The following is a 123,468-nucleotide window of genomic DNA, read 5'->3' on the forward strand; positions in this document are numbered from 1 at the left end:
ACTTGAATTGACGGCTTGTGGCATCCCCCAATCAACCGCCACATCCACGCCTCAAAGCCCCGTCTCGCCAGACAATGTGTTCCAAAAGTCCCGTCATTTAGCATACGGTGTTCTCGCTGCATCCGCAGTTGGGCGCGCATCCCAGGACGCAAGCGCCCACCCCAAACGGGTTCAGGGCAAATCCGTTCTGGCAGTTCCTCTGGCAGTTGACGTTGCAGGTGCAGTCGCAGCGCTTGTCGAGCAGAGACGCGTCCTCGGGGGCCGAGCCGATTGCCGGGGCCCCGAGAGCCTGGCCGGTGAGGGCGGCGAGGAGGACGGCGGTGATGGTGGAGGTGAAGAATTGCATTTTGGGCTGGGCTGAAGACTGCTTGAGTGTGGATGAAAGACTGTTGGATGATAATTCTTATGATTGGATTCGCTTGGTTGTTGTTTGGACTCTGAGCTTGAGCTGGTGAGATGAGGCAGACCATTGTTGTGCGTTGCACGGCGTCGGTGGCACATTTTATACTCGGCCGTCTGGTGCAAATCTGGTCCAGCCAGTTGTTCGTGACGCGAAGAATCTCGTACGGGGGAGCGTCACCTTCATCCTGTGGCTACCAGCGTCGAGACTTTTGGTTCTGGAGGAAGCTGTTGGTGATTTGAAGACAGGGTATAAATGTTTAAAATATCCTTCGCTACCACTCTGATCTTTTTTCACTTGGTTCTGCTTGGCTCTGTGATCCGCCAACTCGTGTGTTTGAATCCTGGGCCTGGTGGCCTGCCTGTCCTCGGCATCTCATACCGCATGTGGAAAAGACGTTCTGAAGTTGTGGGAGCGCTTGTCAACGTTGGCGCCAACATAGCACCTGGTCTCTCGCAGCTTACATGGAACATGGTCGCACCTTTTGCCTGAATGACCTTCACAGCATCTTGTGCCGCATGAGAGACGGGTCTGGATCTGCATGCCGAGACCATCATCACGAGCAATACGGCGTATGTTGTCTACATGGCATCCCTGGAGTGCCAGGCGTTGCTCTCAGCCTTCACCGTCCTTGGATCCTCTGAAAATACATCCGAGTCACATTAGGAATCGACAGGATGGTACAGCTGGTCGCGGTGCACCAAAAGTGGTGATTGTCTGGGCTGGCCAAGATTGAGAAACAACATGTGCACCAACAGATTCACTCGGATTTTCTAACGTGGAAAATTCGGCATCAAGCAAATACAGTTCGAGGCGCAATACGATTCTGGGTTCCGATCTAGTCTATACTGGTGATTTGGTGAATGGGTCTAATGAATTCGCACGACTTGTCACATGCGTCTGCCGCTATTTCGACAATGTACAGACAGTCGACAGTGAATGACTAGCTATTCTCGGCAACTTGTTGGTTGGAACACTGGTCCGGAGCCGCGCTGGCCAAGCTTTTCGCTAGGCCGACAAGCTTTCTGCCAGATCTTAAAGTTGTTCTAGTCTGCTCGTTGGGTCCGGGGTCAACCGGTCTTCAAGACGAAGACCAGGACCGGGTAGAGGTGACGATCCAGAGATTGGGCGAGGTGGGTCGAACGTCGCATTTGTACGGGCTGGTGCTAGCCAAAATTACCATACTGAACCTTGTTGAACCGTTACTCCTCGGCGCCGTCACTGTTGTTGGTTTCTGGCTCGGCATCCTTTGTCCATGACCAGATAGGCGTTACAACTCTGCCTGAAAGCATGCCCTAGTCCCGGGCTTCGCGATACGCCAGCTTTTGTTTGGAAGACCAAACGACTTGTGATGGTCCGAGCTAAATCCTTCTCATCCACTCACGCCCAATCATGGAATGACTGTTGGTTACTTTCCTCCAACAACGGTCACGTCCATAGTCGCAGTAGTGTACCATTCTCTGTGCACTGCCTAACTCGGTACTGTTTGAATCCCCCTTCAAACTACGCCCCTTACATAACGGATCGTCCAAATCGGCCCGGCACAGCCCCAGATCGCAACAAACTAAATCGCTCATGTGGTCGGCTGATGGATTGCTGAGCCTCTCAACTGCCCTGGGTGCCCCACGAATCAGCGCTGCAGAAGCTGACGTTGGACAAGGTTGCACAGGTTCCTACATCATGTGGCGTTTGCACCGACTACATCATAGTTATCATACTGCTCTCGAGGAAACAAACGGTCCTTTCTTTTTATTTGCGAGCACCGAAAGTTTCCCCCTTGAATCTACAAACCTTGGAATTGCAACTCGAGGCAGCTTACGAGCTCATTCCCAATTCTTTCCCTACAACACCTTGCAATTTCAAACGCTTTCGTTGCACATTTCCAAAGTCCAAACCCTTGAACCCGACTTCCAGGCTTCCACTTTTTTCTCGTCAAATATTGGGCAAAGTCCGTACCTAAAGCTCGACCTTCCCAATTTCCTAGACAATCCTACTCGCAAGCTGCGCGTATTAACATATTCCAAACACAGACGGTCGTAAACAGAATCAGTCAATATGACCTCCCAAGACTCCGCGACCAACGACCAGGGCAAGAAGTCCCTCTATCAGCGCTACAAGGACGCCAAGGCCGGCAAGCCCATCAGCGACGAGGCCCTGAAGAAATACACAGGCATGAACAAGGAGGAGCTGCACGACTGGGCCAAGGACAGGGACGGCGTTGCGGGCAACCAGGCCGCGGGCAGCATCACCGCCGGCCCCGCGAGCGGGTTTGCGGGCTACGAGGCTGCGCATGGCGTCGGCGGTTGGGGACCGGATGCTCAGGGCAAGGCCAAGTTCCCTTCGGAGCAGTCTAAGGAGTAGGCCAGGGTGAGGACTGTTGCCTTTGGTTGAAAGTGTAATTTTGCACATCGACAGATCCAACATAAGTCTGTGGCGGCGTGGGGCTTACACCTTTCTCGAAATGTTGGCCACGTTCTCAAATGCATTTGCTTCAATGCTACTTTCAAGTCTTGGGACAAAGACTTTCTACTCGAGTGGTGCCTTTTAAGATCTCCAATTTGGTGACTGTGGTGGTGACATCTACGAAGCGACTTTTACCCCCCAAATGAGCCTGATGAACATCCATCATCGACACCTGAGCATCAGAGCACGGTGAGCAGTCTCGCGGAATATCGGTTGAGAGAGGAACATGACAGCCTGTTTGACACTTTTATACGGTCGTAGCGAATTAGAGCTGAGTTAAGTGCCTCTTCCTGTGTCTTCTTCAACTCCTCCAACGTAGTCGTATCATACTTCACCGCCCACTCCACCTCGAGGGCCTGCGCAACGGATAACCTCTCATCAGGCTTATAGTTCTGCATGGCTTTAAGCAACGCGAAGACTAAAGCAACTTTCTGAGCCTCCCATCCATCCATGCTCTCCCCACGGCGCACCTCCTGCGATCTCCTCTCGAAATCCCATCCGATAGGTGCGCAGGCGCTGGGGCGTATCGCACTCTGTTGGTCTTCTCTCCTCCTGCTGCCGCTCCCCTTTCGACGACGACTACGGTGGCGTCACCATCCTCGACAAAGTCCGCAAGTGAGATGGCACAGTCGGTGAGTGGGATCTCCTCGTTGGCGCATCCGAGCCAGGCACCCCACATGACCTGCTCGGGCACGCCGGGCCGTAACGGTTGGCTATCAAGACGCTTGACTGGAAAGACATTGGCCTCGCCGAACCTCTCGTCAAGTATCTCTGGGGAGGGGGCTTCAATGCCGGCGGGTGGCCACTGGGCTTGCTTAACCACCATGAGCTTAAAAAGACTGCAAAAATGTCAGGTACCTATGGATATTTACCTACACTTGGTGGCCCTCCAGATGGGAGTAATAATCATGACATGTAGAGCCCCGGGAATGCCCCGGCGGCTACAGGTATGAGGCGCGTGCCGGCCATCGCAAGAGACTCAGCATTACAAGCCGACGGCCTGCTACTCGAGAGCTTGGAAGACACCAGTCAGAAGATTCAGGAGAGATCAATCGCCGGACACTGCTGAGGCAGATGAGCCACTTCTTCGTAATTATCTCAACGGCACGATCTGGTGTACGGAGCTGGCGGGGACTGAGAACCCTCCTTGCTGCCACGGCATTTAGGGCCGCCCAGCTGCAAAGGGCAAGATTTGGGAGGGGGTATGCGGACATGGCTGATGTTAAGTGAAGGCCTGTCACATAGATGATTAGCAGTGATGCCCTGTTTCCTAAAGTGGTCAATCAATCCTTTGAATTGGACGGATATGAAATTCGCCGCGAAATCGCCCGAGGCACAGAGCTTTGCGATCCACATGCTCTCAGCTTACCCCGACTTCCAGACCTCTTGAATTAGCTAACTTGTAGATGATTCTTTTGTGCAAGTAACTTGTTACGGCTTAGACCAGCACATAATTGATGGAAGTTCCGACACACACGTTGTCTTGGAATGCATAGCCACGAAGGAAGCCAGCGATCTTGGGACAGTCCAGCGTTTGCCATGATGTGTTCCTATCATATGAGATGTTGATATTATTGATGAGCTTACGTATTCTGCAATCGGATATCGCGGTTGACCAATTGAGAAAACGAGAATGATCCTTTCAGAGGACGCTGGAACGTGGCAACAACCTGTGGGGCTCAAGCATTCCTGAAAATCAAGCTATTTCAACATGTGGCAATTGTCTTCTCTCAGATTTCTGACCTCGCAAAGCAGGGATTGTCCAACGCATTCCTACCCGCCGAAGTGTAGATAGCATTGAAGGTACAGTATCCGCTGTCGTGACTTCAGGATGAGTCGGTTGAGAGGTCTCCATCCCACCTAGATACATGGTCCTCGACCCCTCGGTGATGGTCAAAGTGCGAAAACTAGCGATCTTTGAGGTTAATGCATCCTCAATTGAAAAGGGATGCCTGTCCCAGGGTCCACCAGCCCATCTTTCGACCTGCACACAGCCAAGTCGAGTAAGAAGATGCCTACTGGAGCCCGATGCTCCGCGCTCCAGCATGAAGCCATGTCTTAGCATTCGGTATTTTCAGCGAAAATGCAAACAATGACTTAGTAACTTTGGTCGGTCCTACGGTCCGACGCACGTCTGCCAGCATGGTGTATGCAATCCTTCGTTCCTTCGCGCCTGCAAGACTTGGCCGGTTGTGCCCGCCAGGTCGATCACCGCGTATGCTTCGCTACAGTGTACTCGGCGTCCTTACTCAATGGGTTCAACGGTCCGACTACCGATTCATTCCATGACTGTCTGGTTGTGATGTCAAAGCTATATAAAGTCCTTGTCGGCAGCCATGTTCGACTGAAAGAAGAGCTTCTCAGACCAGGCAAACTGTTAGTGGCTTCATTCTTCGGCATACAATTTACAGAAACATCACCATATTCCCGTCGGTTCAAAATATCAAATCCCCAAAATACCAGTTTGCAAATTCTCTGCTCAACATGCAGCTCAGCAAGATCATCGTCGCCCTCGCTCTGCAAACCGCAGCCGTCTTGGCAGCACCACCTGTGTCTCTAGAGGACGCAGCTACTAATGCCGCAGTGCCTCAGGGAGTAAGTCTTATCGTCTGACAGACATCAATAAAATGACACTCATATTCGTTACCATAGTGCTACGTGTGCTGCCTGGGAGCCCCTGTTGGTTGCGTGACTTGCTGCAACTAAGTCGGCGTTCATCAACAAGAGACTCTCGCCCGAGTCGCCTACCTACTTAGAACCACATACAACTCTGTCCGGAAACAGTTTGACACCGTCGCGATGGAAGGCTTGATTGGGGTGATATGGCGGCACAGGAACAGGAGCAAGGACACCACATGGACCGTCTTCGAGCAACTACCTACTCTTGTAGCTAGATAGTTTGATGCTTAGCAAACATGACAATGTCCTCATTCTTATCACTGCTCTCTTCCGAACAGGGTTGGACCTACTTCCGACGTGCCAGTAAATAATACTTCCCAGGTGATAATGAAAAAAACTCCCTGTGAGAGAGCCGATCCCATCTGATTCAAGCTCTCTTCTTGAGATAACACATGATGCCGCTTTGCCTAGGGAACCAACTGCCACTGATCTCCCACTCCCTTGTCGGATCAACCAACTGGATCTGATAACGTCCAACCAAGGTAGCCACGATCTTATATATCTCCAGATACGCCAAGCTCCTGCCTATGCAGACCCTGGAGCCCCCTCCAAACGTCAGGTCGCAGGCATTGAACATCCTCAGTCGCTCATTGTATTCGTCATCCGAGTCGCCCGGGCGACGAAGCCACCTCTCTGGGCGAAACTCGTCCGCGTCTTCGCCCCAGACAGACTTGTTACGGCCCGCGACGAATGGATTGATTCCGACGGCCGTCTTGGGCGGGATAAAAGACCCGTCGGGAAGGGTGAGCCCCGAGGATGGGACGTGGCGCTCCAGGATCATGGACACGGCGGGATGCATCCTCATTGATTCGCGAACAACGGCCTCGAGGTCTGGAGGATTTAGCACGGATTCAGTAAGCCCTAGTGTCGGCTCAGGGGTCTCCGCGGATAACGCTTGCGGGGTGGACTCACATGGCAGTGCCCGAGCAGCATTGTACGGGGCCACCTTGGCAAGGTCGGCGGCAACGATTTCGGCCTCCAGCTTTTTGTATACCGCGGGATCCCGTAGGGTGTAGTAGAATATGGTGCGGATCGTGATAGCCGTGGTGTCGGCCCCGGCGAGGAGGTTCACCAGGAGGTACCCCATGATGACTCCGTCGTCGACGAGATCCGGGTGTGTGCTCTTGGCGTTGAGAAAGTACTGCAAGAAGTCGGGTACCTTCGGATTGAAGCTGGCATCTTTGCCTGACAACCGAGCAACGAGGTGTTCCGCTGAGGAGAAAAATGAGATTAGGAAAGGGCAGCCACTGTTTGTCCACTTCGGTTCGCTCTGGTCTGCGAGTTGACTTGGGGGAGGGGGGTTGTCAACATACCTGCAATCCGTGTAACGGTCCCAAGATTCGGTGGGCCAATGCGCATTACTGGATTCTTGTCAAGGAGAAAGTCCAGAAATGGCATCTGCCCGACAGCTGGGAAGTAGTCCATCGCCTTGTCCGCGATCTCGATGGTCTTGTCATGGTCGCGGCCAGTGTCCATGTATCCGAAACGCTGGCTGAAGGTAGCAGCGCCATTCATGTCCCATGAGTCTGCAGGGAAGTAAGTAGGTTAAGGTGGATGTCCGAAGATAATCAGGAAAGGCGTGATTGCTTACAGAAGGCAATCCACTGGCCAAGGTCGCACTCTTTGCCTTGCTTGCTATCCATGAACCTGCTTTCGAGGTGATCACAAAAGTCGCTGATCACAGTGTCCATCAAAGGCTCCAGGGCCAAGACGCTTCCTTGTGAGTAATACTTAACTATTGGTCTCTTCATGCGCGCATGCTCCTCTTGATCCGTAGTGCTGAAAAGATGATAGACAATCTTGCCCTGGAAATTGTTACAAGGTCAACAATGCGAAGTTCTTGCCGGCAAAATGGTAACACGCATCATAGAGCGCTATTACCTTGTCCGCTGATCCCCCGGGACAATGGATGAGAATAATAAAGAGAATGGAGTGTAACATACATTGACCACGGCGCTGTTATTCTGGTAGAACTCTGTCTGATCGATTACAACTGTTGTCAGTGAGGCCTCATCAACCTCGCTGGTTTTGATTTGCAGTATCTCGCACCTTTCGCCAATTTCCGCCTGTGCTGTAGATCACCTTTCCCAACTCAGGAATATCAAGGTCTAGCAAACTAGGCCCTATTCGCAGGACAGGCCCGTGTTTCTCGTGAAGCTTTTTGATTTGGATGCGGTAGTCACTCCTGAGCGCGAGAAAGAACCGCCATAGGTTCGTGTAGCCTTTCTTGGTTAGTCATTTGATATGGCCGACTGCGATTTTTGCAGGGTAGGAGCAGGGAGTTAGTTTGGTCTATAGTAGATTTGAGGACCTACGAGCCAGCCATGGTCCAGGGTGTTTTCTGAGAGGTGATACCAGGTTGGACAGTAGACACCACACTAGGAAACCAAATATGGAGAACACTAGAAATGTTCCAGTTGCGGCCAACGGCTTTCGTAACACAAAGCCTGGAACTGGCCCGAATATATCTGCTTTTGTATGCATTTGGACATCGGCTTTGCGTTCAAGATCGTGTGATGCTGTTGAGGACCTCGGGAGGTCGATGGTTGAGATTTTGGAGCCTCCTATTTAAATAGAGAACCGCCTGCCACGGAACTCAGTTATCACCTTGGCTGACGTGCCAGTGGCAGGCAGGGCGGAGTAATTTGACATGTTACCTCGTCAGATCGTAACCCCAGTTGTTGCCTTGGTGGCATGGGGTCCGACGCAACCATTCACGTCGAACTGAATATGCAGGCTCCGCCCACTTGTGGATCCGGTGAACAATCTAGTGTAACGCCTGCATGGCACACGGGATGATCACTCGGCTTATCATCGAAACAAATGTCTTCCAAGGTTGACGACGGGAAGAGAAATGCCGGAGCTGCGATGGGACGTCGTGATAAGCCTAATCACACAATAACCCCCGCAGTTCGAATAATGCCTGTCCTACGGCTGACGGGGGCATTGCATTACTGTTGACGAAAGACGAAGACGAATTGCGGGCTTTGGGAGTATCGACGAATGGAATGTGTATGTGGCCAGTGAGTTTGTATGTGTGTCTGTCTAGTCGTCCTCTCTCAATATAGCATTGTCAGAATATACCATGCAATTTTTCAACACGAGGATAACGTCAATCTTGAGGAGATATTGAGTGCTCGGGGAAGATGTTGAATCCTCAGGTTTGCGTCCGCTGTATGAAGATGGATGCCACGTATGGTTTCAGGCGTATACAGGAGAAACGAAACCAGTTAGAGGAACCCAATTAGGTTTGCACCGAATCATTGATATAATATGTGATCTGCAGAAGGCCAATGTGACTGGTATGGCGATTCCGAAGCAGACTGTATGCTGCGTAAACGACACGAAATCGAAGTCCGCCGTCGACGCGTGTCTACTCTACCAGTAGCAGAGTCTCGCACAAGTTGCACTTGATTTCAAAATCTCCGAGCCACAGGCCATGACAGCCCCGACCATCTTAACCTTTCTTGGCCTTGGAGCTCGTTGTGCCGGCGTCGCCCATGCCGACCCCGAATATGAAAGCAGCTCTCATACTGGCGCCAAGATACACAAAGGGGATATTCCCCCAGTCGATAGCATTCCACCGGGCAAAATTCCACGGCAGGTAGATATCCAGCCCTAGCTGCCTGACGGTCCAAAGGTGGCCCAGGTCAGCGACCAGCAACCCAAACAGCACGGTCTTCCAGACGCGTAGGTCCGAGGTCGAGCGGAGGACAAGTGCCTCATTCAGAGTGAACAGCAGATACAGGTTGGCCAGCTGGGACAGGACGATGGAGGTGCCGGTCGGGATCGCGCCCGGTGCTGGGGCAGAGGCGGAGTGCGTGAGGAGGAGGTATTCATCCTGGCGGAAGTGGGCGTAGAAGGCGCCGACGAGGGCGGAGATAGGCTCGATGTAAAGGAAGAATAGGCGGTAGATGATCGGGAAGCGGTTGTGGCCCGCTTGCTGATGTTTCTGAGGTGCCATGGCGGCTTAGTCGGAGGGGAAATGACTCTTTCAGATTCCCACTTCGAGCCTCAGATGTGCCGTGTAACCTGTGTTCGGCTTGAGAGGCACTGCTTCAGTGCCCAGGTGAGGTGAGGTTGAAGTTCTCCACCCTGACGGCGCGTACGACCAAACGGCCCTGAGTTCAGGCCCACCTCCTCAAGGCAGGGGTATCCTGGGGCCGATCCGTCCCCTGCTTTCGATTCCGAAAACCACTGAACACCAACAATAAACTTGCTCATACGGCCGAAGGCAGCAATGGTTCACAGCCGGATGACCGTCAATTAGCAGAATATCAGGTCTCTCAACCCTCATGCATAAGGATGATCAGCTAAGGATTGGTTAGAGTCTTGGCCACCACGGACTTGGCCTCGGGATCTCGGACCCGTGCTGAGTCAAACATCTCAGGCCGTCTTGTGTGAAGTCGCTGGACTCGGCACCGCGCCTCTGAGCTCAACCATGATCAAGATCTACAAAATGTTTACGTTGCGGCAGATGGCCTGGGATGTTTTCCAAGGAGTAATGATCACTCCTATTTTCTTCATGGCAAAGACAAGTGAGGCCCTGCTCTTGGAAAACATCGACTTGCTCTGCCGGAGAAGATTTCCGTGGACCCCTGAAGTTCTCAAACACCAAGACGCCCCCAATCATGGCCGTGGCCAGGGGCAACTGCACTAGCACCCCGTCTGATCGCCGTCCCAAAACACCGGCCCAGAGCCTGGCTTTGACGACATCTCGACATTTGTTCTCTATTTTTCCTTACATTGACTTCGTCCCATTACGCTTTCTAGAACTTTGGAGCATCCAAATACTTCGTCACCCGAATTTTTAACTAGTTTCCACACGGAACGAGATTTCACAAGTCATCCTTCGAGGAAGCACGCCTGGTACTAGGAAACGGCGAGGCGCAACAAGGACACAGCGTCTTCATTCGACCTTAGAGGAGGCACACTTCGTTTTGGTTCCGCACATCGACCAGAACCCGAATTTGTACCGTCGAAGCATTTCTCCCAGGACCGTAGTGCACCGCACATCATTCCTGCCGGCACCGTTCCATCACACCCGCGCCCGGCATGGTTAAACGTCCGCGGCCGCTGATCGAGTACTGGCCGGGGTATGGGAGACTTCCGTTCTACTATTCCGTAAGTTCATCCAGACTCGTTCCCAATACATTCGCGCGACTTTATTCTAACAAAGTAATCTGAAGCGCCCTGACCTTAGGCCACCACGCCTTAACATCTTGACTGCTGACCCCGAGCGAGCCACGCCGGGGTACATTTTCGTCTCGCCATCTTTCACTAGTCCATACCGACCAGACTCTGGTCCATACATCTTCGATACCAATGGTGTAAGCTCAAAATCTGATTCTGTGTCTCCTCTGCATCAGCCCTCCTTAACGTGTCTACACGTGTCGATTTGCATGCTGACACACAGCTCAGGATTTGGTATGGTCCGGCATCATCGCCGCGGGAGGCGCGGGTACCACAGATGTCCATGGCCTCTATGTATGCCAGTACCGCAATGAACCACACCTCTGCTTTTGGCGGGGCCAGCAGCGAGGCACCCACGGTGGCGGTATGGGCGTGATCATGGACTCGTCGTACAACATCGTGCGCACTGTGTCTTCTATTAATCAATCCGGCGTCGACTTCCACGAGTTCCTCCTGACGGCCGACAACACAGCATTGATCACCACATATCCACCAAAATTCATCGACGCTGTTTGGACACTAGACTCTTGCTTTGAAGACATCCCACTCTATACTGACGACGGACGGGTCCCCTTCGAGTGGTGTGCGTCTGAACACTTGGACCTAAATGAGAACCCCAGCCGCGAGCAGTTTGCTGCAGCACAGAAAGGCCAGACTCCGGACAGAGCATGGGACCCTGTCCATCTCAACAGCGTGGACAAGACCCCAGCAGGCGACTATCTAGTCTCAGCCCGCCACCTCGACTCCATCATGCTCGTGTCGCACCTCGACGGTAGCATCATGTGGCGTCTTGGCGGGACCAAGTCGTCGTTCAAACTCGAAGGCTTCAACTTTACCCGACAACACGATGCTCGCTTCTTATCCTACATCGATGGCTCAAACATGATCATATCACTATTCAATAACGCCAACGACGGCACAGATCTGAAGGGCAACCCGTCAAGGGCCTTGGTCTTGGAGCTCGATATGCAGAACATGTCAGCCAAGCAGATATCAGAATACGGCCGTGTTCCCGCAGGAGCAGCCGGCTTCAACGGCACAGAGCTGGACACCAGGCGTTACATCGACTCCAACGGCATGGGAAACGTCCAGCTCCTCCCCAGCGGCCACATCCTCGCCCACTTCGGCCGCCACGGTGCCATCGCAGAGTACCCGCCTGAAGGTGATAGCGACCCTGTCTTCTTCGCCAACCTGCTCCCGGCACAGCAGACGCCCGACCCACCATCTGAGGCTCTATCATGGACCGCAAACAACTACCGGGCCTTCCTCCTCCCCCATATAAACACCACCAATGTCACCACCACCTCCACCGACAGCAACACAACCGTCCCGACGGTACTACAATGGGAAGGCAAGCCCACTACCCGCCCGGACCTCTGGGCCTACGCCCGCACCACAAGCACCCTGATGACGCTGTACGCATCCTGGAACGGCGACACGCGCACCGCGACCTACCGCTTCCACGTGTCCAAACTCGAATCAGAAGTCGCCCGCCTGCACGACCCGCTCCGCCCGCCCCCGGACGAGGACTTCCAGTGGGCGGGCGACTGGCCGCGGACCGGGTTCGAGACCAACATGACCATCGGCGGGGCGCGGCCCTGGGCGTTCGCAGAGGCCCTTGATGCCGAGGGCAGGTCGCTTGCGAACAGTTCCAAAGTTAGGACATATTTCCCGGCCAAGCAGGACTGGAAGACCTGTGGGCGGTGGCAGTGTTTCCCTGAGATCCATGCGGATTCGGATGTGCTTCCACTTGTGGATGGGCTTGGTGGAAGTGATAGGGCTCCTGTTGGTGGTAGTGACGGGGCGATGCCTGGGGTGGTGAGTGCTGGCGAGGTTGGGCTGGGGGTATTTGGGCTCGTGGAGCATCTGTTTGCGCTGCTTGGGCTGGGCCTTTGTGCCTGGTTGATCTGGAGCCGGCTAGCCTGTGGTGGAAGGGGATGGATGGCTTCTTCGAGAGGATACAGGCGTGTTGGGAAGGATGAGCACGAGATTGTGGTTTAGAAGGGGCCGGTTCCTGCGGCATTTTCACGTTGTGAATAGCAGGCTGGAGCCCTGCCAGGCGTTCAGTGTCACTTGAAGGCTGGGATATTGGGGATTGTTGACTTCCATTTATCTACTGAATGCATTTACTTTCCCGCACGGCGCCAATAGCCGTGGCGCAAAAAGAGAACGTCTGGAATGTCTGACCCGTTGGCCATGGTGAGTTCCCGTCTGAGTGCCCTCTCAACAAGAATTCCTTTCAAATTCCACTTCACTGACTGCTTCAACGCCGCCCACTTCCGAACCATATTAATGCGGGCTAATAAAAACCCTTTAGATGAGTGCTCTTGTAAGCGAGGATGGATTGCAGTGACAGTCCTCTCCGTCCGTATAAGACATTTGAGGAATCATTGATGCAATGTGTCACATGTCCAAGGCCTAGAAGTTGTGCAAGAGCACCTCTCCCTATTGTCGACCTCAGGAATTTTAAAGACTGGCTTTAACCTACAGCCATCGCTGAGTAGAAGTACATAGTGCCATTGTGGATCGTCAAGTACATAAGAAGGCTGGGATGAACTGCGGGAGCGCAAGTCTAGTGCTATGTCGAGGAGAACTGGAGCCGTCAATTTAGCCCCTGGCCTGGTTCAAGTGCTTGATTTCCTTTCAGGCACACCCCAGCCTGAGGTCGGTCATTAGTGGTTGCTATTGACTTTCGCTAAAGCGTTGGATTGCTTCAAATCCTGCGGGGTTAGTGGCAAGGAAGGACTTCATGAAAATGGTGAGACGGCCCATGCGCAACCAACCACGGTGCGCGCTTAGATACACTACACTGTACTCGCTCCGTCGACGACGAATATCTCTACCGTCAAGCTCGCTTACAAGGACAGTATTTATACCATTTCATGCGTACATTGTGATGAGTGGTGTCTTGTAGAAAGTCCGTAAGTGGGAATGTAACTGATTGTATCACAACGGAGAACCCACGAGGGACCATCGCCCGGGAGACCAGTGTAGTCGTTGCTTCCCATAAAACCCAGGGTCAGATCAATACACGTCCCGGTTGCCTCCCGATACGCGCCTTCGAAGTCGTGGTGCACTTGCAAGTGCGACTTGATATATTCGAGCTTCAGGTCTGCAGCTTGTGGCCCCGGAAATGTGGTAGAGTGAGGACTGCATAAATCCCATCCCTGCCAGCGGGATCGGTCCGTCCAAGATTTCTGGAATAGTCGAGGATATGGAGCGACGGCCAGCAGTTCACAACTTCAAGGGCTAAAAGCTCATGGGGAACAGCATTCCGCAGGAGATAAGTGCAGCCATGGGATTCCATCATCGCAGAAAATACTGTATCATATACTGGTAGCCACTGCTGTTGCATTCATCCAGAACACCCGCAAGAGGTGCAACCAAGTTTGGTTCCCAGGAGAAGTCCTTATATTGGAGAAAATCGTCCATCATACAACTTTCTGTGGTCAGGATACCGAATACTGCTTCGGCGTGTCCACCAACATCGTCCAGCCCGGGCAAACAAGGGTGTAGGTGGGCTTACGGTATATTTCTACCATAAGTGACACAGACTTCGCTTTCTTTTCATTATCACCTTTATTGATGCAAACAGAGTCGTATCCTAGCACACGTGCCTCGTCGAGCTGACGAACTGCAACACAGGCGTCCCAGGGGTTGGGCGTCACGTAGAGGATCTTGCACTCGGACTGGATGGGCTAGCTCTGTTCACTCTCCTGTGCACCATATATGGGAAGTGCCTCAAACGACATCTGGTCCTCGAACTGGGTGACTTAGAGGCTACGGACAGTCGGTTTCCCGCTTTGAACAGGTTCAAGGAGCAAAAGTCGATGTGAGAGTCAGTCGTATACATCAGCCAGGCTGAAAGTAACAAGGCTAATGAGACGCATTGTGAACAAGAAGACAACATCACGGTGAAGAACTGCTGATTTACCACGATACTGACTTAAGAGAGGGAGGGGAGCAAGTCTTCGAGATGTTGCATTGGCAACTCGGACCTCAGGCCGTTGGTCGGAAAATATAAACATTTTAAATCAATCCGGTGTAGCCTATGCGTTAAGCCCTTCGCTAGAGTAATGACTACCTTGATAATCCAGAGATTTTCTGACTGCTACTTTCAAAGCTTGCTGAGGTAAGTGGCAAGTGTGTTTTTAAAGATTGAAGAGAGACCTTTTCTACTGAGCTATATTTTCCATCCTTATTATGGTGGACTAGGGATTATGACTGATCAAATAAATGAAGGGGGCTAGGCGCTTGACCGTGCACTTCCAATGTTACATCGTAAATCGGGCTCAAAGTTGACCTGTCGTTCCGGTCATCTGTGGTCTTGCACGCGGAGGGTCATCGAATTTTGTAGCAAGGACTGCCGGCGCCTTCTTTCATAGCTGTCAAGGATTTACAACACGCCCGCCCGGGCACCCTCAGACATTGGTGCTCCAAATTCAGCTCCTTATGAGAGCCGCTGTTCAACGCGGCACGCCGTTGTACAACGTCAAATAATATGTCCCGACTTGGAACGTGGTGGTCAGCAAGGGCCTGGCAGGGTAACGGTGGGGCCACTTCAAATGACACAGTGTGCATTTCGTGGCCGTGACTACTACCCTAGTTGCCTAGGACCCCAATACTGTCACCATATCCCTGCACCAACCTGCATGTCGCCCCCCCTGGCAGCTCCTTCGGCTGGCGTCTACTTCTGGGTTGGATTTTCAAACCCCTGACCGGGGGACGCCCAGCCTGACCCGCACCTGGGCAGTCGAGAGCTGACTCGGGAGATATCACCACTCAGTCTCGGTCTGCACTTTCTTCTCGCCACAGCGCTCTGACCAGAGTCTTAGGCTCCGTATCCTTCCGTCGCATGCTGAATCCATCTTTTCAACGTCTTGAAGTTGACGAAAAGATTTATCGTCCCTGTAGTCCGTTCCCGGAGCGGGACGCGGCCCTCAAACGCTCTGCCAGGACTCACGACACGTGGTGATACGGCCATTGAGATGATCACCACCGCACACTGGAACGAGCTCGACGTCATCTGAGCCCACGACTCGCGCTTGTATACGCCTGCTCATCGCCCTGTAATCCATTCAGCATCTATCAACGCCAGGAGTCACGGTTTCTAATCCGGCTAGTCGCCCAGCATGGCCTTCTCTGATCCGGAAACGCGCGGGACACCACTCTTGGTGCGGGATGGCACGAACATCGACAGACGGCAGTGCAGACGAGTCGTCCCGATGAAGGTTTTGGTGCTGGGTCTCTGTCGTACAGGAACAACGTGTGAGTGATCGGAGAAGACGGACCATCAAACCAGTATTTCACCCCAGCAGACTGACCCTATCGCCCTTCAGCCGTACGAGCGGCTCTGAGATCTCTGGGATATCTTGAAACATATCACATGCGGGCAGCCAGCACCGAGACACCACGTGACTGCGAGCTGTGGATGCAGGCCATCAAGGCCAAGTGGGACGGGGAGGGGAAGTTCGAAAAGGAGGACTGGGACCAGCTCCTCGGCCACTGCCAGGCCGTGTGCGACCTGCCCGCAGCCGCATTCGCACCAGAGCTCATAGCTGCGTACCCCAAGGCCAAGGTCATCCTCACGATGCGTGACCCCGAATCGTGGCATAAGTAAGTCTCTCTGGCCGGTCCCGAACCGCCCCCCCCCCCGGGGGGGGGCTCTAGACTGCCCCTGGTCTCTTCAAACTAACATCCTTCCCAGATCCACGGCCAAGACCATATACCACAGCATCAGCGACCCGACAGCCCAGGTGGTCTCCCACTTCGACTGGGCCTTCTCGCTCTACCGGCCTATGCTGCTGGCCCTCTGGGAGCGACTGTTCGAGGGCGACTTTGAGAACCGCGGCGTCGAGGTGTTCAAGAGGCACTACGACCAGGTCCGGGAGCTCGTGCCGGAGGACCGCCTTCTCGAGTATGATGTGAGCCAGGGCTGGGGCCCGCTCTGCGAGTTCCTGGGCGAGGAGGCGCCCCACGCCCCGTTCCCTTTCACCAACACCATCAGTGATTTCCAGAGGGGCTTCCGGGGCCGCAACACGCGCAAGATCAGGGGCGCTGTCATCCAGGCTGTCTTGTTGGTGCTGGCCATGGCGTGCATCTGGATTAGCTTTGGGTACATCGCCAAGTGGACTGATCGGTTGTGAGGGTTGTCGTTGATGGATTGGCCTGCTACGCGGGGGTGAGTCGAGGTTGGGATGCTTGCAACAGACCACGACCATTAAAGGATTGGATGATGGTCACGAGGTAGATGAAAGGGAGGAACGATCCTCGTCATGAGCTTTCTGCGCCGAGGGTACATGGGGAACTATCGATGGCATCAACGACGTGCCTCGCATGCTTGAAGGGTTAATAGGGAGCTCCATTCTCCCAGCGGCAGCCTAATTTGGGAAGGTGTATTGGCGTAAGAGGTAGGAATTATCTGGGCAGCGTTGGATTTTGGGATTCTGTTTCTGGCCAAACCTAGCACGTGGAAGTCTAGTGGAAGGTCTGTACTGATGAACGATGAAATTACTCAGCGGCTTGTATCGGGTGTGAAAGCCCTACTTGCGTGGACTAAGCCATTGTCCCCGACGCAGAGGCCGAACTACTAGTAGTACTAGTGTTGGTGAGGTTCAATATGGACTTGGTCCGGGATGTCAAACCCGTGGACCCCACGTAAAGATAGATCATGCGGCTGAAGCATCACAATATGGTAGATTACCCGTCAGGGCTTCTTCTACCGGCTCTCGCAATCCGAGTCTGCCGTTGAATCCCGTGCTCACAAAGAACAAATACTTGAAAGGCAAGGTTGTCATTTTGATGCTGCCTAACAAGGGCCGTAGAATGAGTTAAGCCCCTTCCGGGCTGGCTGCCGTCCTTTGAGCGTAATTACCCAAAAGTTGTCGAGACGATTTGTCCTACCCGGACGCCTGGAAATCCCACCCAGGAAGTACTTTGGTCAAATTTTGATTTTATCCATTGCTGCTGTGTCAAAGTCTCTGATCTATCCCCCGAAACTTGAATAAGTTGTAGAACTCACTCGCAAGATGTCCACCGCGCGTTCCGGTGGTAGTCGTAGCGCTGCTGTGAGATCTCTTAGGAGTCCTGGGCAAGGTTCCGCGGCTGGTCTCAATTCCAACTCTGGGAGCCGTTCAAACGGTGGCAGGCGTTCAAACACCGGCCAGCCGATCCCGACGAGTGCAGAGGCACGGGCATATTGGAATGCTGAAATCTCATATGAAATACAGAGAAGGTATGTTGTTGATGACAATTGAGCGTTCGGGCGGATATTTATGCAGAACTATGAATTCGCAGTTACGATTTCTTCGACTGGTTCTGGCAGGGCAGGGCTGGCGATTGGATGCGCATCCCCGAACAGCAACACTTCATACGGTTCTACCAATATCCCATCCCGCGAGCGGCAGTACCGGCCGTCACGAGGGCGACGCAGGCGCGCAACTATCCATATTACCAGCAGGCATCTCGAGACGTTGATCCTGAGCTGAAGTCTGTGCTGAACGATAGGCTCCAGGCCGGTACACATCCATTAACTCAAGCGCTGCTTCCCGTGGGGCTGCGATATGTCAAAATCCTCGGCGCTGGCACACAAGGCATCGCGGTACTCTTTGAGATGGACAGTGCCGATGGCACAACACGGCAGGTCGTCGCTAAGTATGACACGGCACAAGGGGAGGATCCGGACAACCTCCGTCCTGTCCAAGGTTCCCCGGGGTTACTCCGTGAGAAGATGCACATGAGGGTGAGTTAGGGCGGTATAGAACACCTTCCATACTGAGGGTGTGTATGCTGCCACTAAATACCACACTAGGGGTGGACACAAGACGCACTGATCGGAGGCTAACTACTCCTAAAATTCTAGGACTTGATTGGGGCAAGGCATATCATTCAGCGATACTTCATCCACGGCTTCGATGTCATTGACGAAAACAACCCCAATGCGGATAATAATAATCAAATTTATGTAATGGAGTTCATGTCAGTCATGTTTACAGGGCGGCGTTGAGAAGCCATACCACGTATGGCGGCGATCGACAACATTCACTATACTGATACAAAGGCAACAGGAAACATGGAACGATTGACAGGCTTCTGCGCAAAGTTTCGTCCAGTCCAACACCAATCCGACTGAAGAGCAGCGACTTATGGAGGATCTTCCTTTGTAGTGAGTGACGAATCTTTGGGAAATTTTCCCGCAGCGCGCTGAATTTCACGATAGTGTTCCGATCCTGTGTTGCTATGGCCTACCCGGAGCGTTGGCTAGACGGCCGGGTCCCTGAACGTGGCGACCAGGTGCCAGTTCGTGAAGAGCTAGTCCCAACCGACAACGCTGGGATTCATGTGCCAACCCCTGGTAATGCAATAATAAATCTCGACATGAATTACAACAACAGTAAGCAAGGCTCTCAACATTTACCATGAGAATATGCTAAGAGCCGAGGTACTAGTCATGATTGGTGACTATGATAACGATCCAGGAGTACATCCTCACGATCAGGTTCCCGTCTTTAAGGTGAGCTCGACATCTATATTAATCGCTGGGCAGTTTTAAGAAAGGATACGTACTTCAAGAGCGTTCGTATCGTGCACCGTCTTTTCACGGCGACCACTATGGTCTTGGCTCTCGGCACTGAAAATATCGTTGTATGAAAGCTGTCCCAGGTTTTCTTTCATAAGAGAATCTCCAAAACAGATTTGACACTACACTATACATACTAAAACTACGCCTGTTAGAGGGTTCAATAAGTGAAGGGGAAACTCAGTCAGCTGACAGTGTCTAGGTCGGAGATTTAGGAGTCGCTGTCACCATGCCACCAGATCACCCGTCCTTATTGTAAGTCAGCGGTACTAGTATCCGTACGCTTTGGGCGTCTGTACTGATACCATGCACACAGTGCGCGCGTAGTTTTTCATAGAATTTGCGGTAACAATGGAACGAAAACACCGGCAAGTCGAACTTAGCTGGCCATCTGAGAATTCTCATGTGACACAGATAACAAATCTTTATTTTACATAATTACTAACACCCTGCAGGAGCAATTCACTACAACCTGGGACGCCTTTGACAATATTGAAGACATGTACGCGCGCGACAATACGGCTGGACGTTTTGGATGGTGGACGAATCTTTACGAGGCTTGTGTTGTAAGAAGGAATAAATGCTGATATGATCCAAGTTGTGTTTTGTCGGCTGACTGAGTCTGATCTAGATCATGACGAGTCTGATTACACAACTCGGATTTGACAGGCCGCCAGTGGGGACAATGGCATCTATAAGAGGACTTATGAATCAGGATTTCACTATCTACACAGTAGGTGCAACTGCTGCTACATACCGTCAAAACCTCTACAATTTCCTTTTCTCGTTTGACCTGAAGTTTGAAGTGCAATACAGCATTGACTCTTCCTGCCATAGTACTCCGGCCACCTCCTTCAGGACCGTTTCAGCCATTACGATCTCAACTTGCGCATGACAGTGGCCTGGTGCATGGCGCATGTCCCCAGCCAGCGACCTACGATGACCCAACTACAGGATATTCTCATGGCAGCTGAGGGTATGGTTTTCAACGAACAGGACAGAACCTCAATAGCGGATCTTCTGGAAAGCCCTCCGCCGCCGCCACCTGCTGCACCAAGCTCTGGCGGCATCCCATCCGAATTGCTAGACAATATGGACGCACGTGCTGGGATACCGCCTCGACTAATTCCTACGAGGACTGTTCCCGCAACACAGCCACCAGATGACGGTGTTCGCAGAGAAAGGCGATATTCCCTGGGTTAGATGGCGATAAACAGACGAAGGGCGAGGTTATAATGAAACGAGTTTGCATTTTGCCTGGAAGCAATACCTGACCGCTCATGCCACGGTCCATGGGCATTGATCTGTGGAGGCGTTGGTGTACGGGGGTACAATAACTAGCTGCAACGGCGAAGACCGCGTTGACGCCCATTCGGCAAATGTAACGTGCATTTTAAAATTTGATTACTTGCAAAATTTTGTGTATAGTTACTTCCCGTTGGAGACAGCCAAACAAGCTGGCCAAACCAGAATAGATACCTAGGTAGATGATAAACACCCAGACCCGTACAAGCACTAACTCGCCTTAGACTTGTTTCCCGGACACCCCCAATCAAATTGTTCTACCAGCTCGAGTTGCTGAGCCCTAATCAGACTTTTGCCGCCGATTGAATCGTTTCAATCAGCTTGGGAAGAGCTTTGGGGTTTAAGTGCATGCAATGACCAAATGGGAGTCGCACGACACTGACGTCGTTGAGAGCCTGGCTCATCCCTTCCTGCGCTTGCACAGGCAACGCATGGTCCTCTTCGGCGATAACATATGTCTTAGGTACGGAAACATCCGCAGCGGCGAAAGTTTGTGGAGTTTCAAAGCTCGCTGTGCTCTGTTTGAAGTTGGCTGCAAGTAGCTGGGCTGCAAGCTCAGGCTCTGTGTCGTTATAGAGAGCATCTTTGGCCCCTTCACCCAGGGTAATAACATCCCCCTATAATGACAAAAAAGTATTCAGCCATCCTGATATGGGCCCTCCTCGTGCAACCTTGGTGAGAACCGACCTTGTTATCCATGAATGGAGCATATGCCCCACCCAGAGCCATAAGAAGAGAAATCTCTTTGACGGGGGACGCAAAGGCGGCGAGATAGACTATATGTTTGACGCCGCCGGTCAACCCGAGCGCACGACGATCTTGCACCTGGAGGCCGTCTGCAGCTGCGGAGGCGGGGACGCCGCCGTAGCTGTGGCAGACAAAGACAATCGCTTTGCCAGCCGTAAGATGTGGCTCGATGGCTAGGCGAATGACTTCCACATCGTCCCGATAGGTCTTACCGCGGATGGCAGCAGCGTCGGGGCCACTGGTGGCGTTCTGGGGCTGCAAAACGGTGAAGCCATCGCTCTTCAGTCCATCTGCCAGAGGCTGCCATTGGGCAGCTGTCTGCCAAGGACCGTGAATAAGGACGATGACAGGCTTCTCTGTGGCCATGATGTATAGATGAGGAACAACACTTTAGGGATTCAGTACAAGTCTTGAATATCAATTAATCATATGGCATTTGATTCTTTCGTTTCGTCCCCACGTAATGATCCGCGGAACATGGTCAGTTGTTTATATGTCTTAAGGGTACAGGCCTTGGAACAAAGAAGACATTGGAAGCCTTAAATCCAAGGGGGCCTGCTCTTTTCATTCGCCGACTTTCCCTGCTTGGACGACATCATAGGTTGAAAGGAGCAGCTGGGTGCAGCACCTGCCCGCTTCTACTGTTAATATTGTTCTCAGACACTCGTAATTGTTAGATAAATATGACGGGCATCAGATATTGTGCATCCATTGTCGGATAATAAGTACCGTTCACCTTATTTTCACAACTCTACATCACAATCTTTTGCATGATCAGCCTTTCTCAGTGATACTGTGTGCTCGGAACGTGGCAATGCGTAGGAAGACACACAGCCCAATCGCCCACAAGCGGCGCCCAAGCCAGGTCGCATTTCGGTATGCCAATAGTTGGATTAAGCCGAGTGTGATTGGGAATGGATTTGTCCTAATTTACGCGTGTTGTTTGTTATTCCTCTCCGCTATTCGTTTCTCCCTCACCGCTATTCGTCTCTCTCTCTCACCCACCGACCAGTTAACCCTTGAGCGATCTTGCGTCCCTTTCCTCTTTTGACAGCACCGATGTATAGCTAGGATCTTCTTGCCTATATATTCTTCTGGGTCCACTTGAAACAGCGCATATGTATTTGCATATTCGCCATTGTCATCATCCATCTCGTTGATGTTGATCTGCAAAACCTCAGGATCGAGATCGTTGGGTGGGACTAGGTGGTCGAAAGTAACACCATAGTAGTCAATGCCACTACTTTTCCGGAATGGTCACCATTTGTTTAGCCTATCGACATTCTCATGATGAAGGATCACTCGATGCATATACACTTACTTCTGTGGTATCCTCCCCACCATCACCCATCCCAAGTATTCGTCCCGGACGATCATATCACCGACGACTTCTGGGCGTACGTCAATCCCATACAGCGCCCGGTAGGTTAGCTTTGCAAGAGCGACCCCGCCGGGCTGTGGAAATTCATCTGTTCCTAATTTCAAGGGGGCAAGCTTTTGGACGGAAACTAAGGGGCCTTCAATCTGGATTCGCAAGGGCCGGTCGAGGGGCGGCGGATGAAGGGGGTGTGGAGGTTCGTGAATGCATGGGGGGATGTAGAGCGGGAGAGCCATGGGGATAGTTGTTTCTATGAGTGACTTGAGCTCGAGTGCTGATTCTACGGCCGTAAATACCATGCGCGTGGATGAAATATCAGTAGAGGGAGTAAGCTCAAGGCACAGCACGTTGGCTGGAAACGAGACCCCTTTCCCCGCACCACAACCTAGGAATCTATCTGCTTTGCCGCAGTCCAGGCAGCTATGCCGCCTGACGCCAACACACGGACATGCATCCATCTGCAGGATGTCAGGTGACGTACTGCACAACGGTATGGAGTAATACAGGTACAAGTGCCCACTTACCTAGGTACGAGGTGATTCGTGGCGCAGATCTGATGTGTAGATGTGCTAGAGAATTAATAAAGCTACGTAGGTATATACTTAAGTACGATGACAAGACACCAATCCTCATCAGCTTCTGATAACTACTGATAACAACTGGAATCGGGGCCTGATCCTTTGGAAGATTGGCGTGTGAACGACGTTCCGGAAGCTCACTTCATCGCAGGCTTGGTCGGAGGCTACTGGTCATAAGGCTACGGGTTGGCGGTCTTCCATAGTCCGACAACCACTAGCAGTCCAAAGGATAATTCAAGATGGAATTGGCAGTGCGGCACATGGTCAGGTTGCAATCACCTGGGCAGGGGCGTGGTGCCTGGATACGTTTCTAGTGAGTTTTGCAGGGCCTTCTATTGGTCAAATTCGGCGTGTTGGTCGCAGAGAAACTTTCCCCAACTTAATCGTCCAGATAGATGCCTTCCCAGAGTTGACTTCTCTTTGGTTGCGCACTATTGATCGAGTTCATGGACTAACATTGACAAGGGCATCCTTATTAGCGTGAATCCTCCAGCGCTTGAGAACAAGCCGCATATAACTTACTACATGTTGGAAGCCCTCCCAGCTGTTCATCCAGTATCTCCTCGTCACTCTCGATCTACTGACACACTTTGTTCCTTTCCGGACGCAATGGAGCCATTTCCTCCGCCCAAAATGCACCCTTACACTTGGGAAATGGTTTCCGAGGCTAAAGAAGCGGCTCGAAAAGGTGATGCGGACAGGATGAGTGAACTCATTTCTGGCATCCCCTTGCACAATAACGCCGTTGGGGTCTCGCTGGACGGTTTGAGAGTTCTCCATGAGATGATTCTCGATGAGGATGGAAATACACTCCTGCACCTAGCCACCATGCATGGTCATATTTCTTGCATATACGCAATTCAGGGGTGCTACGCGAGGTCTCATGGGAAGCTGACCGATCGGCTACGGCGTTTCGCTATGAAGCCTAATAAGACCGAGCAGAACACCGCCCTCCACTTGGCCGCTCGCCACGAGAATCTGGACATGCTCCGTGCTGTGTACCGCTTGTTCTGTCGTGGATGGCTTCCCGGATACGAGAGTTTCGGCCGGGAGCCTGAGGAGGATGCGACCGACCGACTTGACGAAGAGGAGTTCGGGCCGCCGCTTGTGTTTCTGCGGACTCAGAACGCGGCGGGACGCGACGCGGCTGCCGAGGCGCGTGCAGTTGGGAGGGAGGACAACGCGAGGTGGTGCGACGAGGTCCTGGGCCGACTTGACCCAGAAGGAAAGTGTCGAACTCGCGGGGCGATGAGGAAGATTACTGAATATGTGCACTATATTCAGGGAATGGACACAAATCGAGGTCGCTTACATATGTACATGTAGCCGGTAAGTTTCGAGACATGCAACATTCAAAGCTAGTATCAGGTGGAAGAGTTCGCGGTACAACGCCACAGGGTCGGCCGCATTTACGTATGTTAACATGAGCATGCGGGACCGTGGCTTCGGCCCCTGGGTTGGTGACGCGGCCGCCTGTGCTACTTTCAGATCTCAAGTCAAGGCCTCAATTTGAGAGATGATAGCAATACCAAGTTACGGAGCCCAAAGTTTCTTTTCAATTTCCCTGGTTCACATTTGTGCAACGTCTACGATCGAGTTCAGATCTGATGCACTTCAATTCAATTTACAGCTTTCCAGGAAAAGGCTCTAGCATGATCTTCACCGTCTTCGTAGACAAATACAAGTCTAGTGCCTCATCACCTCCGTCTCTCCCATTCCCTGACTGCTTCACACCACCAAAAGGGGTCGCAGCATCCAACATGGCTGAGCAATTGACCCAAACTGTACCCGCTTCGATCTGTGCAGCCAGGTTCAAAGCCGTGTCGATGTTTTGCGAAAACACATTTGCACTCAGGCCGTACTCGGTGGCATTGGCCAACTTTACGGCCTCTGCCAAGGAGGAGAAGCTACTAATGCAAGCCACAGGCCCAAAGATTTCCTTCGAAGCCACGTCGTGCTCAGGATCGGGGTTCAGGAAGTATCCTCGGGGCAGGTAGTTCTCATGAGGTGGCTTCGTGCCCTTTTGTCCCTCCCACCACTCAAACCCGGCGTCTTTTCCCGCTTGCACCATGGACGCCACCTTTGCGCGCTGCTGAGACGAAGCCACCGGGCCCACGACATCGGCAATGCCCTGGCTCTGCATTGGGTCGCCATACTTAGCCTCGTCGATGTTGCGCTGGAAAGCTTTGAGAAACCTCTCCTTGATAGCTTCATGGACAAAGATGCGCGATCCAGCTGCGCATACCTGTCCCTGGTGGAAATAGATGCCCAAGCACGACCAGAATGCGGCCTTTTCAACATCGGCATCCTCAGCCACTATGACGGCTCCCTTGCCGCCGAGTTCCAAGGAGACATGCTTCAGGTTGGACTTGGCCGCTGCGATGGAGATAGCGCGGCCGGTCGCACCTGATCCAGTGAAACTGATTTTGCGCACAGTGGGGTGTGATGACAAGGCAGCACCAACGGCGCCGTGGCCAGTCACCACATTGATGACGCCATCAGGGAAGCCAGCTTCCTTGGATAGTTCCGCCACATAGAGTGCGGTGAGTGAGGTGATCTCGGAGGGCTTGATGACAACAGTGTTGCCCGCTGCCAGAGCTGGGGCGAGCTTCCAGCCCAAGATGAGGTTGGGGAAATTCCAGGGCAAAATCAGGCCGCACACTCCGTGAGGCTCGCGCAGGGTGTAGTTGAGTGTCTTTTTGCCCTGGATGGTCTTTCCCTGAATCCTGTCCGCAGCACCGGCGTAGTAGCGCAACAGCTCAATGAGGCTGGCCAAGTCGAATCCCTCGGCAGCTGATACCAACATACCCGTGTCCAGAGATGAAATGATAGCAAGCTGGGGCAAGCGCTCCTCGATCAGATCGGCGAGCTTACCCATCAAGCGACCTCTTTCCGAACCGAGGGTATCTCGCCACTTTGGGAAAGCCTGGAGATGATGTTAGTTTCTTGCATCTCATTAGAGATTCATTTACATCAAAATGTTATCTGAGATTGTCGTCACTCACTTTCTGCGCGGCAGTCACTGCCTTGTCGACATCCGCTTCATTGCCCTCCTGTAGTGTCGCGAGAGGTTTCCCGTTGACTGCAGATATGGTCTCAAAAGTGCGGTTCTGCGATGAAGGCACCAGCTGCCCATCGATCCACAGACCAACGGGGATACGGATATCCTCGCCATGGGGGCTTTGTAAGTTGGCATGGTGAACACTCATGTTGTTCACGTCTCCTGGTAACTTCCGGAGAGGTAAAAGGTGATGTTGAGTTTGTATAGCAAAAAAGCTGGAGGGGTTCAGTTCCGGCTTGGCAGGCGGCAAAAACGACGATACTGCGAAAGCATCGAGCAGCAAACAAATGACGAGAAAGAAAAGCAGAAGAAACTCGAAGGCTCCTTTCAAATTTCAATAAGGGCTGGACGCGCTTTGAGTAACTTGTACGAGATAGGTTGAATTGTCACTGGTTTATGTCATGCTTTCAAATTGTCATTAGTGCCTGTCCACGAGGCAACCTTACCTCTTATCCTTTCATGCTTTGCTGCCCACCTGGCACCGATCTCCCCTCCGTGATCAAAGTGCTGGGCATAATCTGCAGCCTGTGGAAGCGCGAAGTTCTTCGCGTAGCGGAATCCCAAACAATTTCTCGTGTCGCGAGTTTGGAGATTACCGCTTTGGGCATGTAAAGTGAGACAGCCCGGATTGTGCAACGGCAGAAAAAGGCCAAGCTGCTAGACCGGACCCCTGGGAAAGGGGAGCGCTGGAGCTTACATCTTCCCGCCCCCAGGTCATCTGCAGCCTGAAAGTTATGGGGGCCCTTCCTAGCCGTGCGGGGCCCCGCAACGGCTCTTACAGCCGGCTGGAGAAGACCGAACTCTAAAACAACCTGCTACTACAGCCTACAGTGGGTCAATTTGTGTAACTCTCGCAACAAGCCTCTCCTGGGGCTGGCTACCTCTAGATCTATAAATAAGGGATGAGAAGACTGTCTACAGTCTCCATTTCATGCCAGTGTGCCATTTTGGCTTTCATTGATAAACCTCTCTCACTCCCTCTGTCTCTCATCTTGAATTGTCCTACCGTTAGCCCGATTCACACAATATTGTGTTGTTGAGAACGCTTTCAAATATCAGTGCCTCCCACAAAGAGATGTCAAGACAAGTCGTATCGACTGCTGATCCAGCAGGACGTCCTAAACGTATCGAGCGCCCAGTTTGGCACGGCACTGTGCTCGAGCAGCACCCAGAGTCCCCCTTTGTGCCCACAAAAGATGGCCCTGAGAGGCGAGAGGTCGTCTTGCCGCCTGGAATCTCTCAGCCTGCCTTTGATGCCGCTCTCAATGATTTGAGGGGCCTCCTTGGTCCTGACTTCGTCAAAGTCAACGACATCGAGCTGGTCGATGGCGATTACCACGCAGTTCCGCTCTCACACGACTCGTACCACATTCTCGACCCTGACGACATGGTCCCCTCGGCTGTCTGCTGGCCTGGCAATACTCAACAAGTGTCCACGGTGGTCAAGTGGGCCAACAAGCACAAGATTCCCATTTGGCCAATCTCCATAGGCCGAAACTTGGGTTATGGGGGTTCAGCTCCCCGAGTCCGTGGCTCTGTCGTCCTCGATCTGGGCAGGCGCATGAACCGAGTCCTCGATGTCTCGGTTGACAATGCTGCCTGTCTTGTTGAACCCGGCGTGCAGTACCTGGGTCTATATGAGCATCTCCAGAACATTGGCGTCGGCGACAAACTCTGGATTGATGTCCCCGACTTGCCTGGTGGCTCAGTCATGGGCAATGCTCTTGATCGTGGTATTGGATACACTCCCCACGGGGACCACTGGGCCCAACACTGTGGTTTGGAGGTTGTCTTGCCTGACGGCGATATTGTTAGGACCGGTATGGGAGCTATGCCGGGCTCTGATTGTTGGCAATTGTTCCCTTACGGCTTTGGACCCTACCACGATGGTATCTTTTCTCAGTCCAACTATGGCATCGTTACCAAGATGGGTGTTTGGCTTATGCCTAACCCCGGTGGTTTGCGACCATTCATGGCTACGTTCCCGAGTGAAGATGACCTGAGCAACGCCGTTGACGCCCTGCGACCTCTGATGGTACAAAAGGTAATTGGCAACGTGCCCTGTCTACGTCTCGGTCTACAAGATGCCACTATGTACCACAAAAAGACCGAGTTCCCACTGCAGCCCAATGGTCTCCTGGACCGGAAAGCATCACAAAAGATCATCGACAAGCTCGGGACAGGAGCTTGGGTGTTCTACGCTGCGCTATACGGGCCCGATGAAATCACCCAGCCCAAATTTGACTACATCAAGCGCAAGCTGACCGAGGCCGTCCCTGGTGCAAAGTTCTACGAGCGCAAGGATGTCGCGCCAACATCATACTTGCACGACTACGCCAAGTTCACCGCCGGCATCCCTACATGGCGAGAACTCGACCGCATGCAATACATCCCCAACGCGTCACACCTGTTCTTTGCCCCCATCTCCGCCACCAGCGGCAAAGACGCCATGGCCCAGGCAGACATGTGCCGCAAGCGCATGGAGCAATTTGGGTTTGACTACCTGGGCACCTTCTTCATCGGCCACCGCGAGATGCACCACGTCATCTCCTTCATGTACGACAGGACCAACCAGGAGGAGAAGCGCCGGGCTCTTGCTTGCATCCGCGCTCTGATTGACGACGCGGCTGCCCGGGGCATTGGGGAGTACCGGACGCACTTGGCCCTGCAGGATCAGGTTGCAGCCACTTACGGTTGGAACAATGGTGCTGCAATGCGGCTTAACAACAGGATCAAGGACGCATTGGACCCTAATGGTATCCTCCAGCCGGGTCGCTCCGGCATCTGGCCTAAGCAATACCGTGGCAAGAATTGGGAGATGTGGGGTGGAGAGCTCAGATCTCACAGAAGAGACCAGCGTTTATAAATTTGCAAGCAAGGCAGCTTCCAGAGATCAACTGGTCAGACTGCAATTTCTCACAAAAGCTGTTTGATATATATTCTGATGGTAGTTTTGTCTTCTACAGATTGCCATGAGGGCCCACTGAATAAATTGATGGTGACCTCCAGTGAGATCCACGCCGGGATGACTTGCCCACGACCTTTTGTCCAAGAACATCTCAACCAGATCGAGGCCACTCCTCTGTTCGACTATCCCGTCTCAAATGAGCCTCGGACAATACTTAATATGGCGCAGTCCCCAATCCTCCTCACTCCTATACATGACCTGACAGGCTGAGCACTGTCCTTCCTAGCATATCCGTCACAATTTCACCAGCCCGATGAGATGGAGTGCACCGCTTCCCTAGGAATCTTCATTGCAGGAGGGACTGACCACCCCAATCTCCTTTCCGGGCTCAAATGGTGACGATAAGGTTGCTGGTCACATAAAGTGCGGACCACCCGGACAAGCTGTAATTCCACCCGCATCATATCACTCAACGTGGCCAGCGCGGCCTTCGATGTAATTACTGCAGATGCTCTCAAACGTAAATTGGATAGTGACAGTCCCCGAGGTGTGATTCGTGACTATATCGCCATCCACAAACCTGCACACGGGCAGAAGGAGCATGAACCTGGGCGACGGCGAGCGGTGCCCGGAAATCCAGGTCGAATATCTCTTTGCCGTTCTTGATGTCGGCGTCGGCCACGGGCATCATATAGTTGGCGCCCGCTTTGTTGATCAGGGTATCAAGCGAGTCAACCACACCAGCGACACGCGTGCTGGAATTCAGTCTCCCGATACAACGTCTTTGTGGAGAATGGCGATGCCCCTGTGAGCCAGCTGTTCCATTTTGGCTGTGTCGTGTAAGGTCGCGTACACGGGTAATCCGGTTTCATGAAAGGCGACCGCGAGGGGTGCCATCCCGTGGGATCCGAGCAGCCATTGACGACCATAGATTTCTGACGTGGGGTCCATGGGTAGAGATGCCAGTCTTCACGTGTCCCCTCCCAAGCTGTTTGCCACGATAGTGACATGCTTCCATTTCCCGTCAACATAACCTTAGTGCTCTATAAGACATCATAGTTATGACGACCTTTGTTGTACATACTCTTAATGGCCACATCCATCAACTCGAATAACTTCTCATCTTCGAGAACAACATCGTCCTCTTGCCAAGACCCCGAGCCTTGGTCGGGCTGGGTTCCATGGGCACTGAAGTAATTGTGTCCGAGTGCACCCGCGAGGTTCCTGAAGCCCTTGTGCATGAAATCCTCGGGGAGTATCTCCACCATGGCCGAACCCTCCTTCATCCACAGCCCATGCGTAAGTCCAGCCCCATGGGTGCCGGCCAGGACATCCGAGTCCCGCACTAATTGTACTTGTTGTGCAAAGGGGATGGCGGCCAGGTCCACTCTTCGAATGTCGGCGTGAGGAAAGCGACTGCCAAGGGCCAGCATGTGCCTCTCGATATCGATGAGCTTTCGGGTTCCTTGGCGGTCGATGAACGTGACGATGATCTTAGAATCGTCTGTTGCGGCTTCTTCTATATCCCTGATGCCTAAATGGGTCAACACCCGATGAGCGAACACGCGCAGTATATCTGAATGCTCGCAGATGTTGGGCTCCCAGTCGCCCTGCCAGACAGGGTTGGCCCCTCCAGGCAGTGGGATGATGATCTTGCTCATCCTGGACCCCGGTGGGACCTCCGAGAGGCGCAGAGTGGGCTTCTTGGCGAAGAGACGCCAGAGGTCAAAATAGGGGCCGTCGACGGCATCATCCAAGATGACGACCTGCGTGTGTTCCGCATCCTGGGGTGTCAAGAATGGTTTCCCAGGATCCGCATCGTTTGGTGACATCTGCAGAACATCGAGCGTGGTGCTGAGTGCCATTATCTCCATCAAGGAGTGCCAAAGGTTGTGCGGGCCTTCTCTTTTTAGGAGTATGGCGAAGCTCTCTGGCTCCTGTGTATCCCCCAAGGGTATTTCGCCCTCCTCGATGTCCAGGTCCACGAAGTGATCCATGACTGTGCGCGGTCCCGTTTCGTACCAGTATCTCGAGAAGTCTTCCAGTCGAACTGAAGCCTCGTTCGTTTCTATGCTTCGACCCTGCGCCGGGTGGCAAGACAGTCCAAACTTTTTTTGAGCATCATCGAGCTTCGCTCCCTGCCCGATACAGAACGAATCGACCCGGCCGCTTTTATCGGTTCTGCTATGGAAGCATGTGAGGTGAGATGTCGAATTATCGGAGCAGTAAGCAGCTCGAGAATGTTGTAATTCCTCTAGGTACAAAAGGCCGAGGCGCTTCTGGCACATCGATGGCTGCTCATGGACAGGGTTGTAGTCTGCCGGTAGTAGTGGTATTTCAAAGGCCAAGTTACCTTCTACCGGCTCAGTTGGAACAAGGAGATCTTGCGGTAAAGGGCTCTGGCGGACTTGACCAAACCAGAGGCTCCTAAGTGTGATGATGAGAGTGAATGCTATGCAGACGTAGACAAAAGCTGCATAGAGCTTAGCAGTCGGGAGCCGCAGCATGTTGAAGCGTGCCCCAAGGCATACGAAGCGAACATCGAAGCGAGAAGGCTTGAATGATGACGGTAGGTCTCAGGTGATTTGTGAACCCGACAAAATAAATCCAGGATTAGCCCCTAGATTATTGAAAGGTATGTCCAAGCCGTGAAATGGTGTTTGATACTTGATGAAATGTTGAAGGGAACGCCAGGGGGAGACATCTCAAATTGTACATGCTCTGAAAAGGCCTTCTGGGGTACCACAGCATCGCCTGCTACGGCCCCATCTTTCCCATGGTTTGTTACGAATAAAATCTATTTCCAAGGCAAACGCAAGCCAGCTGAATCCGGGCGGGCGCGTGGGGGTGGTACAAAGGGGGTTGACTGCAGACCGGTCAGCAAGGTGCATGGTCCGTTGAGGGCTTGGCGAGAAGAAACGGGCCAACAGGAAACTTCGTAGGGTGCGCATTTCCTCGGTGTCGTACAGAGCTGTAGCTCGGTTAGCAGAATGCATGGTTAGTCGAATGTTGGCCCAAAAGACATGAACCAACATGTGCGTAAATCCGCAAGGCTCAAGTTGCTTTTGAGCCCGCACATCGCATTCTGCGGCATGCTTCAACTGACAAGGTGTGATGCAAATTGGTCCTTTTCTAATACACAACCGGTGGCAAGCCCTGACTTCGAGATCAAAGAATAATGACGACAATCCCCTGTCGTGATGTCCCCCCCCCCCCCGTCCCAATAGATCTCGTCTCAAACTCATTGCATATTACTATTTGGTATGGATACTGATCTCTTGTATTTGAGTTGGGCAGTCAGCAGTCAGGGTAAGTGATGGACCATGTCTTTTCCGACCCCAAATCTCGGTCAAGATAACTCATCAGCAGAACTTCAAGGCTACGAGGTATTTGCCACATGCGAGAAAGCGTCCAGGTGGCGGCAAGGGTCTGGTGGCCGGTCAGCATTGCTTATCGGTGGGGAAATTAGGTCGGCATGCTCGCACTGCCTTACCAGGTGCCCGCAATCCGAGAAGCTGGCTTGAAGGCTACAGCGAAGGTGCCACTCGTAGATGCGTCGAGTTGATCTATGGAGGATCCGCGTGTGCCCTTCAGCTGGCGCTGGGCCCCTTCAAGGTTAGGGAGACAGCCTCGAGCATGTAGCCGGCCAGCCCGGCCACAAAATTACGCCTGAATATGAGGCAGGTTTCTTTGGAAGATCTTCTCCAGTTCACGTCAGACGTGTCGAGGCCAATATCTTCACCTTGATCCCTTCCTGCGGCTTTGCACAGCAAATGCCCTCATCAGCTTCCATCCACGCCGCAGCATATTTTTCCTGATTGATTTCTTATCCGTGAAGATGCTCTACAATTTCCTTGCGTCTTGTCGCCAGCCCTACTGGATACAGTTGCTCATTATTCTTCCTCTGGCCATCCCAGGCGAAGCTCAGTCCTCATGTGTCCCACGTCCTGTATCTATCGCAATTGGGAACGTGTCTGTGGCAAACTCGCCCGCTGATGCTCTGGCAAGAGGCGTCGCTATTGGAATCGGCGATCCACCTCAGAGCTTTGCCTTCTTGCCCGATACGTGAGTTAACTTTACCTTGTCAACTTCATGGTCAGAGCTGCTAGCTTCATAGAACCACCATCGCTAAGTAATCCATGCAGAACCAACAATAGCTATGTTTACAGGGACGACAACTCTTGTCCCGCCACCTACACTGTCACTGACAACGAATGCATCACCATCCGGGGCGGCGCCTACGTGGCAAGTCAATCAGAATCGCATGAGGCTGGAGCCTTCGATGACACCGTGACCGATTCAAAATACGAGTGGCAGACGACGGCGCACACTGACAGCTGGAGACTGAATGAGCAGGTGTCCCTCCCGGGATATACATTCGGTGTCCCGTCGAGTGATAATGGAAACCAGCTGTATCTGCCTCAGGCTTTACTGGGGCTTGGTCGTGATTCGACCTTGCTCCGGGCGCTGCGGGACGGGGGGGAAATTTCCTCTCGCACTTGGTCTTACTATTGGGGCCTTGATGGCCGTGGGGCTGCCAAATCTAACGGGAGTCTAGTGCTGGGCGGCTTCGATCAAGACAAGATCTCTGGGACCACCAACTACACCGCCAAGCTGAATTATACCGGGTGCGACTGGGGCACACAGGTACAAATATCAGACATCAGACTCAACTTTGTCAACAACACCATTCAGACCCTTTTCGATGATGTGTCAGTTGCGGATGAGAACAATGACGAGTTCCCCTCACTACCTCTCTACGCCTGCATCGACCCCGGCACGGCGACGATGTTTGGGCTGCCTTACGTCAACTACATGAGTAACTTTGTCGAGTACACAAACTTCAGCTCTTTCAACGAATATGGCCTTGGAAATGGATCCGTCCGGTCTGCCGGCCTTCACTTCTGGGATCTTATGTACATCCCCGAGGCGCCCCAGGGGGATCGGTAAGTGCTGTCTCCTAGACCAAACACACGTTGCCTCCCAGTGCGAGATATATGTCGTGGTCGATATCCAAAGTCAGTCCATGTTTGTTGACAAGACATCTATCAGATACTGGGGTGGCATATCTGTTGATATAAATGGGGGGCCGTCCATAAGTGTCCCAAACAACCAGCTAGTGGTTCCGCATGTGTATATTGACAGCGAAACATCACGCTGGGAAGAGGACCCGGACAGATACGACCTTCTTATACGCTCCGGATCGATCGGTGACTTTACGAACCGCATGGTCCTTGGTCGGGACTTCATGGCCAACATGTACATTATGGTCAACCTCGACGCGGATGAATTCACGATCTGGCCAGCCAACACTGACAGCAACCAAGAGTCACTCGTCCCTGTCGACGAAAGTGGCAACGTTATCGAGACCTCCTCTTTCTGTCAGGCAAACCCAAACACTACGTTACCTGCTCCAGATCCCCAGCCCGAGCCGGATACCACTAGTCAGCTGTCCACCGGCGCCATTGTGGGTATCGCGATAGGCTGCGCTGCGGCTGTTGGCTTACTTGCCGCTGGTGTTTGGTGGTTCTTCAGGCGGAACAAGCACGTACAGCAGCCAAAGGCGAATGCCACACCTGAGACGCTGTCCCAGACACCTTGGGCTACACCGCCGCCGCCCTTCATCAACGATCCCAACAAGCATAACGGGTTTGCTGGAGATAGGAGCACTATGCTGTCCTCAGGGAGTTATCTTGACGCCAATCATCCTTCTGGGACTCCTAACCCTTCAGAGCTCTCCAGCAGCACACCCACCTACGTCCCACGCCAGGAGCTGCAAGGCTGATCGCGTATTGTGACGTGGGAACATTGATGAGATCGAGGAACGCAACCAGTCTACTTATCGTATTCTGGCATGATGATCTTCATTCAACTTTGCACAGGTCGTCTGAGTCTACATTTGGTGTGAACTGACTCAGATTGGACGAAGAGGAAGTATGAGAGGACTCGGAGTGGTTATTCAAAAAGCGGCGATGGGTGCGGTTGAATCCTTGCTTTACAATATGACGCTTAATCATTGTATTCATTTTGAAGGAAGTCACGTTGAGAAGTTCATGTAATTTGGCTATCTTGGTCTCGCCACCATACCTTGTGAACGACTTTACAGCACAATGCATGAAGTTCCAAACCTTTTCTATATAATTCGAACAAAGAAGTCACTTGGAAATTTACCGCAAGTTCTGCACAGCTGAGCCAAGTATAAGATAGACGTTGATCAAACCACGCCTGCCCTTGAGGAAACAGCCTGAGATGGCATCAAGCGGGCGCACTGGAACGTTGAAGAGATCGAGATCGGCCAAGCTCCCCAGGAAAGGCGGAAAGGGGTAACCTTTCGTCCATGTGGGAACAGTGGTCTAGATTGAAGAATCAAAGCTGTTGTCAGAGATGACATGGAGGTACACAGACGCTGAACGCTCAAGTGGTACACGTGGCGCCGAACCTTGCGCGGCGTGTAACGGCCCTCGCCACCGTGACAACGTCTTGGCCCCATGTTCGAATAACATCACTTTCAGTTCTGCAGGCTGAGCCCCGAGGTTGCAGCGCGCGCTCCCGTGCATCGCAGGGCGCTGCAATGGCTTGCGACTACGAGGCTGACCGCGTCTTGATCTGCGGCCATGAGTCCGACCCACCATTACAGTCTTCATTTGGGGGCTAGAATTCCTCAACCTCTCAAGTTTAAATGCTGTATCGCGATGTGCATGCCGTACTCACCATCCTGCTGCAGCCTCACCTCATCACAGGGTTACTTAGGCTGCGTCATTTTCTTTTCCATTCCAAGGTTCGTACACTGCGAGACACTGGCCTGGACCTGGCCCAGGAGATTGTTTCTGCTCGGCACCACGGAGCTTGTGGACTGCTCCTGTGACCTAATTGCGGTGCTGTTGTCATAGGCACTGCTGAAATGTGGGATCTATCCTAAGCGCCATCCACAACGAGTTCTCGAATGGCCGCTCTAAGTAGCTGGATCCACACCGTGTCTCTGTCGTGTCTGGTAACAGGGATACCCGGGAGAGACACACACTATGAAGTCCTTGTTAGGTTTCGGCGTCGAAATTATCATCAACGGTGTGCAGACTCCACGCAAGCAAACGTCACCGAGCTCATGCGGCCGTGTTGGTCGCAGTTTGTCTCGAGGGCGGGCTGATAGGCCTCTCTCTGTTGCAATGTCTTTGGCTCCGTGTTACAAACCATGAAAATTGCTTCTTCACCGTCAGTAGAATATATTGCCGTGCGGAGAACGAACAACAGGTAGATGATTTTGTTTTTGCACAGGGGCTTGACTGTTGTCCGATCGTTGAAGCTGGGCATGATCCCCACTTTTCAGAGGGGTCGCAATAGCGTCTGTACCGTTCTGGGTCACTTCTTTCTTTGGTCTTATCCTTCGTCGATGATCTACGTTTGAGATTCCCAATGCAAGCCAACAGTCACCATTCATTGTCTCATGGATTTCTGCTAGGCATAGGAATGACATCGGGATTGTGTCAAGTACACTCTACCCATACAATGCTCAAGGTTCTCAATTGTTCGTGGGCCATATGCGTAGCCTTTACCATTTGGGGAGGACGTCAGGCTTGCCTATTATTTGGATGTGTATAATCGCTGTGACAAAACTACAATTATTAATTATCTCTGCAGTAGGCGGTCTGAGTGGTTTCGTTTTTAATCCCCATACATGTAAAATGTACGTGGCGCCTTCATAACGTTACTAGGCGGTCTGAATACTCACTTAAAACAACGGTACCCTCTCGAATATTTGTAACGCTTGGGATCCTTGTGCGGTGTAGCCAGCCCACGGACCAATTTTCACCGGTCACCTGCTTGGCACGACATTGGCCTCGCAAAAAGTCGCCGACGTCAAAATGGAATTCGGGGATTAGCACACCCCGTTTCGCACAACATATGAGCACGGATCAGTCTGCGCACCGTGGCGTCTTAAGCGAGGCGTTATTTCTCCAAGTGAGGTGCTAATTCTACATACGCTAAGAAATGGTACTCAGAAAATAAAATTATGTCTCAAAAATTTGGGATATAAATAGGATGGGTAGGTCTTGTAGGAGTTTGGGTTGTGCCTAATGGCCCTACTTGTGGCCCTTCGCTATGCTTTGTGCTCTACCTTCGCCCCAGCCGGCCCTTTTGAGATTTAAGAAATCCAAGGAAAGGTACTAATATCCGTATAGGTTGTGCCAAACAGGGTGTGCCTACCCGAACTCTCTAGAATGTTACGACTCCCCACTCGGGCCCATCCGATGCGGCAGGATTTGACGCCCGACTGTGGTCCCGACGGGGTATATCCATGGATTGGCAGGGATGGCACTGGGACATGCGACGTCGTTTTGGAGTGTTTGCCGAGGTCCCACGTTCGCGACGGGACAACATGGACCAGCATCTGGTCCATGATTTATTCAGCAAAAAAGTTGATTTCTAATATTCCTGGGCGGTCTTGTGCTGCTCAACGTGGAAAAAAATGGTCGTTATAACTTGAAATGTTCGTTGTCACACTCGCCCAGCCTGTCACGGCTAAAGATTGCATGTGGCTCAAGCTGTGATTCACCTGTCTGCGGTATTCATCCAAGCGCCATCCTTCGCCCCTGCCTTTCTCTGTTTTTGTGAAACGTAGGCCATATCCAGAGCCAGCATCGTACAACCTCATCGTACAACCTCAACCTAAGGAGTACAGACACAACACATCATGAATCTGGAGATCTCAAAACCCTTCACCCTGCCCTCGGGCCTCGTCCTGCCGAACCGGCTTGTCAAAGCAGCCATGGCAGAGTCAATGGCCGGGCCCGCAACAGACTACCTGCCCAACGACGCCATGAACCGCTCCTACAAGACCTGGGCAGACGCGGGCTGGGGCATGGTCCTGACCGGCAACGTGCAGGTGGACACCAAGTTCCTAGGCCAGCCGGGCGACACATCCATCATCGACAACGAGGCCAAGCAGCTCGAGTCATGGCGGGCATGGGCAAAGGCCGTCAAGGGCCCCGCGGGCAAGACCCCCGCCATCGTGCAGATCAACCACCCGGGGCGGCAGTCCCCGTTCGGGGCCGGCACCAAGGGCTTCTTCACCAAGAACGTGGCGCCGTCGCCCGTCCCGCTGGACCTGGGCCCCGGCCTGCTGGCGAAGCTGGCGTCCGCCCTCGTCATCGGCACGCCGCGCGAGATGAGCGCCGCCGACATCGACGAGGTGGTGGCCCAGTTCGCGAGGGCCGCCAGGCTCAGCGCCGACGCGGGCTTCGACGGCATCGAGCTCCACGCCGCGCACGGGTACCTGCTCGCCCAGTTCCTGAGCCCCAAGTCGAACAGGCGGACGGATGCGTACGGCGGGAGCGCGCGGAACGGGGCCAAGATCGTGGCTGATGTCGTCCGGGCCTGTCGCGAGGCGACGCCCAAGGGGTTCACCATCGGCATCAAGCTGAACAGCGTGGACCACCAGTCCGCGTCGGACCTGGAATATGCCATCGAGCAGTTGAATGTGATCACGGAGGCCGGCATCGACTTCCTGGAGGTCTCAGGTGGCACGTACGAGGACCCTGTTGTGAGTCTGATCCGATACCTCAAACGCTTAGGGAAGCAGAGTGCTAATCCCAGGTCCAACAGATGATGCACGGCGGCAAGGAGTTCCAAGAAAAGTCCGACAGGACCAAAGCCCGCGAGGCGTTCTTCCTGGAATTCGCAAAGGCCATCCGCAGCAGGTTCCTTGACCTCCCGCTCATGGTCACCGGTGGTTTCCGCACGCGTGTGGGCATGGAGGCGGCGGTGGCAGAGGGCGGCTGCGACTTGGTTGGCATCGGCCGGCCGGCGGTTTTGAACCCCAGCCTGCCCAGCAACATCATCTTCAACAAGGAGGTCAGCGACAACGATGCCAGGCTGTTCACGGAGAAGGTCAAGGTGCCGTGGATCGCAAAGATGATTTCACCTTCCGTTGGCGCTGGGGCCGAGAGTGTGAGTCCAACCCGTCTGCTGTGACTAGGATTCGCTATAATCTTGATGACATGGCCAATGCTAATACTGGTTTTCCTTACAGGCTTATTACTGTGCAAAGATACCCAAGATGGCTCAGCTTTAGAGAGCCTTAAAGTTGGTCGTTGCGTTGATAGAAGTCGATTAGAATAAACAGTTATATGATTAGAGAGAAATAGCAGACTCAAGAAGCTTCTACGTCTGACAGGCCTGCGTGTGGAATATTCTCACACTTGCTATAGCATTTAGCGTTGAATACATACTTTTCATGCACAGATTGGGAAGTTTGCAATAGCGGATGCTTGATGATGCAAATGTGATTTGTTGATGGCATGGTCATAGTGTCAAAGTCACTGAGATTGCGCCATGCTTCCCTAGGATGTTGTATCTGGGGCTCTGGATCTGTTGCCACGGACAAAAAAGAAACTTACGATTGGTGGGACCTCAGCATGGGGGCTCCCGCCTTCGGTTGGTGCTGATGCTGCAGTGGTGCGGCGCAGGATCAGGACCCATGGATGCAGGCTCGGGCCGCATGTGGACACATTGATGGGCTGATTTCTTCTTGTTTGGACCAATGTATACGATGAAATTCACAGCATCTATTGGCATTGTGTTTTTCAAAGGTTGGGTCTTGGTGTTGACCACTATTTAAAGGCGCCACGCACGTTTTATATTCATGGGGATTAGAAACGAAACTCCTTCACCTGATGAATTCTCCATGACGGATTATGATGATGTATAAGGTCATACGACACAAAATATTACTAAGTTGGCTGTGCTCTGTCGTCTTTTTTGAGATGGATACTGGAGGCTCTTTGTTGTATTTATACAACAACTTGAATAAGACAAACTCTTCACTTCATATGAGATCTGAGAGCGGAGAAGTCGAATGCCATGTGGTTGTCCAATAATTATGCCGAAATATTACGGAGTGAGAGATATTGAAGCTTTTGCGGGAAATCTCCAATTAGTTTCAGTGGTATAATGTTGATATGTCCGCGGAATGACCGTAGCTGAGAATCAAACATGTTCTATGACAGCCGGACCTGACATACATACCTAGGTACCTATACTCAGGTAGATACAGAAAGTTTCCGAGAGAAAAAGCACAGAATCAAGAATTTAAGGTGGTCTTTACGGCTTCATTTCTTCCTTGACACTGTTTCGCAACAATTGGTTGCCTTGCACAACATTCTTCTGAAATTTAGGTTGCCTCTTCATCTTCAACGATAAGCAGCTGTTATCTTCTAAGATTAGAATAGAAAGCCATTGATATTACGTTTTACTTGTATTAGTATTGGAATTGCGTTTATTTGCCTTTTTCTTGTTCTATCTTTTTCTTTTTTTAAAAAAAGAAACTGTTAGGTCTTAAGCGTTCAAGTGTATTAGTATGGACGTGCCACATTCATTTTATGTTATGGGTACTAGAAACGAGACCACTCACTTCGGCAAGTATGGTGCTTCAAAAAATAACAGAACCAAGCCTATGCTTTCTACCTAGGTATTCAATATGACCGAGTGTAAAATGTTTGGCCTTTCTCTACAATTATCACAGAGGATGTTCCCCATTGGGACCCCACACAAGATTCTTCCTGAAGTGATCATACAAGGGGCTGTCGTACGGGAGAGCACACCCCGATCTTACATATAACTTTGGAAGCAAATGTTCAATGATATTGCTATCTGAGAGCTTGTCTTAGTTGAGTTGTGAGCACTACCATAGCGGTTGAACGCATCTAGGTAGATGCGAACAAGTCCCTCCACCAAAGGAAACATGTGTTCGCATCATCCATAGGAGGACTTGACCGATAGCTTTAGTTAAATCGAATCGTCAGTCAATGCCGTTTCAGGGATGCCCTCCAATGGCTCTAGCACTTGGATGCTGTCTGGTGAATCTTGTTTCTGGCCATGCCAGCATCTGGGCAGTTTGACGATGCCTCTACTCATCGCACGGTCTAGAGTTGACCAGGTTTACTGGAATAATATCATTGATAATGTCTAAATTGAACTTCTTCAATGAAAAATTTGACAAAGTCGAAGATGCAGATTGGTGCCATCGCCGAATGTGTTGTTCTCATTGATGTATGCGAGCCGTGAGTGCCAAGCAGCGACAGCTGGGCGGCAGCTGGGCAGCGGCTGGCCCGCCAAAAGCAGCGGGCGCTCGGACCAAGTCCACAAAATTCCACCCCCGAAAAACTAGCGGGTTAGCATTGACCACTTTTTTATCTCTGCGACAGTCGACAGCCCGTTCTATTTCATCAACCGACCTCCATCCCTCAACCACCAGGCCGACATACTTGACTGCCCAATTCCTCCCACGGAAGTCACGTCGTCACCCGCAGTCAAAATGTCTTCCCCCTCGCTCAACAAGATCGCGGCGAACTCGCCCTCCCGCCAGAACCCCTCTGAGCTCGAGGCCAGCATCGCTGGTGCCCTCTACGACCTCGAGACCGGCACTGCCGACCTGAAGGCTGCCCTCCGACCTCTGCAGTTCGTCTCTGCCAAGGAGGTATGAAATATCAATCACCTAGAAAAGGAGACATGAATCTCGCGACCGAAACCATCTACCTGTTCCACCGAGTGCGACACCGTTTGTCTGCCTGCAACGAATCAGTCACGACTTCGAGAGGCCATGTGTGCACACCACACACACAGCCTCGCTGCAAACATACAAACAGGAGAAACACTCAGGTCCAATGTGGAATAGGACGGGAAGCGGTCCACGGGGTTCTGTCCTGGACACAGGCAGATCATCCGGGAGCTCGCAGGCTAACTTTGGGATCTTGAATAGATCGAGGTTGGCCACGGCAAGAAGGCTATTGTCATCTTTGTCCCCGTCCCTCTCCTGCAGGGTTTCCACCGTGTCCAGCAGCGGTAAGCTTCCCCCCCCTCTCTCTCCTTCCATTCCACTCCTACTGCCCTCTCGACCAACCAGGAAAACTCCATGCTTACATCCCAACCCCACAGCCTGACCCGTGAGCTGGAGAAGAAGTTCTCCGACCGCCACGTCCTGGTCCTGGCCTCGCGCCGCATTCTGCCCCGCCCCAAGCGCTCCACCCGCTCGCGCAACACCCAGAAGCAGAAGCGCCCCCGCTCCCGCACCCTGACCGCCGTCCACGACGCCATCCTGACCGACCTCGTCTACCCCGTCGAGATTGTCGGCAAGCGCCTCCGCACCAAGGAGGACGGCTCCAAGAACCTCAAGGTCATCCTCGACGAGAAGGAGCGCGGCGGCGTCGACTACCGCCTGGACACCTACTCCGAGGTCTACCGCAAGCTGACCGGCCGCGGTGTCACCTTCGAGTTCCCCCAGTCCACCGGCACCGAGTACTAGATGCGCTCTCTCTCGCCACTTCGGGAATGAGCCTCTCGTGCTGAGCTTGAGGGCTCGCAAAGCCCCAAGAGCTGCCTAGACCCTCCCAAGCGGCCATTGAAACATATTGGACGGATACCCAAGGGAGGGGCTTCAATCTTTGGTGGTGGCGTAAAAGCCACTAGAGGCTGGCAATTGGTTGATTCATTCATGGGAACTCACGGTTGGCAACGGCAAAAAAGTCTTTTCTTTTGGGAGGCATGGCGGCGTTTGTTGCGTTGGTCGGGAGCAAGGGATAGCTTGGATCGAATAGAACAAGCCTGGTTCTGAAATAACTGCCAATGAATCGCCAAAACTGCCCCTACGACATGACACATCCTCGATGCTGTGACCGTCGGTAGCGTTGTTCAATCTGCTGCCGTACAAGTTTTCACGCGCAAATCATGCTTGTCCGTTCAGGGTATCGTGACCTTTGTCTCAAATGCTAATGCTTGCAAACTCGCTTCAGTAGATTTTTTCTTTTGCTTCTCTTCTCTTCCCACGCCCATGCACGCCCACACGTCGCTCAATCAATCCTGGGAGATCCTCCCCAGCCCCATCACACACCAATACGCAAGCTCCCTCTTCTCCCTCCCGTCGCCCTTGCTGTCGGCGGCCCGGCCCTCGTCGGCGGCGGCGTCCGTCTCCCACTCGAGGCGCACAAACATCGGTATCTCCAGGACGTCCTCGTCCGGGCGGAGGGGCCCCATGTCCAGCTCGCGCTTGATGCCCAGCCCCCAGCCGCCCCCCCCCGTGCGCACCAGGCTGGCGTTGGTCCGCGCCAGCTCCAGGCTCGCGGGGACGACCTCCACCACGATGGTGACCCAGTTCCTGCCGCGCTCCCACACCTTGCCGGGCTCCACGGACGGCTGGCCCGCGCCGCCGCCGCCCCCGCCGGGCGTGTCCTCTCGTTGTTGTTGTTGTTGTTGCTGCTGCTGCTGCTGCTGCTGGATCTGCTGCTGCAGCAGCGACCGCCTGTCCTTGAGCGCCTCGTCCCAGACGTCCGTGTTGGCGTCGATCTCGAACTCGGGGCACAGCACGGTGACCTTGCTCGCGAAGCGGCCCGGGGTGACGGAGGGCGTGGCGAGGGTGACGCGCACCGGCTCGAAGATGGGGTTCTTGAAGGTGAGCAGGTACTGCACGGGCCTGAGGGGCGCGAGCAGGGCGGGGGGCCCCGCTGGCGCCATCGACGTGGACGTGGTGGCCGCGAACGGGTTGCCCGAGATGCTCTGCGTGAGCGACGTCGCCTGCAGGGGCCGCATGGAGATGGTGGGGATGTAACTGCCCGCGACGAGGCGGATGCGGAACCGCGTGTTGGTCACCTTCGCCTCGGGCTTGGACACGATGTGCCGGCAGACGGGGCACCGCTTGGAGCGCTTCGTGCGCAGCAGGTAGGCCACGGGCCGCAGCTCGTCGACGAAGCGCGACCGCCCGTGCAGGTCCGGCTCGCACACGTTGGCGGGCGGCTGCGCCGCCGCCTGGCTGGCGGACGCGGTCTCGTCCCAGCGCGACCGGCGCAGGCGCTCGATGGCCCTCGTCTCGTCCAGGTCCGCGACCTTGAGCCCCTCCTCGGGCTCGAGCGCCTCCCGTATCAAGCTGGTACGCGACTTGGCCTTCTTGTCGCCGACAAGGCCCGTGCCGGTGTAGAGGCTCATGATGCGCGACAGTGACCCCGGCGAGCCGAGCCTCATCTCCCCGAGGGACGACAGGCCGCTGCCCTTCTCGGAGGCGTCCGTGAGCTGTGACTGGTAGAACGCCTTGAGGTTGGCGAACTGGGTCTCGACGTCGAGGTCCTCGGCCGCCTCGGCGCGCGCCTGCGGGCTCGCCGCCGACGGGGCGTCCTCCCCTATCGGCGGCAGGGCGGACGAGCCCAGCGCGGTCGAGCTCACGCCGCTGCTGGCCGTGACGGCCTCCTTGCGCCTGTCCCTGCGCTCCTTGGGCGTCAGCCGCGTCTTGCCGCCGTTGCGTATTTTCTGGAGCTGCGCGTAGATGCCGTTTGGCTTGTCGAACTTGATCCCGATCTCACTGGACGTCCATTGGCAGTAGGAGCAGGTAAGGATATAGGACGGGAGGGCGGAGGAGTAAGCCTCCTTGCTCTCGGACTCGGAGGGCGGCGGAGGGTCGACGGCGGTGGCGGACAGCGGGCCCACGCAGACGGGGCACTGGAAGCAGCTTCGTGTGCACCTGGGGGCGGTCAGTGGTCGGTCCAAAAAGACATATATAAGAAGGGGAAGTGGGCTGATCGCACCTGTTGCCGTCGCTCTTGATGTTGCTCCCCGGCACCTCAAACAGACAGTTTGGGCAGAAATATGTGACAATCTCCTCGGCGATACATCTTGGGCAGCGGATCTGGTGGCAGTCTTCGCAGTAGAGCAGGTACTCGAGGGGGTAGAGGCTGTAGGCAGCACGAGGGGCTCGCGGGTCGAAGGGGCGCTCGAAGGCGTCGAGCTCCTCTGTCGCGCTGGGAGTGGTGGGATCGCTGTGGCTGTGGCGGGCGAGGTTGGCAGGATCCGAACAGGGGCACTGGATGTAGGTATACGGAGTCAATGCAGCCATCGTCCAAGGGCGCTCGCTCGGTGGGCTGGGAGGAGAGGCGAGTTGCGACGCGTGCTAGGCAGAGATGGGACAAGAGTTATCCAAGGTCCATTCTTCGAAACCACAGATCCGAATTCCAGTCTTGACGCTCCTCAAATTGCAAGTCGAGACCGTCTATTGCTCCTGAGGCAGACAAACACGCATTATCCCAACATCGGGTCACGTCGATGAGCTTCAAGATGAGCCGCAACGCGAAGTGGTACTTGGGTACATGGTCGTTCAAATGCCAGAGGAAAGTGGGGGTACGGAGTACCTAGGTACCTTGGTACCCATTGGAAGATCTCGCTATCTTATCAGCAGCTCGTCCTTCCTCTCTGCAAGCCCAGACCAGCAGACCAGCAGACCAGCAGACCAGCTCGTCTCCGAATCGGAGCACTTGATAAAAGACACGACGGATGCATCTGTCTCAGTCATGATCCAACTTGCCAAGTTGGCAGTGCCGACGGTGAGACGGCAGTTCAAGTGCATGCACAATGCATGCATGTCTTGTTGCTTCCCCCTCTCTCCAAAGCTCACTCCATCCTTGCTCACAATGAAGCGAGAGATTGAGCGTCTGGGCTGGGTTTAACGTGACTGCTGACTGACTGACCGACCTTAAGCGAAGCGAGGTTGCTCATCAACACAAGATCTACGGATGATAGTACGAGAGTCTGTCCTGGGGACTAACATCTGAACCTCCGGCTAAATGTATCCGAGGGCTCAGCATGACGCCCACACGAGGTTCTTATATTGCAGCACGGTTCGTCACCGCTAGCCTTTTCACACGAACCAATCGACAATCTTGATCCCTGCAGGCTGTGGCCGAGCTCACGATGGGATCTACCTGCCGGGCCTGCTTGACTTCCTCTGCTCGATCATCAAGGAGTGCATCTTCTTGTGACGGCTCTTCCCGCCAGCCTCATGACTCATCGACGACGACATATCGTCTAACACGGGGAACGCGGGAAGAAGCCGTCCATCAAGTCGTCGACTAGAGATCATGGCACTACCATAGTCCTGAGTCCCTGCCCTGTGGCGACCGCTATTGTCAATGACAAAGGAGGGGCTACCGGAAACAAAGCCCAAGTTTACTAAGTAGTTTACAGCTGTGCGGGCCGAGAGATGCGTTTCGTCGCGCACACGGCCGGTGACCCTGGCCTGGCGCCGTGCTCAACAGGTCCGAGCCCTTCCATCTCGGCTGCAGGCCATGCCGTCCTAGCCCTGCCGTCGCTTCTAGCAAATCCGTACTACCGGCGAAGCCACGCCCCTCAGCCCTGGGTACTCCCAATGGAGATCCTCTGCTTCCGTGTTACGGCCAGGCAGCCAGGGAGCCACCTCGTCATTGGGATCGGCGAAGCTCTCCTGGAAAGACTTGTCGCAACCTGGCAGAAACGGGATGCCCCCGGCAACGATGCTGGTGATACCGACACTTTGGAAGCACGCACCAGACGATACGACTGAACTCAATTGGAAACTTTTTGATCATCCGGCACACAATACGATGCCACCTCGCCAGCTCGCATGTTCTTCTCAGACCCCACAGCTCGTCGATCATCGGGCAGCATGTTCGGCTGGCGGCCATGATCAAGGCCGCCGCCAGCGAATGAGGTCGCACTTTGTACGACCTTGTCGCCAGCGTTGCTGGGGTTCCGGAGCTACCGCCAGCATTGGGGCACTAGGGGCCCGTCCAAGCAGCCCGGCCGCCCAAGGCAGAGCATAATAATAAAGAGCAGAGCCGAGCCAAGCTACTGGTCGTCTCTAGAGCTGCGCCTGGCCGCGCACAGCATACGGGTGGCTGCTTGCCAGGTTGCCCCCCACTCGGCCTCGTTGCGGTAGCCCCTTGGAATGTTGATCCATACGGGATTCCGGTCCAAAACATGGGCGTATGAGCTACGACAGGAACCCGTCCACCGCCGTCCTCCCAGGGTCCCCAACCTGCCAAGGTACTGGCAGGACCGGCCACTCATTATTGACGACAGGTCTTGCGTGCATTTAGGCATTTTAACCTCTTTATTGCCCGCTTGCCTTGCGATGCTCGGGCCATGGTGTTGCACCGCCTTTGCGCTACCGCCCTTGCGGATGCCCAGCTCTGAGACACGCAACTCGTCTTATTACTAGGCCTCCTGCTGGAATCCTCCCTCACGCTCTCGCCGCTGTTACCTCGCTGCAGGCTTGTTTCAAGGAGATGTCGCCATCTGCCTGCATTCCGCACCTCAGCGTTGCCACCTCTCGGCCTTTTGGTTGGAAGATGACCGATTCCCCTCACTGACAACGCGACAGCAAAGGCCTGTGTGTCCTCCCTCTCGCCTTGTTGATCTGATCCCCTCACTGAACACGAGGTCCTCCTCATGCAGTGTAAGAAACAGGGTATGCGTACTGCTACACGTTGCTCCGCCGTCCACTGGTCCATCGTCCTGTTGCATCCCAGCAGTTACAAAACTTTAACACTGTTAATTGGAGGCTGGCTTGCCTTGCTTATCGCTAGCCGCTACCACCAAGCCTGGCCCCCGCTCGCACATACCAGAGGCCTCAGCTCTACCGCGACCAGCCGGGGCTTGGGCGAGTAGCAACAGGGACTAACCCAGCTTCGTCGACTGCATCTGGATAAGCTGGCGCACATACAAAGAACCCATCATGGCCACTCTAGACCCAGGTCCTCTGGACTTGCGCTGTTTTTCTCCGGACTCGAGGCCTGCAGATGTCGCCAGCATGCTCTATAATGGTATCTCGGATCGGTCACGGGGCTGGAAGTCGAGCAGGTCAAGGGACTTTGTTGGAGCAGACGCGAGGATGCAGCGCGGCTTCAGTGTGAAGAGATGGGACGGCAGCGCCAGGATCATGTCTGGCTGGGACAACCTGAGAAAGGTGAGTCGTCGACACCATGTTGGTGTTCCTGAACTCCCAGACCCAGAAGACCCAGAACATGTACGCTGACAGTGCCAGGACCCGGAACTTTGGTACAAGAACGGTGACTGCTTCGTGCACTTATACGAGAAGGGCCGGTCACAACGGGGTCCCGCCTTCAAGGTCCCTTTCGCATGTCTCCTCTCCGCCCAGTGCACGCCTCTGATCGAAATGTTTGTGGATCGATCGGTATCAGAGGAAGAAGCTCATCAAAACGGCCGTGTCGACCTTTATATCCCCGCGCCGCCGATAGCGACTCGCTCCCAGTCACTGCAGTATCACATCGCGACCAGGAATTTCTTCGCCTGGATTTTTAGGCGATCAATGGTTGGAAACCACCTTGGAAACGCACTGGTGGCCCTACTCAGCAGCATGCATGAGTTTCGCGACGCGGGTGTTGACAACAAGCAAGATCTGCTGAGCTACCTTGACGAAGAGGGATATCTAGATACCCGACATCAGCCCAATCATGCCCTTGCCATCCTGCATGTGGCTGAGAACTTTGAGTTGAGGGAGCTGTACATTGATGCGTTTGCGCATTGTGTCGGGATGAGCGAGCAACTGTACAAGAGTCCAGAGTATTCGGTAAGCTCAAACCCCAATCCCTGTCTGTTGAGGCCACCAATCCCAAGCTACCGACTACTTGGCATCGCATGTGCTGACATGTATGGTTCAGCGCATCAGTGTCGTATCAAGGAAGCTTATCCGGGTGGCTAGGGTTGATCTGGACAATCGGCTCAGCCGCGCCGGCGCAATGCTGGGAGATCTTCTCGAAACCGAACTTTCGGAAGCCCACCTGGGCTTGTCAACTGGAGCCCGAGCCCATCTTGACCGCTTCAGGAGCTACATCCAAGGGTTCTATGCCACCAAGTTCGGTTATTTTCCACCGCCGTCTGCCCAAGCAGGGCACAGCACGATATTCAAACCTGAGGTATATCACACTCTCTGCGCAGACTTCGAGGCGCTCTACGAATACCTTGTCGATGAAAGGTTCACGGCGCACAGCAATAGCCCCTCTGGGGCGCAAGGAGGGCTATGCACGCTTCAGAGTGTGCAGGCATTCGACTCGAGAAATAAGTTCCCTCCTCTGGACCATCCCTTACCACTCTTGCCAGAAACAACAAGAAGCAAAGAATCCCGCAGAATTTCGATGCCCTGGCACCTTGTCACAGCTGCCAGGGCAGGCGACGGCAAGCTGCGCCCCGACCAGCGCCTCATGGTACACGCTGCACTGATGAAAGCGACCAATCACTGCAAAGTACATCTCATGGAAAACAGACTGGTCCTGGCGTACCGCCAATTCGAGGAGAGTTCGGTGCTCACACCGCATAAAGCTAATCGGGCAGTCTCCCAGGTTGATGCCCGCAAGGTGCGGTGGCTGTTCGTCTACGCAATGCACCAGGTACTCCGAAGCTGTGCAACTGTGCCGCGGGAGGTCAAATTCACTGACAGGGTGGATTACCACCTCGCCGTCTCAACAAAAGGATTGCCGCCGTGGGAGACACGGGAGCAGGGTGTTGCTCCCCCTGCGTTGAGGTCGGCCAGCTACAGCGGAGCCATCTCCAAAGCCAATCCCCCACTGGCATTCGCAGCGCGCGGTCGATCCATCAGTGCGATCCCACTGGCAACCTCATTCGTCTTGCCCCCCGTGAAGGGTTCCCTGTTGGAGACGAGCAGCACCGAGATCCAACCTGACATTGACTACTTCGCGCTGACACACCGTGATGAAAGTCCGTCCATCGGGAGAGGAAAACAGGGTGACCCCCACACGCCCTTGGCGCGCTCCGGTTCCAGGACTCGCAGCCTCACGAGAGCCATGTCTCTCCGACGATCGCTGAGCATTTTTCGCAGTCCTCCAAGCCAGCAAACAAAAGTTGTGGAGCACGAGCCATCGACACCCACTCGACGCCCATCTAGTCGGAATTCCGTGTACCATGAAATCGTCGTTCAGGGATACGGAAACGGCACAAACGGCGTCACTAACACCTCAAAATGCAAAGAAAACTTGGAGGTCTTGCCCGACATAAAAGAGTCATCGAGACCGACACCTTCTCTGAAAGTAGTTACAACACCATCTGAAAATACAACCACGTGCAGATCCGCCTCGACAAGCTCAACGAGCAGCTATGTCTCAGCGCTATCATCAGCCTCGACAAGCCACACTATCAGCAGTGCATCCACGACACCCACCACCGTGGACGGCAGCCCAAGCTCCACACGTTTCTTTAGACAAAAATGGGACAGCACCCTCCCGGATATAGCAGGATCCCCCGAGGCCCCACCTACCGTCCTCGCGGACACGAATAATCCCCAACCACAACCACAGCCGCAGACGCAGACGCAGCCACATCAAACAACGCCCTCAAAATACGACAACCTGACCTTCCCCCTCCGCCGCCACCGCACCCGCAAGTCCGTCCGCGCAATGTATTCCAGCGACGACATGCTCGCGTCCACGCCCAAGGCGGAGCCGCAGCTGCAGGCGCCGCCCCTGCCCCGGCGCAGCAGCAAGCGCTTCCGGAAGCCCTCGTCGTCGAGCGGCGGCGGCGGCGGCGGCGGCGCGGGGCCGTCCAAGCGCTGGAGCCTGGCGGAGGTGGTCTCGTCGCTGCGCGAGAGGAGCTCCGCGGCCGACAGCGATGCCGAGGGCGAGGAGGGCGAGGAGGCGACGTGGGGGCTCGCGCCGTCGCCCCTGCGCATCACCAAGGCTATCAGGCGGCCTGGGACGGCGGCGGCGGGTGGGAACAAGCAGCAGGGGGTTGGTCTTGGTGCAGGTGATGATGATGATGGTGATGATGCGCAGCGGAGGGATTCCAGCGATGAGTGGGAGAAGTCTGTGGTGCATAGCCCGGCGGGCGGGGATGTTAGCCCGCCTTGGGCGTGGGATCAGTTTGCTGATCTCGGGGGGCTGCAGGATGTCTCGGGGCTGAAGTGAGGGTCGGTGGGTCGCCCGGGCGGGTGGGTGGTTGGTTATCCGTCCGTCCATCCATCCATCCATCCATCCATCCGGGTGCATTATGGTTTCTGGTCTTTCTTTTCTGGCTTCCTTCATTCATTCCCTGGCGTTCTTTGCATTGACTTTTTGCATGTTGGTTGGTGTTGGTGTTTGGTTCACCCCCCCTTGTTCATACCCTGCCAGGTTGATTCTGCTGGAGCTCACTAATAGATGGTGGGTGATCTTGGAGCAGGGCTGGTTTGGACGCGGAAATGGTGGTCCACGGTTCACTCGCTTGATGATTGTTTTTTTGGTCTCCTATGTCTTTTTCCAGGTTGGCTCGTAGGAGATACCCAATACTGTCCTTTCGGAAGTAATGTCTGCATGCAGCTGGTTAATCAAAAGGAGTGAGACGATGACATGGACGCAGCGTCGGTCTGTTAATAAATATTAAAACTGTAGTTGTATTTCCCCGTCTCTTGGGGTTTCTGTTGTATCTCCAGTCATTTATCACAGGTTCACGACCACATCGATTCTACGCCCGCAGACCAACAAGTAGTTTTGTGCATGAGAGCTAAATCATAACGGTGAACACGTATGCATTAGTGGAGGGATGGGGCTGGTAGGACTCCTTTCCATCAGAAGTAGCGTGGGGGTTTCCTGAGAAAATCAACCATCACGCCACCTTCCTTCGATCCACTACCAGACAGACGCCACACAAGAGACAACATGGAAAAGCCTTTAAGTCCATCTGCGCTAGAGAAGGATATCCGCGCCACCGTTGCTGCCCCACCAGCCCGCCCTCAAACGACCTCAAAGATGAATCTACCACTCCTAGACACCCTTGGAGCCACCCCGCGACTGCATCTTTAGATCCCGATTGTGGAAATGCCGCATAACGAGCGCGGTCGCCGCCGCCGCGGCGCCGAACCCGGCCGTGACGTAGTTGCCCGTGACGATGTACGGCTGCAGGTTGGCCGGGAAGGTGAAGATGGGGACCCAGGCGGTGAAGACGTAGGCGAACGCGTTCATCTGGGATGCGGTGTGGAGTCAGTCAGTCAGTCAGTTTACGCATCACTGCGAGACTCGTGCGTAGTAACTAGCACAGATACGATATATGGTGGGGGGGGGGGGACAGGACAAACCAGTGCAGATGTGTACGCCCGCTTCTCCGGGTCATCCCGGGTCGTCTCGTTCACCCACGTCCAGGTTATGCCCGCGCATGTTCCGGACAGCGCGGTCAGGTAGTAGAGGGCCCAGCGGGTTGCGATATTGGCCGGGTGCACGGGGGTGGCGGCCAGGGCGGCGGGGAAGATGATGGCCATGGCGCTGGCGAAGACCATCCCCGGCCACCTGGCCGCGCCCGGGAGGCTGTCTGAGACCCATGAGTTGATCAGGGTGCAGACTATGGTTATGAGGTTGATCTGCTGGTGTGTGAGCTTGGTGTCCGTCGGTAGCTACCCTGCCTGGGTACCTAAGTAGGTACAACATGGACATGACTTACACCAAGAGGGATGATGTTGATCTCGGCTACTGAAAACACAGCTGGCTTCCCCGGGACGTTGTAGCTCTTGACCCAGAAGATCACTGTTGGTTGTTAATTCTGATGTCGCTGTGGTGAGAAAAGGGTACTGCTTACTAGATCCTCCGGACTGGCCTGTCTGGGCTGAGAAGGCAAAGAAAATGGGGACTTCGAGCTGTCAGTACCAAGCGACTGGTATCCTGCCGAGCCGCCGTTGGAGTTGCTCACATAGATAGACAGGCCACGTTGTGTGCCATCTTTTGATATCCTGCCACTTGAACAGCCCAGTCAGGAACTTGCGCTCAGTTGGCATCCTCGAGCGCGCAAGTTGAATCTCATCCTCGCTAAATATCCTGGTGCAAGAGAAAAGCTCAGGCCAGATGTGCTTTTACTTCTATAATTAGGTAGTAGGAAAAACGAACCAATTCGCCTTGGCCCTAGAAGGCAACTGTGGCATCGCGAAAGCCGTCCATATAGCGCAGGGAAGCGAGACAAAGCCGCAGACACTATTGTAATGGTATCAGAAAACAACGTCCGGCGCAGTAAATAGAGCCCTTTCGCACGTACATGTACATCCACCGCCATCCGGCAAGTCCGTTGGAGCCATCCAGGCCGGCGTGCACTGCCGCCATGAGGAAGCCCGAGAAGAAGGGGCCGACAGAGGTGAAGATCTGGATCAGGCTGTTGCGGCGCGCCAGCTCGTGGGGCTTGTGGTAGCTCGAGCACACGTACATGACGGCCGGGAAGTGGCCGGCTTCGAAGAGGCCTACGCTTCAAGGGTGTCAGATAATGAGAAAGAGCCAAAAGGGGGCGGGGGGGGGGGCAAGGGGGGGACAACAAGCGGTTCTTACAAGAAGCGAAAGACGTAGAGCTGGTTCACACTCTTGACACCGGCATGGGCGAATGTGAAGACCGTCCAGGCAAACTCCAGGAATGCGATGTACAGAGGGGCGTTGACCTGCTGCGTGTCAACACTCTGAACACAGGGCTAACCGGGTGGACGATAAACTAGCTTACTCGTGTGAGGAGCAGGTTCGATGGGATCTGTCCAAAGACATATGCCGCGCTCCATATCGCGGTGGCGTAGTTGAGCTCTTTGCCGTACAAGGAGAGATCCTCCTTCATGCCGCTGTCTGGAGGAAGTCTTAGCGATAGTCTTTGAGTGTGAATGTCATGACGTACTGAATGCATTGGTAATGTTGACTTGGTCGAGGTAACGACACATCACACCCAGTGCGGAAGCGGAGATCAGTGTCAGGTCTAGCTTGGTGAGGAATCGGGCTTCATCGCTTGGTACGTCGAGCGCTGACCCTGTTAGTAAGCTGTCGTCCTCCATTTCCTGATGTTTGGGTGCTCACTGGACCAGAAAAATGACTTCCACGTCTTCTTTGGCTCTGCGTACGGCTGCCCGTTTATTTCTGCACTCGGCGATCTACCAGAGCCCGGCAGGTCAGTACCCTTGCTCTCGGCGACGACAACCCCATTTTTTGAGTCTTTTTCCTGATACTGTGACATCTCGGCAGGACGAGGCCTGTGCGGATAGATAGATGGGTATCAACGATACTACGCAAATTCATTCCATGTACAAGTAAGTACATATGTAGGAATTGACTCGATCTTATCTTTCTCCTATAGAATGATTAAATCTCCCCTCGTTGTGCACCGGCAAATATCAGACCCATTAGGATGGTTGTCGCCTTGGGCGGGTCCCATGGCGACATTAGGAATGTACCTACCTAGGTAGTGTGCTCGAAGGAAAAGGTGCGCGACAGCTCTGCCTTAGATTACTTACTCTGCTTGTTCACAGTGATAACAGGCACGCATATCTAAAAGTCACTGGCGAGTCCAATCACCATTGTGCGAGAACTGCAGCTAAGGTGTAGCCGGCAACTGGCGCACGAAAGGTGGTGGAATCCCCCAATTCCGCAGACGCCACTGCTGAGGCGTTCTACGAGTGAGTAAATCAGCTCGGTTATGGCGTGATCCCAGCCCGACGCACACAATTATTACATGCTTGATTCCTTGATGCATTGACTATGGTTGCCAACTGCGAACATCTCTCGCCACCAAACCACCGGCCTGCGACTGTCCTGCATTCTGGATTCGTGATCTTCCATCAATGGGAATTCCCTAGAAACTCCATCCTCCTCACCCAGCCACAAAGAATTCCCGGGGAGGGGGGATGGGCCATCGGGAGCAAGCGGACTGCGAAGCCACATCTCGAGTTGCTTTCTCCTGAAATCTACGGTGCAATCGTTTTTAGGAGTGTGACGCTGCATGAATGTGCCAACTACCTCACCCTAGGAATTGTCAGGGACGACCACGGCCGGTGTCTCGAATTAGGGAATCCTGAGTTTCCTCTAGACACTTCGAGTATGTATCCCTGGAATACCAAGTATCTTCAATGTTGACAGCACAGGTTTACATGGAGATACTGGCGGCAAAGTCTCCAACTTCTTGTCAATGACTCTGGCCAGGGTATTGTGTAAAAGTATTTGTATGGACGAGTGGTCGGCTGAAAGAGAAAATTTTAGAGGTTTACATATGTACCTAGGTAGTCAAGAAAGCCAGACAAGACATGCGTATTCCTAATTAAAGCCATTAGATCGAGGATCTATTCACGGAACCGGCGGCTCGCAAAGACGTACCGTATCTATTGGCCGTGTCTGGGCCCATGCAGATCGACCTCGCAGAGCCGCGTGATCAAGGCGTCGGCGAGCGGGCTGAAACATACGTACCTATCTTGAGGATCATCGGATGGCCGTACTTAAGTTGGATCCTCACATGAGGATTCAAATGAAAAGGTTCAAACCGGTGAGACGCCGTGGGAGTTTCTTCCTTGGTTCTTGTCACGGCGTACGAGCATATCAGGAATCAAACTGAGCGGCCAGGGTAGGATACTTGTCTGACTGTGCTGACATAAACACTCTTCGTGATCCCCTGCTTGTTGCCTGGGGTCCAGGCCCCAGTCTCCGCCAACAGGCTGCCGCATTCCGATCCGCGGGCTTTCTCCAAAATGACTGCATCACATCTGGGGAAAGGCAACACAAAGATGCGTCACTTCATCAAGAGCCGTGTCTTCCCTCGTCGTTTCGGCCACAGAAACGGTGATGGCTCTGGCTCTCGGGCAAAAGAACCGACAGCCAACCCCCAGACCAGCCTGCAGCCAAGCGAGCATTCTGGGGCTGATGCCGGAGGCGAGGTCACAGAGTCTTCCACTAGCAACCCCCACGAGTCACACACTCATGATCATGGCAAATCCTCTCAGTCGCTGTCCGGTATGCAGGAAACGGTGCCGAACCCCGCAAGTCATCAGCACGGCCTGCAGCTAACCTTCGAGGGGCTCCCACCTGAAATCCGCCTGAGGATCTTCGAGTTTGGGCTCGGCATAGAGGACCTGCGTGCAGCAGTACGTGCCTCGCCGTCTCTACACCGACAGTACCTGGACGCTGACCGCAGGCGGATGCTACAAACCGCTCTTGATACATCCCTAGGGCCTGCTTTCATTGCTATGTGGGCTGTCCACGCTACTAGCAATTCAAATGTCGACTTATTAAGGCCGTCCATCGAGATAGAGAGTGAAAGAATCGTTAAGTTGTATGTCCTCTAAGTGCCATATGTCATCTAAGTGGATCCTGAGGCTGTGTTATTAGCTGCTGTTTAACTTTAACATCATCATATCATTGGCAAGCTAATTCCTGCTTACTGCTTAATTCAGCATGACAAAGTTCCTAGATCTTCAAAGGTCATGGGCTCAAGGAGCGTTGCTCAGTGAACACTTTCGCGAGAGCGATCTCGTGGAAATGAGCAGATACTATTTGTCGACAGTGAAGCCGGTGGTTGCCTATTTCTCCGACCTTTTTCTTGGCAACCTTTGCCAACAATTGGATCAAGGGCCCGAGAGCATCCTTTCTTCATCTTCCGCATTCGACTCGTCCTCTGACAACACGGATGGTGATTCCACGAACTCTTGGCAGACACCCTATAAATATGGAGAGCACGTGGATGGTTGCGCACCACAAGATGAAGCTACTCTTGACGCGGGCCGCGAAGTATACCTCCAAAGACCCCCGAGCAGTTCTGAAGCCGTTCGTATAGTCCGGGCACTTTACCACGTTCAGATGTGGTGCAACATCTTCGGCTACGGCGCGGACCCAGATAAAGAGCCTGCGTCTGTTCCCCCGGAAGAGGTACCATGCATGTTCCATGAGACTTTTGAGCCGTGGGAGGTCGAGGAAATGTTATGTATCTTCCAGCACATGAAAAGCGTGATCAACGATCTTTTTCACGAAATGAGAGACGATCTGTTACGTTATGACGAGCAGCACAGAGGAGAGATCCCCTTTTTCACATCTCACTGCATGGATATTCGAGATTATGATGGTGAGCGTTATATCCTCAGCATTTGAACCGCTTGGTCTGACAAGATCCAAATTGTAGTTCACATACAGTGTTTCATACAGAGTACAGTCTCCAGGGGCCTACCGTACTTTCTCAAATTTCTCGCGATACCAGAAGGCGACCGAGATGCCCGGCTCAGACCGGTGGTAGACAACGTCGGTAGATGGCTTCTCAAGGAGATGTTAGTATCATCAACCTCCTTTAACTTCGAGCGGCGCGATCTACATCCCTCTCCGAACGATGTGCGCGAAAAAGAGCAGGTGCCTCTGCTATTCCTGGGTGACTCCTTCGACACCAAGCTGGGACCTCCTTTTGGCTGGTGCCTGATGTGGAGGGGGACCTATAGTAACAGATATGGCGATGATATCCCGGACAAATTAAGACATTGGGGCTATGTATTCTGGGATAGGGAGCGGGTAATTGGTAGCACAGCTAGGCGGCTTTTGCTGCATACCTGGAGAGACCAGCATTGGGAAGATCCAAGAAATTTTCCCTTTTGACATCTGGGCAGCAACAAAATAAGCAGTCTGTATTACTATCGTTTGGTGGAGTCACCAAAAATAGATTGTCATTGTCAAGTCAGAGTGCAAATAGCAAGGATGAGGTCGATCCTGTGAATACCAAGACCCACATAACACATACACTCTACCGGTTATAATGACAAAATTGACACTTGAAGCGGCCGTCCATGATTAGCAGGGACCGTCAGCAGCCAATTAAAAGCCAAGAATTCACCAATTGGCAGTTACATGGCATCTAGCCTGGAAAGTTTTGAGGCAGGTGTTGAGGTGTTGGGAGTGGTGTCTCGGGAAATTCAATACCTGATCAGGGAATGCCTATTTGGGAAGGCTTCTCTCCAAGCCCCTCTAAGCTACAGGAAGCCTCAATGCACAAAGCCGGTCCAATACCGTGTTACCGGGGATCTGGCATCCTTCGGAATCTCGTGTGCATCAGGCTGAGGCACGCGCAGCAGAGGACCAATGCAATGATACGTGTGGTTTCGCTTCTATTCCGTATACGTCTGAGGACATACATGGCGCCTTCGTACGGTGGTAAGCACTCAAGACCCAGCGCTTAGAAAGAATACAATGTCGATACCAATGGTTATAATATAATAGGTGCTTGTGGCCTCAGCCTTGCGATATACAGATAAGGCTAAGGGGTACCGTCTTGACGACTTCTTATATTTGTTTTTCTTATATTAATATATTAAGTTATGATGTAAGCGTAAGTCCGTGTGCACTCTGTTTAGCACACCCATCTAAAAGATAACCCATGTGCCGCAGAAGATATTAGATGATATAGATATTTGTCGAAAATATCATCCACATCCAACCAGTTCCACCATGAATATCGACGTAATTCAGATTGGTGGCCGGATGACTGGAATGAACGCTGACTAGTATGTCGCTAAGCATGGGAAGAGGGCCAGGGGACAGAAATTTGTGAATTTTCGAAGGGATCCCAAAAAGAAAAAAGCATCTACTAAATCATTACAGTATAATGGTTTTGGCTCACAGTGCTCCCCACAACTTTGAAAATTTCCGCTCACGATTTGATGCAATTCCAAATAATGACATGAATTTCAATTGGTGTACCTAGGTACCTATGTAGGCACTGCCTCAAACCAAAACGCCATCATCGCTGTGGCCCTCCCCTGCCTTAGGCACTGGCTCAAACCAAAGTGCCATACTCACTGTGGCGAAGATGCCGGTGCTTCCCTGACCTCATCAGCACTGATTGTCGGATTGGGATTGTCTGGGTGTGTACGACGTCTGTTACCGTGGCGACCCCTGCGCAGAGTGTCCCCCGGGCACATCACCGGCTTAGTGAGATCAAGGAGCGTTCCGACGCCGCTGCAGGTCTCACAGTCCACCCAATCCGCTTTGACATAATCGTAATAGGGGTTTGTTCCCAGGCAGAACCCACAAAGCGACACTTTGTAAAGAATTTTTGCGTTTTCGTTGATGCTTCCGCGACAAGTCGTGCATTTGCGAGCGAGTGGCATATCGTTCGGAAGGTCGAAGAGTGTTTGTGGGGATAAGGTTATTGCCGAACAATGTTGATGAATTTGTGTTCTTAGCGAGGTGTGCTTCGGATTTGAGGTTTTCTCTGCTCCCTGTTAGTTTCTTTTGCTTTGTTGATGCTTGATTTCTGTGGGCCGTTTCTCTTGGTGTTCTGCTCTTGGAGATGTCGTTCGAACTGTTCCAGGGCGGGACAAAAAGGCCATATTTATAGGTTCCAAAGATACATGTGAAGTCACTTTGAGGTCCAAGTCATTGAAGCCCTGATGCCCTGTGATTCTCATGTGGCAAGACCGTCAAGTCCATGTTCTGATTCAAAAGTCCAAAATGGGGTCTCAACATGTTGGTCACACCCATGTCTTTCTAAATCCTGGTCTCCCATATAGACAATGCCAGCTGACAACTTGGGACTCGTAGTCAGTGACTAGAAGAACCAGAGCGCATTCGAATATTCATGGGATGACGAAGACAAGTTGATGATGTGAACTCTTCTGGACTTGATTAATGTGACTGTAGCTTCTAGGTAATAGATTGCAGGTCAGCTGATAGATGCTTAATTAGCTTACGAGTAACTGTCTATTCTTGGCGGAACTACATATGTAGTGAATGCCAAATAGAAATACGACATTGGTTGATGTTGCTTTACATTACATGGCCTCTTGTGACTTCTGCAGTAGGCTTCTGACGTGGCATAAGTACACTGATGGAGTCCAGCCATGCATTAACACAATTCAGGGTTGTGTTACTTCTAATCCTTGGTGACTAAGTGTTGATGCATCACCGGCCCAGGAAACCCTTATGATGCACAGGACCCAGAGGTTAGAAAGGTAGCATCACCATGGTGGAGGCCGGTGAGAACGGAGTGATCAGCTTCAATTTATTTACATGGGAGGGATAGGTGATTGCGACTTCAAGATCGCTCAGATCAGCCGAGTTAAGAGCAAGGGCGTAAGCGAAAAGAAGGCCGCGCCCTAGTAGCGAGGCAAGGCTGGCTGTCCTTCCCAAAAGACTTGCGTCAAAGGGTAATTCGATCGGTCCGTCTCGAGCGGCACCTTAAATCCACTTGATTGAACATCTCAATACTCACATCAGTACATCAACCACGCATTCGAATCCGTCTGGCTCGTGGAGAACGTCACCCACATCGTGCACAAGGCCTGGCCCATGAGCGCAACACGCCCCACCGGCGCCTACGAGCCCCAGTTCCAGGTGATGCGGAACCTGCTCGACATTGTGCGCGAGGCAGCGACAGTGCCAGGAGGGCGTGGCAGCGCCAACTCGAACGCCCAGGGCCGGATCATCGGGCTGAGCCACGACGCCCGCGTGCCCGAGCGCCGCGTGCCGCTCGAGGCCACCCGGCCCAGCGGCTACACTGGCACCGAGGCCAAGTGGGTGTGCGAGCGACTGCTCGACGAGACACTGAACCACCACCCAGGGCTCTTCCGCGCCATGGTCGTGCGCCCGGGCCAGATCGTGGGCTCCTCGGCGAGCGGCTACTGGAAACCCCCCCCCCCCCGTCGAGCACTTTGCCTTCCTGGCCAAGTCGGCCCAGAGCCTGCGCACGTGGCCCCACCTCGCCGGCACCCAGCAGTGGATCCCCGTCGACCTTCACGCCGCCGCCGCGGCCGAGCTCGTGCTGAACCCCCACGCCTTGTATCCTGTCTACCACCTCGACAACCCGGGTGGCCAGCTCTGGGAGAGAATGTCGCCCGTGCTGTGCTGCGCCCTGGGCGTCCGCCGTCCAACGTCGTGCCGTGCCAGAGCTGAATCAAGCGAGTTCGCACGTCGCCGCTCGCTGAGGCGGACAGTCCGGCGGGGCGGCAGGCCATGGCCGGGTTCTTGGGCGCTCGCTTTGAGCGCAGGTCGTGCGGTGGCCTGATGCTCGACGTCGAGAGGGCCAAGGAACACAGCGTGACCATGGCCGGCGTGGGGCCCGTCAGTCCTGAGTTGGCTATTAGGTATATAGTTGAGTGGAGGAAGATGGGTTTCTTGAATTAGTGGCCCTCATAAAATGAGACTTTAAGAAAGTACCTGTTTGTTTCTCAGCCGTGGCAGATTCATCTTTCTTGTCTTAGTTTTATGGAGAAAATATGGAAATTCACAATTCGACACAGCCCGAGTTACACACACTTTGTGTCGATGTAAAGAATTATTTATATGATTATCAGAGTTTTAATGAGAGCATAATGATTGCAGCAGCAGTAAGAAGGGCTTTTATGCTACTGCTGCTACTGTTGTAGATTGGTGTTGTTGGTTGGTGTTATTGTCATCTTTATTCTCATCAATATAGTTCTTATAGTCATCCTTATTACTGCTATGTTACTATATAGATAGAGGAGAAGAGTCTATAAACCTATGCTAGACTAGTATATAAATAAAGAACCTACTTAATATAATATTATACTAACTTAGCTACTTATATATCTAAATAAAACTCTTAGGAAGGTAAGATTATATATTTATAAGGTAAGCCCCCCTCCTATAACTACTATATAATCTAAGAAGTAGTAAATTATATATAGAGAGTTATAATTTTGCTATAAATACACCTAAGCTTAAATAGCACATGCGCTTCGGTAAAGAATGTTAGGGAAAGTCTTCATTGATTTTTCGGATGTAAATCCTATCTCTCCTAACGCTATTGTTCAAATGTTGTTAATCAGTAAAACGTTGCGAGGATTGTGCCTTTCTAATAGGAATCGGCCAACCTATCATCACAAATTATAGGTCTGCTGCCTCTGCTCACTGTTACATACCACTAGGAGAAAGTAAGTGGGTTAACTTAGTAGGCTTGTGACCGCTTTAGTCGCGGTATACAATCCACAGCGCTGCAAGGCCGCTTTTGCAATGTTCAAAATAGGTTACATTAATAAAATGAGATCCGCACACCTTATATGAATATAATCCCGAAGACGGAGATTCTGTAAGGCGGACTGAAGGTTGGGGCTATCCGTAGGAACTCGGGCCTGGGATTGTTCCTAGGGAACGGTGCAGCCATACGGATGTCCAAGCTACAAGCCTAGGACAATATATGCGCATGGAGCAACATGTTTGGGTAATGTGTGCACAATATCTATCATACGCTACTGGCGTTTTAGTTGTCGCCGAGGGATAGACATGGATTAGCCACACATTCTCACCCCCTCTCACTCTGATGTAACGATATTCAAGCGTTGTGTCGTGCGATAGATCCAATACCAGGAGTGCGTGGCAAGTCGCGTTCGTTTCGCCACGGTATTTTCGCCATGGGGAGTTGTTTCGCTGTGGCAAGCCATTTCACTGTGCCTAAATCACAGATGACTCTATCTTTATATACGGAAGCGGGCGGATAAAAAGAAGTATGTCCCCCGCCTGTATTTGTCTCTCTTCTTCCCTCTTCAATTGATCTATTATATCTAGCCTATAAGGCTACGTTACTTAATAATAGACTATATTTAAGAGATTGGATATTCATACTAGAAGAAACGGGTGGTATACTAGTATAAGTATGCCACCTATACACTAACCTTAATTTATACTCATTTACGATATACAACAATAGTATATAGAAATGAAACCACTAATTCTGGGACATTAATCTGCCCCTGGGTGTAACCGTTGCCTACACTCATGAAGCCCCGATCCGGTAGGTGGATTCTCGTTCGGGTGGTGGCTGTGCTTCCTATATCCACCAACAGGTCGACCGACCACTTCAGGCTTGTTGGCGCTGGGCCGAGACCTATTGTTGTGACCTGCTTGGCCCCACATACGAGTCCAATCCTACCGGCTGCAGCCTGACTACTTAAGTACTTAGGCACTTAAGTACTTGAGGAGCCAACAGACCTACTTCAACCTTGCTCCGTCACGCTCACCCTCCAACAATTGCCAACATCTTTCTCCGATACATTCTCAGCAACGAAAGGGCCAGCATACCATGGAACCGGACCCAAGATATGTTACCGTAGCGCCTCCGGCACATATTGACACGTGCCGTGTGAACCAAGTTCTGGACACAGACCATCAGCACGCCTTCACTACGGCACTGTTGAACATCCTACGAACCGAAGTGGCAGAGACCACACTGGCCCAGATCGTTGATGGGCTTCCCCTTGAGCATGTTGCATTCAACCTATCGGCTCACAGATACACAATTCATGACCCAGTGGCAACTCATACAGAACTGTGCCCTGGTGCCCTAGAGAAGACACAGGCTTTCCGTCAGGCATTCGACCCAGCTTTGATGGTCCTGCGAACCGATGTATGCCGTCTAGTGGAGTCCTCCCATGCCGCACCATATATCAAGCTTACAATCATCTGATGGATAGATACTGGAACGCTACCAAATTGTTCCTGCCGATTCCTGGGCAGCCGGACTTGTGTTGGTCGAGCTTGTAGCTGTCGCTGTCCATGCAATTGCGGTAGAGCTTGTCAAGCTTGACTCCCACGGTCCACACGAGAAGGAAACCCCATGTCCCGCCAAAGATCCTTATTCCGACGATGAGGATTATGTTCGCCGTCGCTTCCCCCCTTGGCCAACAAGCTTCGCAGTGGCCTCGTACACGGCCGTGGAGCAATACCCGGATGGTGTTGCTGATCTCGCCGGCTACTGGGCGGAGTGTCTCATTTTTGGCGGGGTGGTGTTATTCGGCAGAGGTGAAAGCGGCACAGGGGTAAGGCTGATTCCATGCGCACACATGTGCATGCTCCTAGGCGCCGAACAAACCGACAAGAACAGGCTGGCTAACATACTTCTTCCGCGCGAAACCTGGAGTATGATGGGGTGTGGTTTCATTCACGTCACAGAGATGTCACGGAGCGGATATACGCACTCACCGATGACCAGATAGCGACCCTGGTCCGCTTCTTGCAAAGCGAGGCGCCAGACCCGCATCCCCATGAGATGTCTGAATGCCCTCTCCCAATATTTGGTGACAGCAACAATCGTCGGCGTGTTGACCCTGAGATTGCCATGCCCGAGCAGAACGTGTTTAGGGATCGATGGGAACGGAAGCAAAGGTTCAAGAACTACCTTGATTACAAGAGTCACAGGAACTGTTCTAGGAGCAAATTGGACTACCCGGAGAAGACGTTTTAATCGGAATACGCGTTTATACACTATGTAAATAGCGTTTCCATCACGGGCCTCACAATTTCGTATGCATTACTTGGCGCATTCCGCACGCATTGAAGCTGCAAAAGGCTTGTCATCCGGAGAACTCACATCATATGCACACAGTTACACTCTGCCTTGGTTCATCAAAGAAGCTAGCTGAAGGACATGATAACTCCAAGAGTTCCCACTTACCCGCAAACTTGATCACCGTCAGCAATGCAGATGTCATTACAATTTGCCAATACCTGTCTCCAGTTTGCAACTTGAATCAAGCGTGGATCAACCCTATCCAACCCGTCTCCGTCCTTTCACCAGATATAATACACTAGTCCGGGCTGAGAGCCCTGAGTACGCATCGCCGCCAATCGCGTGAGCTCACCCAGGAGGGCACTAAACCACTGCTGGCTCACAAAGACCGACCAGCTGACCCCTGCGGCTGAGATATGCCGCACCTCGGAGATGGCGCAGCCACGGCGGCCACCTAAGCTATAAGAACCCGCTGCGGCCCAGAGGTCTTAGATCGCGCCTCAAACTGACCTTCCCTTGTCAAACAGGTCACTTCGGACCAGACCATTTCACTTATACCAAGCCTCAAGACAGCGACAGCACCCATCAAAGTCCGCAAGCCAAAGTCTCGATGATGGATCCCAAGTCAACTCCTACCACCACCACCGAGGCGGAGAACAACCCAGCGGCAGCGGCCCCGAAGAGATCCCTCTACCAGCGCTACAAGGACGCCAAGACGGGCCGCAACAAGCCGCCCGTCTCGGACGAGGAGCTGAAAAAGTACACGGGCATGACGCGCGGCGAGCTGAGCGACTGGGCGCGCGACCGGCCCCACGTCGCCGGGAACCAGCTCGCCGGCAGCATCACGGTCGGGCCCGTGTCTGGGTTCGGGGGCATGGCTGCTGGCGAGGGATTCGGCGGGTGGGGCCCTGGTGCTGCTGCGGAGATGAAGTTTCCGCCTCAGAAGGGACAGAAGAACGAGAAGGAAGTTGATTAAGGGTTTACAGGGGCTGTGGGATTGAGGACCTGTTCATTGGTCGGCGTTGGACTTCAGGTGGACAGCCTCAAGGTCATTCAGTGGAGAAGAGATACTGAAGAGGGTCCACTTCTTCGGCGTCTCAAAATAGCACATGATGAATGCGGGCCGTACTGCGCCATACCGCCTTTACCAACAAGATTCTTCCTGGAAAGACTGTTGGCATGTTTCCACAATGGCCAACTTGTGCAGTAGCAGACGTCTATTTTCAGTTGGGATCTCCGCTATGAGTGGAGTAGTCATCAGGATAATGTTGACGTGGCTCTCGCTTTGGGGTTGACTGTAGCCTAATGTCGCTGTGTCGGCTGTATAATTGCAGGCAGAAGACCGCTTCCAACCTCTTGAGGGATGTTTCGAGGGACATGTACGGTGCCTCAGTCGTGGCCATCGCCCGGTTGGCCTTCACGTATCAGACTTTATTTTCTACATATGTCAGACATCACGATTTCCACTCGAACTACATTTCTACCTATAAATGGATTGCATGGTGTCTATGCAAGGCCCTGGCCACTACTGGACCGATAATGATGCAGCAGGCTGCATTGAGCATGTGCATCAACTCGGGCCTACATACCACAGCGAAGAACCGGTCTGCCACGCTTGGTTGGCGATATGTATTTCTTATTTTCCCAAGGACGTGGACATTCCAGGAAACCCCTCGTTCACGGGATATTCCTCTAAGAGAGAGTTGCATCCCGGCGCACAAAGTGAGCCCGGCAGCCAGATCCCGGCTATCGTTACTTGTGCGCGTCACGAGACTGTGCAAGTTAGGGCTCTTGGCTCGAACGCCCAAACGGTCTCTCAAAGGAGACGATATATCTTATGGGTAGAGGTGAGTAAAGGAGGTCTCATGGTTTAACCAATGAATTGCCGCGGCCTGTTGAGCTAACTCGGCAACCTGAAGGCCAGAGCCCCAAGAGAAGACACTCCTCATGGATGGAACGAATTGATGAATGAAGTGTGCGGACGGCTCGAAAGAGCTCATGGCACATCATCCCAAAGTGGATTGGGTCATCCGAAAATATACTTCATCCTTGCTGTCGGCCTGAAATGGATGCCATTTGTATGGGACCCGTCCAATCAAAGTCCACCTCTGCGGATTATCGATCATGCACAGAACCAAAGTTGGGCCATTCACCAATTTGTTGCCCCGGTACAGCTCCAGCAGCAGAACGTGACAGCCGAACTACCAGGTGGTGCTACATCGACGGTCTTGGTTAAGCAGGACCATGTCAGAACGGATTCACGCGGAGGGCTTTACATAGATAGTAGTCATGCTTACTCCCTCGATTGGTGGACTGGACAACAGAACGTGCCTACACACTTGAAGTCACTCTTGTTACTTGAATCACTGATTACACAGATCAAGGCGGAAAGTCATTCAGATTAAAATCCCGCCCACTGGCCTGGCTAAGTGATCAACAGGCGGTCAGGAGTAGTGATGAATGCCATTGCGTGTCATCAGCTGGTGCAACGTTTGAGGCCTTGGACCAGGCGGATTAATGTAAACCAACTAGTAGAAAATATGTCATTTGATAGTAGAATACATGCAGCCATAAATGGTAACGAAAATGATCACACTGTTGATGTAATTATTCGTCATCTGGCAACGGGTCGAAGCCTTCATCCGATCCGTGCTCCATTATACGATGGCTTTGGCGGTCGATAAATGAGTCCAGTACAGCTTCGCATTGGTCACAGTGAGAAGGCTGGTTTGATAGTTAGTAAGAAAGCTTAAAGTAGAACCAAGTATGAGGAATGCACGTACTCTTTGGTGAATCGAAAGTGGGGTGTAGCTCCTCTCCTCACAGACAATAACGAAAATACCCGTTTTCCCGTGACCAAATGCCTCCAAAGTCGTGTCTTCACTAGTACTGAATGATAGAATTTCATCCTTTAGAGCATCCCACCCCTCTGGAGGGTCCATAGGGAGGTCTTCTTCAAGACGGACCTCCTTCTGCGCATATACCATGTTGTAGGCCCAGGCTACATAGCCAAATTTGCTTTGATCATTGTCTGTTCTTGCTGGAATAAACAGCCTTGTCCTTGAGTTATTTCCACTGAGTCTTGAACGCAAAAGTGTTGAGAACTCGTCTGGATCTTCCTCGTAGAAGGGTGGGTAGCCTTTGGTGTCGTGGCAGCCATTGTTATACAAGAATCTGTCGAGAACTCGAATGTGTACCTTAAGGCCACGGATGATAGCAACAACAGGGCCTTCACCCATTGTGCTTTATGATTTGTGTGTTGTAGGTGCTGCGGCTGGAGGGTTGCAGAAGGATGATTTAAGATATTGTGTCGGAAACAGCACATCATCGCTTGAATACCTTCTCGTGTTTCCAGGCAACAATGCTGTTGGTTGTAGTTAGTGACCAACAGGCAGGCAGCTACAAGGTGCCTGTAGCAATGCCCCGAGAAGGCATGCCATTAGCAGGCAGGTGGCTGTCTGTGACAAGCGAAGTGATGCCCCCCCCTGGCTAAATTCGCACGTACGCACGTGCCACATAAATCCATTCACTCCTTTTCTAAAGTGGTTTTCTTTTAATAACTCTTTTATTTTATAACTTAAAATTATATAAAAATTATATTTATAATTCTTATTTAAAGTTTAATAAGAATATAATTTTTAAATATTTATTTATTTAATATTTAAATTTAATTAATTTATATATATAAATCTTTAATAACTATAATTAAATCTTTATTAAAAATTATAAAATAAGTATTATTGAACTTCTTACTTTAAACTCTATAAAATTATATTTTTAAAATATTTAATTAATTAACTTTTAAAATTTATATAAATATTTAAAAACCTATTAAAATAAATATATAAAAATATAGCTTTATAGAGTTTTAAGTAAGGATTATAAATATATTTTCTATATAATTATAAGTTAAGAAATAAAAGAGTTATTAAAAAAAGACTAGTTTTAAAGGGAGTGAATGAATTTATGTGGCACGTGCGTACGTGCGAATTTAGCCAGGGGGGGGCATCACTTTGCTTGTCACAGACAGGGGTACCCGTGGGTCTCGGTTCTTTTCACCCAACTACCGCAGTAGGTGCCAGAACCCCACAGTTTACAAACATAACACTACACTAGACTTAACTCAATATATTTTTCTAGAATGAATTTATAACAAACTAAAGTGGATCATTTTCTTATTCCTATTAGATAGGATTAATAATAGTATGTTAAGAGATTCTATAGTTATTTCATTATAATATCTTAAAAGGTTTATATACCTTTCAAAGAAAATTATCATAAGATAAAAACATTATTTTTATAATTCTGATTCACAAACTCACACCTTATTGACATGAACTCTGAGCGCCCTCTACACCACCCCCCTCCCCTCCTCCTTGCTCTATCGCCACCCTGACCGCCTTCGCCTCTTCGAGGCACGCCTCCTTGCGATGCTGTTGCCAAGTAGGCCAGCCGTGGCGCCGCCAAACGTCCTGGAGCGCCGGGATAGGATTCCTCGTCATCGTGCTCTCCGAATCCAAGACCTCGTATTCGCTGCACGGCACCCAGCGCAGCGAGCGGTACTCGGCCTTGAGCACCTTGAAGAAGTCGGCGACAGGCCAGGCGGCGCCGTCGGCACGCCACTCGGCGTCGTCGTCGTCGTCGCAGTAGTCGTACGGGTCGTCCTCGATGCACCGGGGCCCGTCGCGCAGCCGGCCGGGACAGTCGGGCCAGTAGACGACGCCGAGCTCCGTGTCGATCAGGAAGACGTGGTGCTCGCTCATCGTCAGTCCCACGACGCTCTCGGGCACGTGCTCCATGATGGCGGGACCCTCGGTTATGGTGCGGAGCTCGTCGATGTCGCTGCCGCCCTCGCGAACCCAGCGGCCGGAGGTGCGCCAGTCTATCCAACGGCCCCCGGGGGTGACTTGCGGTATCTCGTTGTCGTCGAGATCCTGGCGGACGTAGGGCAGGTGCGAGAGCAGGCTCAGCACCTCGTCCGACTTGCCCAGGCTTCGTAGATCAGACGCCAGCGTCGGCCACCCTCCTGGCGGCGGGTGCACGACAGCCGACTCGGGGAGGTACATCTTGATCAAGAAGGCGTAGAAGTCGGTGACAGCGGCGACCGTGGCCTCCTGCGAGTACTCGACTTGGTCAAGCGTCCGCATCTCGTCTTCGTGTTGTAGTCTAGGATGCCAGCGGGGTCTCGGGACTTGTATAGAGCTGTATTTGCTGACCACCTGGGCAAGAGTTGAGTCGACCGTGGTTGGGAAGAGAACTCTTGGGAAACTGAAAAGCGAGTGCAGAAAGACGGCAGGCTAGAAGAGGCCAAGAAACTATTGTGCCCCGCATTCTAGCTATTAGTTATTGCACCCACACTAACTAAACACACATCCTCCGCCTCATAATAACCCTTACCGTAGAAAATACGTAAGGTCTTGAGCGTTTACCACCGAATGAAGGCGCCATGTATGTCCCCGGACGTATGCGGAATAAAAGCGAAAACAGTTCCTCAGAAATGTAGGTGTTAGGTGAGTGGATAGCAATGGCTGAGTGGGCAGACGTTTGCCCCTGTTGATGTGGGGTCGCAGGATCCGTTGAGGCTCAGCCCAAAAGGTATATGGAGCGGTGCAGCCTCGGGCCACAGCCACATAAGGCATACTGCTTGTCAATCTTTCCAGTCATTTGCTATACATTGAAAACTCCCCAATGGCCTCCTCATTGTCGTCTCCTGCATCCAGAGCCCTCGTCTTAACCACACTCGGGCAACCGATCCGCTCTTTCGCCTCGACATCACAGCGCGCTCAAGCTCTGTCAGGGCGCTCAACACTGTGCTTGAGTTCAGCTCGGCCCACACATCACCCCAGAAGGACATGGGCTTACAATTACCCCTGCCCTCAACCGCTGTCTCGAACTCTCACGTCCAAGTCCCGTGTCATGATGAGTCACCTCGCCGCTGAGGACGGCCCTGATGCGCTCAGCCCTGATGCTGACGCTGGGGCCAAAGCTAACAATGCCGAGGGGGACGCCTTTGACTTCGAGTACGAGTTCGTAGAGGAGGTTGAACAGCTTGAAAGATATAAACCTGGAGGCTACCACCCCGTTACACTCAGCGACACGCTACACGAGGGCCGATATCGAATTATTAGCAAACTTGGCCACGGCACTTACTCAACCAGTTGGATGGCACGAGACCAAGGCAGGAACAAATACGTTGCGGTTAAGATATGCACTGCAGATAGCAGTGGCGCATCCCATGAGAGAGCAATACTCCGCTACCTACATCAGGTGCGAGTGGACTGTCAAGACGAGAGGGTCGTCATGGTCCCTACCCTACTAGACGAGTTCCATCTGGACGGTCCCAACGGCCGGCATGCTTGTATAGTTACTATGCCAACACGCATGAGCATCCCAGATACGCGCGAGACCTCGAGATGTTACGGGCTCTTTCATATCCCCACCGCCCGCGCTATCATAGCCCAGCTGATCCATGCCGTTGCCTTTTGCCACGAGAATGGTATTGTCCACGGCGACCTACACCTAAACAACATCATGTTCCGCTTCCCGCCTAGCATATATATCAATTCCCTCTCACAAGACGCGTTCTACGAGACGTTTGGCCAGCCCATGACCTATCCCGTCAAGCGCCTTGACGGCGCGCCTTTGCGGCCCGGCGTGCCCGAGCAGGTCATGCCAGGTGCCTGGCTCGGCTGTGCCAGCGAGAAAATCACACTTGCCGACTGCGCCATCTCCCTCGCCGACTTTGGCGAGGCATATATGGTCACGCCGCAGGGACAGCAGCAGGGACCACCAGAGTGCCACACCCCACAGCGCCTGCGGCCGCCCGAGGCCCGCTTCGCGCCTTCGGAGCTGGGTCCCGCGTCGGACGTCTGGACGCTCGCATGCGCCATCTTCGAGATCGCGGGTGCCCAGCCGTTGTTCTTCGGGTCCTTCTTCCTAACTGAGGACTCGGTGACGGAGGACTGGGTTGACGCGCTGGGCAGGCTCCCTGATGACTGGTGGGCTCGGTGGGACGCGCGGGCCGAGTCTTTCTCGGAGGATGGCGAGAGGCTGGACCATAGCGATGATGATGTGCGTGGGTCGATCGAGCACCGCTTTGAAAAGAGATCGCAGGCGCTGCGGCGCAAGGAAGGTACGGATGAGTGGGCTGCCGAGGAGACGACTGCGCTTTTGGGTATGCTTAAGGCCATGCTTAAGTATAAACCTGTTGAGAGAATATCTCTTGTGGAGGTTCTCGAGACGGAGTGGATGGTGAACTGGGGTATACCTGCGTTGGAGGAGGTGAAGAAGGCGCAGGTGGATGTGGTTAATTCTAAGTAATACTTGACTAAGCTTTAATATGGTATGACTGTGTGAGGCTTTTGAACAGTATGGCCTCATAAAACATTACGTGAGACGACTCAACAGAGTTACACATTTAGCGGGAAATTAAAGGTATTCCAGTGTCTCGTTTTATCGCTACGCATATATGAATACTTGTATTCCTTTCGTTGCTGAGGTTGCCTCGTATCCTGAGTCAAGACGAATGCGATTTGCTCAATTTAAATATACTTGTAATAGACCGAGGGTTTGGTCAGAATGTAAGGAAAATACAGTACTTGGAAAGGTGCCTTCTTCCTTTCTCTCGCGGTAGCTGGCAGTGTTAGGGTATTCCGTAAGTTTAGTTCTGATATTTTATATTCTCGAATAAAGAACAGCCAGGCGCTTTGGCTCCACATGTAGGGGGTAGATGTGGAAGACAGACCAGATATCCGTGGACTTATCTCTCTATCCCGAAATCGAAATACCTGTGGTACTTGGGTTCAGAAGCAGGATGGCGTGTTGCCCAGGTGAATTCATGGCGTTATTGGCACTTTCATGCTAGCATGGAGGTGAGATGCAATCACCCCGTGAAAAGTCTCTGCAACTTTGGCCATAAAGGATAGCTAAAAGTATCAAGGTGTGAGGAGCACTCGAAGCCTACCAGCGCGGTGTCCACAAGATGCCACCTATCATCATCAACGGCATTCTAGGAGCATTTATACGGGGCCCAGCTAGCTTGTCTGACTTATGCATAACGAGGACACTTCGTACCTGATCACTACACCTCATCGCGAGACAAACGCCCGCCAAGCCGAATGTACCGGGAATGTCCGCCTAGGTGCTGGTAGTCCGAATACAGTAGATCAACGCTTTTTATATTTGGCTGTGTGGAACACTTTCGGGCTAACAAGCGTGTGCTTGCACGAGCATCTAGAAGTTCGGACGCCCCCTCAGTTAGCCTCCTCTCACCCATGCAAAACGAGGATCCGTGGAACACCTCGTTCTTGGCTCTCTGTTCGTCCGCTGTTGAATCTTCATGGGCTTACATTGATGCGTCGCATGACACCACGACGCCAGGCGACGATCTGCGTTTCGCGCTCACGTAGTACGGTGAGAAGTCCAACCCAAAAATCACACTCTAGACGATTGAGACGTCGTCAACACCAGAGGTGACCCTTCAATGTCAGTGCGCAGGGGTGACTCCCTTATCGTTGGGCCTGGGTAGCAAGGTTGGATGCAGCTGTCCGAATGGGGCAAGCTTGGAGAATGTGCATCCTGGCAAAAGGTTATCTGATGTTTATGTAGCCCAGGATCTAGTTGTGGATAATTGCTCGGATGATTCGGGCCCCGAATGCTTACAAGGACATGTTCCTAGAACTGTCGGGTGTGGCCAAGACATTGTGAAGCCCAAGCTGGTAAACAGAACGAGGCAGGATTCGGTGTAGAGGACGGACGATAAAAATGGCTATCCTTACCATATGAAGTTACCCCAATGTCCCTGTTTCAGCACCCCGTACAACCACAGTGGTAGAATGTTTGTAGCTGCTTGGCGTGGCGTGCAGGCTCAGTTGCAATGCCAAGGTGGAGCGTACGTCAACTGATGTTTGATTGTGGAGATCAGACCCAGCTTGAGACGGATTCCTACATCTCGAGGCCCGGAGCAATCCACACAGGACAACTCTCAACTAATGTTGATCTAGTCTGATATAAGGAAACAGGGTGTTTGGTCACCACGCCAAGACGGATGCAGAAGAAGCCTTGGGACGGAGGCTGAACGACAAAGGGGCCCATGTTACTGATCATCGCGACGAGGCTTCACCTGCATTGGCATCGCCGGTTGCCATGGTATAAGGGCGGATCGACTTCCTCTGTGTCTCGTCTGCCTCTGTGTCTGGTCATCTGTCCGGCTGCAGAACTTTAGAACACGGTCTTTCAATTTCGAATCCAGAGACAGCTGAGCTGTACGTTCTTTTTTTATACCCCCATAATAATTTCCGACCAACAGAAGAATCTCTGCTGTACAGTCATTCCCATAAAAAGAGACCATCAAGATGAAGTACACAACCGTTCTTGTAGTCTTCTTTGTGGCTGCAGCTGCACACCCGTCCCTGCTCTCCCGGCAGCAGCAGCTGAAGAACGCGAATGCTATCCAGATAGCAGCTGCTCAGGGTGCAGCGGCCCAACAGCAACAGGCCGCTGCTGGTCAACAACAGCAACAACAACAAGCCGCAGCTGCTCAACAGCAACAGGGTGCTGCCGGTAAGGATGCGGCTGCTCAGGAAGAGGATGCTGCTCAGGAAGACGCAGCAGCCCAAGAGGATGCGGCCGCCCAGGACGCCGCCGTCGAGGACGTCGTCAACTCATTCAACGCTCTAGATGAGGCCCAGCAAGCCGAGGTCCTCGCCCAAGTTGCTCAGGCCAACGGACAAGCGGCCAACGATCAAGCAGCAGAAGAAGAAGACGACGCCGCCGCCAAGGAGGCCGCGCAGCAAGCAGAGGACGAGAAGGCCCAGCAGAATGAGCAGCAGCAAGACAATAAGGACAACAACAACAACGATAACAACAACAATGACAACAATAACAACAACAACAACAATGAGGGCGGCGACCAGAACGCTGCCGTTAAAGCTATCGCAGCATCAGGTGGCAAGGCCGACGTCAAGGTCGACGGGTCAAAGTCAGATGACAACAACGCCAACATCAACGCGGTAGCACTGGACGATGGTGAGGTCAGCGTGAATGTCGAATGACTAGACTCGCTGGATATCGGAGACTTGAACCTGAACGTGGTGGCTACCAACGGGGCTAAGGTGAACGTGACGATCGACGCTGGGTCGATCGCAAAGTGGATCATGAACGGCGGTGCGGACTGCGCCGAAGGGTGGAAGGCTATGAGGATGGTTGCTACTCGGGGATATTGTTACCAGCAGGTTGCGGGTAATGTTACAGCTTGAGCTTGATCACCGTCCACTCGCTTCGGTATTGCTTCGGCTGTGGCGTTTGATGGCAGTGGGGGGTTCAATACCAATTCAGACTTGACTTCAGAAATGATAATGACTTATTAGACCTTTCGAATTCTTAATGCCCTTGGGCGCTAGTGTTAAATTGTTATGTGATAAACCAATTATTGTCTCCGTCAGATATGAATGTCACTGGTTTTATGCTTTGTGCTACGACCTTTTCTGGCGGCCTGCACCAACGACAAGAGGCACCAAAAACACCGCGCCACCCTGGGGAGACATACTGGCCGCAATCTCTGACTCTTCGATCCACTTCCAGGTTTTTCTGTGACAAAACTCTCTGATTTTTAAGGAACTTGAGACCTTTGCCACAACGATCGGAATAAGAAGTCTTTGATTTTGTATGCGTTCATGCAGCCGAATGTCCCCACCGAAGGAATACCAACTCTAGTCAGCCATAAAGTGCATCCGGACGGTTCATTCACACAATCATCATATCAGACTCTTTCCCGAGAGCCGATCATATGCCGCACATGTGTCCCTTCTACCACTGAGCGGTGCAAATCATCACAAAAGTCCGGCATGTTGTTCAGATAGATCTTATCACTGCTCGCTACCACTGCCTGGCCATAGACGCGTGTGGCTGTGATCCCATTGGAATCTGTAATAGTTTCACCGTCAAGGAGCATGAGAACCACTTTTGTCACAGCATTCAATGGCGTGAAGGCATCTTCGGGAAGTTTGTTCCAGACAGCATCGGGTAGGATCTCAGTGCGGGCGATACTAGGGCAGAGGGCATTCACCCGTATCCCGTCCGAGGTGTAATACCATTCAGCGACGGTGCGCATGAAGCCGAGGACACCATCTGCGAGGGAATCAGCACCAGGTGACTTAAAAAACAAGAGAGAAAAGGAAATGTGACTCGCGTTTGGAAGCAGTGTAAATGGGCGAGAAGTAACTCGGCCAGATCCCGGCGATACTGCTAGTGACGATGATGGAGCCTCGGTCAGGCCCTGGAGACTGCGCCATATAATGTCTCCCAATGCGGACGGTGTTCATGCACCCCTTCAGATTGGTCTCCAAAGCTGACCAGTCTGGTTCGGGCGGTGTCCTGTCGGGTCCGTCGGGCCCGTCGGGTGCGGAATACCAGTCGCCCCGGTCAAAGATGCCTGCGTTGGCAAACACGAAGTCCAGGCGCTGACCGCCTGCGTCAAATGCGGCCTTGAAGGCTTCAGCGAGATCATTGTAGGCAGCAACGTTGGCCTTTCGATAGAAACAGTTCGATGGGAGGCCGCTGGCGTCGTCTTTGATGTCGAACACGTGGATCCTCCAACCTCCTCTTGCTGCGAGAGCCTGGACAACATCGAGTCCTATGCCACTAACTAAAGGAGAATGTTAATCGGTGTGTTGGTTATTTCGAAGGACTTGAATCACCTCCACCGGTTATTATTGCCACCTTCATTTCGGAGTCTGTCATGATTGATGTTCTCAGCGTGTTTTTTCTAAGCCGGCATGGTGTTGTCGAGAGTGCTGATTTAATGGCACAAGAATCCGCTGCCATTTATTATGTTGATGCGAGCCGTGCCGTGAGTGGTCTCTCTACGCCTCCTGATACACGTTCAACGAATAGAATTTCCCTCCAGCCCAACTAACTCCCCAGGTGATCCTCGCTAAACAAGGCAACATTGTTGCCTTCCGCTAGTGGAAGGTCACTGTCCAATACATGCATGTGACGTGCCGACGGCGCTACGTTATCCAAAGTTAGAATAGTAGTGAGAATACAACCTCTAGCATGCTTTGATGTCATTCACTTGCCCTGTCCATCGAATCAAAAGAGATAAGAAGGGCCGAACAGCCGCTTCGTAGGATGTCATTTCCAAGTTCTCGGCCCCAACGTGCCATCAGTGTCATTATGTGGCTTTCTTAATGTGGGAAAACCATCCAAGAGCTGCAGATGACCAGTAATATGATGCTCCCTACCCCGCTCCAAAATTCTCCATGTGGCTTTGGCTGAGGAGTAACTGGCGAACCTTCAGGACGCCCTTGGCTTTGACGTTGCTGAGCCCAGGTGCCCGCTGCCACCAATGGTGTACATGATCTCCCCTTAATTCTTATCGAACAGGCACTTCAAACCTCCTCTAATATAACCTTCTTCCTACCAATGAATTAGCCTCCTTATATCCTTTAAACATTAACCTACATTTTTCAAACATAACACTACAATTAGATACTAAGAGTAAATTTAATTTTATAATTTAATTTTATTATTTAACTTTCTTATTTAACTTTATTATTTAACTTTATTATTTAACTTTATAATTATTTTTATTCTTTAATTTTACTATTTAATTTTATTATTTAATTTTATTATTTAACTTTACTATTCAATTTTATTATTTTATTCTATTAATACTTATAATTATTAATATTATCTTTTTATTAGATTTTAAGTATTCTATATCTAGTAGCATTTCTCTATAAATATATAAACTTTAAATTTATTGTAAGGATCCTTTCCCGGCCTCTCAGAATTTGCTCTGTGACGAGAATAAAGGGACCACCCCGTATTTCAAAGATTTTAAGTGAACTTTCTTGATCAATAACATAGCTAGACTATAAATACCTAGCTATCATGTCGCTCCGGGAGCCGTGGCCTGCTGCGCTCGCACTGAAGCCATGCACATTGGCTTGGCTGTAAAGATCGTCCACAAGAGATATCTCCGACCACTCGGATATCGATACAAATGTGGCCGGCCTTGAGTAGTCAAAGCCGGCTAGGTAGGGTGATCATGGTCCACAGTCCTGTTGTCTCCGAGCTCGCGAAGTAACAACATCAATAAACACGTAGATCCTGTGGCTGTGTAGAGGGTGGTTGATAAGGGCCCTTTCTAAGAGAGTTTTAGATACTGAAAAGCTTACCAAAAACTCTAAACATATATACCTTCGTAGATGTACAGTCTGCTTCTTTATAGATTCGATCTCTGCGGACAGACTGTGGCACTTAGCAGACCACGTTTAAGGAACGGCACATAATCCAACCTGGAGGGATTCCTGTGACAAGACTGTGACAAGAATATGCAAATGGGGTTAATCAATGGCGTCCTAGGCATCCATGGCCCCTTGTAGTCCCAGGGTAGCCGAGTTTGTCTAGTCGCTGAGCCAGCACAGAGCTAAGAACCAACAGCTATTTCTAAAGTTTGGATCCACATGGGATGGCACCGCCCGGGCGGGGCCCAGAAAATTGCTATTGGCCAAGGTCCCGCAAGGCTTTCTCGCTCATTGCATTGGAACGGCGCTGGCTCAGCCAACGTCCATCTTGGCTCGACCAACATCACGGGGCATCGAGCGTCGTGGTCGGACCGTTGAGAAGAATCCAACGGGTTGGGTGGGGCTGGAAACCTTGAACAAGGGTGGGCTAGTATCGGCCAGGCCCAACTCGCGGAACGGGCCAACACCGTGACCTGGGCAGCGAACTTCTCACCAACGGCCCTCCACGAATCCCTTCGCCAAAATTCTGTGTCTTTTTCCATAGATACCACGCTCCCTTTCCCCCTTTCGCTGTCGGTATCGTTCACATACTCTGAGGCTGAACACAAGGATGTCTTCTCTGATCCAAGTCGTCGCGGGCATTGCTGCTGCAACCTATGTGCTGCTGGTCGCTCTGCTCCGCTTCACGCAAGATGGAAAGGAGCCCACTTCGATCAGCGATACCATCCCATTCATTACGCCTATCATCAACATGACATTGAAAGGTGGCGAATTTCACCGTCAGATGAGGTAAATATGGCAAGGCCTAGTCTGCGTGCTAACATCACGGTAACCGGAAGAAAGTGATCCTAATGTCACCTACCGGGGGGAGGGGGGGTCCCTGACATAGGCATATAATTATGTCAAAAATTAATATTTAAACAAAATCTAGATATTATAACTAAATATTAGTAAAAGGCTAATAAAATACTGTTATAGGTAAAATCTGTTAAGGGGTTAATTATATATTAGATTTTAATATTATGTTAGTATATATTAGGAATTCTAAATCTACTAGTATTGAATTTTATAAGTTAATAAGGAAATAAGATTTCCATATTTCCTTAACTTTATAGCTTTATAGACCTAATATATAGTAATAATTAAGTTAAATAATAGCTAATAAATAGTTAGGTTAGGGATAAATTAAAAAAAAAAACTTAATTCTAGTAGGAATTAAACTCCCTTTTTATCTATATATCAAGCCTCTAATAGTATATTAAGAGTATTTCAATAAGTAAATCATATTAAACCGAAAAGCATTATATTATTTAAATATTATATAGTTATATCAATAGTGTATTTATATTTTGAGAGAATGTTAATACTGTTCTAAAATGATAGTACTATTCACTCAATTTACCCCCCTCCCCCCGGTAGGCAGTTCTTAGGGACAAATATAATCTGCCCATCTATACTCTGCGACTGCCTGGGTCGCGCATGTATATCGTCAACTCGGCATCTCTTATCACGGCAATCCAAGCTCAATTCCGAGCCCTCTCCTTCACCGCCATAGAAGCGAACATAGCCGCCAATCTCCTGGGTTGCAAAAAGGAGACCATCGACATCATAGGTCGTGACGTGAATAAGGATCACGGATATCTGATGAGCTTTCCCAAAGAGAACGGATATTCACACCCGTAAAAACGGATGGTACACCCATACAAGCTAGCCCACTAGGGGCCCTATAGGGGCTATAACCAATTAGAGAGCTCTATTTAACATTACCCTAACACCTATCTACCTAAAGTACTTTTTATAGCCTTAACTACCTACCTACTAAATACCCTCCTACCTATAACCTTAACTACTTACCTACTACTAACTATTAGGTAAAATCCTTAAAGAATTTAATATAATTAATTAATTTAATATTAAAGATACTTTTTATTTATTTAAATAGTTATTTTATACCCTTTTTAATAATAATACTAATATTAAATTATTCTAACCTTAAGGTATAATAATAAATAGACTATTTTAATTAAAATACTAATATTACTATTATAAATAGTTACTAATTAACTCTTTTTAACTCTTCTTTTTTAAGACTTTTTAAAGTAATTATAATACTTTTAAGAACTTTAAGGTTAATTTTAATATAATTATAAAATCTATTAAATTTCTTATAACTATCTAAAAGTTTAATTTAAATTAAATATAATTAAGCTATAATTAAAATAGTTAATAACTTTTAATTATTATAATTTATAATATTATAACTATTAAAATTAATTATAAATAATATATACTTATTTATATAATAAATTTAATAAAAAAGTAAAAGCTTATTATTTAAAAGGGTTAGTATATTTATTATAATTCTTAAAAAGTTAAAAATATTTAGTATAGTTAAGTTAAACTAATAGATCCTTAATATAAATTCCTTATTTATATAATCTAAAATCCCTCTATAATTAAGCTAAAAAAACTTAAATAAGTACTTTAAAGGTAATAGCTAAATATTAAGTTAAGGCTAAATATACTAAAAAACTAATTAATAAACTAATAAAAAAAGAAAACTAAAATCTATACTTTAATATAAACCTTACTAGACTTTTTTAAAAAAAAAAGGGTATTAATATTACTTTAATTAATAATAAAAATAATATTATAAGTATTTTTAGTATATTATTAAGTAAATTATATAAATTTAAAAGAATTACTTTATATAATACTTTTTATTAAACTATATTTATATAATAAATAATAAAAAATACTATACTTTTAAGGTATTTATATAACTTATATAAGAAAGAACTTACTTTTATTTTAAAGTATTATTAATAATAAAAAAGTAAACTTTTAATAGTTTTAAAATAAGTTTATAACCTTTTATTATTATTAAACTAATAATCTAATAATCTTTATAACTAATTATAATATTACTTTAATTAATACTCTTAAATATAAATTCCTTAAAGTATATTATTAACTATATATCTTTTATATAAATATAAATATTATTTTATATATTAAAAGAAATAAAAAGCTATTAGTAATAAAGGAAAAGAGAAGGAAATAATTTTAAAAAAAAGCTAATAAAAGAGAGAATCTAGCTTTAACCTTATTTAATATATCTAAAAAATAAAGTTATAATATCTATAAAAGTTTTAATTTTAAAAATATCCTCTATACTTACTAAACTTTATTTAACTTTTAAGTTTATAAAATATTTAATTAATTAAAAGATTTATAATATAACTTAATAGTACCTTTAAAAGAAATTTTAAATTAAATAATAATTATTAATTACCTTTAAATTTAATATATTAATAAAAAAATTATTACTAAATAAACTACCTATAAGACTTATTAAATCCTTAATTTTAATTTATATATAACCTCCTTTATAAAAGCTATATATTAAAAATTAAAAATCTTTTAAGTTATAAAATAAATAATATTCTCTATCTAATTAAAATTATTAATAAAATAATTAAAAATAGTTTTTATACTTTATATCTTAAAAATATACTAAAAATAGCTATTTTTAAAAGTTTAATAAATAAAAGTAATTTAATAAGTTTCTACTTTAAGTTTTATAAATAGTCTTTAAACTTTTATTATAATAAAAGTTATATAATATATATATTTAAAGAATAAATTCTATAAAATAACTATTTATTTATAAGTTATATATACCCTATTTATACTTAATTTAACTTACCCTATATAAATTAAATTACTAATTATAAAAAAGTTAACTACCCTTTAAAAAAGAATATATATAAATCCTATTAATTAAATTATAATCTCTTAATAGTAAATTCTCTCCTTATAATTAATTTACTAATAAAAGTTACTATAATAAAAGAATAACCTTATAAAATAGCTATATTTATTATAAATAAAAGAAATCCTTATAAACTATAAAAGTTAATTATAAATAAAAATAACCTTAATAACTTTTAGTTTAAATAATAGGATAAATAATAAAATAAAGATAATTATAGCTTTTATATAATATATTAACTTAATATTTAAGTAAAATAATAAAACCCTTTAATCCTTAAACTAAATAAACTTGTATAATAAAAATCTAATAAAAACTATTTAATAAAACTAATAGTTAATAATAAAGTTTATATAACTACTAACTTACTAATAGTTAAAGTAATACTATATAAAAATAGCCTTACTAACCTTATTAATAATAATAATATTAATATTAAAATTAATAGTTAAAAACTTTATATAAAAGCTTATAAAATTATTAACTAGCTATTATAAGTTAATTTAATTATAAAGAACCTTATTAGTAATAAAAAAGAGATTTAAAAGGAAATTATAATATTTAAGTATTTACTAAAATACTCTAAACAATAAAAAGAAAGAAAGTAGTAAAACACTAAATTAAAAGTAATAATAAGAGGGTAAGGAATTAAAAATTAATAAGAAAGTATATAGTAAATAAGTATAAATTTTAGTTTTATATAGCGAATTAGTGGTGTAGATTAAGGTTGGTATACTAGGGGTATATCTTTAGGTATACCATCCGTTTTTGTGGGTGCGAATATCCGTTCTCTTCCTAAATACGTCCATACGGCCCTTAGTGCCGGACCTGCACTGGATGCCATGAACAGGAGAGCGATTCAAGTCATTGCCGAGTCACTGGACGCATGGGCCCAGAAGAAGACCACCGAAATCCAACTGTGGCAGTGGGTTCGCCACGAGTTGCTCATGGCGTCGACAGAGGGCGTTTACGGGCCCAAAAATCCGTTTCGTGACCCTGAGATGGAGAAGGCATGGTAGTAAGTGATCGTTGAGCTCTGCTTTTGATCCTTCGCTAATTATCACAGCACTTTCGAACCCAAGATGATGATGTTCATCCTAAAGCTCTTCCCTCAGTTCTCCGCGAGGGACAGCTTCAAAGCACGTGAATATATGGTCGAAGTGTGGGAGAAATATTTCAGCACTGGCTCGCACCTCCAGGGCTCCGAACTGGTAAAGACCCGCGCGAAAATCAACAATGATTTCGGTATCTCCCTGATGGAGACGGCCAGGATCGAGGTTGCAGGGAGTCAAGCCATCATCACCAACACTCTTCCTGGCGCATTCTGGCTGGTTTACCATATCTTCTCTGACCCAGTGGTGCTCGAGTCCATTCGCAATGAGCTTACCAAAGGAGTGCGGGAGGATGACAATGGTGTCTGTACCATCGACATGACCCATGTGAAATCGTCTTGTCCTATCTTGCTGTCTACCTTCAAGGAAACGATGCGTCTGCACTCAACCAGCACGGCTACCCGTATTGCCATGGAGGACTACCGCCTGGGCGACAAGTACCTTTTCAAGAAAGGAAGCACCATCATGATGCCGTCCAAAGTACAGCATACCAACCGAGAGGTGTGGGGTGACACGGTCGACACATTCAACCATGAGAGGTTCGTCCCGGGGGGCAAACGCGTCAACCCGGTCGCATTCCGTGGCTTTGGCGGTGGGACCACGCTGTGCCCCGGACGGCATTTTGCGTCCACCGAGATCCTCATGTTCTCGGCCCTGCTGGTCCTCCGATTTGATCTCAAACCTGCCGATGGCAAGTGGATCAAACCCACAACCGCCAATTCGTCACTGGTGAATGCGATGCCCGTCCCTGACTCAGATATCAATATACAGCTGCGTCCACGGAGTGAGAACACGTGGAGAGTGTCATTTTCTGGATACGACAAGGGAATGGAGATAGCCGCCGAGGACGTGGACGATGCGGTCTCGAGTGGAGGGCATTAAGGGGTGACCTGTGCACTGAACCAGCAAAGGAAATTAGTAATAGATTTGATGGGTCTCAATTGATGGAATGAAACGGAAATTCTTTTTCTGGCGCGTTCAAGGGTTTTGAAAATATACCTAATAGACTTGTATAATACAAAATGGTAACTCAACATTAGATGGTTTCGCTCCTATTCCGTATACGTCTGAGGACATATATGAAAGCTTAACATTAATGTCCCTGTTATATAGATAGCATGCCTTCTTATTAAACAAATGTAACACGTACCCCTAAGTTATCAACCGACCCCCAGGTCTGCGGTTTCCATACAAATCTTCGGGGCATTATGCTGAGCAATCTTCAGCATGGGTATTGGAACCCTTCAAGAGGGTGATGCAAGTCATTGATGTAAATTCAAATATTACTGACTGGTTTTCCTTCTACTCCGTACACGTCCTAAGCCACACACTGCGCTTCCATCCAGTGGTGAACTCTCAAGATCAAGCCGTATAAAAAAAAACGCACGATGCCAACAATGGTGTAAGAAGACTCGGCCTGGACACGTGGCCTTCGCCTTGTGCTGCAGTACCCTAGGGTTCTGTGTTCAATATACATTTTGGGCTCTTGTCGATTCAACGGGAGCTCAGCTGACATGGGCCACAGTTGACTTTAGGGGGTCGCAGCAGCACTTGAGCAGTCCGAGCCTGTTCTCCACCAGCTCAACGAGTAACCCACTGACTGATTTTGACACAAAGTTAGTAAATATTTCCAGTATTTAGAAATTATTTCATGATAGACCCGTCCACCTACAAAATACCACAATTCAACGTTCGGGTCTTTATTCTTAAGGATCTGGCCAAACTGGGTCACTGTTGCAAGACCCGCTTTACCACCAATGGCATAGATGACAGCCCTCCTCGAATCAGGAAGCTGAAAAGCATCGACAAGCTTTTGCGCAGCCTCCGCGTTTTCCTGCTGTCCAGGCTTCTTCTTCTCTTCATCAAGAATTTTCGTTATCGTGTCCTGTAGCATGAGTTTCTCTCGTCTACGGCGGGCCTCCTGGGCGGGAGTTAATGCGAAAGGGTCGGCTTTGCTCAGATGCATGATTGCGATAATCGGTATGGTGTAGTTGATGTCTGAGGCTGTTAGGAATGAATAAATGTGAAGGAATCTGGAATGATAGCTGTGTATGGAAGTGAACAGGTTAATTTGGCTGAGCTGGTTCAGGTAATACAAACCGGCAGTAGCTTGCTTTCTTATATACATCGAGAGCCGGAAATAACATTGAGCGTGGCCTCAGGCCCCACAAGATGGCCTCAGGCCGCCCAACGGCCGCAGCGCATTATCACGCGAGCAAGCCTTAACTATACGAATCATCCCACTTTGCAATTGAGAAATGACCCGCCTCCAGTACTAAATAGAAACAGGCGTCGGTGGCATTGCTGAATTATTCCAATTCAAGGGGATGTGGCTCTTCAGCATACTTCCGTGGTCAAGGGCTTGATTTTCCTCTGCCAGGTACTACTTTGTGGTTTCGTTTTTAATCCCCATACATGTAAAATGTACGTGGCGCCTTCATATAGTGGTAAACACTCAAGATCCAGCGTTGGAAGGAATACAGTGCCAATAACAGTGGAAAGATAATACAGTACGTCTGTGGGCACGTGGCTGAGCCTCGTACCGCACCAGGTACTACTTTATGCACCGCTCAGCAGGGTTCAGCGTCTTCAAATCCGCGGAGAGATGTAGCGGAAGAGCTAGGATTTTGTCTCCCTTGTGAATACCTTTCATTATTTACAAAGTCGCTTCAAATATCAGATGGCATGAACAGGCCCTACGCCCTCATGCAGGCTCTCCTGAAGGCCCAACAAGCTGGGCTCCCAACGCGTCTGGCTGGCCGAGAATCGGTTGGCCATCAGCACCCCATGCCACCGAGCGAGCCATGGTGTATCTTTCACGGCCGCAGTGGCCAGAGCTTATGCTGGTTGCGTGGTAGACGTTCCACGTCTCCGTGCCGTCAGGGCTGTTGAAGAAACTGCACATCGTTATTAGCACTTCTGTCTCCCTCTTTCGCTAACTTAGAAGCCAAAATAAGGGCCGGGGATGTTGGGCATCGAAAGGCTTACGCATTGTGTGCAGTCCCGTAGTTGCCATTCGCCGAGCTGAACAGAGGCCCCGTCTTGGTCCAGGACGACTTCTCGAGGGGGTCGCCACCCTCATACGTGAGGAGGCCTAGCTGGTAGCTAGCGGTGCCGCAGTAGCTAGCCGAGAAGGCGAGGAAGGTCTTGCCGTCGTGATACAGCGGCGCCGGGGCCTCGTTCACGCCGAAGCCGTCGACCTCCCATGACTCCAAGGGCAGCGAGAGCTCGTGCCGGGGCCCGATGCTGCCCGGGGTGTCGAGCGTTGCGATGCAGAGGCCCTGCAGGTCGCTGGTGATGCACGACCAGACGAAGTAGTTCTGGTCGTTCAGGGTGAGGACTGTGCCGTCTATGCCGAACTCGTTTGTGAGGGTCGCGAGGTACGTGTAGTCGTCCCATGGCGACGCGCCACCTTGTCTTGTTGTTAGTTCAGCGTGTCTGCAAATCCTCGCACATGACGGGCTTACCCTCGAGGACCTGAGGTTTCTGGGTATCGCAGCAGGGCCCACATGCCCCAGCTGTGAAGTAGAGGTGCCATCTGTCTCTTGTCAGCGTGCCATTCGAACTCCACGCGTCCCACAAGGTGACTTACACGCCATCCACCTGGTGCAACTCTGGGGCCCACAGCTCGCAGCTTCGCGATGGGTCGTCTGGAGTCCAGATGATTTTGTTCTCGCCCGTCTTGAGGCCCTCGAGGGTCGTGGCCCTGGTGAGCTGGACGTTCTCGTATGTGGTTGTCGTCAGGTAGTAGAAGCCGTCGACGAAAACGATGTGAGGGTCACTCCCCAGCGGCCGTTTCAGAGGGTTTGTGAAGTTGGCTGCATGGAGCCCGGTGAATAGGCACGAGGCCGTGAGAAGAGTACTCAACATCTGCATCTCGACTGCTCGCAGGAGGGCTTTGCTCAACGGGCGTCACGCAGAGAAAATTGAAGCCGCGTCCCTCCCAGTGGCACTTTATAATTATATGAGCCCATGGAGGCACGAACCCCTCATGTCACCTGGGGCCTTTGAACAAGGTCGAATTCCAAGGCGGGATCCATTGTTAACCTCGTCGGATATCCGAGTGGTGAGCTTGGCAACTGGGTTCCAAGAGATTTTCGTCGGACGATCGCCCGAATCGAAGGGCAAGCCGCTGCACGGATCTTCGCGTAATGAGCGTTCTTTGTTTTCTCAGCAGTCTGTCGAGAGTCAAGTCATTTACGCGGACCAGTGACGGGAGACCTTGGCGTCCCCGCGTTCGGGGTGTTCCTAGGGCGGTCGGCGATCACGCGGATGCTGAAGTGGAGCCTCGGTCCGGCGCGTAGGCAATTCGTCGTGAGTAAATGTGACGTCGATCACAATGTTGTTCGTACGCGTATGAATCTATATCCGCACTAAGCCCACTGGCTACGAGTGCCGCCACAAAAGACAAGGCGCATCGCATCGGTCACCAGCACTCAGCCCTGGAGCGAGTCGTGATATCGATCTCGCCCGAATAAGTCACGTAATATACCTACCTAGGTACACTACCGGGACTCAGAGCAGTCCCACCGGACAACTAGGTAATGTTTCTGGATTCCTTCTGGCCTCCCTGCCTTTCTACAGTGTGCAGTTCTCACTCCGTGCATTGTAATATTGTTGATCCGGACTATCTATCATCGCGTCCAATGACTTCGCACGTGCATCCTGGCTTTCCCCAAACCCGGATATGACTAGACCGGGCGAGTTTGTCCACATTTGGGTATACAATACACTGAAGTCTTAAAATGGGGAATTCACAAGCCATAAAGAGTCGTGTCTGCTACAGCCCCGACTTCCAACCACCCTCTTCCGCGAGAATCTTTCCAATCGATCTGCTCGCTGCCAGCAGCTTCCGGTCGCGGTACCTCGGCGCCACGACTGAGATTCCCACAGGCATACCATTCTCTCCTTGAAAGCCAGGAAGGTTGATAATTGGAACATGAAGAGCCTGTGGCGATTTCAGACTCAGATCAGCATCGTGCCTGAAGAATGGATTGTGGTCAACTTACCGTCCATATCAACTGAAAGATGGCGGAGCCCGTGCTCTTGAGCCCGACCGGAGCTTCTCCCGGCACAGACGGAGTCAAGACCGCATCGTACTTGGACAGCAGTGCATCTGCGATTGGCCTGGCCGCAGCCATGCGGTCGAACGCCTCCAGCTGCTCGGCGTGGGTGTGCTTGTGTACGTTCTCGACATGCTCGTGCAGCTGCTCGTGGACCTGGTCCTTGGCCACAAGATAGTCCGGGAGGAACGCAGTCCGGCCGTCGGTCCTAAAGACGACCATATGCCACTTCGGCAGCGCCTTCAGCTCCTCCGGGAACTCGATCTCCTCCACCTCGGCGCCGTGGGCCCTCAGGAGCTCCACGGCCCTGGCCATCGCCGACTCGGTGCCCGGCTCCACGAACCCGTCCCACACCACCGTCTTGACGAACGCGAGCCTGGCCCCCCTCAGCTCGAGCTGCCCGCCGGACCCCGGGAACGGCGGCGAGTCGTCCCTCAGCTGGAGCACGTCGGCCAGCAGCTCCAGGTCCCCCACGGAGCGGGCGTACAGCCCGAACGTGTCGAGGATGACCGAGAAGATCTTCTGCCCCTCGCGCGTGATGGCGTTCCACGTCGGCTTGAGCGCGTAGATGCCGTTGAACGACCCGGGGCGGATGATGCTGCCGCCGGTCTGCGTCCCGAGCGCGATGGCCGCCTGGAAGTCGGCCACGGCGGCGCCGGAGCCGGAGCTGGAGCCGCCGGGCGTCCGGCTCGTGTCGTGGGGGTTGCAGGTCGCGGGGCCCTCGGTGGTGGCGGCGAACTCGGTCGTCGCGGTCTTGCCCAGGATGAGGGCGCCGGCGTTGCGGATGATCATTATGGACCCGGCGTCCACGCCGGTGTTGCTGTCCTTGTAGAGGGGGGAGTTGTGCTGCGTCGGCATGTCCTTGGTGTAGATGACATCCTTGACTGCGACGGACACGCCGTGGAGGGGGCCTCGCTTCTCCGGCGGGACCTTGTCCAGCTGTCTCGCCTGTTCGAGGACCTGTTCTGGGCTCAGGTATGCCCAGGCCTTGACGGCGTCGTCCCTCTCCTTGATATGGGCCAGCAGCGATTTTGCATATTCCTCGACGGTGAATGAGCCGGAGCGTGTGCCCGCTGCGACTTGACAGGCGGTCAGCCTATACAATTCGTTGCTTGCCATCTTGGAGTCCCGGCGGGAAGAGGCGTGTTGAGATGAAGACGAATGAGATCGGCGCCAGGACTGCTTCCGGCAGATGATATCGCCAGATGTTAGACGGTATAGATATTCCGAGCACCCTGATAACCCCCAATCACTGGAGGCCGAGGTTAAGAAATCCCTCGGCGTATTTCCTAATCTGACCGGCCCAGGTTTCAGGGGAAGGTGTATTTAGCCATGTCCTCGACCATGACATGCATTGCACGGCGCAAACGGGTGGGGATAGCGGGGTCTGCCCCGGTGTCGGTCTCGGTAGGTCCATTCCGAACGCCCCGGTGGGCCGCAAAATGTTTACCGCTCGGACCGGAAGCATCTTGACCTCACCCGCCTCGCAGGGTGCTGCGATGACGCTGCACCGAGCATCACAATCTGACTGATCACACTCTCATATCAGTGATCTAGACAGCAGTGGGCCTCGCTTGACCCGCCTGCAGGAGATGCACGGAGTGACGTCGTATTCTGCGGTCATGTAGTAAGCACATGGGCTCGGCCTGGAGCCCCGACGCGCAATTATTCGTGGCCCGGGGGCGCCGGAAAATGGTTATCGTCTAAAATGTCCTCACCATTGGCCCCCCGGGCGGGTCCCCGCTTGTGATAAGGTGGAATCTGCACGTCGGGAAGCTCCAAGACTCGTGCATCCGCGCCGAGCCCTACCGAGATTGTCGTCGGATGGCTATCATCGGGGGACGGGGTGGCTGGCAATGGGACTTATTGGTGGTCACCGGTAGATCATACATGCAGGCCGCGAGGACAAGGGGCTTTGGCAATTATATATCGCAAAGCCCCCGACACTGTTAAGCTTCTTGTGCTCCCCAGCTTGTGGGACCTCGGGAACTTGGGCGAAAACACAGGAACCAAGTTCATCACGGAAGTATATTATCATATTTTACTCCCTTTACACTTCGAGAAGAATCAATGGCCGAGGCATACCACGCCGACCCCCAGTATGAGTTCAGCCGCGACTTCAAAGGCTACGGCGAGGCGGGCCTCCAGCTCAAGTGGCCCAACAACGCGAGGATCGCCGTGTCCTTCGTCATCAACTACGAGGAAGGCGCCGAGCGCAGCGTGCTCTCCGGGGACGGGCAGGCAGAGAGCATCCTGAAGGAGAACCCCGTGACGGCCCCGGCCATCAACGTGCGTGACTACAGCGCCGAGTCGGAGTACGAGTACGGCAGCCGGGCGGGGTGGTGGCGTCTGTTCCGGCTTTTCAGCAAGTACAGGATGAAGTTCACCCTCTACGCAGTCGCGCAGGCCGTAGAGAAGCAGCCGGAGGTGGCGCGGAGATGCGTCGAGGAGGGACACGACATTGCGTCGCAGTAAGCATGACCAGCGATGATTGAATCCGGGGTGCCCTATGTCTAACTCCGACTGTCCAGTGCTTACCGGTGGATTCCCTACCAGGACCTCTCTGCCGAGGAGGAAAAGGAGTATATCCGCAAGGCCATCACGTCCCTGAAATCCTTGTCTGGCTACGCGCCGCGGGGGTGGTACTACGGGCGCCCGAGCCCGCGCTCGCGGACGCTGGTCCCCCAGGTCTACGAGGAGATGGGCGAGGAGCTCGTGTGGGCCTCGGATACCTACGCAGACGACGTCCCCTACTGGATCGACCTGCCGGCCGAACAGGAATCGTCGAGCCCCAAGGGCTGCCTGATGGTGCCCTACTCGTACGACTGCAACGACTTCAAGTTCCTCGTCCCCACCACGGGCTTCCGAGACCCCCAGGGCTTCTACGATCACATCAAGAACGCCTTTGATGTCCTCTACGAGGAGGGGTCGGACGGTATGCCCAAGATGATGACTATTGGCCTCCACTGTCGCATCATCGGGCGGCCTGGCCGTTTCAAGGCGCTGCAGGACTTTGTGGACTACATCAGCAAGAAGGAGGGCGTGTGGGTGGCTACGAGGAGTGAGATTGCCGAGGCCTTCAAGCAGCAGTTCCCGTACAAGAAGGGCCAGCTAGCCTGAGGATTCACAAGAATTGGCGATGCGGGCGGTCAAATCGTAATGTGGATGCGAACCAGATTCTATGTAATAAAGGACCAATGCAGTTTGTTATTGCTTGTCCGCTCCATCTGGGACATCCATTCCATCACGCGATTTTCCTCCATGCGATGATATCGATGACATTCACCACTAGTACACGGACACTTTGATGAGCCGCAACGCTATGGGTAAATGTGAATGTATAAGGCCGGGCTCGGGGCGAGCCATCATCTCACATCAGGTGTTGCATTTTTGTTACACGGAAGGATAAGCAGGCTTTACCTAGTACCTGGGCCTAGGTCGCAGGTCGCATCCTCTCTGCTGCACCAAGACAGCTCTTTTGTGGAAGTCATGCGAAGAACTTGAGAGAATCCATAATGTTCAGTTTACGTGGCTACTCTTTGAGCATTTCAAGTGCTGTGGTCGAAACTAACACACCAGTGGCAGTTTCGGGAAGACGGGCGATATACTGGCGTCTGGTGTCGCATACGTCCGAAGATATACATGGCGCCTTCATACAATAGTAAACGATCGAGACTCAGCGTTTTAAAACATATAGCGTCAATAACAGTGGTAAAAAATACCCGCGATAGGTTTGCACGTCACCTCAGCCTTGCGGCGGACAGACAAACCCAAGGGGAACTGTCTAAACGGCGGCGTTGACTAGAAACACCGCCCCAAATATTTATAGTAGCACATAAGTAGCGACTCGTACCTGAAGCCTTGAGAACCCACTGCCCCGGATCAACCGGTTCGAGCCCCCTATGCTGCGAGTCATCACCACCAGACGAGGTGGATATGCCCAGCTAACAGAGTTCGGGACCAATCCTCCCCGGACTCCATCCAGCCTAAGGAGTCCGCGTACATCATCCCATTCAATTATATTATAAATGTGATCGCAAGTCTTCCTGTAAATTATCGATTTCTCTGGCATCTTAAGCAGTCACAGCCCGCTCACCAGTCCTGAGGAACTTTTGGCCTGTCGCTATCGATTCATCACCCTCCACGCCTCTTAGAAGCATTCCCAGAACTTGTACAACACCCGCCAACCATGCATTTCGCCTCGCTGATCTTGAGTTTCCTCGCCTCAGGGTACGGGATCCCCTAACGTCTAGGCATCAAGTACTAACCCGAACTCAGTGCCCTCGCCGGAACACCCGCCAACTGCTGCGTGGGCACCGCGTCGGGCCAGGTCAACTTCACCCCGGACCACACCAACTCCTGCTGCAACGGCCGGGGCTCGATCGTAGACGGGGTAGGTCGTAATTAATTACCCTCACAGTGTGATTTCGCAGGAGCTGACTCTGACGGTCTCTGATTTCTAGGAATGCGATACGACCGATGTCAACGCGTTCACTACTTGCTGCAAGGGCTTCGGGGACAAGCTGTGCACGTTCTAGATCGGTCCTCATGACATGGAGTGGGAATGGTGGTGGTGCGTCCAATCAGCACCAGCTGGGGCGGATGCGCCATCGGGTGCACGGTGTCCAGGTTTAACATTACGTATTGAATTGTAAAGACACTGTAGCGTTGCTTTCTATGTGTTGGATGATCCTCTGCTCGGCATCTCTGACCTCATCTTTGACGTACTCTTCGAGGCGGAGGCGCACACCGTAGTACTCGTCCTCTATGCGGGTTCCGATCTCGTCGGTCGTCTCGTCTCTTACCTCCAGGAGCTGCTGGTCGACGTGTTCCTCTACTCGCGCTGTCTCCTCGGCCAGCCGCTCTTCGAGGCAGTCCATGATTCGGGTCTCTAGCTGGTGCAGCTGGTCACTCATTTCCTGCTTCAGCTCGGCCTTCATCTCACCCATGATCTTGCGGCACATCGCCTCCATAAGCGCGAGATCTACAGGCTGGGCATCTGAACCGTCACTGCCACGCCGCCGCTTCTTGGAAGGACCCTGAGAAGTCGAGCCTACGACGGTGTCAGCATGATGCAAGCCAGGCGAGAAGATGAAGCACAGCTTACCTTGACTTGCTGGCGGCATCGGTGGCCCAGGCTCCAGCTCATCGTAGGATGGAGGCTCCGCAGGGGGAGCCTCAAGTCCATCCTCGATGAGCCGGCCGCCTTTGCCACCGTAGAGACAGGTCAGGTCAGCCTGCCAGGGGATTGCCTTCAACCCATGGCGAGTAGCCGCGACGCACAGCGACTGCAGTCGAGCCTTGGTCACAACCTTGGCGGGCAGGTGCACAGTGAAGTTGGTCTCACGGGCCAACGACTGCAGGTGACGTAACAGCTCGCCCGAGCTCTTGTTCTTGGGTGTAGTCTTCTCGGGGCTAGCAGGCCCGACCAGGGAAGCCGGCCTGTCCAGCGTGAAGCGTAGGCAGCATGTGTCCTGACCCAGCTTCTTCTTCACAGCCTCGTGTGGTGGGAACTCGGAGGGCTCGTCCAAGACGAGTTCTTGTATGCGCTCGGGGTGGATGAACAGGAACAGGCTGGTCTTGGAAGGCAGAGACGCAGGTACCTTCAGCAACAGAGTCGCGCGTAGCTTGATGAAGGCAGTATTGTTCGAGGCGTAGCGGCGGACGTCGCATGTCACGTCGCTCAAGGGCGAGTGGCCACCCCAAGTCACCACGGCCGGCGCGCCCGAGACGTTGATATCATACGAGGAAGTCGCGTCTAGTTTCGGGGTGGTGGCCGTGTCTGGCTTCGAGGCAGTCGACACATCATCGGCCATGGCCGACCGACCGCTCGAGCCTGTCGCAAGTTAGTAGGTCGGACAGGGCAAAAAGGGCATTACCGAATCGTGGCCCCTGCGGTAGGCAGGATTCCCTCCCTCCCAGGCTTCTGGCAGAGCAGCCTTGACTCTTCTGACACGGCCGCAGGCGACAGGGAACGGACAACGAGACGACGATGACGACAGGAGATTGACGATTGGTGAAAATGGCACGAAGTCCCCGCACGCCCAGCAAAACCACGCCACCAACAAGGAGCCGTGCCGCTGACAGGAAGCTGCAGCGCCCTCGCGATGAAGGCGAGACAGCCCCTTCCCAAGACCCCGGTCCCCCACTTCCACGGCGCAGAGGTCGTGGAGCAGAGAAGTCGGCATTTCCCGGTCTTGGGCGCGGTGGACAACTCCTCGAGGCGACGCAGGCTCCGCAGGCGATGCGCGGCTACCCGCCGGTGCGAGTACCTTTGAACTGACCCTCTTATATGTAGATGGTGCTCGGTGGGGAGCGGTCGCGACATGCGATGGTGTTGGTGGGGGGTGGTGATGGTGGATACTCGTGGTGGATGATCGAGTTGCGAAGGAGTGGTTGAGCTGTGGTCGGGCGGACTGCGAGCTGCCTGGAATGAGCTGCGCCAAGTCACGTGGTGGCCCGTGCGCTGGCGGCTGCGCAGGGGAAGTGGGCGGTTGGGCCCAACCTTGAATGGAGGTCCCCGTCCCTGCCCTAACCCTAGACTCGCATCTCGGCCTTGTCTGCAGCAACATCGCGCCAAGCTTGGCCTCCCAGCCGTACTCCGTACCTATGTACCTTTTCGTACTTGGATATCATTTTATGGGAACAATCTCCTTGAGGAATTAATTTGTTGAAGAAAGTCACTCATTGAAAGAGCCGAGCAGACTGCCTAGGTAGGTACCTAGGTACCTAGGTACGTATCAGGCTCAGTCGCCCCTGGCATATATTGGGATATGCTGCCCGAGGGTTATGTTATGTTGCCTGCCTGAGGCGCGTGACAGGGAAGTCTAAATGGGTGAAGATGTTGTCCAGTGAAATCAGTACCAATGAGTTTTAGAATCTCGAAGCAGAGGCTACAGAGAGAAATATAATTCGGCGGGCCAAAGCATAGTGACAGCGCAGTCCTTTCAGGATGTTTCCAGAGACCTCTGGAGACCATCCGAAGAGTCTAATCCTCTCCCAAATATTCGAAATAGCTTTTCCATTCCGGATCTTGAAGCAACCTAGACACCAACTCCTTCTCCATGGTCACCGTGAGGATAAAGCCCTCATCTGGATTAGAGGACGGCTTGATCGGTGCATATATCAGGATAAGCCCGGGAGACAGATGCTCACCCCACAGATGCCGATGAGTAATCGACTTGCCGAAGCCAAAATCCAAATCACCCACGTCAGCGGGTCGGTGATCTGTCACCCAGATGGACATCGGCGGCAATGCGTCGAGGTTCAAGCTGATGGACCGCTTGTCGCGGATGGGTGCAATCGCCTTCAAGAGAGCCTCCATGTGCTGCTGATCACAGCTGTTGGTGAGCTTCCGGATGTACAGCGCCAGCTCCGAGAGGGGGCACTCATGTTCAGGCGCGATCAGCTGCTTGACTGTAGGCTGCGGCACAGGAGCGGTATTTCCAAAGGCTCCGCAAAGCACGATCCGTAGCATACGCTCTGGCAGCTCCGGGTTGTTCAGACGTGGCCGCATGTTGACGGCCTCTCCGAAAAACGGCTGCGTGGATGGATTGACGTTGTAGAACACCGCCCGTACCCTAGAGAGTTGTCGCCACACAAAGGCGCACATGGCATCGTATGTCGAAATTCGAAGCGATTTGTCTGCGGGGCACGCGAGCTCCTTCAAAGACGCCGCCTTGCTCCGAGGTAGGTGAAACAGGAGGGCTTGCTGGTCTGGATGGCGTGAAGCTTGCGGCGCGACAGGCGGACCATCGACCTGATCGGCTGCCGGAATCTCCAGGGTGAAGCGGGACACATCGAGACGTGCTGGGTCCCAGGGCGGAAATGGAGTGTCTTTGTACAAAGCATAGCAGTTCTCGGCAAGCTGGCTTGTGAAATTGTACCACCCCATCACATCGGACGCGTAGTGATGGCTGTGCATACTGAAGACCATGCCTCCGGGAACGAATGTCACCTGGTATGCCGCGACGACTGTACCACTGTCTGGGTTGGCCTCGGGCTTTCCCTCTCCCCATGTCATCCATGGGTTTGCGCTCCAAAAGGCGAGATCGCCCAGGGCGTTGCACGCGAAGTGCATCCCCTCGAGTTCGGTAAGCGATGGAGAACTCGTGCATTTCACAACGTACTTGACCGTGGAATTCCTCTTCTTGACGAAGGAATAGCCGCCGTCCGGGTCTCGGTCAATGGTTCCGCACAGATACCTTGCTTGGCTGGAATGCTACTGTTAGCCTGGGCTGAATTTGTCATAGGAAGAGAAGGGGTGTATATAGGCCATTCTGAAACGTGAACACATACCTCAAAGTGCGCTCAAGACCTTTCTTTAGCACGTCGGCTACTTCAGCGGTCTTCTCATGATCAAGCCGGAAAAAGAGCACAAAGTGATTATATGCACAATTAGGCGTGAGATCGATCGTCGATAGCCTAAACCTTTCTTCTACTGGGTCGTTTTCCCAGCCTAAAGGGTGAAGGTCGTGGACTTCGTGGTTTTGCATCCCCGCATACATGATTGTTTAAATTTAACATGCACCTGGTTAGACCGTGTTGCGGTTGCTGGAGGTAAATAAGCCAGAAGAAACTGTTGGTTTTGCAACGACCCGCTCATTTCTCCACCTGGATGGAGACGAGATTGAACCAACGGCATGTAATCTATCCATTGCCAGACCAGACACAGCTGTGTTCATGACCTTAGTGCCTATCAATCTACGGCAATAGCAGCCCAAGACATTAGGTAGAAAGGAAGCATATTGACGATGTAGAGATTGAACAGAGGCTTGCGGGATCCAGAAAAAGGGGATATGCAATTTCGTTTCTAATTTGAAGCCGTCCGGCCGCACAATGAATCTTTCAATATGCATTGCATGTGCTGCTTATACCTTTACAGAACTGTTGATTGGAGATCAGCGCCGTACTTGAAATCCTCTCAAGGAATTGCAACGAAAGCTGAGGGGTGCTATGAAATCTCGGAAAGCCGACCTATATGTACAGCGAGGACAGGACCATCGAGTGTTTCCGCTCCGGGCTTGTCCAAATGCATATTGCGTGCTTTGGAATCGAGTTTCTTACATTCATTCGGTCGCATACGATGAAGAATCAACTTAAAAATGATTCATTGTTTGTACAGATAGGAAATCAGGAGCGTAAAGAATTAAAGCAAGGTACTGGGCATAGGTAGTATCTTCACTCTACATCTGGAAGAAGAAACGCAGATACATACAACGCTGACGCTCCTAATCTATCATGACTTGGGAAATTCGAGGCACATCCTTCGTCGATGGCCCAGTGTGATCTGCCTTTTGCCAACTCTGAGCACAATTACAACAGAAGTCATGTGGGACAACAGTACCTAGGTATTCGCGAATACTGTGGTAACAGCTGGGGGAGTCGGAGGCCGCTAGCCGTAAACGGAAACGGAATTCCGGCACGGCCTCGGAACCCCTAATGTTATTGGTTACATGACAGTCCGGACGGAATATTATGGTGTGAGACTCAGAGGATTCGGATACACCACCCTATGCACATCGGCGCCCATTCCGTGCCCTACTAGTACTTGTGAGTTCGGCCCGTGAAAGCCTGCTATAATATAGTACTGAACTCTCGATGAAGTCAGTACGTCCAGCTCCTTGCCCGCTGTCCGTTCGAAGGTTGCGAAACACTGGCAAGCCTGGTGCTCAGGACGTTGAAGCCATGGCACCCGATGAGAAGACGAACAGCGTGTTAGGCATTGCAGCAGGTCTACCAGAGGCAGCTGTCTCCTCCGAGGGAACAAGCGAGGATATTGAAGCTCAGGAAGGACCCAGCCTGAACAAGGATGACTTCCATCGAGGATTCCAATTTTGGGCCATTATAATCGGGTTGGGGATCACCAATCTTCCCGGTGCATTAGAGAACACCGTCGTGTCGACCGCAGCGCCAGTGATCCTGTCTGACCTGAAGCTCGGAAGTGATTACATATGGATCACAAACGCGTTTTTTGTCTGCAGCGCGGCATTCCAACCATTGTTTGGCCAGCTGTGCAATGTTTTTGGTCGTCGATGGGTGACACTATTTATCGTGGCAGGTAAGTTCACCGGCCTGTATCCTATACCCCACGGGGTCACATCTGACATGATCGAACAGTTTTCACCCTCGGGAGCGGTATCTGCGGCGGCGCAAATACTGGTGCCATGCTCATTGCTGGGCGTGCAGTGCAGGGGATGGGCTCGGGAGGAATTATTATGGTCATTGGTGCGTCTTCTGACCAGTGTCATAACTTCAATCCCCAAAGATGACGCTTAGAATCTGATTTTGATTCCTTTAGATATAATCGTATCGGATCTTGTCCCCTTGCGAAAACGTGGGAATTACATGGCCGTTGTGCTCGCCATCTACGGTGTAGGCACATCCTTGGGCCCATTTATCGGCGGCGCTATCGTATCTTTGACTACTTGGAGATGGGTTTTCTGGATAAATCTCCCGATCGGCGGAGCGTCGCTTGTTATTCTCTACCTTTTCCTTCACGTTGAGTACAACAAGGAAATGGGATGGGTAGAGAAACTGAAACGCATCGACTACGTTGGCAGTGCCATTCTCATGGCAGCTACAGTTGCTATACTCTATGCGCTGAGCTATGCTGGGTCTATTTATGCCTGGTCATCTTGGCACACTCTCGTACCCTTGCTCCTTGGGCTCCTCGGCTTGGTCATATTTGGCTTCTATGAGAACACCACATTCCCAGTCGAGCCCTTGATGCCACCACGACTCTTTGGTAACCGAACATCTGTCGTCGTTGCGATCATAACTTTCATCAACTCTGCCCTTCTATTCTGGCTCATTTTCTTCCTCCCGGTGTATTTCCAGGTTGTCAAGCTATACTCGCCCCGCAGAACAGGAGTCGCCCTACTGCCACAGTCTCTGGTCGGTATACCCGGCGCTGCAATCTCTGCTGTCGCGTTGAGCCGCTGGGGCAAATATCGCCCATTGCACTTTGCAGGCTTCGCCGGGTGGATATTGGGACTCGGCATGTTCTCTATCCAGGACGAAAATACGAGCGTCGCCGAATGGGCCGTCTTTCAGTGTTTGTTGGCCCTCGGTGCCGGTATGGTCCTCAACACTCTGCTGCCGTCTTTCCAGGCCCCGGTTTCTGAGGCAGACCAGGCTGCAGCCACAGCAACTTGGTGTTTTATCCGGACTTTGGGATATATCTGGGGCGTTGCGATCCCTGCGGTAATCTTCAACAACCGCGTCGACACATTATCATATCGGATCTCAGATCAGGGCGTTCATAACCAGCTTACAGGAGGTGGTGCATACCAGTCGGCGTCCGCTGCATTTGTGCGACAATTCCCAGTTGAATATCAAGATGAGATCCGCGGGGTCTACAGAGACGCCTTAGAACGGGTTTGGCAGATAGCCGTGGCATTTGCGGGACTGGCATTATTAATTGTGTTTTTAGAGAAGGAAATTGTTTTGAGAACGGAATTGGAAACTGAGTATGGCCTGAAAGGTGATCCGAAGAAAGTGGCGTTGAATGGAGATGGCGTGAAAAGTCGGGCGGAAGATACAATAGAGCAATCACCAGTTACCAAATAGTGTCAGCGGAGTAAGACTGGGAGGATCCGGCACATCATGAGCAGGACGAAACTTCTGATTACATTCTCTAGGGGCTTTACAGATGGCTCATGGATGCCTCTGGAGAACTTGCAGAGAAAATCGTTTGAAGAAGCAAATCAACTTTAATTAGGCATTAGCCTCATTTGCAAGCCATATCTCACATTCAAAGGCCTTTCATTTCATTCCGTCTTGCAAACCAGTTGTAGAATCTGCTCCCGAAAGCCCCGTCAATCAAGAGATCGGATATTCGCACCTGCCAAAACGGCCTGGGAGGGTACACCCATACCAGGGAACTCACAAAGTGCTTAGTTTTGCACCAAGCTACAAGTAATTATCCCATATGTTTATCCTATAGGATGTTATCCTATAGGAGGTTGTCCTACAGGAGGTTGTGTCCCGTAGGAGGTTGTCCCATAGGAGGTCATCCCATAGGAGTTGTCCTATGAGAGGTTGTCCCTTGGGGGTTGGGTATACCCTCCGTTTTGGTGGGTGCGAAGATCCGATCTCTTAATCAAGGATCACAGGCGAGAGGCAAACTGGGGTGGCTAATCATTAGTGCGAGCCGCCAACAATCCCTCGGAAGTCCGAATCGGGTATGCAAGTCCCGTCAACTGTTGTGAAGGCCTTGTTTATCCATGCGCCACTTCCTCCGCCGCTATCAGTCATGCGGGATGCTGCAACCTATAAAAGCATGGGGACATGTGACTACAGCAACGAGAAAACAACACGTCATTCCCAGAGCCACAATTTTGGCAAACATTGAAAATGCACAAGGATATAGGGGTCCAGCTGGACATGCCAAAAGTGCAAAAAGCAGTTGTCCAAGATGGATCTGGTCAGTCGAAACATTTGAAGTCATGCAGAATGTGCCTGTGCCGACGCTCTCACCAGGCACCGCTCTCATCAAAACACAGGCTATAGCGTTGCAACCAGCAGACTACAAGATGTCCTCCAGGTTTCCTTGCGAAAACGCAATAGCTGGCTGCGACTTTGCAGGATCAATAGTTCGCATCCATCCTGACACGGTGCCGAATACGCACCTCCGGGTGGGTGACCTGGTCTGCGGAGTTGTCCATGGGTCCAACCCAAGCCACGAGGAGCACGAGCGCGGAATGGCGCCTTCAGCGAGTTCGTGCGCGCGGACGTCAGATTTCTACTTCGAATATCGGACAGTGTCAATATATCTCCAGCTCAAGCCTCTTCTTTGGGTACTGCCCTCGCAACGAGCGCCCTGACCCTGTGGGCAGACCCCGAAGCCTTCAATCTGGACTCATCCCCCGACTTTCCGGCACGCAAGCCATATCCCGTCCCTGTATATGGTGGCAGTTCGTCCGTCGGAACGATAGCGATCCAGCTGATCCGCATGTCCGGGCTCGAACCAGTGGCCACATGCTCACCGCGGAACTTCGACCTTGTACATGCATGTGGGGCTGGCTCCACCTTCGACTACGCTCGAACTTCTGCAGTTGAAAAGGGACAAACTGTTATTGGCACTGTATTTCTTCAAACGCTGGGTCTTGAGCATTTACCACTGTATGAAGGCGCCACGTACATTTTACATGTATGGGGATTAAAAACGAAACCACCTGAAAAGGGACAACTCATTAGAGAGGAAACTGGTGGACGTCTTCGTCACGCTCTTGACTGCGCAGTGGATGACGACTCGGTTTCCTGTTGCTATGCAGCTCTGGGTCGCGTGGGTGGGAGGTATGCTTCATTAGAGGTACCATCAGAGGAGATGCGATCAAGTGTGGTCGGTGGACTGTTAAACATAGGTTCGTTATGGGGCTGGAGGCGCTTGGGAAGGAGGTCAGCCTTGAAGGAGAATACAGACACCAAGCCAGCAGTGACAAACCCGAAGCAGTTGCTCGTTACTTTCGCATGTTCCAGGGACTGTTGGATAACGGGGAGTTGAAGCCTCACCTGATAGAGATCTTAGGCAGAGGCCTTAGTAAGGTTCTACCAGGTCTAGAGCTTTTGAGACAGGGCAAAGTCTCAGGGAAGAAGCTGGTAGTCTTGCTATAGTTCACGCTGGGAGCATGTGATCCAAATGTAGGCCATTGGATTACTAGAAAATTGAAAAGCTATCTAATCAGCGAACTATCAGTAAGACTTCCCTCACCGCGGGCGATCCGAATGGGCTCCTAGTCGAGACCCTGATACGAAGGCGGTCCGCAGCAAGTTTTTCACTGCCAGATATAGCCGTTGTGGAAAGTCGATTCCCTTTCGCCTCAACAACTTCCTTATACGCCACAAAAATAGGTTTACACTACTCCTTATTCCTGGGTATGTAACGGACCCAGAGCTGCGGTTTGTTCCACATGGAATAGAACTGGAAGTCCTTTTCGAAGCTGATATCCTGACCCGGAGCAGCCTGCAACTCGAAGGTCCACAGGATCTTGGCGAGGTAGACTTTAGTCTCCGCCCAAGCGATCGCGGAGCCCGGGCACGCCCTCGGCCCCTGATTGAAAGGCATGAAGGCCCGGGGGTCATCCCGCTCGAACTTGGACTCGTATGCAGCATGGTCAGTCGGCAGCCATCTCTGCGGACGGAACTTCAGTGGCTCGGCAAAATAGCGCGAATCCCGCGCCGCGGCGAAGTATGTCAGAGGTAAAAGGTCACGGGTAGAGTGGTAGGGTTAGAGAAGGGGAGGGTATAGTAAATCCATTAATGCCTAAGGAGGAAGTCTCTCTCTTAAAGTGCCCTTATTATAGGAGTATTATTATATATTTGCTATTTTAATAAGTTAGCGGCCTTAATATATAAGACTTTAATAAACTCTTTTTTTTTTATAAATTGTATCTTTATAGTCTTTTATAGTTATAATAATAGTAAAGCTTTTTTATAGTAATAGTAAGGTAATAGAGTAATAATAGTGTAAAGTAATAGTAAAGTTTTTTTATAGTAATAATAAGGTAATAAAGTAATAATAAAACTTTTTTATAATAATAGTAAAATAATAAAGTAATAATAATATAAAGTGATAGTAAAGCTTTTTTATAATAATAATAAGGTGATAATAAAGTTTATTATAAAAGTTATTAAACTTTAATCTTTCTTTTAAGTAAAGTATAAAAAAGAAAAAAAAGATCTCTTAATAAAAATTAAACTTTTAACTTTTAACTTTCTACTTTAAACTTAAACTTAAACACTCTACTTATTAAACTATATTATTTTTTAAAAATTCTTTATTTTTATTTTTATATTTAAAAGTTAAATTTAAATATAATATAATAGAGTATAACTCTATGTATAAAAATTATATATTTATTACTCTTTTATAACTTTAAGTACTTTTCTTAATACTATTATTATTTAGTATAAAGTAGTAAATTTCTTTATTTAAAGATTTAAATAGTTAATTTAAAGGGTTTAATAAGATTTATATTTACTATTATAGTATAAATATAGTTTATTATCCTTATAGCTTTATTTTACTTATAATTATTTTATATAACTTCTTTCTTTAAAAGGTTTATAAATAGGTAGCTTTTTATTTATAGATTTATTTTTATATAGTAGTGTAGTGTTTATAGTATTAATTTAGACTTTATAACTTTTTAATAGTAATTTTATAGCTTTTTAATAGTAAATTTATAGCTTTTTAATAGTGATGACCTTATAGCTCTTTAGTGGTAATAACTTTATAGCTTTCTAATAGTATAGTTTATTTAGTAATATTATAGCTTCTTTATAATAATTATACTTCTTTTAATTTATTTTTAATTAGTGTTTAAAATAATGGTTTTATTAGTTTACTTTTTTAAAGGGTAGAGGTATTAAACTGTTAGGGGTAAAAGGTTATAGGTAGAGTGGTAGGGTTAGAGAAGGGGAGGGTATAGTAAATTTATTAATACTTAAGGAGGAAGTCTCTTTCTTAAAGCGCCCTTGCTATGGGGGCGCTATTATATACCCGCTATTCTGATGAGTTAGCGGCCTTGGTATGTAAGACCCTGATAAAGTAGCTGATTTGATAAATCACCTATTGGGAAAGCATTCCTTGTTAGCGAGATGGAGCCCCGCTGAGTTGGAGTAGACGCTTGGCCTTAAGTGGATGGGTAGTATAACTCACTCCTCTTGGGATATATATCCCATCCACGATGGCCCCTGGGCTCATTCGGGGAAGTCCATCTGCGGTGTTATGGTGCAGGCGAAATGTTTCCTGCAGACATGCGTGAAGGTACCGAAGATTTGCCACAGAGTCAGGAGTTATATCGCTGTAAGCCGAGAAGGCAGCTCTTACTTCCGCGGTAACAGCTGAGTAAGATTGCGGGTTCTGGAGAAGGAAAAAGATAACGGAGTACATCTGGTTTGACACCGGCTCCCAGCTTGCCACAAGGAGCTGCCCAGCTATCTGTTCGAGGTGTGTGATCTGTTTCTTGTCCCTCGGTGGTGGCTCATTAGCAGGAACAACCTGATCAAAATAGTCGAGATGGTCTGTCTGGCCACGTCGGTCAATTCGTCTCTGTACTTCTTGGCCGTTGATTCGCATGACACGAGGCAATGAGAGCCAGACAGATGGCGGGATGAACAGATACATCAAGGGGCTGAGCAGTGGGAACCTCTTGGAAATTTGGGTGACGGTTCCGAACAAGTTGACTTTGATAGCTGCGTCGAGAAAAATATCATTCTTCACTGTGATATGTCAATTCGAGCAATATAACTGATCTTATCCCCTGAGGTATACCTACTATCTCTGGTTTGATTCATTTGACGGTTGTATGTCATGTCGGCTGCAATGTCCCTACATCCAGGTTATCAGCCAGCTTTCCAATATTATTGGTACTATGCATCTGATCGAGGGTTGATACAGAGCGAAGAATCCTTCAAGAGGAATGACTGTCATTAAAGGGCAATGGGAGGGCCGCAAGAGGCTGTGCATACATCGACAACCAGTCTGCCCAGCGCCGCATCTCGGCACCGCGTTCGAAGCTTCCCACAATTTTCATCTTGTTGATGAAAAGGTCGATGTATTTCTGAAGAGTGGGTTCCTTGGCCTTGAAATTTCTCATGCTAAAAGCCGGCGCCATTCTCTTGGCCACTTCGCGGTGTTTCACTGGATCGGTTTCAAATGAGATGCCGCCATCGCCTTCGCCGAGGTCCTCAAAATCTGTCTTTACAAAATGTTCCATCATCCTGTCATGTGGCAGATATATATCTTGACCACGTGGAGAGCATGTTAGGATACTTTGGTAGACAAATAATCTTGTCCGAGTTATTGCGTATGTGACAACCGCTCACCTCTGGCAGCTTGGGGTGTGATGAAGACTAATTCATTTGGCGCAATTCGAACAACATCCCCTAACACGACATCAGCCTTTTTGGAATTTGCGGTGAGCAGTCTATGAAATAAGTACCATAGCGTTTCAAAGTCTGCTCGATCTTCCAGGGCCATCTTCCTTTCAGCCTGATCATAAGGCAAATTAGTTGCAATGTTTTCCTTGGGGCATGCGGTCCTAGCGCGGAGAGCCCAGTCCAAGTCTATTTAAATTTCGCGATGGTTGCTCCATCGTGTAGATTTAATTTGAAACATACCAGTTATAAGCATACCACACATTTGATATTGCTGCTAGTCGAGGCCCTGGGTACTTGGCCAGTGGATGAAATCGCACATTGTAGACTGTGCGGACCGCAGCGTACAAAATGACCTGCGATCAGTGTACTAGTGAGCTTTCTTACGGTTCCATCTGCAGCCGGACTCGGAAATAAGGGACGCACGCTTGCAAGCACAGTAGCAATCAGTTGTTGAATATTCTCTTCGGTGGCCGCCGATTTCAATGTAGGTATGACTGAATCCATGGCAGCAGATTGTTCGGCGTTCAGGTTAGGGCCACTTCGGCTGGGCGACAATCGAGAGCTCTCTGCCAGAAACGCTATGCAAAAAAATTTCGATCAATAGACCTGGATGGCCGAGACCACAGATCCAGCCAAGCAAGTCAAGTGAAGGAATCTGGGATCTTAGGTACAAAGGAAGTTGTGAGGCCCCGCGAGGCCAGCTTGCGGCGCCGAGGTTTGACATCCGGGTTCCGACTTGCCAAATCGGGCCCGGAGTTCCGTGCCCGTCCCCGGAATGCAGAGCGCGGTCCTGCCCGGCTCCAACAAGCCCGGTTCTATTCTTGGCAACCGGTAGCACAGCAAGCGTGATAAGTCTCTCATGTTCTCACAATTCTTAAGTTCTTATGGGATTATGATGTGTCTATTCTGCGGTCCAAGTTGGTCCCTTCTTCTCGTCTCCTCCCTCTCTCTTGTGGTCGACTGTGATCTTGCTTTTCAAGACCAAGACCATTGAGACTGGGCCTTGCCCGGGCAGAGTCTTGGAAACAGAGCGGACTTACCTGAAGGCAAGTACAATGGGATGATTCCAAATCATCCTTTACAATGTCTCTGAAGGACCTATCACGGTCTTGTTGATCATAACCATGCCTCTGTGCATTGCAGCAACGGCCCTCCGATTTGTTGCTACTCGCCGTGCCGGCCGGAGCAATACGCCGCCGTCAGTCGATCGAATGTACTGTAAATTTCCACCTTCTGCATCACTGGTGGCTGTTGACGGCTTTCCCGAGATGCATCGAAGGAACGCTGTGCGTTCCGGGCCTACTAGATATCTGGGTAGATGCAACCCCTAGTTGCAGCTAGGGATCGGGTTGGTTACTTACTTACCTAAGTAGGTACTTAAGTACTCTTGTCTCATCCAACTGGTTGCCTGGTCTGCGCATGTTGGTTCAGCAGTAATAAGCCCTATCAGGCGGGGGCACGTGAGCCCCACCTGGTTGCCGCCTAAAATGCTGGAGACACCTGGTTGAAACGAGATGTCTTGGACAGGGAGGGCTCTTGGCCATTTCATACCTTGGACATGCTGAAGGGTTGGTCCAAGATGTCGACTGAACGAACAGCAGCCCCAGTACCCGGCATCTCATCACGCAGATTTGCTTGTGACAGATGCCGGGTGCAGAAGGCAAGATGTCTTCGAGAGCATGCAGACCAGACAAGGTGTGATCGATGCATCCGCGCGGATGCCGACTGTGTTACCAGCCCGATGAGCCGGCGACGCAGCTGGCAAATCATCGCCTACGACAGCCCAAACGTGCCTATGCTTGGCGACGGCACCAAGAAACGCCAACGTCGAGGACAGCAGGAGGAAGACTTGACGACTCCCAGCGAGTCCAGCGGTACTTTCGGTACGCAATTTGCGAACAGCAGTCACAGCGGAAGCCCATTCTACAGCGACCAGTCCGCTGCTTTGACGAATCCTAGCAACATTCTACCTCGAACCCTGCCAGAATCTTCGGCACAACATGCGGCAGGGAATGTTCTGGGATTCGAGGGCATTTTCTCTCAACCTGCAGAGACTTCACTCGAGTATATCCAAGGCAGCCTTGGTCTTTCTGATGACTTCTTTATGCCAGAAGCGCTGTCCGCAGCCCAGCCCGGTCCACACATTCCGTCTGGTCTATCTCGCGACTATCTGAATCCCATAAGAGCCGCAGGCCCGCATATCGCTGACCCCAGTTCAACATCCAACGAACCGACCCCAGAATCTGGATTGGACGAAACTCCTGATAGCAGGACCAGCGGCGAAACTCCCCAGCAAGATGCAGGTAGTCCTCTTCAGCAACTTTCCAGGCTCGATTATGAGCTTGTCACTCTCTTAACTGTCCTCGACAAGGGTCGCACTCATGTCACAATGGACACCCTCATCTCCCCCATCGACGAATCCAAATCCTCGAAGCCTGCAGTGGATGAAATACTGAACAGAACGCGAGAGTTCGTTGACGTGCTGGAGGCTTTTTCTGGGCCAGCCTCATCTGCCGCGCCTCGAATGTCCCAAAACTCCTTCAAGCATCGCTCCTATCCGGCAGACACGAGCCGTGGAAGTGTTGAAATGGATCACGATACGCCTTCAGACTCCTCCTCACAATCCTTGACTTCTGGATCATCATCCCCATCTTCGTTTCTTGGAAACTCCGATTCACAACCTACAGCAGTTTTGGACTCGACCTCTCTGCTTGCCATTCTGACTGTCTACATACGTGTGCTACGACTACATTTGGTGATATTTGCCAATGTTTATGACCTGCTCAAGGAGACCTCCGAAAGTGACGACCGAGTACTATGTCCAGTCCCTGGTCTGAACTTCAGCTCTTTTCCAATACGTGAGTTGCACTGGAGCACCGCATTCGTCTTGCAAGCGCTGACCCTATGCTGCCAGAATCTGGCAACCTCCAAACAATCATTCTCATCCAGATTGTCACCAGCCTTTTTGAGCGCTTAGAGCCACTTCTGGGCCTACCGCGTGAGTTTCGCATTGGAGATAGGGATTCAGAGGCTCCTGGTCTATTTGGTCAACAAGGTTTCATGAAGACAGCCGTTTCTATCATCGGAAACGAGGAAGCGGGGGCCTCGGATCGTGGTAAAGGTGGCGTAAAGGCGCTTCGGTGGCATATCAAAAAGGCAAAGCAGCTCCTGAAAGAAAGCATCGCCCCTTAGATAAGAATAGTGCAATGCAGAATGCATGGAAGCGGCCCGATGATCCTAGAATACATCTGCTCGGCCGGTTTCGAATTGCCTCCTCAAGTGGCACCACGTCGAGCGACAACAAACTTGGACTCGACTCTAAATGTCCCTGAATTCTGACAATTCTAAGCCTTGAGATCAGTTATGTTAAAAATACGCAGCCAGAATCATGGGAGAGTCACGGCGTCTGAGAATAATCACAATAATTAAAGCCCAACCTCGACATCACCAAGGCCCTTGCTTCTCAATCATTGCTAAGGAGTCTATGTAGAGGGATTCAAATAAGGCACATAGTCCATAGCTCATAATTGAAGGCTATTCGGAGTGTATCCTTGGATTGGCTATCAAATAAGAGCTCATATTCACTTATGGAATTATAATATTAACATATTTAAAAGGCTTTTGTTACAGGACTTGTAGGTGATGACGAAAGCACTTATGTATACCCTCCGGTTTTGTAGGAGTGAATCTATGATCTCTAGTTTCTACGCTATTTAATACGAGGAAGGCGGCGTATGTGCGGTGTTATAAGCCGTGCTTTTTCTACACTGGCACTATGAACCCAAACCTGACGCGTCCGTCTGCTAGGACGGCGACAGAGTCTAGTGGGGTCAGCTGCGTCAAAACAGAGACTAGATGTGCCTAGTGTCACAGAAAATCCAAATTTTTACGTCCCATTAATCTTTTTCTGAACTATATTTTACAGACGCTGGACCAGTCATTCACGAAGCTGACAAACCTGACCATTCATCTTAACATCTGTTTCGAATTGTTCCAGCCTCGAGGACTCGGAGATTTCACAAAGCCGCCCACCACCGGACCATCAAATTGCCCTTTATACCACACAGCCTAGAGGGCCTTGGAAAACACCAAACTCCATACCATTTGACGTCCAGCACGCTTTCAAGTCATCAGAAATGGCTAGGTTCTCTGATCTTCCACAGGAACTTCGTGACATCATCTGGAAATTCGCGATCCGACCTGAAGGACCAACAGCCCATTGCTTTTCAGTCTACTCTTTCTTCGGGGATGGCCATTTAGTGGAGCCTCAGTGGTCTATAGGCGCCTCAATTGAGAGCTTTGGTGATGATCCTGACCCTCAGGATGGCAATCCACTTCAACTTTCTGCACCCCGTTGTGTTCGAGATGGCGGCTTCTCATGGGTCCTCGGCAACTATTCGGCGTATATGGAAGATTCGGCTCTTTGGACACTTTGCTGGGACTCTAGAAGCCATATGATTCAGAGATTTCGCCCACACGAAACCAATCGTCGAAGGAGCCAGGAGGATTGGCCTATTCTGAGGGGCTCGGATGAAGCCGCAACGGTGACGGCGGTCCTACAAAGAGATGACGGGGAACGGCAGTATTTCACGATACAACCGGTGAAGGACCTCATCATACTCCAGACACTTCCAGACTCCTGCATCTCATTGGATCATAACATTAATGATGCACCTTATGGTACCATTAATGAACTATGGGAGAACATAGAACGGGGCAACATGTTCGCTTGGCGGTCGAAGTATGCCCTTGACTGCTGCCCGACAAATATCGCTATCGAGTTTGACCCGAAGTGGCTGGAACAAATTGAGCAATATATCAGCCAGTTTGATGGCGCTTTTTTTATGTGGGTCGACACACTTTGGTTCATTGATCATAGACTCCAACTGGCCCCAGAAGCTGAGAGGCTACGGATGAATGAAAAAATCAAGGTCTTCAACGCTATGGGCGGAAGGTTTGTTGAGGTGAATGGGGCCTATTTGGTCCGTAACAGATCTGACGAGTCTGCGGGTGGGGAAGAGGTATTCGATTTCGTGGATCGGCTGGAAAACATTCAATACTTCTTGATGAACAGGGAAGATTCGCCGCCGTCCTGGGACGACGATAGGAGATCTTCGGGGTGCGATTTCAAAGTCTTGGCCTGGGACCCGCTATAGGTCTACGAATAGATCGCAGATGAGATGCCACGGTAGCTACAATATTTCAATAAAATCCCTTGTTAGAGTGCGTGAATCGAGATTTTCGGCGGGAAATGGGTGTCCGGGCAGGGCCGGATACATAAGTAGAAGATCTGAGTAATGCCGTGCTTACCAATAGGTGTCCGAGGGCTTAGCACCTAGTGAGCCAGCCTCCACCTACCCAGCTCTAACCTCCACCTACCCAGTGATTTCTATAGACCTACCTAATACTAACTTTTTATATATAGAACCTATATAAAATTATATACCTAACTAGAATTCCTTAAACTTTTAATACTTATAGTATAAAAACCCTTTTAATCTTTTAATATACTTTTTAATATACCTTTTAAACCTTTTAACTTATATATTTTCTTAGATATTAATTAAGTGTTTAAATATTAACTAAGTATTTAAATATTAATTAATTATTAGAAGGTTAAAAAGTAAGAAAGTAAAGATAAGGATTATATTTTTAACTTTTAACTCTTTTTAATTATTTAACCTTTTAAATTTAATTTATATAAAATTATATATTTAATTAATATTCTTTAAACTTTTAATATTTATAATATAAAACTGTTTTTAATTTTTAATATAGTTTTTAATAATTATTAGAAGTATTTTTAATATACCTTTAAACTTTTAATTTATATATCTTTTAAATATTAATTAAATATTTAAATATTAATTAATTATTAAAAATTGAAAAGTAATAAAATAAAAATAAAGATAGTTAATATTTATATATTTAATAAATTAATCTATATATCTAATAGCTTTCTTTTATATAATTAATACTTACTTTTCTTAATAACTCCTTATATTTATAAATATTTTTAACTTTATATTAAGTAACTTTATAATATAAACCTTTTCTTTAATTTTTAATACTTTAAGTATAAACTTCTTTTAATATTCTTTTAAAACCTTTTATCTTTACCTTTTAATACTTTTATCTTTACTTTTAACTTTTATTTAACTTATATACTTTTAAATATATTTAAATATTAATTAAATATTTAAATATTAATTAATATTTAAATATTAATTAAATATTATAAGGTTAGAAAGTAAAAAGGTAAAAATAAAGATTATACGTTTTCTAACCTTTTAATATTCCTTTTAGCCTTTTAACTCTTTAAATTTTTAACTCTTTAATATTTAATTAGTATTTAAATACTTAGTTAATTCTTAAATAAAAAGTTAATACTTAAAGGTTAGAAAGTTTAAAAGGAGTTTTAAAAGGTAAAGGTGAAGGGTTTTAAAAAGGGTATTAAAAGAGATTTATACTTAAAGTATTAAAAGTTTAAAGAATCTTAATTAGGTATATAGTTTTATATAAACTTTATATTTTAATTTAAATATTTAATATATTAATAAAGAATATTAAGTATATAAATATTAGTTTAATATTTTAATCTTTTAATTCTTTCTTTATTATTTAACTTTTTAATGTTAACTTAATATTTAAATATTTAATTAATATTTAAATATTTAATTTATATTTAAAAGAGTATATAAATTAAAAGATTTAAATAGTATATTAAATAGTATATTAAAAGTATATTAAAAGTATATTATAAAGTATATTAAAAAGGTTTATATTATAAATATTAAAAATTAAAAGGAAATTATATTATAAAACCTTTAATATTAACTTAAAATATACTTATAAATATAAGGGAGTTATATAGAAAAATAAGTATTAAGTAGGTTTATAGAAACTATTAAGTAAGTGAATATTAAAGTTAAGTAAGTAAAGGTTAGCTCATGTTTAAATAATATATAAATTAACTTTAATTTATATACTTTCACCTTTTATTTAATAATATTTCTCTATTTTTAATTAATCCTTATTTAATTACTTTATTATATTATAATTTAATTAAATTAAATTTAAACCTTATTTTATATTTTATAAATACTTTTATTTTTATAAATATAAATTTTAAATTAAAACTTTTAAATTTAAATCTATAATTTTATATTTTTAAATAATATTTTAATTATTTTAAATATTAATATCTTTTTAATATAAAATATTATATTATATAATTATAAATTTAATAATTAGTTATTTTTATTTATATAATAATATTATTAAAATTATAAATTTAAATATTAAAATATTATTATTTTATTTAATTATATTTTAAAGTTATAAATTAAGTAATAGTTTTTAAATAGTTTAATTTTAATAAAGTTTATTTATTAAGTATAATTAATACTTTTAAAAGGATTATAATTTTATTTTTATTAATTTTAAATTATTTTAAAAAGGTTAAATTATATAATAAATTTAATACTATAATTTAATATTTATAAATATTAATATAATTTTATAATTTATAATAATATTATCTTAATAGCTATTAGTAACAGCCTTAAATATAGACTATATAAATAGGTACCTCTCCCCTAAAGGACTTTACTAGTAATTTATCCCTTCTTATTCTTATTTAATTAGTACCTAGAAATAACTATTTTATCCTCTTTCTTACTTATTATAAGTAGATAGTTAACCATAAAAGTTAGGGGTAGAGGACCTCTAGCCCTAAGTGTGAAGTCCTCACCCCTAGCTTTAATATTAATTTTTAATATATTATTCCTTTAAACCTTTAATTATTTACTTTTAATTAAATAATAAAATTAAAAGAATATAAATAGTTTATAATATAATAAAGAATATTTAAATTATTTATAAAGATTTATTAATTTTAAATTAAAATTACTTAAAAAAATAATATAAAAAAGTAATAAAGTTATAATTTTATATTATAAAAGATATAAATATTATTTAAACTAATAAAGTAAATAATATATATAGATTTATTATTTAATTTTATAATTATTTATTTAAAATTAATAATAATTATAATTTTTTAATTTTATTTTTATAATTAGTTTTAAAATTTAAATAAAGAAAATCCTTATAATAAATAGTAAAAAAGCTTAAATTATTTATTAAAAATTATTAGTTTAAAATTAAAGTTATTTAAAGAATAATATAAAGAAAGTAACTTTATTATAATATTATATTATAAAAGATATAAAGGTTATTTAAAATTAATAAAATAAGTAAGTATATAAATTTATTAATTAATTTTAAAAGTATTTAACTTATAATTTTAATATAAATTATAATAATTTTAACTTTTAATTTATTTATATTTTATTAAATTATTTATTTAATTTATAAAATATTAATATATTTTTAACTATTAATTTTATAATTATATAAAATTTTAAAATTAAATTAAATTATTATTAAAGTTAATAACTATAATATAATATAATATTAATAAATAAATATAATCTTTAATTAATAAAACTTATATAAAAGTTTAAAAGTAAACTTAATATTTATTAATATAATTAAAATTAAAATATTTATTTAATTTTAAAAGCTTTTAAAAAAGTATTTTTAAATATTTAATTTTATTATATATATAAATATCTATTCTTTAAATTATAAAGTAAATTAATTATTAACTATATAACTATTAAGTTAATAAAGACTTCTATACCTATAAGCACCCTATATAAAAACACTTACCTACTTCTTATTTAAATAGTTAAAGGAATTAATCCTTCTTTATTTTTCTTTTAAATATATTTAAATTAAGAGATTTTTACTATCTCCCTTTACCTTATATAGGCGCTTTTTTAAGCCTATAGTTAGGTACTTAATTAACCTACTTATATTTTAATTTATTAATAAATAATTATAAGAAAACCTTTTATATAAATAAGAAATTTAATTTATATATATATTTATATTTAATAATTATATTTATTAAATATTTAAACTATTAATAATAGATTTCTAATTATAGATCTTTTAATAATTATTAATAAAGAGCTTACTTCTTTAACTTAATTATATATATAACTTTATTTATATATATTAAAAGAATTAAAGTAAGCTTTTAAAACCTAAAAGTAATTATTAATTAAGAATAATAATTATTATTTTAATATAAAGAAAAATAGTTTATTAATATAAGGAGATATTTAGAATATTAAGAAAACTTTAAAGTACTTTTAAATAAAAATTTAGTAAACTTTAAAAGAAAGGTAGAGTAATTTCTCTATTTTAATATAAGATAATTAAAAGTAAAACCTTTTATTAAAAACCTAAAAATAGTAAGGTTTAAATAATAAAAGTTTATAATATACTTTATAAATATAAAGTATTAAAATTATAAATTAAATTAAAATATTAACTTTATTTTACTTATATAAAATTATTAAATAAATTAGTTAATATAAAATTTACTTTAAATAGATTTATTTATTTTTTATTTTATTAATAAATAAGCTATTATATAAATATTTATATATATATATATAATTTAATATTTAAAGAGTTAAAATTAATATAAGTAACTTAACTCTTTTTAAAATATTATTAATAATTTTCTATTTATAATAATAGTAGATTTAAATTAAAGCTTATTAAAGTTACTTAAATAGTTAATACTTTTAACTTTAATACTTTTAATATTATTAATATTAAAAGATAGTTATTAATAAAATAACTTTAATAATAGTAATTTATTATAACTTATATTATAATTATTTAAATAAATTTCTATTATAAGAGTATAATAGTTTTTATTTATTTAAATAAACTTTTATAATTTTAAATTTAAACCCTTTATAAATAAAAATATTATAAATTATTTAAAATATTTTAATAATATTTAACTTTTTAAATATATTATTTAAGTGATTTTAAATATATTAAAAGTTTAATAATTTTTTAAAATAATTATTAAAATTAATTTTATATAATTAATATAAATAATTAAATAGATTAAAAGTTTAATTAAAGGATATATTTTAAAATAAAGATATTAATTAATAATATATATTTAACTAATAATTTAAATAATTTATATTAAATTACTTTATTATTAATATTAACTCCTTATAATATATAATTTATAATTATAATTAATTATTTTATAAATTTAATTAAATAAATAAAGAATTAATTAAGGATTTCTAAAAGAAATTTTCCTTTTATATTATAAGATAATTAACTTTAAATTATAATATTAAAGTAAAATATTTTATTAAAAAGAAGTAATTATAGTTAATAAAATATTTATAAAATATAATAAAGGATATATAAAATAAAATTTAATAAAATTAAAAGTTAATAAATATAAAGTTAAAATAAATATTAAAATTATTTAATAATTATATAATTATAATAAGTTTATACTTATATTTTAAGTAATATTTATTAATATAATTAATAAAGAATATTTTAAATATTAAAATATATTAGAATTTATAATAATAAAACCTATAAGTTTAAATTAACTTTAATAAATTAATTAACTAATATTTAATTAATTATAATAATAAAATAAAATATATTACTTTAATAATAATTTTATAAATATTAAATTTTTAAAGATTTTAATAATTCTTTAAAAATTAAGAAACTAATTAAATAATTTAAAAATAAAGATAGCTTTATTTAAATAATAAAATAAAAGATAAACTAAATAGTTTATATTAAAATAAAATATATATATTATTATAAAGTATAATATTAATTAAAAGTATTTTTAAAGTAGATAAAAATTATAAAAGTAAGAAACTAATAACTATTAATAATATAAGTATTTTATATAATTAATATAAAAAGTAATAAAATATAATTATAATTTAAAAGAATTTAAAATTATAGAGAATAATTTAAATAATATAAATAATTAAATTAATATATAAATTAATATAATATAAAAAATAGTATAAAAATACTTTATTATAGTTATTTAAATATTAATTATTTTACTATAAAATATTTAATATTAAAATTAATAAAAATAAAAAGATTTTATATTATAAAGAATTAATTAAAAATTAATTTTAATTTAAATTAAGAAATAAAATATAATAAAAATTATAAAACCTTTTAACTTTTATATAATTAACTATTATAAATTAATAAAAAGATTATTATTTATACTTATAGAATTTTAAATATCTTTTAATAAAAATATTAATAAAGTTTAAATATTTAAATATATAAATTTAATTAAAAAATAAGATTTATAAAGAAAATATAAGTTTAATTATTAATAAAATATTTTATAAACGTTAAAAACTCTTATTTTAACCTATAATATAGCTTAAAATAAATTAATTTAATTATAATAATTAATTTTAAAAAAACTTAATATTTTAATAAAATATTTATATTTAAATAAAAGTTAAATAAATAATAATACTATATTTATTAATTAATTAATTAAAAATTAATATTAATAGAATAAAAAACTAGAAAGCTACCTTTTATTTTATATAATAAAAATTTAAAAAACACTTATAAATATTAAACTTTAAGAAAGTTTATTTAATAACTTTTATAAATTTAAATAAACCTATATAGTTTAAAAATATTTAAACTATTAAGTTAAAAGCTAACTTTATAAAATTAAAAAGTTAAAGATTAAAGTTAAATAATTAAATCTTATATTAATATTAAAATTAATTATTTTATAATTTTAAAATATTTAAAATTTTATATAAAATAAATTTATTATAATTTATTTAATGTTAAGTAATTATATTATTAAATATATTTAAATAGTTTAAAATAAAATAAAGGAAATAATATATATAAATAAAGAATTAATAGTTAATATTAATTAAAGAATAGCTTATATAACTTTATTAATTTCTTATTTTAATAATAAGAAATATAACTATAATTAAAATTTTAAATATATAAAAGGTACTTAATTTCTTTAAAAATAAGGGCTCTTTAATCTTCTTTAAGTTAATATTCTTTCTATAAATAATAAATTTAATAATAAAATTATTAATAATAAAGTTATTAAGTTTAATATTATAATAAATTAAATATTAAATAAATATATAATTTAAATTAACTTATTATTTATATAGCTTAATAGTTTAAAGATTTAAATATTTTAAATACTAATTAATATTAGTATAATAATAAATATTATTAATAGTTTTATATATAATAAAATTTTACTATTTTATATTTTTTTTTTTAATTACTTTTAATAATATATTAATTAATATAGTTAGGATAATAGAAATAAATATATATATAGCTAAATATTAAAATTATATATTTTTATTATTAATTAAAAGAAGTTAATTATAAAGTTTTATTAGAAATATTTTTTTAATTAAACTAAAATAATATTTATTTATTTTTAAAAGGATAAAATAAAAGTAAGTTTTAAATTTAATAAAGTTTATTTTATAGTTATAATTAGTTTAAATTAATTTATAAAATAACTTAAATAATTAAAAACTAATTATTAATTTTAAGTTAAAAATTAATAATTAATAATAAGGAAGTTTTAGTTAGGTTAGTAAGATTTTAAAAGAAAAATATTTATTCTTTCTTTTTATATTTAATATTTTTATTTTTATTAAATAGCTTTACTTTTTATTAAAGTAGAGTTAATAGTTATATATAAAAAAGTTTAATAATAATAAAAAATATAAATATAGTTATTATTAATTTATATATTAATAAGCTTTTATATATAATAATAATTATATAGTAAAAATTTAAGTATTTTTTAAATTAATAAATATAATATATAAAATAATTAAAAGAAAATTAAATTTATTAATAAATTTAAAATAAATAGATTAATATTTAAAGGGATAATTTATTAAAAATAAAAACTAAAAAAGTATAAGTTATATAGTTAAATATACTAATAATAAAGTATAACTAATAAATAAAGCTTTATTTTATAAAACTACTATTAAGCTTTTAATTTATAAAAGAATATTAAAATACTCTATTTAAAATAAATTATAATAACTTTATAAAAGTTAAAAATATATTTTAATATTTATTTATTAATTAAAAGAAGCTTTAATATAAGATTAATTTTATTTTAAAAATTATTCTAAAATTATATCTAAGTAGAAATTAGAATTATTTTTATAAGCTATATTAATCTTAAAGTATTCCTATATTTTATACTTTAAAATAAAGTAATTAAAGTCTTAAAGAATATTTATAAAAAGAGTACTTAAAGAGTTAAAATTATTATATAGAAATAAATAATTTTTAATTATAAAAATAAAGGGTTTAAACTAATTAATAATATATAAAATATAATTAATTTATAATTAAAAATATATTTATTCTATTATTAATTAATTAATTTAAGAAAGTTTAATATATATTAAATTTTATTATTTTAAATATTTTTAAACTATAATTAAGTTAAATTAGAGGAAAGTAATTAAAATATAATAACCTTTTAATATTTTTAAAGTTATTTAAAATAATAATATTATTAATAGGAGCTATAAATTTAATAGTTTAATTCCTTTATATTATTATATAACTATTTAATCTTATTTTATAAATTTATTAAATCTTTTAAATAATATTACTATTAAAAGACTTAATATTATATATTATAATAAAGAACTTTTAAAACTTTTAAGATTTAATATTTTATTATTAAATATTTTATAAACCTTAATAAGGTTCTACTTAATATAAAACTTATAAAACTATAATATTTATATGTAAATTAAAATAGTATAAAAATAAATTAATATTATTAAATATATATATAAAATAAATAATTAAATACTTTAAAATAAAAATATATAAAATCTAAAAGTAAATTTATTATATAAACTTTAAAAATATAAAATCCTTTTAAGAATAATTAACTATTATAATTATTAAATTTAAAAGTTTATATATATTATATAATTATTATTAATTTATAAAAGAAAAATACTTTTTAATAAATAGAATTAAAGTAAGGTATAATAAAAGAATTAATTAAAAACTTTTATTAAAATCTATTTTTATTAATTTTAATTATAATAAAGCTATAAGAGATTATTTTAATAATAAATATAAGTTTTATAAAATAAAGAGTAGTTTTAATATAAAAGTTTTAACTATTAAAAGTTAATTAAATATAAAAGTAAAGTTTAAATAGTAATAAAAGTAAGGTATAATATAATAAAAAGGAATATTAAGGAGTGCTTTATTTAATAAAAATAAAAATTATTTTTTAGTTATTAATTTATATTAGAAATAAATATAAAAGTATTAATAAATTAAATTAATAAAAATATTAGATATATTTAGTATTTTAATTATAAAGTAAATAATAATTATTAAACTTTTAACTTTAAAAATATAATATATTTTAAGTTTAAGAATTTAATAATAAATATACTTTTATAGCTATTAACTTTAAAATAATTTAATTATAATTTTAATAAAGATTTAAATAATTAATATAATATATAAATTAATATTATTAATTTTAAATAAATTAGAAAGCTACTCCTTAATAACTATTATAAATAAATAATAACTCTAACTAATATATAAATTTTCTTTTATATAATATTATTCCTTATAGTTTATTCTAATTATAACTAATAAATTTAAAATTAAAATACTTAAATATTAAGTAATAAATAGTTTTTTATAAAGGAGAGAAAAGGAAAATAATTAAGGTAATAAGTAGTAGATAATTTAACTTTATAAAGATAAATTATTTAAAACTATTATATACTTTATAAATATAAAAGTAGAGATATAATTATATATAGAATTTAATATTATTATTATTAAAAGAAAATATATATTAAAATTTAAAAGCTATTTTTAATTATTTATAATATATATAATTTAATTTAAAAATATATAATTAAGGAATTATATCATTAATATTTAATTAATTATTTTTATTATTAAAATTAATATTTAATACTTACTTTTATATAAAGAAAATTATTATTTTATAAAATAAAGTATAACCTTTTAAATTATTTACTTAACTAATTATTTAAAATTATAACTATATTTAAATTAAAAAAATTTTATTAAAAGATTCTTTTAAAAGGTTATCCTTTTAAAGTAATAATTAATAATAAGTTTAAAAATTAAACTAAATTTAAAGTATATCTTTAAATACTTAATATTCCTTATATTTAAATATTAAAATATAACCTTAAGTTTAAAGGATTATTAAAAATAATTATTATAATATTATTTAAACTTTAAGAAAACTTTTATATTAAAGAAAAATTAGGTTTATTATTTTAAGCTTACTTTTTTATAAATAAAACTTTTATATAATACTTTTATAAATATATATTATTTTATTTTATTTATAAATAAAATTCTATTATACTTATTAAGATAGAAATCTTTATATAAAGAATTTTTTTAAAATTTAAATTAATTTATAAAAGAAGTTTTTAATTTAAATTTAATATATTTAAAAATAAAGTTAAAAATATTTAAAAGTAATTAAAGTTATTAAATTTTTAATAATATAAAGTTAAAAAGAAAAATATTATATATTACTATAAAAAATATTAAACTATTTAATATAGTTTTTATTTATAATTATATATAAAAAGTAGATTATTTAATAAAAGTAAAGATAGTTTATTAATAAAAGGTTTATTTATTATATATAAAGTCTTTAATAAAAATATATATTATTTATAAACCTTAAATAAAGTAATTTTATAAGGATATTTATAATAAAAACTTAAAATTATTTATTAAAAATAATAAGTTAAATATATAATACCTACTTATATTTATATTTTAAGAAGATATTACTAAAAATTTAAGTAAAATTCCTTTTTAAATAAAACTGAATTATTTAAAACTATTCTACTTTTATTAAAATTTATAAAATAACTTTTTTAAGTTTTAAAATTTAAACTATTATTTAAATAAACCTTTTAAATAATTCTACTTTATTTATATATCTCTAATATCTTTTATTATTAAATAATAAAATCTTTAACTTAAAACTATTAAGTTTAGCTTTATTATTATAATTATTATATTATTTATTTATTTATTTATAATATAAGGAAAAAATTAAATAAAATAAAGTATAATAATAACTTTAATATATTAAAATTCTATTTAAAAGAATTTTTAAAAATCCTATATTTTAGTTATTTTTATACTTTTTAAGTTTTTAATTTATTAAAGGAAAGAATATAAATTATATTTATTTATTTATTTATTAACCTTTTTTTATATTATAATATTATATTTATATATTTTTAATTTCATATAATATATTTATTTTATTTAATATTTTTAATAATTTTAAAATTTATAAAATTCTATTATAATATATAAAGACTTTAATCTTTAATAATATTTTATTTTATTTAGATTTAATATTTACCTATTTATTTACCTTTTAATCCTTACTTTTATTATTTCCTTTATTATGTTTACTCTTTTTATTATATTTTAAAATTTATTAAACTTTTTTATTACTTTTTATTATCTCTTTTATATATTTTATTTAATTAATTACTTCTTTTAAGTTACTTTAATTAGAATTTAGTATATTAATTTTATAAAAAAGTATTAATTTATAAATTATTAAATTAAGGAATTAAATAAAAGAAAGAGTTATACTATTATAATTTATTTAATAATATATTTATATATATATATATTAAAGTTTTATAATTATATTTATAACTTAATTTTATATAATAAATATAATTTATATAAGTTTTACTTATTATTATAAAGTAAAAATATAATAGAAAAAGGGTAATTAATATAAAATAGAATTACCTTACTATATTTATTTTTATAAATATAAATAGTTAATATATAATAATAAGTATAATAAAAGTAAAAGCTATATTTTAATAACTTTATAATATAATTAATAGTAATTAATATTATTATAGTTAAATAGATATTTATTAGAAATATTCTTTAAAAAGTAGAATTTAATATAATATATAAGAATATTTTATATAAGTTAATTAATATAAAGTATAATAAACTTATTAGTATTATAAGAGATATTATTTATAAGTTTAAATAACTTATTAATATTATTTAACTTTTAAATATAATAAAAGTAAATTTTTATTTATATTTATAATATAAATAAAATAGTTTAATTTATAATTTATTAATTAATTATTTAAATATTTATATTATTTTTAATAAATAACTTCTCTTTTATAAATTAAATATATTTAAAATTAATATTAAGCTTAATTAATTATTAAAAGTTTAAATAAATAATTTTATATTTAGTTTATTTATTAATATTATTAAAAGATATAATAGAGGGTTTATAAAAATAAAGTTATAAAGTTAGAATTATTATTCTAAAGAAAAGAAGAAAGAGAGTTAAAAGTTATATAAAAAGAAAGAAGAGTTTAAATAATAGTTAAAAATAATAAAAGTTATAAAGGAAAAGTTAAGAATTTATTTAATTTATTTAATTATTTAAATAAGTAACTATTTAAAGTAAATTAATAATAATTCTAATTATTTATAAATTAATAACTTAAAATATAATTTTTAACTTAATATAATTAATTTTAACTTTTTTAATAATTATTTTATAAAAAAGCTATAAAAGTCTTTTAATAATTATTAATAATAAAAGTTAAGTAACTTTTCTTTTAAATATTAAGTAAAAAGAAATTACTTACTTTTATTATTATTAAATATATCTTACTTTAATTATTATAATAAGAAACCTTAATTATTTATAACCCTTTTTAATAACCTTTATAATACTTTTTTTTTTTTTTTAATTAATTATATAGTATTCCCTAGAATTATAGGCTTTCTTATATATAAACCTTTTTTTATTATTTAAATTTGTTTACTCTATTATTTAATATACTATTATTAAATAAACTTTTAACTTTTTTTTAAATTATATATTAGCCTAAAGTTATTTTAATATAATACTTTTAAAAGATAGTAAGATAAAATAATTTATATATTCTTTTATATTTACTTAAATAATAATAAAATTTTAAAAAGACTTAAATATTATATAATTAATTTAATAAAGTTTTATATTTAATTAAACTAATTAAAGAGTATCCCCTTTTATATAAATATAATTTTAAAGCTTTAAATAAAGTATATTATTAATTACTTCTTTCCTAACCTTTTAATAAGAGATAAGTATAAAAATAGAGTCTATAATATTTATTTAATAAAATATTTTATATTTCTTTATAAATTAAAGGATTTATTTTAAATAATTAGAAATTAATTAATATTTATATTTAAATTAAAATAGACCTTTTAATTAATATTTATAAAATATAATTTATATTATTAATATTATAATTAAACTTATTAATAAAAAATATAATAATTAAAATATAATATTTAACTTAAAAATATATAATTAATTATTTTTATTATTTATATAATTATTAATAAGTATTATATATTTTATTAAGTTAATTATAAATTTAAAAATTTTTATAATTAATTTAAATTATAAAAGCTATAAAAATCTTTTAAAAATTATTATATATAATTAAATAACTTTATTTATATATATTTAAATAAAGAGGATTATAAGGTATCTACCTTTAATATAATATATCTATTAAATATTTTATAATTTTTAAAAGTATTTAATAATAATTTTATATTATTAATAACTTTTAAATATTTCTTTTAAGAATTAAAAATTATTTTATTTAAAAGCTTTTATAAATATATAAATTAAATAAAAGCCTTTTATTTATAATTAATCTTATTTAAAATATAAAATAAAAGAAAATAATAAAAATATAATAATTATAATTATTTAAATAAAATTTAAAAGTAAAGGTTATTAACTTTATTAGTTTAAAAATTATAAATATTTAAATAAAGTAAATATTATAAAAAGATAATACCTTTAAAATAAAAGCTATTTTTATACTTAATTATAAATTAATTTCTTAATTTAACTTATTTATCTTTAAATTTTTATTAAAAATAAAGTTAATTTATTTAACTATAAAGAATATTTAATTTTAATTATAATTATATATTACTTTATAATTAATTAATAACTTAAATTCTATTAAGAAACTTAAAGTATTATTAGAATTTTAGTTTATATTAATATTAAATTTATTAATTTATTTTTTTAAAATAAACTTTTAAAAACTTTATTATTAATTATATTTATATAAAGCTTTATAAAAAATAAAAGATTAATATTTTTAAATATTATTTATATATATAAAAGTGTTTCTTAAATTAAATAACTTTTATAGAAAGTTATATATAAAAATAAGTATTTATT

At 46.4% G+C, this 123,468-nt stretch overlaps 32 protein-coding genes across 32 annotated transcripts; 19 read left to right on the forward strand and 13 right to left on the reverse strand.

Annotated features, from left to right (window-relative positions):
- Positions 1-2,133: 2,133 nt before the first annotated feature.
- On the forward strand, positions 2,134-2,934 carry KVR01_004036 (uncharacterized protein). The gene is made up of 2 exons (XM_044787757.1): positions 2,134-2,348; positions 2,431-2,934. Exon 2 carries the CDS (start codon positions 2,456-2,458, stop codon positions 2,759-2,761), a length of 306 nt encoding a protein of 101 aa, XP_044646200.1. The 5' UTR covers positions 2,134-2,348; positions 2,431-2,455; the 3' UTR covers positions 2,762-2,934.
- A 2,548-nt stretch (positions 2,935-5,482) lies between these two features.
- On the reverse strand, positions 5,483-8,099 carry KVR01_004368 (uncharacterized protein). The gene is made up of 7 exons (XM_044791173.1): positions 7,858-8,099; positions 7,592-7,764; positions 7,486-7,521; positions 7,134-7,347; positions 6,856-7,068; positions 6,455-6,754; positions 5,483-6,373 (listed from the first exon to the last, which is right to left on the reverse strand). The coding sequence occupies exons 1-7, from the start codon at positions 8,024-8,026 to the stop codon at positions 5,910-5,912; spliced, it is 1,569 nt and encodes a 522-aa protein (XP_044646532.1). The 5' UTR covers positions 8,027-8,099; the 3' UTR covers positions 5,483-5,909.
- An 899-nt stretch (positions 8,100-8,998) lies between these two features.
- Positions 8,999-9,602, reverse strand: KVR01_004275 (uncharacterized protein). Its single transcript, XM_044787192.1, has one exon. It carries the CDS (start codon positions 9,504-9,506, stop codon positions 9,000-9,002), a length of 507 nt encoding a protein of 168 aa, XP_044646439.1. The 5' UTR covers positions 9,507-9,602; the 3' UTR covers position 8,999.
- A 995-nt stretch (positions 9,603-10,597) lies between these two features.
- KVR01_004750 (uncharacterized protein) lies at positions 10,598-12,717 on the forward strand (the record flags this gene model as incomplete). Its single annotated transcript, XM_044785234.1, has 4 exons — positions 10,598-10,638; positions 10,746-10,872; positions 10,964-12,527; positions 12,599-12,717. The coding sequence occupies 4 exons, from the start codon at positions 10,598-10,600 to the stop codon at positions 12,715-12,717; spliced, it is 1,851 nt and encodes a 616-aa protein (XP_044646914.1).
- Positions 12,718-15,482: 2,765 nt separating this feature from the next.
- Positions 15,483-17,559, forward strand: KVR01_004811 (uncharacterized protein). Its single transcript, XM_044782176.1, has 3 exons — positions 15,483-16,003; positions 16,075-16,351; positions 16,443-17,559. Exons 1-3 carry the CDS (start codon positions 15,868-15,870, stop codon positions 16,879-16,881), a joined length of 852 nt encoding a protein of 283 aa, XP_044646975.1. The 5' UTR covers positions 15,483-15,867; the 3' UTR covers positions 16,882-17,559.
- A 3,343-nt stretch (positions 17,560-20,902) lies between these two features.
- KVR01_004840 (uncharacterized protein) lies at positions 20,903-22,742 on the reverse strand (the record flags this gene model as incomplete). The annotated part of the gene is made up of 4 exons (XM_044783317.1): positions 20,903-21,235; positions 21,306-21,721; positions 22,367-22,605; positions 22,687-22,742. 4 exons carry the CDS (start codon positions 22,740-22,742, stop codon positions 20,903-20,905), a joined length of 1,044 nt encoding a protein of 347 aa, XP_044647004.1.
- A 1,497-nt stretch (positions 22,743-24,239) lies between these two features.
- On the forward strand, positions 24,240-24,834 carry KVR01_004496 (uncharacterized protein; the record flags this gene model as incomplete). The annotated part of the gene is made up of 2 exons (XM_044789348.1): positions 24,240-24,637; positions 24,690-24,834. The coding sequence occupies 2 exons, from the start codon at positions 24,240-24,242 to the stop codon at positions 24,832-24,834; spliced, it is 543 nt and encodes a 180-aa protein (XP_044646660.1).
- Positions 24,835-24,945: 111 nt separating this feature from the next.
- KVR01_004630 (uncharacterized protein) lies at positions 24,946-26,530 on the reverse strand (the record flags this gene model as incomplete). Its single annotated transcript, XM_044789863.1, has 2 exons — positions 24,946-26,247; positions 26,327-26,530. 2 exons carry the CDS (start codon positions 26,528-26,530, stop codon positions 24,946-24,948), a joined length of 1,506 nt encoding a protein of 501 aa, XP_044646794.1.
- Positions 26,531-27,252: 722 nt separating this feature from the next.
- Positions 27,253-29,248, forward strand: KVR01_004540 (uncharacterized protein; the record flags this gene model as incomplete). The annotated part of the gene is made up of 1 exon (XM_044789042.1): positions 27,253-29,248. Exon 1 carries the CDS (start codon positions 27,458-27,460, stop codon positions 29,246-29,248), a length of 1,791 nt encoding a protein of 596 aa, XP_044646704.1. The 5' UTR covers positions 27,253-27,457.
- Positions 29,249-29,294: 46 nt separating this feature from the next.
- On the reverse strand, positions 29,295-32,109 carry KVR01_004348 (uncharacterized protein). The gene has a single exon (XM_044781678.1). It carries the CDS (start codon positions 31,795-31,797, stop codon positions 30,334-30,336), a length of 1,464 nt encoding a protein of 487 aa, XP_044646512.1. The 5' UTR covers positions 31,798-32,109; the 3' UTR covers positions 29,295-30,333.
- Positions 32,110-32,375: 266 nt separating this feature from the next.
- On the forward strand, positions 32,376-35,426 carry KVR01_004307 (uncharacterized protein). Its single transcript, XM_044793406.1, has 4 exons — positions 32,376-32,599; positions 32,669-33,355; positions 33,436-34,236; positions 34,343-35,426. The coding sequence occupies exons 2-4, from the start codon at positions 33,129-33,131 to the stop codon at positions 35,073-35,075; spliced, it is 1,761 nt and encodes a 586-aa protein (XP_044646471.1). The 5' UTR covers positions 32,376-32,599; positions 32,669-33,128; the 3' UTR covers positions 35,076-35,426.
- Positions 35,427-37,897: 2,471 nt separating this feature from the next.
- KVR01_004153 (uncharacterized protein) lies at positions 37,898-39,528 on the forward strand. The gene is made up of 3 exons (XM_044788593.1): positions 37,898-38,828; positions 38,891-39,235; positions 39,318-39,528. Exons 1-3 carry the CDS (start codon positions 37,980-37,982, stop codon positions 39,357-39,359), a joined length of 1,236 nt encoding a protein of 411 aa, XP_044646317.1. The 5' UTR covers positions 37,898-37,979; the 3' UTR covers positions 39,360-39,528.
- Positions 39,529-41,600: 2,072 nt separating this feature from the next.
- Positions 41,601-42,587, forward strand: KVR01_004103 (uncharacterized protein; the record flags this gene model as incomplete). The annotated part of the gene is made up of 3 exons (XM_044794152.1): positions 41,601-41,762; positions 42,045-42,127; positions 42,221-42,587. The coding sequence occupies 3 exons, from the start codon at positions 41,601-41,603 to the stop codon at positions 42,585-42,587; spliced, it is 612 nt and encodes a 203-aa protein (XP_044646267.1).
- Positions 42,588-42,909: 322 nt separating this feature from the next.
- Positions 42,910-45,407, reverse strand: KVR01_004012 (uncharacterized protein). Its single transcript, XM_044788968.1, has 2 exons — positions 44,854-45,407; positions 42,910-44,789 (listed from the first exon to the last, which is right to left on the reverse strand). Exons 1-2 carry the CDS (start codon positions 45,159-45,161, stop codon positions 43,136-43,138), a joined length of 1,962 nt encoding a protein of 653 aa, XP_044646176.1. The 5' UTR covers positions 45,162-45,407; the 3' UTR covers positions 42,910-43,135.
- An 894-nt stretch (positions 45,408-46,301) lies between these two features.
- On the forward strand, positions 46,302-46,640 carry KVR01_004740 (uncharacterized protein; the record flags this gene model as incomplete). The annotated part of the gene is made up of 2 exons (XM_044790496.1): positions 46,302-46,356; positions 46,507-46,640. 2 exons carry the CDS (start codon positions 46,302-46,304, stop codon positions 46,638-46,640), a joined length of 189 nt encoding a protein of 62 aa, XP_044646904.1.
- Positions 46,641-47,813: 1,173 nt separating this feature from the next.
- Positions 47,814-51,015, forward strand: KVR01_004672 (uncharacterized protein; the record flags this gene model as incomplete). Its single annotated transcript, XM_044783004.1, has 3 exons — positions 47,814-48,044; positions 48,123-48,668; positions 48,760-51,015. 3 exons carry the CDS (start codon positions 47,814-47,816, stop codon positions 51,013-51,015), a joined length of 3,033 nt encoding a protein of 1,010 aa, XP_044646836.1.
- Positions 51,016-51,849: 834 nt separating this feature from the next.
- KVR01_004286 (uncharacterized protein) lies at positions 51,850-54,052 on the reverse strand (the record flags this gene model as incomplete). The annotated part of the gene is made up of 11 exons (XM_044786570.1): positions 51,850-52,047; positions 52,161-52,439; positions 52,520-52,602; positions 52,655-52,705; positions 52,766-52,890; positions 52,960-53,043; positions 53,105-53,308; positions 53,389-53,495; positions 53,555-53,670; positions 53,720-53,842; positions 53,896-54,052. The coding sequence occupies 11 exons, from the start codon at positions 54,050-54,052 to the stop codon at positions 51,850-51,852; spliced, it is 1,527 nt and encodes a 508-aa protein (XP_044646450.1).
- Positions 54,053-55,553: 1,501 nt separating this feature from the next.
- On the forward strand, positions 55,554-57,438 carry KVR01_004215 (uncharacterized protein; the record flags this gene model as incomplete). Its single annotated transcript, XM_044794952.1, has 3 exons — positions 55,554-56,134; positions 56,256-56,920; positions 56,978-57,438. The coding sequence occupies 3 exons, from the start codon at positions 55,554-55,556 to the stop codon at positions 57,436-57,438; spliced, it is 1,707 nt and encodes a 568-aa protein (XP_044646379.1).
- A 2,409-nt stretch (positions 57,439-59,847) lies between these two features.
- On the forward strand, positions 59,848-60,960 carry KVR01_004442 (uncharacterized protein; the record flags this gene model as incomplete). The annotated part of the gene is made up of 4 exons (XM_044783837.1): positions 59,848-59,910; positions 60,055-60,435; positions 60,485-60,694; positions 60,736-60,960. 4 exons carry the CDS (start codon positions 59,848-59,850, stop codon positions 60,958-60,960), a joined length of 879 nt encoding a protein of 292 aa, XP_044646606.1.
- Positions 60,961-64,576: 3,616 nt separating this feature from the next.
- Positions 64,577-65,418, forward strand: KVR01_004731 (uncharacterized protein). Its single transcript, XM_044793495.1, has one exon. It carries the CDS (start codon positions 64,692-64,694, stop codon positions 65,055-65,057), a length of 366 nt encoding a protein of 121 aa, XP_044646895.1. The 5' UTR covers positions 64,577-64,691; the 3' UTR covers positions 65,058-65,418.
- Positions 65,419-66,552: 1,134 nt separating this feature from the next.
- On the reverse strand, positions 66,553-67,368 carry KVR01_004399 (uncharacterized protein). Its single transcript, XM_044786819.1, has 2 exons — positions 66,865-67,368; positions 66,553-66,805 (listed from the first exon to the last, which is right to left on the reverse strand). The coding sequence occupies exons 1-2, from the start codon at positions 67,318-67,320 to the stop codon at positions 66,689-66,691; spliced, it is 573 nt and encodes a 190-aa protein (XP_044646563.1). The 5' UTR covers positions 67,321-67,368; the 3' UTR covers positions 66,553-66,688.
- A 1,038-nt stretch (positions 67,369-68,406) lies between these two features.
- Positions 68,407-69,337, reverse strand: KVR01_004027 (uncharacterized protein; the record flags this gene model as incomplete). The annotated part of the gene is made up of 1 exon (XM_044781234.1): positions 68,407-69,337. Exon 1 carries the CDS (start codon positions 69,226-69,228, stop codon positions 68,407-68,409), a length of 822 nt encoding a protein of 273 aa, XP_044646191.1. The 5' UTR covers positions 69,229-69,337.
- Positions 69,338-69,997: 660 nt separating this feature from the next.
- Positions 69,998-71,401, forward strand: KVR01_004050 (uncharacterized protein; the record flags this gene model as incomplete). Its single annotated transcript, XM_044791082.1, has 1 exon — positions 69,998-71,401. The coding sequence occupies one exon, from the start codon at positions 69,998-70,000 to the stop codon at positions 71,399-71,401; it is 1,404 nt and encodes a 467-aa protein (XP_044646214.1).
- Positions 71,402-73,434: 2,033 nt separating this feature from the next.
- On the forward strand, positions 73,435-74,337 carry KVR01_004474 (uncharacterized protein; the record flags this gene model as incomplete). Its single annotated transcript, XM_044783676.1, has 2 exons — positions 73,435-74,107; positions 74,138-74,337. The coding sequence occupies 2 exons, from the start codon at positions 73,435-73,437 to the stop codon at positions 74,335-74,337; spliced, it is 873 nt and encodes a 290-aa protein (XP_044646638.1).
- Positions 74,338-74,748: 411 nt separating this feature from the next.
- On the reverse strand, positions 74,749-75,883 carry KVR01_004134 (uncharacterized protein). The gene is made up of 3 exons (XM_044789813.1): positions 75,778-75,883; positions 75,270-75,725; positions 74,749-75,208 (listed from the first exon to the last, which is right to left on the reverse strand). The coding sequence occupies exons 1-3, from the start codon at positions 75,818-75,820 to the stop codon at positions 74,841-74,843; spliced, it is 867 nt and encodes a 288-aa protein (XP_044646298.1). The 5' UTR covers positions 75,821-75,883; the 3' UTR covers positions 74,749-74,840.
- Positions 75,884-77,941: 2,058 nt separating this feature from the next.
- On the forward strand, positions 77,942-83,100 carry KVR01_004125 (uncharacterized protein; the record flags this gene model as incomplete). The annotated part of the gene is made up of 4 exons (XM_044784649.1): positions 77,942-78,120; positions 78,762-79,010; positions 81,927-82,124; positions 82,677-83,100. 4 exons carry the CDS (start codon positions 77,942-77,944, stop codon positions 83,098-83,100), a joined length of 1,050 nt encoding a protein of 349 aa, XP_044646289.1.
- Positions 83,101-85,202: 2,102 nt separating this feature from the next.
- Positions 85,203-86,094, reverse strand: KVR01_004794 (uncharacterized protein; the record flags this gene model as incomplete). The annotated part of the gene is made up of 3 exons (XM_044794073.1): positions 85,203-85,630; positions 85,686-85,756; positions 85,811-86,094. 3 exons carry the CDS (start codon positions 86,092-86,094, stop codon positions 85,203-85,205), a joined length of 783 nt encoding a protein of 260 aa, XP_044646958.1.
- Positions 86,095-86,815: 721 nt separating this feature from the next.
- On the reverse strand, positions 86,816-88,760 carry KVR01_004222 (uncharacterized protein). The gene is made up of 2 exons (XM_044794318.1): positions 87,228-88,760; positions 86,816-87,166 (listed from the first exon to the last, which is right to left on the reverse strand). Exons 1-2 carry the CDS (start codon positions 88,398-88,400, stop codon positions 86,999-87,001), a joined length of 1,341 nt encoding a protein of 446 aa, XP_044646386.1. The 5' UTR covers positions 88,401-88,760; the 3' UTR covers positions 86,816-86,998.
- Positions 88,761-89,200: 440 nt separating this feature from the next.
- Positions 89,201-90,598, forward strand: KVR01_004579 (uncharacterized protein). Its single transcript, XM_044784401.1, has 2 exons — positions 89,201-89,752; positions 89,813-90,598. The coding sequence occupies exons 1-2, from the start codon at positions 89,352-89,354 to the stop codon at positions 90,399-90,401; spliced, it is 990 nt and encodes a 329-aa protein (XP_044646743.1). The 5' UTR covers positions 89,201-89,351; the 3' UTR covers positions 90,402-90,598.
- Positions 90,599-91,918: 1,320 nt separating this feature from the next.
- On the reverse strand, positions 91,919-95,361 carry KVR01_004829 (uncharacterized protein; the record flags this gene model as incomplete). The annotated part of the gene is made up of 6 exons (XM_044784862.1): positions 91,919-92,334; positions 92,389-93,117; positions 93,587-93,718; positions 94,217-94,335; positions 94,955-95,219; positions 95,265-95,361. 6 exons carry the CDS (start codon positions 95,359-95,361, stop codon positions 91,919-91,921), a joined length of 1,758 nt encoding a protein of 585 aa, XP_044646993.1.
- Positions 95,362-96,142: 781 nt separating this feature from the next.
- Positions 96,143-98,852, forward strand: KVR01_004136 (uncharacterized protein; the record flags this gene model as incomplete). Its single annotated transcript, XM_044789018.1, has 3 exons — positions 96,143-96,287; positions 97,582-98,110; positions 98,147-98,852. The coding sequence occupies 3 exons, from the start codon at positions 96,143-96,145 to the stop codon at positions 98,850-98,852; spliced, it is 1,380 nt and encodes a 459-aa protein (XP_044646300.1).
- Positions 98,853-105,628: 6,776 nt separating this feature from the next.
- Positions 105,629-107,447, forward strand: KVR01_004451 (uncharacterized protein). Its single transcript, XM_044789340.1, has 2 exons — positions 105,629-107,026; positions 107,083-107,447. Exons 1-2 carry the CDS (start codon positions 105,727-105,729, stop codon positions 107,358-107,360), a joined length of 1,578 nt encoding a protein of 525 aa, XP_044646615.1. The 5' UTR covers positions 105,629-105,726; the 3' UTR covers positions 107,361-107,447.
- The last annotated feature ends 16,021 nt before the right edge of the window (positions 107,448-123,468 follow it).

This window comes from Diaporthe batatas (genome assembly GCF_019321695.1).
Source record: "Diaporthe batatas strain CRI 302-4 chromosome Unknown Contig00004, whole genome shotgun sequence".
Taxonomy (NCBI): Eukaryota; Fungi; Ascomycota; class Sordariomycetes; order Diaporthales; family Diaporthaceae; genus Diaporthe; species Diaporthe batatas.

Excerpts from the sequence above, each read along its gene's own strand:
- KVR01_004811 (XM_044782176.1), top strand. The coding sequence starts at position 15,868 with ATGGCCTTCTCTGATCCGGAAACGCGCGGGACACCACTCTTGGTGCGG. Across the intron at positions 16,004-16,074 it reads CTGTCGTACAGGAACAACGT|CCGTACGAGCGGCTCTGAGA; the intron begins GTGAGTGATCGG and ends ATCGCCCTTCAG. Across the intron at positions 16,352-16,442 it reads GACCCCGAATCGTGGCATAA|ATCCACGGCCAAGACCATAT; the intron begins GTAAGTCTCTCT and ends CATCCTTCCCAG.
- KVR01_004275 (XM_044787192.1), bottom strand. The coding sequence starts at position 9,506 with ATGGCACCTCAGAAACATCAGCAAGCGGGCCACAACCGCTTCCCGATC.
- KVR01_004399 (XM_044786819.1), bottom strand. The coding sequence starts at position 67,320 with ATGGGTGAAGGCCCTGTTGTTGCTATCATCCGTGGCCTTAAGGTACAC. Across the intron at positions 66,806-66,864 it reads CACTTTCGATTCACCAAAGA|CCTTCTCACTGTGACCAATG; the intron begins GTACGTGCATTC and ends CTATCAAACCAG.
- KVR01_004012 (XM_044788968.1), bottom strand. The coding sequence starts at position 45,161 with ATGGCTGCATTGACTCCGTATACCTACATCCAGTGCCCCTGTTCGGAT. Across the intron at positions 44,790-44,853 it reads ATCAAGAGCGACGGCAACAG|GTGCACACGAAGCTGCTTCC; the intron begins GTGCGATCAGCC and ends GACCGCCCCCAG.
- KVR01_004451 (XM_044789340.1), top strand. The coding sequence starts at position 105,727 with ATGCTGAAGGGTTGGTCCAAGATGTCGACTGAACGAACAGCAGCCCCA. Across the intron at positions 107,027-107,082 it reads CTTCAGCTCTTTTCCAATAC|AATCTGGCAACCTCCAAACA; the intron begins GTGAGTTGCACT and ends CTATGCTGCCAG.
- KVR01_004731 (XM_044793495.1), top strand. The coding sequence starts at position 64,692 with ATGATGGATCCCAAGTCAACTCCTACCACCACCACCGAGGCGGAGAAC.
- KVR01_004348 (XM_044781678.1), bottom strand. The coding sequence starts at position 31,797 with ATGCTGCGGCTCCCGACTGCTAAGCTCTATGCAGCTTTTGTCTACGTC.
- KVR01_004153 (XM_044788593.1), top strand. The coding sequence starts at position 37,980 with ATGAATCTGGAGATCTCAAAACCCTTCACCCTGCCCTCGGGCCTCGTC. Across the intron at positions 38,829-38,890 it reads GCACGTACGAGGACCCTGTT|ATGATGCACGGCGGCAAGGA; the intron begins GTGAGTCTGATC and ends CAGGTCCAACAG. Across the intron at positions 39,236-39,317 it reads TTGGCGCTGGGGCCGAGAGT|GCTTATTACTGTGCAAAGAT; the intron begins GTGAGTCCAACC and ends TTTTCCTTACAG.
- KVR01_004368 (XM_044791173.1), bottom strand. The coding sequence starts at position 8,026 with ATGCATACAAAAGCAGATATATTCGGGCCAGTTCCAGGCTTTGTGTTA. Across the intron at positions 7,069-7,133 it reads TGGCCAGTGGATTGCCTTCT|ACTCATGGGACATGAATGGC; the intron begins GTAAGCAATCAC and ends ACTTCCCTGCAG. Across the intron at positions 6,374-6,454 it reads TGCTGCTCGGGCACTGCCAT|ACCTCGAGGCCGTTGTTCGC; the intron begins GTGAGTCCACCC and ends TAAATCCTCCAG.
- KVR01_004579 (XM_044784401.1), top strand. The coding sequence starts at position 89,352 with ATGGCCGAGGCATACCACGCCGACCCCCAGTATGAGTTCAGCCGCGAC. Across the intron at positions 89,753-89,812 it reads GGACACGACATTGCGTCGCA|TGCTTACCGGTGGATTCCCT; the intron begins GTAAGCATGACC and ends CCGACTGTCCAG.
- KVR01_004222 (XM_044794318.1), bottom strand. The coding sequence starts at position 88,400 with ATGGCAAGCAACGAATTGTATAGGCTGACCGCCTGTCAAGTCGCAGCG. Across the intron at positions 87,167-87,227 it reads TCTTTCAGTTGATATGGACG|GCTCTTCATGTTCCAATTAT; the intron begins GTAAGTTGACCA and ends AAATCGCCACAG.
- KVR01_004134 (XM_044789813.1), bottom strand. The coding sequence starts at position 75,820 with ATGACAGACTCCGAAATGAAGGTGGCAATAATAACCGGTGGAG. Across the intron at positions 75,726-75,777 it reads GGCAATAATAACCGGTGGAG|TTAGTGGCATAGGACTCGAT; the intron begins GTGATTCAAGTC and ends ATTCTCCTTTAG. Across the intron at positions 75,209-75,269 it reads CATTTACACTGCTTCCAAAC|ATGGTGTCCTCGGCTTCATG; the intron begins GCGAGTCACATT and ends ATTCCCTCGCAG.
- KVR01_004307 (XM_044793406.1), top strand. The coding sequence starts at position 33,129 with ATGCTCTACAATTTCCTTGCGTCTTGTCGCCAGCCCTACTGGATACAG. Across the intron at positions 33,356-33,435 it reads TTTGCCTTCTTGCCCGATAC|AACCAACAATAGCTATGTTT; the intron begins GTGAGTTAACTT and ends TAATCCATGCAG. Across the intron at positions 34,237-34,342 it reads GAGGCGCCCCAGGGGGATCG|ATACTGGGGTGGCATATCTG; the intron begins GTAAGTGCTGTC and ends GACATCTATCAG.
- KVR01_004036 (XM_044787757.1), top strand. The coding sequence starts at position 2,456 with ATGACCTCCCAAGACTCCGCGACCAACGACCAGGGCAAGAAGTCCCTC.